At 43.2% G+C, this 144,179-nt stretch overlaps 1 protein-coding gene across 2 annotated transcripts; it reads right to left on the minus strand.

Annotated features, from left to right (window-relative positions):
- Positions 1-45,451: 45,451 nt before the first annotated feature.
- Positions 45,452-107,755, minus strand: LOC147616550 (acyl-CoA-binding domain-containing protein 6-like). 2 transcript variants are annotated; one of them, XM_086777618.1, is made up of 18 exons: positions 107,474-107,755; positions 106,958-107,028; positions 105,978-106,041; positions 105,830-105,877; positions 69,740-70,000; positions 69,566-69,643; positions 69,300-69,413; positions 69,112-69,178; positions 68,957-69,018; positions 68,729-68,868; positions 68,440-68,566; positions 67,298-67,412; positions 47,634-47,722; positions 47,090-47,173; positions 46,783-46,980; positions 46,528-46,680; positions 46,227-46,286; positions 45,452-45,928 (listed from the first exon to the last, which is right to left on the minus strand). In XM_086777618.1, exons 1-18 carry the CDS (start codon positions 107,615-107,617, stop codon positions 45,740-45,742), a joined length of 2,064 nt encoding a protein of 687 aa, XP_086633744.1. In that variant the 5' UTR covers positions 107,618-107,755; the 3' UTR covers positions 45,452-45,739. The 2 variants fall into 2 exon arrangements, with proteins under 2 accessions (XP_086633744.1, XP_086633743.1); XM_086777617.1 differs by having other exon boundaries at positions 105,824-105,877.
- Positions 107,756-144,179: the final 36,424 nt, after the last annotated feature.

Raw genomic sequence — 144,179 nt, forward strand, 5'->3', positions numbered from 1 at the left:
GAAGAGGCCTACTTCACATGACGAGAACCAAGGAGCTACAATTGCATCCGATCTAGCTCTATGGAAGTGGCACGTGGGAATGGCCCCTTGATTGGACAGATGGGAGAGAGAGGCGAGCGATGGGCTGTGAAGCGCTTATTTAAATAGGATTAAAACTATTATATTTAAATATGTAGGTTAACTATAGTAACTTAAAGCATGTTTATAGTTTACAATTATACTTTACTTATTTATAGACTTTATATAGCTATATAAATCAAACCTATTTTTATATAAACCCATATAATTTAAGTTTATAAATAACCTATTTTTAGGAGTAATGGAGTCTGACCTTTTTTCTAGATCCTTGGTTCTCATTTTGTGAAGTAGGTCTCTTCTTGGAGTAATTAGTTTTATTGATCTGCATTAGCTCCACCATATGGTAGAGCTAGACCTCAAATAATTCCAACTCTATGATGTGGTCTAGGTAGAATACAGCTCTACCACATGGTAGAGCAAGATCAAATGCAATTCTAGCTCCTTAGTTCTTGTCATGTGAAGTAGGTCTCTTCTTGGAGTAATTGGTTTTGTTAATCTGCATGGTACACAGCTAGATCAATGCATTCTAGCTCCACCACATGGTAGATCTAGACCTTAAATGCAATTCTAGCTCCACCACATGGTAGAGCTAGACCTCAAAGTATTTGATCTAGCTCTACCACGTGGTAGAGCTGTATTCTACCTAGACCACATCGTAGAACTTTAAGGTCTAGCTCTACCATGTGGTGGAGTTAGAATGCATCAATCTAGCTGTACCATAAACCACGTTGTAGACCTAGAATGCCTAGAGGTCTAGCTCTACCATGTGGTGGAGCTAGAATACATTGAACTAGCTATACTATCTGGTAACTATATCATGTGGTGGAGCTAGAATGCATCAATGTAACTATATCATGTAACAGAGCTAGAGTTCATTGATCTAGCTCTACCATGTGGTAGAGCTATATCAAAATAATCTATCTAGACACCATGGTATTGCTAGAATGCTTTGAAGTCTAACTCCACCACATAGTAGAGATAGTCTTTAATGGGTTCTATCTCTACCATATGATAGAGCTAGTTCTAGCTCTAGTTCTAGCTCGGCCACATGGTAGAGCTATACTTCATGGTAGAGTCTGATGTAGGTTTCAATCTTAAAAAATTTGCTTGCTAGATTTGATTACTAGTTTAACAAGTCCAACATGATTATGTGCAAGATGGATTTCCAATCTGGAGGGAGGGTCTACATGATGTTGAACAGTGATTCTGTTGGTATTGGCTGCGTGTGTAGGATTGATCCAAATTCCACTTGTAGTGGAACAAAGATTGGTCAAGGAAATGTGTCATTAATGCTTGAAGGATGTGGAACTACCATTCCCTACAATGGATACCATTTATCTAAAAAATGCATTATGGAGTAATGTTCATTGGCCAAAAATGCTTTTAAGGCCTTTCACAAGGGAGCTGGAATTTGGAGAGTGGAGTGAAAGATGTAGTGATGCAGATCAAGAAGAGTCTGTGGAACCTCCAATTATAGATGCAATACCGATAACATCTCCAGAACTTGACATGCAAATCCGACAATCTTGGAAGAATGAGATGGTTCTTCTAAAGGATGAGAGCATGATGCAAACTATCAATCAAGGGACTATCTTATATGTGTTTCCATTTGAATGTGTCAACTTTCAACAACTTGGTGATGATTGTGTGGGTGTGGCTATTGAAAGTGCAAATGTATTTCAAACTATGCCGCAAGTGGATAGTATCACCCTAGTTAAATGCCCTATTAAACAGCTGACAATGCTGGATATGGGAGCCCATTGCAATGCTATGTTCGGCTTAATGGCATGCATGTTGAACATGCTGATGTATGTAATGAGGATAATGATGGAGATGTAACTAATGAGGTTATTGTTGCCCAAACCTCTGCAAAAAGACGCTACACTTTCATAAGCAGGATTTCAAAGCAGAGACCACAACCAGCTTCTGCATTATATATGTCACGTGAATCAGTTCAAAGGATTTCATCCATTGATTGTTGTGCAAAAAAATGTTGTCAGCTAATCGATCGTGATGTACTAATGAGGATACGACAAGACTTTTGGGGACAATCTCAGGAGTCTCGTACAAATTGTGTATATGATGTGCTTTCTATAGCTTGGCATCGTGATTCAGCTCAAAAAATTAAATATGAATTTAGTTTAAATGGGGTGATTGTTTGTTGTAGAGCATGGTATGAGATGCATGGTATACCAAAGACATCCTTTTACCGTTATAGGGAAAAGTTTGAGTCCGGTGTGTGTCAATATCTACATGGAAACATAGGGGTATTGAGGTGTAACGTACTCATCTTCACTAATAAAGAAATGTCCATGTAATTATGAGTTTTTATGGTATAAATATCAATGATTTTATTGTTTGAGTCATTTCTACTTAGAATCTTTAAATTCTAAGCCCAAATTTGGAATCTACGTGCGATTTTACCCTAATATAGGATTTTACAGTATCCAAAACGGACACCGGATCAAGCCTATACGCTAATTTCAATCATTTTAGTTAAAAAACGGCGACCTTTAAACCTTAATAAATGCACGACCGCACGTCCGATTGACGAACGGTCTGAACCCCTACGACCAAGAGAACCTCCCAGACAAAAAAAAAAATCGTCCCCCGGGGCGATCCGATACGCAAATCGAGGCGGGCGTCCCAAATTTGGATACCCCGCCCCAAAAATTTGGTCCGTACACACTACTAGGGCGCCCATACAATGGCCGCCCTAGAACCAAAGGACGGTCGCCCACTGTATGGTCCACGCGTACCCGTAGGTGGACACCCAGACCAGATAAGGTACATGCGTACCACTCCTTTCCCAGACAACCGACACCGTACCTTTCCCCTAGACCCATGCAGGCCACTGATCCATAGCCTTTGAAGGTACACCGTCCTTTCGTCCTTGCTTTGCGCAGCGCCCGTACCCTCAGCCCTCAGCTATATAAACCCCCAGGGTGCTCCTCAGAGGACACGCATTTCTGTGTAGCATATGTCCTGTTGTACCGTCGTCCGTACCGCCGTCCGTCCCTGTGTAGCGTACTTGCTGCAAGTACAGCCGCCCTTGCAGCCACCCCTCTCACACCCCCTCATTTGGCTCTTTTCAGATAAGCCAATTTTCCTCCATCCTCCTCTTGCTAAGGGCCAGTGTCCTTAACTCTTCTTCCCCCCCCTTGTGAATAGACTTACAGAGAGGCTTGCAGCATACCCCTCCCAGCCCTCTCCACGTTTTTTCCTTTGCCCTTAAGGACATCTCACAATCCCCCCCCCCATTTGCGTAGACTTTAGTAAGGGTTTTTTGACTCAAGCGAGGGTTCGTGCGCCATATTCTTTTGCTCATACGGTGAGCAAACGAGCTCGGAATTCAGATCCGACTGAAGCGTTCCGATTGCAGCAGCGAGCTCTACAAGGCGACGCCTAAGATGGCCTCATCTCGGAGACGACAAAATATTGCCTCAAGAGGAGCACGTAACAACGAGATGGGGGAAGATGCGCCCAATGCGGCCAGTCCTCCCTTTTCAAGCCCCTCAAGGAAACGGTGGCCAGGTTAGCTTGGTTAATTTTCAAAAGAAGAGATTTTTCCTTAAATTAGTATTAATGAATGGTGTCTTTTTCTTTTAAAATAAGGACATAAAAATTATATGAAGTTACGAATTATGTGATGTTGTATTCGATAAATTGCATTGAAATTGTTATCTTCATGAATTGTGAATGCTATATTTAGTAAATTGCATTGAAGTTGTTATCTTTAGAATTCAAGATTTTTTTTTTGGGCTTCAACGCTAACTCCGTTCCGTGCTTGTGTAGCCGGGCGGCATCGTTAGCAAAGCCCGGGAATGGCCCAAGGTATCCCTCATACCTTTGGGAGAATAAGGATCGCCGATTGAGGCGAGAGATTATGAGGCTGCCTAGTTCTGAGGGCCCAGGCTAGTGCGGTAAATAAGCCCACCCTAGTGTGCAGACATCCCTCTGATGGGCGGGAGGATCGAGCGATGGAGCCTGAGAGGGCGACAGGCCGGCTTGAGTCCTCGCCAGCGGGGCGGCCGACGATGAGGTGTATGGTCCCGTAGGGTTTTTCCCAGCATGTAGAGGCTGGAAGGCCGAATTCTAGATCATCGGCAGAATAAGAATAAGAGAGCCGGTTTGGCTTGTATGGAAATGGAATCATGTATAAACTTTTTATATAATTACATCTTGTCTTTGGTATGATTGTATTGTGTAAGAAGGCTGTTTTAACGAACCTTGTGAAGAAGGGCCCTAATTAAGGAATATGTTTATTTATGTCAAAGAGTGTGGTAGTATTAATTAGAAAACAAATTGATGCGTGAGTAGGGTGGAAAGTGGGAGGATGGAATGCCCTGACGGCACCATCCTACGGACGGGTGGACCCGATTAGTCGGGTAGCTTTCCAACAGATTAAGTGAAAGCCCTACGTTAGATAGTTAGGTTCTTGGGCAACTCTATTCTAGAAGACTAGGCCAGCGGCTGTGCCTTGCATAAGATGAGAAAAAAAGCGGTCTCTAGAAATCAAGTCTAGTAGTTGCCCAATTTTTGGGTGATTTGATGTTTAGAAAATCACGCTCCCCCTGCGAGAGAGAGCTAGGTCATACCTATGAATCATATCCTTGAATCTCTACAGGGTCAAGGTGTCGACGAATAGGAAATTTTTCCCAAGATAAGACTTAGCGGACTATCTTAAGTGTTTCTCCCATTTTTAAAGGGAGGAACCTTACATGAGGAGAGGCCTACAACATGCTAGTGAGGCAAGAGCACTACTTGATGAATTTGTGAACATGAACTCCGAGCCTGCGCCACACAAAAGTAGAACAATGCTAGATGGATCAGGGGAAACCAAGTTGTCGATTCCATCAATATTCAAGCAAGTTGACATTTTAAATGAAATCAACGCAACACTTGAGCAGTTGGGACATGAGAAGAGGCTATCAAAGTCATCGTTTAGTAGAATTTGGAATAAAGAGTACCCACAAGTGTCCCTAACAAAGGCAAGTGAGTTCTCCAAGTGCACCTTGTGTAGTGGTCTCAAGGCAAAACTAGAAGCCAAACCTAGTCTAGAAGAAAGAGCAAGGCTCCTTAGTGAAAGAGATATTCACATGCGACAACAACAAAGTTGCAGGAGCTTATACTATGCATGGCGCATATTTTCGGAAACCCAACCACAAAAGTATGTATGCATCATCCATGACAAGATGGATCAAAAGAAAACAGCCATTCCCAGACTACGGGTCCTTCCCAAGGGTGTGGATTCGAGGGTGTGGATTCGGGATATAATTTACCAATTGCATTGATTGGTATGATCACTCATGGCCATGCAGAAGGTCATTATGGACACTTTATTTTGAATGGTTTATGGCCATCTAATCCCAATCTAACAATTGGCTCAATTGTAAGTTGTTTACATAACTTAGAGAGGATGGATAAGCATCCTCTTGGTGATCTAGTAACAAATGGGCTTCCAAGGAGCAATGTTTCACTTCTACATGCTTTAAATTCAAGGATAGCTTTAGACAACCACAATATGAGTGATGGTAAAGATCCCATTGTTGAACCATGTATAAATCAGGGAGACACAATGAATTGGGTTTCCTCGTTTTGCAAGTTGCCAGAAAACTTGTTTCTACGACTAGATAATTGTGCTGGAGAAAATAAAAATCGGTACTTATTTGCCTATTTTTCATTGCTTGTTGCACGGGGTGCTTTCAAAACTGTACAGTTGGGATTTCTAATGGTCGGACATACACATGAGGATATAGATGCCATGTTTAGCACGTTTTCAAAGAAATTAAGAGTGGGGCAAACCTTTACTTTACCACATTTGATGGATACTTTAAGAACCAGCTCAACTTCTTCTCCAGCTCCCTTCTTGCTTACAGAGGTCCCTAACTTCAAGGCATATTGTGATGGCTACATTTGTGATGGGCAAGAAGCACTTATAGGTCACTCCAAACCACTTCTATTTAGGTTCTTCATGGAAGGAGACACACCGGTAATGCAATTTAAGGCACATGTAGCTATTCGTAATTGGAGTGGAAGTATCCGTCTTTGGAAGAAAGACAGTGAAGGTAAACCAAGGTTACCAAAAGGAGATCCACCTCTACTACCAATGGCGGAGCATATAAAGGTGCATGCAGAAGTAATATCAAGATTGAAGGGTTACATAAAATTTTGGTAGAATCTAAGTAATGGTTCATTTGTGCCAAGATATTATAGGCCCGTCATAGATTATTGGAGTAATGTAATCGAAGAGCTTGGAAAACCAATACAATCAGAGGCAAGAAAGTACACAGATTTTTGGCCAAAATCCGAAGGGTCCCATCAATTAGATGATATGAATGTTGAACAATTGCAGGCACAAATATTCTTAGGTATTGAAGAACATAATGATCATTATTGTGGGCTTGCACGGGATAAACCAAGGGAGGCATTTAACCCTATGCTACATGTTCCAGCAAGGACACTTTGTTATGCTGCACCCAGATGACACAAACATCTATCCAGTTTGGCTTGCTATGGCTGAATCGGATATTGATGATGAGCCTACATCACCAAATTACAAGAAACTCTTAATTCAATACTGGGGACCTTGTGCAAGGAAGAAAGGTTTGACAGATAATCAAGCTTATGCTGATTTGTTGTTGGAAGGGATATTGGCAAATTAATGAGGCAGAAATACAAGTATGGGAAAATGCTAATGCAATTCTTTGGTCGTGGAGACCAAGGAATCCACCACCATACAAAAGAATCAAGATACCAGAAAAGGAAGCCCGTAAAGCAAAAGCATGCTTAGGCTTGGCCTGTGAGGATGAAGCTCATATTGATGGTTCCTTCAATGAGGAGTAGCATTTGTAGATGCAATATTGACAATGTGGATTGTTAGGTTATAACTCTAATATCCAAAAGAGATGTACTTTTGTACTATCTTCTTTTAAATTATTTTTTATTTTCACTTATTGAATGAAATTTTTCTTTGTGCCTCCTACATTTTTTTGATATAATAATGTTTCTATCTTATTTGTTCAATTGTTTCATAAATTTTGTGCAGTGTACAACTCAATTGGTGCAAGTCCTTGTTGCAAAGAAACAAATACCACTTTCTTATGAATGGTATTTATCAACACCACCTTTCTACATGATTATCAAACTCCTTTCAAAATATGTTTATGCACAAATACTAATTATCCCACTTTTTGGTTCGAACAGTGATTATCTCAACACTACCTTCCTCCGTTCTATATTAAGAAATTCCACAATAACTATTCCCACATTAAGTGGGATATTCCCATAATACATGAAACCTCTCAATTTCAAAATTCCCATAATGCGGGATTTTTCCCATAATACCTAATACGGTCTTCCACACTTTGGTTATATGCACTTGTGCTAATATTTTTGACTTAACGTGTTATGACACTTTATTATTCCTACTGTATCAACATTTCCACTATTTAATAGCCATGATAGAAGGATTAAAAGTTTCTTTCTTAACAGATTATTGTTGGTTAAGTTTCTTTTCTAATCATGTTCCAATTATATAAACAACATATGTTTTTTATTTTAATAATAATTATTTTAATTTCCTCGTCTGATTTGATTGTATGGTTCTTTATGATGGGATATTGAAATCTAAACACACACCTTAATTTCCCAACTAGCCTTTGGTTAGCTAATACCATACAATCTTATCTTACACTTTTATCAATTGATCAATCTGTGTATTAACAATTTTTGGATTGTGTAGTTGTAATGGATCCCCTCTTTGGTGAAACTGGGTTATGTTGCTACTACTGTCCCCCTCCCCATCCCTATTATTGGTACCCAATGCATTCTTTCATGCGCTTTAAAGGTCCAAATTTTCACAAAAAATTGTTGGATTTTTAAAAGCAATCTTTGCTAACTAAAATTCCTTCTGCTTTCACCATTGCCTCTATTAATGATTGGATTGCCCTTCTTGTTACTTCTAAAAAGGACCAATCGTCTTTCATAGAATTCTTCAATAAGTTACTTTCCTCCTTACCCCTTATTGACTTTCAGGATTTGTGTGACTTTATCTTCTAATTTTCTACCTTACCTTCTATTGGGAACAAACTCTTTCAAATCAATGGCCTCCCCTCCTTACCTTTAGAAATCAAATCTACCCCTGAAATTGTTAACCCTCTCCTTGACTTTGATCTTTTGGATAATGATGAAAAAGAATCCCTTTCTGCCTTAGCATCCAAACCTTCTTCTTCCTTCCCCTCTCAAAAAGTGATTTCCCCTTCCTTTTCAAGAACTGTTCCTCTCCTTCCTCCCTGTCAACTTGACTTGGACTCTATTAGACTAGATTATAAATTATGGGACTTTGAGGTGATTAACCATTGTGCACCTTTCTCTATCTCTTCCTTAGCCCTATTTTGTAGTTTTTCCTCTGAATTGGTCCTCTGCCATTCAAGCTAAGCATCTGCTATCTAATGATTTCTTTTTTGAACTAGGACAAATTAAACTTTGCAATATTGATCCTTCTAAATGCTCTAATCCCACACTAATTGCTAGAACTAAGGGACCCATCAATCAAGACAAGGTTCATGAATCCAAAAAATTCCTTAAAATTTGTTGGAACACATTTAGATCGTTTCTTAAATGCCAAAAGATCTGATCCTAACTCCACTTGCTCTGCTTCCATCATTTGGTTATATCACCTACTTTGGTTTGTATTTCAAAACCTTCCCAAATTATTCCCTTTTTTGTCTGGACCTGCTCTTATTTATGCTTTTATTGGTTGGGTGGGCTCCTTTCCTAGTGAAGTTAGAACTACTCTCATTGTTTGCTTTTGGTTCCATGACTTTATGCTGGAAGTTACCCACAATCTAGCTCTTTACACTCCCATCACCCCTTTGCTTCCTCAATTACTCAATACTCCCATTTCTAACACTATTGAAGCAATTCTTAAACCTACCAAAAGTAGTGATATTAAAAGGCTTTCCATTACCCCGAGTACTATGAAATCTTCTACAAAGAAACCTCGTATTTTTTGAGGTACAGAGGACTTCAAAGAAACCACAAAAGCTTTAGAATTCAACTCTGAAGATGATCATGTTAGATTTCTCACTAAAAAAACTAATGATCTAAGTTTACTTAATAGAAAGAAAAAACGTGGTAAAATATTTATTCAGCTCCTTTTTGTTAATAAGCCTTTTGATTTTATTTCACCTAATAATGTCTTTCGAGAGGTCTTAGAAAAATGTGGCATTGATAAATCTTTTACTGATTATAATATTGGGTTTAGTTTGAGGTATTCTAGAAATTTAGCTGCTTCATTGTATAGACCACTAGATACCTTTTGTAATTTTTCAATTTATTCTGAGCCTTGCATTTGTGCTACCTCAAAGAGATTTAACTCTTTTACTACGAAAGACTTTGAGAATTTTGGGTTCCATATTCTTACTACAAACCCTTCTATTTGTAGACATCATATAATACAAGAATTCATGAAAAAAGGCCTTAACCATATCCCTTCTGTCCCCATTAATCCCTACCCTATAATCAAACAGTTAATCACTGCTTGGTCTAAACTTTGTAATTGGATGTGCATTAATGTCTCAATTGAGCATACCACTATTATGAGAAACATTGTCCTTAGAAAATTTAACACTCTTTTTCCTAACCATAGTTTTAATCAATCACCTTGGTTTAAACACCCAAACATCATGAATGAAAGTGAGTACCTTACTAACCATCTTTACATTTGTGGGCTAGATAAATCAACACAAACCCCCACATTCATTTGCAAATGTCTTATGAGACTTGCGGCTCGTCAAAGACTTAATTCCCCTGAGTTCTCTCCTTCTCCCTTCACTGAAATCGAAGTATCAAGTTAGTGATACCCTTTTCACTCTCTTATGAGATTACACCTCTCACTTGTTCTCCCTTTCCATATTTTATGGCACATATAAGGTTCATAAAAAAACCTTTAGATGGCTGACTAATGCACATAATTGTATGTTTTCTAATATAACTGATATTATCACTTAATTGCTTAAAGCTCTTGAGGCGGGAATCATAGAATTTATTGAGAAACTTCACAAAGACATTTGGGTTTTCTCTCATATCCGCACTAATGCCTATTGGATTATCCATAATCAATATGACTTTTTGATAAATCTTCCTAAGCATATCTACTCTATCTATACCTTTGACATTATGTCGTGCTATGAAGCTATCCCTCATCAAGGTGATAATAGTCTAATTGACTCACTTCATAAACTTATCAAAATTCTACAAAATTCAGGATATTGTGGTTTCAAAAAACATAGAAAACAATTTGTGCTCACTAAGAAAAGCAAAGATATTTCTATTAACTTTAAGGATTTCATAAGCCTTAACCTCTTTATTTTAGATAATTGCTTTACTAAGTTAGGCAATGCTGTTTTTGTTCAAACTAAAGGTATCCCAATGGGATATTCCTGCTCACCCTTTTGGTGTAATTTATTCTTGGCATGGTTTGAATTATAATTTATTCAAAAATTATCTAAACTTAAACAAGTTGAAATGCCTAATGCCTTCTATTTTTTGTTTCTCTTTATGGATGATTTAGCATTTACTAACAATAATTTTGTCTTGAATTGTCCTTCTCATAACAGGTCTATTGATCCTTTTGATCATTTGAGCATATATCCTTTTGATATTATTACCATCAAATCTACTTATGGCTCTTACTTTACCACTTATTTGAACACTTCTGTCACACTTAGTAGACCCTTTATTGGCAATTATGAAACATATACTAACTAGAAAAAAGATTAATTACCATACCCTAATGTTTCTTTTATCCATGCAAATAGTAATAGACGAAAAAATATTGCTTATAATGTTTGTGTTTCTCAAGTGTTGAGATTATCTATAATGTGTCGCATGTCTCATGGGCTTATCTTGATTTACTTAAACTAATTGGTCTTTTTGTAAATAATGGAACACATTTACTAAACTTCGCTTTGAAATTAATCCTCTTATCAAACTTTTAGGTGGGAGGTAAGTCCTTGACTTACCACCCACCATGTGGACTTACCCTCTGGGATGGGGGTGGGCCACACGCACACACACACGCACACACACAAATGATTAATTTTTTTGTATAATTATACACACACACACACACACACACACACACATGACTTACCGCCCACCATCATGTGGACTTACCCTTTAGGATGGGGGTGGGCCACACACACACACACACACACACACAATTAAATTTTTTCAATAATTATACACACACACTCAACCATATGCAAACAATCACACACACACACACACACACATTTACATTATTTGGTAAATTCACAATGGTAAATTCACAAACACTCATCCTCACACAAATACACACATACTCAAATACATAGACACATTAACATAAATAATCTTAAAACTAGCATAATTGTATTATCAAAATTAATATTCCAGTACGTTATTATTGGTTTTGTTGTGCAAAAACTCATCTCATTGAGTGGCAATTAAAGTGGGCTTTGGAACATTCCACTGTATAATCTTTTCCAGCTTGGGTATATAGTTGGAAGCTTTTCTATATTAACATACCACTACTGACAATGCACCTGTGTGTTATTACTTTTTTGTATAAGGTGTGATTGATTATGCATTATAAATATATTTTTTATTATTCCCTATTAGTGCATTCTTCCAGCTGTTATTTTTGAACTTGTTATATATGTGGTTGGGTGTAATTATAATGTTACATGGGAAAAAACCCTCTTTACTTCATAAATGTGTTAATATTAGATCTTTTCTTGTTTCAAATTTGGTTCTATATGAATTTTTGTTCATAGGATTTATATAAAATTTTTGTTCATAGGATTTATAGGCTTTTCAGAATGATCTATGTGTTATGACAAATTCAAGGCTTTTGGAACTAGTACCAGAAGTCTCTAAAGTCTATCCCCCTTTCTGCCACCTAGGCAGATTGAGGTAGAGTCTGCTGGTGTGCACATCGCTTATGGACATTGGCTACTAACGAAGGTTTTCTGGCCCCTATCAAAGCTGAAACCTGGATGTTTTTGGCTAATCTACTTGCATCCACTCTGGAGGACTGCAAAAATCAAGCTCTTAAGGGTAAACAATTTTTAGATCAGGGAGAACTCATAAAATCTCCCTTCTCCCATGCACTTTCTGGATCCTTCAAAGTGCCCCTCTCCGATGGGGATCTATGGGAGAACCAAGGGACCTATGAACTTCACAAAGACAGGTGTAGACTACTACTCAGAGACTGTCTGGAATATACACAGGCCCTATCTCAAGTGTGCCTGTAAATTTCTGGATCCACAAGACCCTTGTGAATCCAGTATCATATGGTTTGATCATGCAATTTAGTTCGTACTCAACCATCTAGAAGACTTGTTTCCTGAGACACAAAGATGCTATTTTTCACCTATCCCTTCTATGTTCTTAGCTTGGAGGGCAGGCAAAGAATCTTGTGATTGCACAGATTGCCTTCATTCACTTCTGTGAAGCAATGCTGGAGATTCTTAAGGAATTACACAGTTCAAAACCTGGTAGCTTACTTACTAACTATGGCCACTTTAAAGGGGTAAGTTTGATCCATGGGTTAATTTCCCCATTCATTAACACACTAATCCCTCCTCTACTTCCCCTCCTAGAAAGATTTATGCTATTTCTAGTAGCACCCTAGTGCTTTTACTCCTTTCTTATCTCATGCTGTCACTCACTAAAAGCTCTTCTAGAGGAAAATCTAAAGATTCATATAATTTTAAAGGAAGGGGACGTGGGTTCCCTGTTCGTAATCTTCAAGATCTATAATCCTCTATTTTATATTTGTTTATTTCAAGTCCGCAAGAAGGGACCCACTGGAAGATGGACTCTCTGTACTCTTGAAGATAATCCAACTGATTCATGTTTTGTGCATTGCCTTTTTGCTAATAAACTCTTTGAATTTGTCTCTCCAATGAAGACTTTTTCATGTGCCTTTGATATGATTCTAGGGAACCATGACACTCCACTTAAGCATTTATTCTACAGAACGGACTTCCTTCATATGGGTAAAATCCCTCCTTGTTTTTGTAAAGAATTTTTGAAATTTACTACTCCTTTTCAGGATTTTGGTATGCATGTCTGTACTATAGACTTGAACCTTGTTGAAAATATTGATTTTAGGAAATTATTAAAACAAGGGCTCAATCATATACCTCATGAGCCTTTGAACCCACAATTGGCCATCGATGCCCTACTGGACGGTGCAGGGGACATTGCTGATAAGCTCCAACTGGAGCTAGAGATTCAACTTGCAATCTCATCTTCTATTCCTGGTATTTTCATGGGCTTCATTGACAAAATCCCTTAAAAAATGGTTATCTAATGATAATTGATGGATAACTTTAGATATTTTAAAAGATTTTTACTTGATTATTGACAAGTTTATGATGATTAGGCTGGATAAAGCCCCAAATAATGTTTCTTTTATCTGTAAACAGTTGGCCTTTTTAGCAGCTAAAAAAAGACTAGAGGGAGTAGAGTTTTATACTCTCTCCCCCCCAGAATCCTTATGATACATCTGTACTTGTCCAGGAGAAATTGATAGAGAAGGGTTTTAGTTATCCTAACTCCAAGCTGTCAATACTCTTTCCTACTTTCAAAATACATAAAAACAAATTTAGATGAATTTTAAATGCATCTTCTTGTGTATTCACTGACATCACTGACACTATCACTCAGATACTAAATCTCATCATGCTAGCTTTCCATAACCTGATTTTTGTGCACAGAAACAAAAGGATGTGTTTACTTTCCTTGGGATCAACACCAATACCTTCTGGGTGGCTCAAAACTCAACTGAGGTATTGCTTAATCTGCCAAAAACTATCTATTCAATATATACGGTAGATATCACTCAATGCTATGAAAATATACCACTAACTGGTGATTCAGGATTGATTAATATTTTAAATAATGTATGTGATTTAGTGTTTGAAAGAAGAAAAAACCTTGGTTTTTCAAAAATCACTATGTCTAGAAATGCAAAATGGGTGAAAAAATCTATTTTACCTTTTCCTCAATCTATGGATAATTATGAGTTTCAAGATGTCTTGTGCTGGTTGTTTAACCATAACATTGTTCAGCTAGGAGACCAAGCTTTCAGGCAAATGAAAGGTATCCCCATGGGATTCTCCTACTCTCTAGTAATGTGCAATTTATATTTTACCTTTTTTTGAGTAAGCATTCTTTTAGATATATGGATGATATTTTGAGAACAAACTGTGTTGAATTTAAGCATTTACCCCTTGGATATTATATCCATAGAACTTACCTATCTACACTTTTTGGATTTTGGAGATTCCAAATTCATCACAAAAACTACATATCTAAATTTAGAAATAATCTTAGATCCTCCTTTTCTCGGAGAGTATTCTACTAAATACTCATGGAAATGGGATAAATTACCTGTGATCCTAGCAGAGTTTGTCAAGAGAAAAAGTAATACACCTTTCATACAAGCCGCCAGGAATACTATCTTGGGACCATTTCACTTGGTTGTGTATTCATGTTCAGATGTATTTACTACCTTTGAAGATGTTTCCAAACTAGTAAATAAGTTTTGTTCAAATGGGTTTCAGAAGGCTGGCATAATTAATTTGCTGACTAACAATTTAGCTTCGAATGATTGGCTAGGGCTCAGATTCAACTCGGGAAACTCTCCTTTCTCTCTTGAGGCAGTAGGCCCATACTCTTGGGGCCTACTGCCTCTACTGCCTCAGCTAGAGTATGGTGCTTGGGTAAGGGTGAGCACACACACACTTTTCTTCTAAGAAATCATTTTTATTAAATATTCCTTGAATTTTTCTTTTTCAATAAACTCTCATATTGAGTTCTTTTTGTTTTTTTAAGAAATAAACTCCGAACTAAGGGGGAGATGACTTATTTAGTGCTCTAACATAGGGGCATGGGGACACACATACACACGTGTACACATCTTATTCGAGGGGTGGGGATGTGCGTACATATACGCATATATATATATACACAAATATGTGCACACACACACACACACACACACACACACACACACAAGCACTACCCTAGGAGCAGGGACACACACACACAGACACACACACAAATACACACATGCATCACATAGCACCAAAAGGCAGGGATGCACACCCACACACACACACACACACACACACACTAATACTACACACATAGACACACGCACGCACACACAAATATGCACATATTTGTGTGTGTGTTGTACACACACACAAGCACTACCCTAGGGGCAACACACACACACACACACACACACAAATACACACATGCATCACATAGTACCAAAGTGGTAGGGATGCACACACACTAATACACACAAAGACACACACGTACACACACAAACATAGACACATGCACATATGTATGCACAAATTGTTCGGTTGGCCTCTAACACTAGCCTCGTTACACCCACACAACATGCCCCAATCCTAAGATAGAGCTTCGACACTGGAACTCATAACAAATGAGCCACAATCCCAACTTTATAACCTCAATCCTAAGATAGAGCTCCCACACTCGAACTCATAACAAATGAGCCACAATCCCAACTTTATAGCCTCAATGACTAGGACACGCTGCTATAAGAACTATGGGGGAATTTGTTACCCGGCAGGTTTTTTCGAGCGAAGGGAAAGCCAAGCAAATCTCCTCAAACAACCCCCACATAGAAACCAATAGCATCACATTCCAAACAAACATTCACCTCTCGTATTCGCCAGCACAAAATTTCATTCTAGTTAAAAACAATAGCATGTAATCCAACTAATAACCCCTCCCACCACAAAACAATAGCATGTAATCCAACTATTAACCCCTCCCACCACAAAATTTCATTCTGGTTAAAAACAATAGCATGTAATCCAGCTAACAACCCCTCCCACCACAAAACACGAAAAGATATATTCCATCGAGCGAAGTGCGCCCAAGTTGAGGATAATAACAAAAAGGACCATCATATAAGCCATCAAAAAAGCCGCATCAACAACATACGCAGATTATGTTGGCACATGGCGCACACACACACACACACACACACACATGTACACACATGCACACACCTTACTCGAGGGGCGTGGGTGCACACACACACACATGTGCGTGCGTGCACACACACACACACACACACACAAGCGCTACCCTAGGGGCAGGGGCAAACACACAAAAATATGCACATACACACAGTATTCGAGGGACGAGGGTGTACACACACAAACTAATACACACACAGAGAGACGTGTACACACATGCACACATAGACATAGACACACACAAATACACACACATATGTACGCACTAATACACACACACACACACACACGTGCACACACACACACACACACACACGTGCACACACATGCACACACAATACTCGAGGGGCGAGGACACACACACACACACACACACACATAAATATACACATGCACACACAGTACCTGAGGGCCAGGATGCACACGCACACGCACACACACTAGACACATACGCACACAAATGCAGACACACATAAATGCGCACATACACACACATGCATATGCACACACACTATCCTAGGGGCAAGTGGGGCACGCACACACACACACACACACACACACACACACAAATAGTCACACGCACACACTACTTGAGGGGGAAGAGGGTTTTTTTGGGGGGGGGGGAGTCTAGGAGGGAGGGAAGCGTAAGGTTAGGAAGAGAGGGGGGCCACACATACACAAATACACATAGAGGGGGAAGGGGGGGAGGGGGCAGGAGGGAGGGAAGACACACACACTCCCACTACCGGAGGAGTCTAGGAGGGAGGGAAGACACACTACCTGAGGGGAAAGAGAGCAGGGCGAAGGGGGGGGGGACACACACACACACACTCACACTCAAACTACCTGAGGGGGAATAGAGTTGGGTGGGTGACAGGGGACCTCAAGGAGGAGGGGGCTCCAAAAATAACGCACTTTTTTGGGTAAGAATTAACTAATATTGCATGCACGCACGCGTGCACACACACACACACACACACACACACAACCCTAGGGGTAGGGGACAAGAGGGAAACACACACAAATACGCACATGCGCATATACATGCACACACATTACTAGAGTGTTCCAAGGAAGCATGGATGTTCTACAAAAGTGAATGTGCAAAACAATAGGTCTTTAACTGACAAGGCAATCAATGCTAAAGCTTGAGCATCATGAGAATCTCATATTTATTATTCAACAACAATTTGAGGAACTTATTGTTGGATCTATTGACCATGGCCCCTTTAAGGAGTAGTAGCAACAATTGTAGGCAAGGTGGGGGTCATTCACCACACCACTGACATGCCGCACTATAAGCCTTTTGCAAAACAAGGACATTTCTAACCATAAAACTCCATAGGGAGTAGCTTGCCCCATCTAATTTATCCTCTTTGGAAATATCATCAAACAAATCATTTGTAGAGTTATTAGCCATACCTGGCTGTTTTGCTGATGAATTTGAGAAGATGTAAATGAAAAGCTTAACCTAAGGTCAGTAGAGCTGCTGATGGACTCTCTAAAAAGCTACTTAAAAATCTTAGTCAGGTTGTCAATTGGAGTCTTGATTGGATGATTGGAGATGAAGAATCAAACGATACTCTAGAGGAACCATTGATTAGAGAAGAACTATTGGAAAATCATCAATTTAATGATTGGAAATCATCGATTGAATGATTAAAGGCCACCGATTGGGCGATTAACAAATCATCAATAGATCGAGTGCAAAAATACAATTTTCGATTTAAAAAGTTGAATTGGACGATTGGAAAAGTTGAAATCGGGTGATTGGATTGGCCAATTGAAGAAGTCATGATTGAAAAATTAGAGCGATTACTTTATGCAGGATTGGAGAAGTTGGTGACTGGTGAAACAGAGCAATCAAACGATTGGAGAAGCCCATAGAAGATTGAATCATAGATAAACGATTAGATAAGTCACTGATTGTTCAGGACAGTGATTGTAATAGCCAGAGGATTAAGCCATCTATGAATGGAGAACTAGATGATTGGATAATCTAGTGTGATCGTCAATTGTAAACTTAAGTGATTGGACTGTTGAGCAATTGGAAAATTACAAACGATTACAAATTTTATCTACCATGTGTCGCACTATGATGAAGCAATGAAAACTGATGGAATTGGACATCGATGTGTCCATTGCTTGATTAATTAACTACAACCAAAATTTTGTACGTCAAGATCTGTCCCATGAGTGAGATAATTGCTATTGACTATTGTGCTTAATTGGACTACAACCTTTGATGACTGCTACTGCTTTTTCTGATGTGACCCCACTTTGTTGAGCTCCACAGACAGAGAAGAATACTTTAAGCAAGAGAACCACTTGTAATGAGAGCTTAGAAAGCTGAAGCTTATAACCAACAATATATTAAAGCTTCAACAATTTGAAACCCACACAGTTTTGCAACAAAATGAAAGCTATGAAAATCTTGGACAAATAAGCTATAAAAAGCTTAGAAGCTCAAATATAAAACCAAGTTATTAGGAACTTTACTTTAATACCATTTTTAGATTTAAATGTAAGAAAATCTACAAACACTCACTCACTTAATGTTCATAGATGAAAAGGAGAAAGATTCAAGGTATAATGAAGTAAAAAATGAATAGCAACACTAAACTGAGGATGAGGTTGCTTATATACTATCTAACCCTATGGGACAAAAGTGCCCATGGCATAAGTGCATAACCTCACATAGTAGTATTACCAAATATCTAATAGTATCAATCAAGGAAATATGACATAAAGAGATGGGATTAAAAAAATAGGGAAATGTTAAGCTAAACTCTAGTACATCACAAAGGTGAAGAAACTAATATGAAAACATAGTCACTTCTACTAAGTCCTTAAAGTTTTATGTCTATCTTAAAAATTTTCTTTTTTGAAATTGGTCGAGGCCAGTAATGTGACTTTAACTTATAATTTTATTCTAATGTATTGTCTAAGACAAAGCAAATGGTGTGACATAACTTTAGGTCCTCCTAATTCTAGTGTTTGATACTGTGTGTACTAAGAATATCTAGGTCTCTTTATAATAACAATACCCAAGCTATAAGTAGGATAAATGTTGGTGGCAAAATTCCTAGACCAGATTTTATCAATCTTCAATTGATCTTCAATTGTAGTAGAAAGTTTGAAGAAGGTGGGATCAATATGACGAAGCTAAGAGGATTGAAACTTAGAGAACTGAGAGGTTAAGGTTTGGTCAACATGGTAATGATCATATTGGGTAATAAAGTGTAGAATCTTGCTTTTAAGACTAGGGAAGGAGATGGTAATGTCATTAGAGACATATATCATGTCTAGTTTAAAGAGGGAGGAGTCTACCTATTAGAGCAAGTAAAGTCTCTTGAAAAGGAGGAATCCACAGATTCATTGAGATTGCCTTTAAAGAAGTCCCAACTCTTTTCCTATGACCATATGACTTTCTTGATGAAGTCTATCCCTCAAATTCTCAACCATATTTAAATCTCCAGCCATCATATAATGCACATAAGTATGAGAAGAGAATGACAGAGTTGAACTCTTGAAGCTTGAGGGTGAGTAGCATAGACAAAGATAGATGTTAATTCCTCTAATGCAGTAGTCTAGATGGTTACAAAAAACCATCTATTATGGGTGTCTACTTGGGATGTTTTAAGGGTGTCTACAAAAAACCATCTATTTTGGGTGTCTACTTGGGATGTTTTAAGGGTGTGGATGCCCAAAGCAGCGGCACCACCCTTTCCATCAAAAACTAAAGGTAGTTTTTGTTAACAGAGGTTTTGAGCGCTGATATTTTAATTCTTGTAGAGCAATGAAATTAGCATCACCTTTTCCATTTAAGGATGCTCAAAGTAACACCATACTTTTCATCAAAGTGTGATTAATCTAAAACCAAAGGTAGCTATTTTTCAATTCTTATAGAGCAATTAAATCATGCATTAAGTTAATATGTTTCATCCAAGAGGAGCTCTTGATGGGTATGTTAGAACCAAAGTGTTACAAGTAATCATAGCGATGCTCCAAAGTTTGAGGAGGAAAGAGGAGCTCTATCTCCAACTTTAGAACTTGGAGGTGGAGAGGAGCACCAGCTTTTGAAAATTCTCTTATGATTTGGTCTTGAGAATACACTTCTTGTGGTGCTTGTTAGGTAATAGGATTTTTGAGCTTGCCACACAGGCTTAGGTTTCCTCCCAGGCTTAAGTGGTATTTTCATACCACTTTTAAAAAATTTCTTTTGATTTGTTTTTGAGAAAACTTTCTCAGGGACGAAGGTCCATGATCAAAATCTTTCTTGAGGAGGAGAGCATGAAGTGCATTAGGAGTAATACCCATGGTCGGGACTTAAGGGAGTAAAGCAGTTTGGTGAAAACAAAGGGCTAGATATGGGACAACTTCTAAGGGGGAAAAAGAAAGAGAGGATTGGCAATGCGAGAGGCACATTTGTACCATCGTTATCTCTTGTCATGAGAGCATAAGTTCTTGTTGCATAAGCTTAAAACTAGTTCTCGTTGCATAATTTTGAAAATTTAGAGCCACCAATTACTATGTTTCTACCACCACTAAGGTTTTGTGCATTATATCACATTTCACTTCGATGGAATGAAAAAATAAGATTAGGATAGTCAGAGAGAAGAATTGAGTTTTTGGTTTAAGAACCAAAAAATCTTATTAGTGGCATCTATGAAACTTAATGTATTCTTCTAGTTGTTCTTATGAGAGCCATGAGCATTCATGTGTTGTACCATCATTAACTCTTCTCCATGAGAGTACGAGTTCTTGTTGTACCATCGTTATACTGCATACATGTGTTGTACCATCATTATATCCTATCATGAGGACACTAGTTCTTATTGCATAAGCTTAAAACTTTAGAGACACCAATTACTATGCTTCTATTGAGGCTTAATGCATTATACCACATTTCACCCCATGAAGAAAAATAAGATCAAGATGGTTAGAGAAGAATTGAGTTTTTGGTTCAAGAACCAAAAGAGCTTATTCATGGCATCTAGGAAACTTGATGGATTCTTCTAGTTTCTCTCATGAGAATTATGATCATTCATGGTGATCATAGTGATCATGACAAAACAAGTCCTTCTATTTATTACATGGGATTGATATTATTATGTGGTTTCTAGTTATTATGTTTATAGCCTACTACTTTACAAGGTAAGGATGCATTGCATTGGGTGTGGTTTCTAGTTATTATGTGGTTTCTAGTTATTATGTTTATAGCCTCCACTCTGAATTTGGACTGGTCAATCATCAAGAGACAAAAGTTAGCTTGTGAGCTCACAAATATTCTCAAATTTGTTGAGAATTTTTGGAGCTAGTGGCGGTGAGATGTGAATTTTTTATTGGACCCTAGTCTGCCCACTTTTTGGCAAGGTACACCTAGTCTCTTCTCACCTCCCTTACACATTCATCATCTACACACTTACTCATTCCTTTCTCACTCCATCAAACCTGCAAACTTCATGTCCTCTCTCACCCTCTCCACCTTTGCCCTCTCCTTCCATCTCCATTTTCTCTCATATCTACTCTACACCCATACATCATCTCCATTTCTCTCCCTACTACTCCCATATTACTAAATTATTTTCCCAATCTCAAAAATACATAAAAATTCAGCATGAATGTATCATATTAACCTCTGCAAATATGGGGTTTCCGTCTACAAAAATCCCCATGTTCACCTCAATTAACTTTTGTGGCGTCGAATGCAAGAAGGAGACCGGCGGTGGTTAACTTAAAGATCTACACATGGGTGAATCCAAGCATCTTCGAGCTTTCAACCACACAAAGGATCTCTCCAAATATTTACTCCTCTCACTCAACCTCTCAGCCCTTCTCACCCATTTGTACATTGTACTACTAACCATTTATTGTAGTGATTACTAACCACTAAACATATGTAAATAAGCACCCACTCTACTACCCTTTGAGTAGGCATTACTATAAGTTATTTGCTTAAACCTCTACATCACACTCTCCTCTCATCTTCAATAATTCTCTCACCTTGAGTCCACATCCATGTGACTCAAGGGATAAGAAGAGGCCCACTCATTCCAAAATAAAAAATCCATAATCTATGATTTCTCATAATAAAATTGATTAGGCTTAATCCTAATTGGGGCTACTCAAACCTATAAATAGAGCCCCTCCATTCCTTGTGAAGGGAGGATTACACACATTGTACACCACTCCCAACTCTAGTGTGTAAGGAGATAGTGAACTTGTGAGCTCTCTCTATACATCAATACCTTTGATTGTATAGAGAAGCTTGAAGCTAGTTATGTCATTGTGAGGGCTTGAGTGATGCCATACTCCCTATCATAATTGTATCTTGCCCTTTTGTTGCATAAACAAGATTAGTAGTTTGCGTGCAATTGTGTACAAGTCTTCGACTTCTACACCGCACCATGAAGTGATAATGCACCTTAATGTGCTTTGTCCTAGCATGATATACTGGGTTATAATAAATGACAACAACTATATTCATGGACTCACCCATATCTACAAGTAGCTTCTGTAACCAAGCTACCTCACATACTACCATAGCAACACCCCTGTACTCGACAAAGCAACCTTTGGTTGCTTCTTGTTACTTTAGCTAACAACATCACTATAAAAAAAAACATAAAACCGCTAGTAGATGTCCTATTTGTGACACTACTAGCCCAATCTGCATCTACATGTCCATGTACATGTACTTGTACCCTGGTCTCATAAAAAAGTCCATAGTGTACTATGGACTTTATGTACTTGAGTATCCTCTTAGCTGTATCCAAGTGTGGCTTTCTTGCAGCTTCATAAAGTGACTCACAAATCTAACATTATAGCTCAAATTGTTTTGATAGTCATGTAGATCAAACTTCTTACAGTGTGCATGTACATGGCAGGGTCCTCCAAAAGATCACTTGTATCCAAAGCCAATTTTTCTCCAAGGACACTAAGATTGGCTTACAACTTGTCATCCCATTCTTTGGACAACATGTCCAATGCATACTCTGCCTCTACAAAAGCCAAATCCCATCACGCGATCTAATCACCTCTATACCCACCCAAATCCTTTATTTCAAAATTTATATTTAGGAGCATCTTCACCTCATGAATGTCAACATCAGTGCCCCCTCTGATAATCAAGTCATCAACAAAGACAATCTTTTCACATATAGTCAAAAATATGTTGTAGATATATGAAATCCAATAGTGACAAGATACTCTCGTATCTTGTCTAACGATGATTTACTATGGTCTAGGTACATGTTTCAAGCCATATAAAGATTTACGCAACCTATAAACAAACTCTAGGTGCACATGATCCTCATATCCTAGCGGCTGCACCATGTAGACCTCCTCCTATAAATCACCATGTAAAAAAGCATTGTTTATAATCATTTGTTGTAAAGACCATCCCCCCTTAGCTGCAGATAGCAATGACTACTCTCATGATTGCCATCCTAAAGTAATCAGGATGAAAGCCTCCTCATAGTCAATACCATAGATCTTTGTGCACATCCTTTGGCTATACCAATCTTGCCTTGTACTGGATCATAGACCCATATGAGTTTTGCTTTACTTTATAGACCCACTTGCATCCAATTTCCTCCTTTTCCTTACGTAAAGGCACAAACTCCCATGTCTCATTTGCATCTAATGTGACCATCTCTTCATCCATGACATCTTCACAATGTGACCATCTCTTCATTTGCATCTAATGCGACCATATCTTTATCCACGACATATTCCCAATGCTTATGTCCAAGTGCCTTCTCAATACATGTGGATTGTCCACTGGATATTCAACCCTCATAGACTTGTGTACACCTGGATCACTACCAAATGTTCTCAACAACATTAATTTGGCCCTTTATGCACCAGGTGTAACAATAGTCAAGATCCCAAACTCCTAATTAAGGCTCTATTCTGAGCCACTATCCCCATCAATAAATAAATTACCTATTAGAACATTAGGCATTATGAAGGATTGATATACCTTCTCTTTTCCCTTTCATGATACATGTGAATTTGTTGAATTTTCAACACTTGTAGTACCACCAAATGATGTGTCAAAATTCATGGCATTCTACCTCAACCTTCCTAACCAAGGTCTAACAATATATCCACTACTAGAGGACTCCCAAGGTCTCTACTAAGCACATGTGATTGTTTCTCTCTATTCGTTTGCAACCACATTGTTGTTTATACTAGCCTCTATAAAACCCTTCACTGGGATATACTAGGCTATTAATAAAAAACAACACCCCTACTCACTTGGATGTCATGCATAGTGGGGTTATAGCATCCATAACATTTCTACTCCAACAAGGAGATATTCAATAAAGATATATTTTTTCAGCCTTGGGATCCAATGTGCTTCTCATCTCATCTAGTACATGTACATATGTAATGCACCCAAACACTCGAGTGTGTCAAATTTGGTTTATTGTCATTAAATTTTTGTTCATACATTATGCCATGAATTGCTATAGTGGGGATTCTTTCATAATCTAAAGTGCAATTTCTACTAATTCATCCCAAAAATAATGAGGTATTCTTTTTTTATTCACACACTGACTTCTACAATATGCACGCTATTCCTTTCTACAACCCCATTTTGTTACGGGGTATACCTACATGTAAACTGCCTCTTTAAAGATCATCACACTGAATTCATTGGATAAATATTTTCCCTCACCATATGATCTTAGGCATTTTATATGCATGCCTTTGTCTTTCTCAACCATAGTCTTGAAGCTCTGAAAGTCTATAAACACTTCACTTTTCTCTTTCATGAAGTATACCCACACCTTCCTAGTGTGCTAAGGCCTTCAAAGTTTGGGAAGTTTTCCTGCGTTTAGAGTGGGTAGCAACAATTGATGACCTCAATATGGGAAACCTATTGAGCATCGACTCGAGCAACGTGTCCTTCACACTTCCATAATAGTCTCCAAAGATGAGATCACACTAGAGTGCTTGGTGATGAGTAGGGCGACCATGCCCGATAGGTTTTGGCAGAGATCTTGAGGGAAGTCTCTAAAATAATGGAAACAACTGCCCATCTCACAAAGAAAGAATGACCCATGTAGAGATTGTATGCACACATCTAAGTTTACATTGAGGAGGGGTGTTGAAATGTGCAATGTAAAAGGAATGGGTTATTTGGGCTCATTGACCTAGTTACTACTAGGGCTTGTGGTGGCTAGACATTCACAGCAGTTGTCTCTTTTCTTGAATCTTTTCAAATCACACCATATTCACATCTGGTTCTCCTATGCAATTGAACCTTGAGTTGTCATGGAGTTGTCATGCTCTATATATCGTGCTAATTGTCCTTATGTGACTTGGTAGTCTACAGTAGTAGCATGTGTACATTTCAGGTCTAGACTAACTTGTATGTCCTCTGTCTCTACCTCTTATTGGCTAGGCTTGACATAGGGCTAACACATTATTGACTTAATCAAGCATCATTTATGTTTCTTCCATTGTATCTGCAGTTATCAATTGTGTGAATGAAATTCTGCAGTTGTTGATTGTGTGAACAAAATTCTGACAGATAGCACAAGTTGGCAACAAGTTGCATTTGAAAATGTAATGTCATTCATTGCTACACTATGAGCAGATGATTCCTTTTTTATATTCGAACTCATCAGAGGCTTGGGGATCTTGGCGCTTCCATTGGCCAACTTGGACACTGGCTGCTAGGTCCATCTTCTTGACTAAGGCCTTTTCACTTACCACCGTGTCTCTTTCTTAGCTTTTACACTTCCCCTTTATCTTTGTGTCTAACTTCTCATTCGAATTTTCTTGTTCTAACTTGTCCTCTTCATCTCACGGTATCTAACTTATCTTCTATCACTTTTTTTCTCTTCTTTTCAACGTCCAATTCTTTTTGGCTCTTTTTGTTACATTGATCAGTTCATCAAAGCCATCATTTTGCACATTGATCAAAGAAATTACTGACTTTAGAATTTTTTCCAACCCTTTTATGAACGATTCTCCTATCAACCCATCTGATGGTCTATTGGCACCATCTAACCTATTCTTGAGAGATCTGAACTTAATAACATAGGCATCAACATCCATGATTTTCTATCATGGAGCTCATCAAATCAATCAATTGAACTTGTGGTCTTCACCTTTGTTAATCTTTTTAGAAATGTAGTCATTAGTTGCTCCCAATCCCAAAGTGAACATCCCTAAACTTTGAGTACCAGTCTATCAAATGTCACCAAAGGTTATGTAAAACCAATACCTTTTCTTCTTATCAGCATTATTTTCTATAATGCCCATAGCTCTCTATGCATTGTCAAACTTCATGACATGCACATCAAGATCCTTCTTCATTCTTCTTGCCCTTGAACCTTGGGAAGTATGCCGTCTCGCCAATTGCTATTACCTCTTTTGGCTCACCATTAGAGGCTTGGTCTTGCTATTGATCTTGTTGTTGTTATTCTTGAACTTCGTTAGCATGCTAATCGTCCTCTAGATTGATGGCTTTGACCTATTTTTTCTTACCCTTCAGTTCATAGACTCTACTGATGACTCCTTAATAGCTTGTATTTTTTCCTGACTCTTCATCACTACCTTGTCCAATCTTTCATGATTTACTAAGTGCAAGATTACAAAAAGTGTTGGGGGTCAACACACAGCAAGATAGCCGGGCTGCTGCACACATAATCACACGAGCTATCAATGCCTTACAAGGCCCTAGGCACTAACAAGAGAGGGTCAGGTAAGTAGTAATAGAATGCACTGACATGATGACCAATAGTCACACATTATAAATATGGATCTAATTTATCACTCAAACTACTAAAAAAGTGCACCTCATCAACTTACAGATTCTCTTAAAGGCTATTGGGCCCCACATTTTTTGCCTTCTAAGGAATCTTCAAGGTCATCATCTACACATGTGTGTCTTTGGGAAAATCCATAGGCCACCATGTGCCTCGTTAATAGAGAGGTCTTGTATGTGGCTTTGGAAAAAGGTGTAGGCCTCCTATGTGTTAAGATATTTAGTTCAACTAGTACGGACATGGATGGCATGCCAGGATGGATAACACTTCTGCACTTATGCCACTCGCTTTAGTATGATATGCCACCAACTACTTTGGTTACTAGAGTTATAGCATGGTTATATGCCCGCTCATACAGTCAAGTCCACACTATGGACCTTGTATGTTTTAGTAGTAGAGTACTTTCCCTTATAGTATGTACTCTTGTCAATATGTTATGGTTATAGAGAAGTTAAGAAAACTGAAGAGAATTCAGCCATCTATCTCTCTCTTCTTGTATGCTTGTCTACTCTCGTGTGTGTGTGTGTGTGTGTGTGTGTGTGTGTGTGTGTGTGTAAAGAAGTTTACTTATTACAAGTAGCTCAAGCTCAGCATCTCCCATTTGTATTCTTTCATGGTATTAAGAGCTCCGATTTGCTTAACGAGCTCAAGAAGAAAGCAAGAGGGAGGCAAGCAAAGGAAGTGGTACATGGGTAAGGGTAATTCCATCTCTTTCCTTTTAATTCATAAGCAAATCTTTACAGGTTGAGTTGCTAGTGGCAATATGCACGATAAGAGGGGACACTGTCATATTTTGGGAAGCCCTCTTTGATGAAGAAAAAGTGCACTTTGTACTTGCATTTCTAGAACAATCCAAAGTCATTTCATTCAAACCCTATTATGGCCCTATAAGGTTTTCAAAAACTCTCTATAGAAGTGTCAATAGTGATAGTTTTTAGTTGTGCAGTGGTTATGTGCATGTTTTGCACACTATTGTGTATAGTGGTTGATTCAAAGTGCCTACATAGATTTTGGGATCAACACGTGTGGAAGATGTATGTTGACGTGACTAATTTATATAAAGTGGTTACAACAGGTTTATAGTACCATTTTGTTGGTAATTGTGTATAAATTATTGGAGATTATAGGATTATTGTTAGTGTAAAATTTACTAAAGTATTTTTTGGCCTGCATATTTGGTGCAGGTGAAATTTACTCCTACACAAGTTATTGTTTGATATTTTTATCGCTAATTGTGATGAGTGAGGAGCTAGACAAGAACAACTGCCAAGCATGAAAGATAAATTTTCTCATGGGAAAAGAGTTCATTATACAAGTGATGAGAGCTAGATCTTCCTAACCAGAACCCACTCTACAACAAGTATAGCCCTTTAAATTATGGCATGATAACAATATTATCGGCTCTCTATTAGAGTGTCGGATTCTACAATTAGCCATATAGAGGATGTAGGGACACCTAAAAATGCATGGGATATAATTAGCCATATACAAGATGTAGGGATACCTAAAGAGACATAGGATATGATTAGCTATGTATAAGATGTAGGGACACCTAAAGACACATGGGATACGATTAGCTATATACAAGATTCTGGGACACCTAAAGACACATGGGATACGATTAGCTATATACAAGATTCTGGGACACCTAAAGATGCATCAGATACCTTGATTAAACTGGAAAGATGCAGTTAAAGCAAGAGGTGCATAATGTGTCAAGGGTAAAGTTATGTACCAATGAAGGTGAAAGGACTTGTAAATGTGCTTGCCTCTGACTATGATTAGTTTCAAACATCTATCCAAACTCCATAAAATTTTCCTAATTTTTAGAACCTTGTCAATTACACTAAATGTCTTGGAAAAGACTACGATTAGTTTCAGCAAACTTGAGAAAACTTTCCTAATTTTTAGGATCTTATAGCCCTTTTTATTAGTGAGGAGATGAATGTCGAGAGGAAATCATCCTTCGGTAATATGCAAGAGCATGCCCTCTACTCTAACAAAAGAAGAGCTAGAGACAGATCTTTATCTAGAGGTTGGGGTACATACTAATATGGAAACATAAATCATGGACAACAACAACACAATTCCAACTAGTAGATAGGTGGAAGCCACTCTAAAGGCAAGGGGAACTAGAGAGGTTGAGATAGATGGTAATGAAACCAGAGTAAAAATAGCATGGACTACTGTTATTATTAAAAACCAAGGTATATAGCAAGGACTATTATTAAAAGCAAAATGATATAAAAAGTCATAGATGGCAAAGAAATCAGAGTGGAAATAGCATGGACTATTATTATCATTAAAAACCAAGGCATATAGCAAAGGATTGTTATAAAAAGAAGAATGATATAAAAAGTCGTAAGTTACAATAACATAACTATGCATCTTCATGCTCAAGATAGAAGTGAGCAACTAGCTATTTGTGATGTAGTATATGCTTAGTGAAGGTGCATTAAATCCATGTGATGTATGATATATCAATCCTAAAGCATCTAACCACATGACCAGCCATGTTGACTGGCTTATAGAATTGAGAGATTCGGAAAACCCATGTTATGGAGAAATAGGTGATGATATATACCGTGTATCCCATTGTGCACTTTGGTAAAGTTTCTTTATCTATGCCCTATGTTAGCTCATAGTGGACTTGAACTCTCACACACAATGCTCAATGAGATGAACACAATGTTGCAGAGTGTGAGAGAGGATGGGTAGCTCAAAGGGGGGAGAGAGACAGAGATGAAGCTCTCTATAAGTATACATGAGATAGTATAAATGAGTAGCAACCCCTTATAATGGTTATATATTAGCTAACCCTAAGGTTTCCATTCACACCTAGATGGCCATGGAAAAAACTTGGTGGGACAAAAGTGTCCCTTCTAGCATCAGTCCATGGCCTCACTAAATATCTAGCAAGCCCTCTTATAGTATAAATGTGAGGTTTATAGAGATTGGTTCATAGCATAAATGTGAGGTTTATAGAGATTGCTGAGGCCCAAAGCTTTGCAGAAGGCCTCAAACTTTTCACATGATAAAAGGCTTTAGTTAAAAGATCCTGCCACATTATCATGTACTGCAATAGATCATGTTGATCTCACCTTCATAGAGTCTCTCTTTGACATAATGGTATTGCACTTCAATGTGCTTTGTCTTGGCATGAAAGATATGATTATTGGCTACTACCATTACACTTTGACTATCAGTGAAAATTGGAGTAGGGTTGTCTATTGAGATACAAAGATCTTCTATGAATCTTCTCAACATTCAACTATCACAAATGAATGTTTCTCTCTATTTAGCTTCACAGGATGAGGTTGCCATAGTTGGTTGTTTCTTTTGAAAAGATGCAGGGGGGAAGAGAGCTTGAGCTCTTGCAAGCACACACACACACTCACAAAACCCTAATAGAGAACACACAAGGTGAGAGGCTGAAAATCTTCTCCTTCTCTACTCAACACTCAACACACCATATACAAGAATAAGAGTACACATAATATGAAAGGTACTCAACCAATACATACACGGGTTCTCTATAGTGTGAACCCGACTAAATGAGCTGGCGCTATAACTATGCCAGTCTCTAGAGTGGCTGTCACACAGTCTGTCATCCCACTGGCCGCATATCACCCAAGATCTCACCAACCATGCCAGTGGTGTAAGTGCGGGGTCTATCCCCCAGGCGGGTCATCAGTGTCCACCGCCTCACTAGAGCTCGATAGCTCAACACTCCCCCTCGAGCTCAACTCCATACACCAAGCGAAGCCCTGAATCTGCGGAGCTTCTCTGTACCCAATGCTTTGGTGAAGATGTCAGCTACCTGATCCTCTGTGCTGACATAAACAAGGTCAAGGTCTCCTGCCAAGACCTTCTCTCTGACGAAGTGGTAGTGGACCTCTATGTGCTTCGTACGAGCATGAAAGACTGGGTTCCTGGCCAACTATATACTACTAATGTTGTCACAGAAAATGACAACTTGTCTATCCACTGATAGACCCAAATCTGCAAGTAGCTTCCTCAACCAAGCTACCTCACATGCTGCCATAGCAGCTCCTCTATACTCGGCCTCTGTATTCTTGCTGCTCCAAGTCACAGCAGCACTCCCCAAAGAAAACATGAATCCACTGGTAGATCTTCTGTCTGAGATACTACCAGCCCAATCAGCATCTGTGTACCCATGGACACATATCTCTGTCCCAGTCTCATAGAATAGTCCACAATGCAAAGTAGACCTCACATACCTCAGTATGCGTCTCACAGCATCCAAATGCGGTTTCCGTGGAACCTGCATAAACTGACTCACCAACCCAACAGCATAGCTCAAATCTGGTCTGGTGATCGTCATGTAGATCAAACTTCCTACTATGCTCCTGTACATAGTAGGATCCTCCAAGATCTCTCCTGAATCTGCACTCAACTTGCCATTTTGATCCAATGGCACAGAAATAGGCTTACAGCCTGTCATACCATACTTGGACAACATGTCCAAGCCATACTGTCGCTGCAGTAATCCAATACCATGTGGTGACCTAATCACCTCAATGCCCAAGAAATATCTGAGCTCCCCCAGATCCTTCATCTCAAACTTCTGTCTTAGCAAGATCTTTACATCAAAGATCTCTGCATCATGGTCCCCCGTAATGATCAAGTCATCTACATAGATGACAACAAGCACAACTCCTCTATCACCATGTCTCACATACAATGAGAAATCTGCATTGGCTACATGAAAGCTAATAGTGACAAGATATTCAGAAATCTTGTCAGACCATGCTCTTGGTGCTTGCTTTAAGCCATACAAGGCTTTCTTCAACCTGCAAACATGCTCGGGGTGACCCACATCCTCATAACCAGGTGGCTGCAACATATACACCTCTTCTTGCAAATCCCCATGCAAGAATGCATTCTTTACATCCATCTGATATAAAGACCATTGCTTTGACGCAGCCACAGCTATCACAACTCTCACCGTTGCCATCTTGGCAACTGGGCTAAAAGTTTCCTCATAATCAATCCCATATGTCTGCGCATATCCTTTGGCTACCAATCTAGCCTTGTACCTGTTTATGCTTCCATCACTGTTATGTTTAACTTTGTACACCCACTTGCATCCAATGGCTAGCAATTGCACTAAATCCCAAGTTTCATTTCCATATAGTGCATCCATCTCCTCATCCATGGCTTTCTCCCAACACACATTTCCAACAGCCTCATCAATGCATGTGGGCTCAACAACCTGCACAACCTTTGCCATATATGCATAGTGATGTGCCACATAACCATCATATGTAAATCTCTGCACAGGGTTCTTCACTCTCCCTGATCTTCGCAGCTTTTCATTCATGGCTTCCATAGCCTTCTTTACACCAGGTGTTCTCATAGCTGGGATCCCAAGCTCCTCATCAAGGCTCATATCTGAGCCACTAGACTCTCCATCAACATGAGAATGCCCTGCAGAAATGTCAGGCATACCAAGGGGCTCAACCACTTTCTCTTTTCCTTTACGTGATGTACTAATCACATTTGCAGGGCTGGTATTATGACGCAGCCTGCCACTCCATGGTCTATCAACAGACCCACTAGATGAGGACTCTCCTGGTCCACTCAAAGACTGTGATTGCTGACCTGCATTCTGTGCAACCACACTTCCACTCAAATCAGCCCCAACAGCTTCTTTTTCAGCAGCATACCAGCTGCTCATCTCATCAAATACAACATCCCTGCTTACCCTCAACTCACGTGTAGCAGGGTTATAACACCTGCATCCCTTTTGCTCAAGGGAATATCCAATAAACACACATTTTTCAGCTTTCGGATCCAGCTTAGTTCTCAGCTCATCTGGCACATGCACATATGCAATGCATCCAAAAACTTTCAGATGAGATAAATCTGGTTTTCTGCCAGTAAACCTCTCCTCTGGAGTTACATCATGTATGGCTGCAGTTGGAGTCCTGTTCATGATGTATACTGCTGTAGAAACAGCCTCAGCCCAATAGCAATGCGGCATATTCTTCTCTTCCATCAATGCTCGCGCAATCTCAGCAATGTGCCTGTTTTTCCGCTCAGCAACTCCATTTTGCTGCGGAGTGTATCTGCATGTGAACTGTCTCCGAATACCATTCTTCTTCAAAAAATCAGAGAACTCATTGGAGAAGTATTCTCCCCCTCCATCTGACCTTAGGCACTTAACATATTTCCCTGTTTGCTTTTCAACCAAAACTCTGAAATTCTCAAAGTGAGTGAACACCTCACTCTTCTCCTTCATGAAATATACCCACACTTTCCTTGTGTGGTCATCAATGAAAGTGACATAGTACCTGCAGCCTCCCATAGACACGGTCTTCGTAGGACCCCATACATCTGAATGCACAACATCTAGTGCATTTCTGCTCACATATCTGTTACGTGGAAACACATGCTTTGTTTGCTTCCCAAATTGGCATGCTTCACATATTTTCTGCATACCTTCCACTTTAAATTTTGGCAGCCCTGTCACAATTCCTTTTGTCTGCATAGACTTCAATCTCTGCACATTTACATGTCCTATTCTTTTATGCCATATGTCTGTGTCTGCAACAACTCCTGAACCATTTGCAAACATCGCAGCACTCATTTCAGGCATGTCTACATCCAACGTAAACATTCTGCCCACTCTGTTGCCTTTTGCAACCAACCTGCACTTGTCTTTGAAATCTTCAACATAACACCCATCTGGGTTAAACCGAACCTGTAAACCCTGCTCAATCATCTGGCCAACTGAAACCAGATTCTTTGTTATGTTCGGTACATGAAGTACATCTGCAAGGTACTTCACTTTGCCATCCTGCATAGATAATGGCACATCTCCAACGTGGGCAATTGGATGAGCAGTGTCATCCCCTGTTTCCACAAAACCTGGTCTTTCCGGGTTCTTCATCTCCTTGAACCACTCCCCATGACTCGTCATGTGGTTCGAAGCGCCTGAATCCACATACCATACATTATCTTTTTGTGCTGCATCAACATTTTCAGACATGGCATTCACAACATGCTGCATAACAAACAACCTTTCATTGTCCTCATTATTTCTGCTTGAGGATGCATAGTTGTTTTGCTGCACTTTTCCATTTTGCATGTCAGCCTGCTTCTTATAACATTCTGACTGCACATGTCCAGGCTTACCACAATAGTAGCATTCACGTGCATCATTATATTGCCTTTGCCAATTTCCACGGCCTCTTTGACTCCCCCTGCCTCTGAATTTGCCTCTTCCACCTGCGTGTTGTTGTTGTTGTTGATTCTGGGACTGTTGTTGTTGCTGCTGCTGCTGGCCATAATTCTGATTACCTGTTCGGCCACCTCCTTGACCGCGTCCACGGCCTCCTCTACCTCGTCCTCTTCCTGAACTCGTGTAGAAGGCCTGTTGCTCTGAACTGTTTTTGCTTTGTGAAGACTGTTGGTCTTCACCCAAGTTCTTCTCTTCGATAATCAGCATAGACACCAAATCTGTAAAGTTGGGAATGTTTTCCCGAGTCTGAATAGACGTCTTAAACGCCTTGTATTGTGGCCCGAGACCACGTAGACAGACTTCCACCTTGTCATCATCATCTACTGACACACCAATAGATGCAAGGGATTCGACAATGCCCTTTATCTTCAACGCATAGTCATTCACAGACATGCTCTTTTTCTCCACAGTATGAAGTTCATTCTTCAACTGTATCTTACGTGCCTTGGTATTTGTTTCATAAAGCTTTACCAAGGTGTCCCACGCCTCCTTGGGGGACTTGGCATCCTGAATGTGCCCAATCATGGTGTCCTGTATACTAATGGAAAGCCAATACATAACCTTCCTGGCTCCTTGGTTCCAGTCCTTGAACTCTTTCACATCTGCAGCAGCAGTCGGATTTATATCCGGTATCTCCGGTGCCTCTTCATGCTCGCCTTCTATGTAGTCCCAATAGCCTTTTCCCATCAGGAAATTAGTCAACCTGAACCTCCAAGCATGGAAGTTATTCTTGTCCAGCTTCTCAGCCACAATCTGTGTTATGCCATCATTAGACATCTTGCCAAACACATAATTTTACCAGAAACTGCACTCTGGTTTTTCTGCACAATTGCTGTATTTTCTGCACAGCGGTACTGTAGTACTCTCAAATGTCACAACCAGTGACTTCAATGCACATACATACACCCAATGGCAACTGTAGACCTCTTTGCAGCACCCACAGTGTCTGCACAGTCAATCTGTCTTCCTGCAGTTCTTCAAACAGAGTTCTGCAGAGAATCAATGACTTACCCGCAGTGCTCGAAATCGCCTGCTTTCTGAAAAACGGAGGTCCAGACGCGCCCGAAACGCGTTTTCGGCCATGAAATTTCAATCCGAAGGACCAGTCCGAAGGACTGGTATAGTTGCCCTATAGCTTCACTCCCGCGAAGAAAGCTCCTCAATCGGAGATCGTTTGCTGGTGCCTCCCGTAGAGCTCCCGACAAGGGTGTAGTCACCAACACAATAGGGAAGAGTAGTTGAAGCTCTTACCCTCGTACCGCTTCCTGTGGTTCTCTTGCTTGCAGCTCAGCCCTTAGCACGAACCAGGCTCTGATACCATGAAAAGATGCAGGGGGGAAGAGAGCTTGAGCTCTTGCAAGCACACACACACACTCACAAAACCCTAATAGAGAACACACAAGGTGAGAGGCTGAAAATCTTCTCCTTCTCTACTCAACACTCAACACACCATATACAAGAATAAGAGTACACATAATATGAAAGGTACTCAACCAATACATACACGGGTTCTCTATAGTGTGAACCCGACTAAATGAGCTGGCGCTATAACTATGCCAGTCTCTAGAGTGGCTGTCACACAGTCTGTCATCCCACTGGCCGCATATCACCCAAGATCTCACCAACCATGCCAGTGGTGTAAGTGCGGGGTCTATCCCCCAGGCGGGTCATCAGTGTCCACCGCCTCACTAGAGCTCGATAGCTCAACACTCTCCCTCGAGCTCAACTCCATACACCAAGCGAAGCCCTGAATCTGCGGAGCTTCTCTGTACCCAATGCTTTGGTGAAGATGTCAGCTACCTGATCCTCTGTGCTGACATAAACAAGGTCAAGGTCTCCTGCCAAGACCTTCTCTCTGACGAAGTGGTAGTGGACCTCTATGTGCTTCGTACGAGCATGAAAGACTGGGTTCCTGGCCAACTATATACTACTAATGTTGTCACAGAAAATGACAACTTGTCTATCCACTGATAGACCCAAATCTGCAAGTAGCTTCCTCAACCAAGCTACCTCACATGCTGCCATAGCAGCTCCTCTATACTCGGCCTCTGTATTCTTGCTGCTCCAAGTCACAGCAGCACTCCCCAAAGAAAACATGAATCCACTGGTAGATCTTCTGTCTGAGATACTACCAGCCCAATCAGCATCTGTGTACCCATGGACACATATCTCTGTCCCAGTCTCATAGAATAGTCCACAATGCAAAGTAGACCTCACATACCTCAGTATGCGTCTCACAGCATCCAAATGCGGTTTCCGTGGAACCTGCATAAACTGACTCACCAACCCAACAGCATAGCTCAAATCTGGTCTGGTGATCGTCATGTAGATCAAACTTCCTACTATGCTCCTGTACATAGTAGGATCCTCCAAGATCTCTCCTGAATCTGCACTCAACTTGCCATTTTGATCCAATGGCACAGAAATAGGCTTACAGCCTGTCATACCATACTTGGACAACATGTCCAAGCCATACTGTCGCTGCAGTAATCCAATACCATGTGGTGACCTAATCACCTCAATGCCCAAGAAATATCTGAGCTCCCCCAGATCCTTCATCTCAAACTTCTGTCTTAGCAAGATCTTTACATCAAAGATCTCTGCATCATGGTCCCCCGTAATGATCAAGTCATCTACATAGATGACAACAAGCACAACTCCTCTATCACCATGTCTCACATACAATGAGAAATCTGCATTGGCTACATGAAAGCTAATAGTGACAAGATATTCAGAAATCTTGTCAGACCATGCTCTTGGTGCTTGCTTTAAGCCATACAAGGCTTTCTTCAACCTGCAAACATGCTCGGGGTGACCCACATCCTCATAACCAGGTGGCTGCAACATATACACCTCTTCTTGCAAATCCCCATGCAAGAATGCATTCTTTACATCCATCTGATATAAAGACCATTGCTTTGACGCAGCCACAGCTATCACAACTCTCACCGTTGCCATCTTGGCAACTGGGCTAAAAGTTTCCTCATAATCAATCCCATATGTCTGCGCATATCCTTTGGCTACCAATCTAGCCTTGTACCTGTTTATGCTTCCATCACTGTTATGTTTAACTTTGTACACCCACTTGCATCCAATGGCTAGCAATTGCACTAAATCCCAAGTTTCATTTCCATATAGTGCATCCATCTCCTCATCCATGGCTTTCTCCCAACACACATTTCCAACAGCCTCATCAATGCATGTGGGCTCAACAACCTGCACAACCTTTGCCATATATGCATAGTGATGTGCCACATAACCATCATATGTAAATCTCTGCACAGGGTTCTTCACTCTCCCTGATCTTCGCAGCTTTTCATTCATGGCTTCCATAGCCTTCTTTACACCAGGTGTTCTCATAGCTGGGATCCCAAGCTCCTCATCAAGGCTCATATCTGAGCCACTAGACTCTCCATCAACATGAGAATGCCCTGCAGAAATGTCAGGCATACCAAGGGGCTCAACCACTTTCTCTTTTCCTTTACGTGATGTACTAATCACATTTGCAGGGCTGGTATTATGACGCAGCCTGCCACTCCATGGTCTATTAACAGACCCACTAGATGAGGACTCTCCTGGTCCACTCAAAGACTGTGATTGCTGACCTGCATTCTGTGCAACCACACTTCCACTCAAATCAGCCCCAACAGCTTCTTTTTCAGCAGCATACCAGCTGCTCATCTCATCAAATACAACATCCCTGCTTACCCTCAACTCACGTGTAGCAGGGTTATAACACCTGCATCCCTTTTGCTCAAGGGAATATCCAATAAACACACATTTTTCAGCTTTCGGATCCAGCTTAGTTCTCAGCTCATCTGGCACATGCACATATGCAATGCATCCAAAAACTTTCAGATGAGATAAATCTGGTTTTCTGCCAGTAAACCTCTCCTCTGGAGTTACATCATGTATGGCTGCAGTTGGAGTCCTGTTCATGATGTATACTGCTGTAGAAACAGCCTCAGCCCAATAGCAATGCGGCATATTCTTCTCTTCCATCAATGCTCGCGCAATCTCAGCAATGTGCCTGTTTTTCCGCTCAGCAACTCCATTTTGCTGCGGAGTGTATCTGCATGTGAACTGTCTCCGAATACCATTCTTCTTCAAAAAATCAGAGAACTCATTGGAGAAGTATTCTCCCCCTCCATCTGACCTTAGGCACTTAACATATTTCCCTGTTTGCTTTTCAACCAAAACTCTGAAATTCTCAAAGTGAGTGAACACCTCACTCTTCTCCTTCATGAAATATACCCACACTTTCCTTGTGTGGTCATCAATGAAAGTGACATAGTACCTGCAGCCTCCCATAGACACGGTCTTCGTAGGACCCCATACATCTGAATGCACAACATCTAGTGCATTTCTGCTCACATATCTGTTACGTGGAAACACATGCTTTGTTTGCTTCCCAAATTGGCATGCTTCACATATTTTCTGCATACCTTCCACTTTAAATTTTGGCAGCCCTGTCACAATTCCTTTTGTCTGCATAGACTTCAATCTCTGCACATTTACATGTCCTATTCTTTTATGCCATATGTCTGTGTCTGCAACAACTCCTGAACCATTTGCAAACATCGCAGCACTCATTTCAGGCATGTCTACATCCAACGTAAACATTCTGCCCACTCTGTTGCCTTTTGCAACCAACCTGCACTTGTCTTTGAAATCTTCAACATAACACCCATCTGGGTTAAACCGAACCTGTAAACCCTGCTCAATCATCTGGCCAACTGAAACCAGATTCTTTGTTATGTTCGGTACATGAAGTACATCTGCAAGGTACTTCACTTTGCCATCCTGCATAGATAATGGCACATCTCCAACGTGGGCAATTGGATGAGCAGTGTCATCCCCTGTTTCCACAAAACCTGGTCTTTCCGGGTTCTTCATCTCCTTGAACCACTCCCCATGACTCGTCATGTGGTTCGAAGCGCCTGAATCCACATACCATACATTATCTTTTTGTGCTGCATCAACATTTTCAGACATGGCATTCACAACATGCTGCATAACAAACAACCTTTCATTGTCCTCATTATTTCTGCTTGAGGATGCATAGTTGTTTTGCTGCACTTTTCCATTTTGCATGTCAGCCTGCTTCTTATAACATTCTGACTGCACATGTCCAGGCTTACCACAATAGTAGCATTCACGTGCATCATTATATTGCCTTTGCCAATTTCCACGGCCTCTTTGACTCCCCCTGCCTCTGAATTTGCCTCTTCCACCTGCGTGTTGTTGTTGTTGTTGATTCTGGGACTGTTGTTGTTGCTGCTGCTGCTGGCCATAATTCTGATTACCTGTTCGGCCACCTCCTTGACCGCGTCCACGGCCTCCTCTACCTCGTCCTCTTCCTGAACTCGTGTAGAAGGCCTGTTGCTCTGAACTGTTTTTGCTTTGTGAAGACTGTTGGTCTTCACCCAAGTTCTTCTCTTCGATAATCAGCATAGACACCAAATCTGTAAAGTTGGGAATGTTTTCCCGAGTCTGAATAGACGTCTTAAACGCCTTGTATTGTGGCCCGAGACCACGTAGACAGACTTCCACCTTGTCATCATCATCTACTGACACACCAATAGATGCAAGGGATTCGACAATGCCCTTTATCTTCAACGCATAGTCATTCACAGACATGCTCTTTTTCTCCACAGTATGAAGTTCATTCTTCAACTGTATCTTACGTGCCTTGGTATTTGTTTCATAAAGCTTTACCAAGGTGTCCCACGCCTCCTTGGGGGACTTGGCATCCTGAATGTGCCCAATCATGGTGTCCTGTATACTAATGGAAAGCCAATACATAACCTTCCTGGCTCCTTGGTTCCAGTCCTTGAACTCTTTCACATCTGCAGCAGCAGTCGGATTTATATCCGGTATCTCCGGTGCCTCTTCATGCTCGCCTTCTATGTAGTCCCAATAGCCTTTTCCCATCAGGAAATTAGTCAATCTGAACCTCCAAGCATGGAAGTTATTCTTGTCCAGCTTCTCAGCCACAATCTGTGTTATGCCATCATTAGACATCTTGCCAAACACACAATTTTACCAGAAACTGCACTCTGGTTTTTCTGCACAATTGCTGTATTTTCTGCACAGCGGTACTGTAGTACTCTCAAATGTCACAACCAGTGACTTCAATGCACATACATACACCCAATGGCAACTGTAGACCTCTTTGCAGCACCCACAGTGTCTGCACAGTCAATCTGTCTTCCTGCAGTTCTTCAAACAGAGTTCTGCAGAGAATCAATGACTTACCCGCAGTGCTCGAAATCGCCTGCTTTCTGAAAAACGGAGGTCCAGACGCGCCCGAAACGCGTTTTCGGCCATGAAATTTCAATCCGAAGGACCAGTCCGAAGGACTGGTATAGTTGCCCTATAGCTTCACTCCCGCGAAGAAAGCTCCTCAATCGGAGATCGTTTGCCGGTGCCTCCCGTAGAGCTCCCGACAAGGGTGTAGTCACCAACACAATAGGGAAGAGTAGTTGAAGCTCTTACCCTCGTACCGCTTCCTGTGGTTCTCTTGCTTGCAGCTCAGCCCTTAGCACGAACCAGGCTCTGATACCATGAAAAGATGCAGGGGGGAAGAGAGCTTGAGCTCTTGCAAGCACACACACACACTCACAAAACCCTAATAGAGAACACACAAGGTGAGAGGCTGAAAATCTTCTCCTTCTCTACTCAACACTCAACACACCATATACAAGAATAAGAGTACACATAATATGAAAGGTACTCAACCAATACATACACGGGTTCTCTATAGTGTGAACCCGACTAAATGAGCTGGCGCTATAACTATGCCAGTCTCTAGAGTGGCTGTCACACAGTCTGTCATCCCACTGGCCGCATATCACCCAAGATCTCACCAACCATGCCAGTGGTGTAAGTGCGGGGTCTATCCCCCAGGCGGGTCATCAGTGTCCACCGCCTCACTAGAGCTCGATATCTCAACATCTTTCTTAGCCAAGAGCTGCATGAGTTTCTAAGAAATATGAAGTTTCTAGATGTGGATTATCATGTATCATAGAACAACTACCCAATTAAATTAGAGAAGGCATGCAGTCACCCCCCTTGGCATAGAACAATCCAAGGTCTTGCGTACCTTGTAAGTATCTAAAGATATATTAATTACCTATCAGTTCTCTACATGATGTAGATGAACCTGAGTCTTTTGAATAGGCTCAAGAAGATCCAAATTGGGTTAAAGCCATGCAAGCTGGATAAAATTTAGTCCATTAAAAAAAATAGCAGTTGGGATCTAGTGGATCTATCGCTTGATACTAAGTGGGTTTACAAAGTCAAGAGAAAGGCTAATGGATGTCTGGATAGGTTCAAGGCCATACTTGTTGTAAAAGGTAATGTCTAGCAGAAAGAGATTGATTTACGATAAAAATTTTACCCCCACTTCTCGTATGATCACTATTAGATTTGTTATTGCTTTGGTAGCCTACCATGGATGGAAAGTGCACCAATTGGACATCAAAACAACATTCTTGAATGGTGAATTATAGGAAGAAGTTTATGTGAGTCAACCAGCTGGATTTTCCTAACCCAATTAAGAACAAAAGATTTGTAAACTTAAGAAAGATTTATATGGTTTGAAACAAGCCCTAAGGCTTGGAACCATTTTTTTTTGCCTTTGACTAGATAAGGATTTCAAAATAGTACTATAGAAAGCACTTTATATGTCAAAAAGGACAAGCAAGATTTGCTTGTTGTATTTATCTATGTTGATATATTTAATGACATGTTAACAAGAATCAATGAAGATTTGATTACAACTTTCAAGGCTGACCTCACCTCAACTTTTGAGATGTCAGATCTTGTAATTTTTTGCACTATTACTTGGGTATGTAGTTTATACAACAAGATGATGGTATAGTCAAGGCATTGCTCAAAGGTTCAATATGGAAAGTACGTCAAGGCATTTCTCAAAACGTTCAATATGGAGTCCAAGTACGTCAAAGTACTGGTCAAAAGGTTCAATATGGAAACTTGCAAACCAATCTCTATACCAATGAAACTTGGTGTACAGCTTAGTCTCTGATCCCAAAGAATCATTTGGCATAACCACTTATCATCAAGCTGTTGGATGCCTTACATATTTGTGCAAATTATGGTGAGACATTAACTTTGGTGTGCCATAGCTTCCAAAGTTTATGCGTTGCCTAGGCACTAAGCATTGGTAGGTAATTAATATATCTTTAGATACTTACAAGGTACTCAAGACCTTGGATTGTTCCATGCCAAGGGGGATTACTGCAAGCCTTCTCCAATTTTAAATGAGTAGTTGTTCTATGATACACGATAATCCACATCTAGAAACTTCTTCTTTCTTTGAAACTCATGCCAAGGGGGTGATTGTAGGCCTTCTTAGCAATATCTGGTGAAGAAATAGTTTTAGCATCTAGTTCTACTCTACAAAGGAGCAAACAATTTGCTATCCTTTGCAAGGTGCTTCTAAACCATTTAGGCATAATGCTAGACTCATTGATTCTTATCTTTCAGAATTTACTGCATCTTCCAACGAATCAGAAGTTGGTGCATCAGTTTCTCGAGCATTCTTCCCTTGCAAACAAAAACGAGAATCAGTAGGCAAAATCTATTGATTATCAAACAAACATTAGCACTGACAATAAATCCATCATAGGATAGACAAAATCCTCAGCAAAGAGAACATCATAGAAGAAATTGGGATAGGTATATTTATTGAATTTCGTCATAGGATAGACAGAATCCTCAACAAAGAGAACATCCCTACTAATAATGATTTTCTTTGGTAAGTGGATTATAGAGATAATAGCATTTGGTTTCTAAACTATAGCCGATAAAAATAAATGTCACTACCTTATCATCAAGCTTAGTCCTTCTTTGTGCTAGCACATGGGCATATGCCGAATAACTAAAAACGTGCATATGTTCAACCTTATTGTTAAGCTTAGTCCTGCTTTATGCTAGCACATGGACATATGCCAAATAACTAAAAATGTGTATATGTTCAACCTTAGGTTTCTATTGAACCAAGATTCATAAGGAGTGATGGTTTTCAAAGCTTTAGTGGGGCACCTGTTCATTACATAGTTAGCACAAAGAACTACTTCCATCCAAAACTTATGTGAAAGCTACTAACCTTCAACCATGCATCTAACCATCTCCATTAGAGTCCTATTTCTTCTCTCAGCAACACCATTTTGTTGTTGTGTATAAGGAGTTGTGCATTGTTGCTTAATGCCTTGTATGCCAAAAAATCCATGAAAGCATTAGACAAATATTTTCGCCCAAATCTATATGGAGGGTTTGAACTTTTAAACTAGTTTCATTCTTAATCAAAGCAATAAAGTGTTGAAAATGAGAAAATGCCTCTAATTTTAATTTCATGGAGTAAGACTGTCCGAATTTGTTGTAATCATCAATGAAGGTTACGAAGTAAAGATTTCCTCCCAAAGATGCAGTCTGCATTGGACCACACACATCACTGTGTGAGTTACAATTTATGGTCAACCCTATAACAACTGCATTCTTTTGGGAAAGGCAACGGAGTGTTGTCCACAATGATTTGACATTTGATCAACCTATGTAAGCTATTATTGTAGATATCATGAGCCTTAAATCTATTTCTGATCAACAGCAAGTGCCCCTAGTGGCTATACTAGTAATGCAGTCATAACCTCTAATATTGAGTGGTTCTTCCCCCAACTTGGTCTCCTGAAGCATTAAGACATCCAAAAATTCCTTCCTAACAAAATTTCTTACATAAGTATGCCTGCTGTGAGAGCATAAACCTCTTACATTCCATGAGGCCAATTTAATGACATGTGAGAAGGCCTTATTAGTTTCCATCCAAGGTTTTGACAATATCTTGACTGCATGCCTCCAATAGGACTATAAACTCCTTAGCCTTATTCCTAGCCTCCCTTTAGATTTCGCCCTTTGTGCTTTGTTTGTTAGTGAGTTCTTGCAAGGGGTTTCTTTGGGGCTGGTTCTTACCTTTCTCATACTTTCTCTGAGTGATTGTTCTCCAGTCCTCATTTTCCTTGTCCTTTTGTTCATGATCTGCCTGCAAATGATGAACTAGACAAACAACAGTTGTGAAGGCCGAAAATCTAGGACAAGAACACAGATGAAATGAAGTCAAGGTCTTGCATTACATAAGAGTCCGCACCATGTCAGCCCACCTTTTTAACCAGGCCTTACCCACTGCCCTCATTAGTAAGAAAATTGCACCTCCCTGTGGCCACGTGCCACCCCTCCATACCTTGTTGAGAGTACTCAACAATAAGATGTTCAAGTTTTGGGGAGGTTATAAGGCTTGAAAGTGTGCCGCAAACAACACAGATTTTACCATGGAACAATGATCACAACCTGGAAAGTTCAATTGGATTTAAAAATGTATCTTATATATATATACCTAGATGAATCCAAGAACATGCCCAAATTCACCTTTTAGGAACGTGCATGTTATATACTCATGTAGTCAACCCACAAGACTATACAACTATCAACTCCATTATGCATAGTATGGACTAGATACTACATCCCCACTAACGTCATCAGTGCCCAATAGTGGGTGTAGAACTCTGTATCAAGATATGCTCACACACTCCACACACACACACATAAGAGCATATATTCACACAGCCCTTCGTACTGAGTTTCTGTCAAACCTCCGGAGATGCAGGGCAAACTAGGAACGTGCATGTTATATACTCATGGTAGTCAACCCACAAGACTATACAACTATCAACTCTATTATGCATAGTATGGACTAGATACTACGACATCCCCACTAATGTCATCAGTGCCCAATAGTGGGTGTAGAACTCTGTATCAAGATATGCTCACACACGCACTCCACACACACACACACATAAGAGCATATATTCACACAAAGCCCTTCGTACTGAGTTTCTATCAAACCTCTAGAGATGCAGGGCAGACTCAGCCATAATGAAGCCTTGCACTAAGGGAAGTTGCAAATAGAAAGAATAAGTACAGCAAATAAGTATGTAAGGGAAGATCTTATGTACAAAACATACAAATAGGATCCCAAGCTGTTGCCCAGTTTTCCCTTAAAACAACCTTCATAAGAATCTTGCTTGTACATCTAGTGCTAGCAAATTGCACCTCCCTGTGGCCACGTGCCACCCCTCCATACCTTTGTTGAGAGTACTCAACAATAAGATGTTCATGTTTTGGGTGCCCCAAACAACACAGATTTTACCATGGAACAGTGATCACAACCTGGAAAGTTCAATTGGATTTAAAAACGTATCTTATGTAAAAAGCGTACAAATAGGATCCCAAGCTGTTGCCCAGTTTTCCCTGAAAACAACCTTCATAAGGATCTTGCTTGTACATCTAGTGCTAGCTAGAATCAAAAAATTCTACATATAAATCCTCAGGGAGCTCGCCACCACAAGTTTAGAAATGCCGTACCTAAAAGGTATTCAAAAACTGAGCCATGAAAGGGTATGTCATCAAAAGCCAACTCTTCATTACCAGATGTAATACAGCTAGATTTAGGTCTCCACAAGATTTCCATTGGGAGGAGTCCCAGCTAGCCAACCCCATACACCCCCCGAGGACTGCTTCTGCACTGCAGTGGAAGCTGCCTGATCTGCTGCAGCCTTTTGACGGCGCAGCAACTCCAACTCCTTCTGCAATGCCTCCATAGAATGCAGCTTCTGCCGTAGCTCTGCTGAATCAACCTGCCAAAATACCATTCTTCACATCATTCCAGCCCCTACACATGCAAGGCTTTATCCTCTCCGTTACAAAATGATTACTACCATTCCAAGCATCCAAAGTTTCTCTCTCACTGTCAACATAACACTCTCATTTTTACTCTCATCCTGCATCTCTAAATCTAGGCAGCAGTCCTAGAACACCATCTCCAAATTGGTATTAGGCTTTAGCAAAACCCTAATGATGCACATATGCTATGAAATATCGCTGATTGAGTTGACCACCACTCTTTCTGACTAGAGTATCTTTTTTTTTTAATACCTCTAAACGGAAGCATCTAGACTGTTCATCATCCAGCTGTCCACGCACAGAATGCAGTTCCTGCAAAAAAGACAAGTTTTAGAGACATCTTGACCATTCTAAGGGTCTTTACACACAAACCCACCCCCCCAGCCATCGGACACAGGATTTCTTCCCTTGCCACAGGTGGGAGTGTCTTTATACTTGCCTATCAAATACCAAAACAACTCAGCAGGGACAAAAGTATGTGACAGGACTTTTCAGGATTCATGAGCAGTGCATCCATGCTAAGTAAAAACTGGAAGTGTTTGGAACAACAAACCATTGAAAGCTCTGAATTCGAGGATTGAGCTGCTCCAATCTCTTGTTTCAGACGAGCATTCTCAGCTTGCAACATCGAGACAGCTGCTTCCAGATCCTCACTAGCTTTTGATGTTAGAGCCAGCTGCTCCCTGATTTCTTCATACGCATGGCTCTGGTGAACAGAAACTCTAAAAATGTTATCCTGTTGCATGAGGTGTGTTGGCACAAAAAAAGGTGCATAGAACTGCTGTGTCTATGAAGATATAAGTATTACCATATTTTTGGACTTTGGAATGTCCATCATGATTTCTTTTATACGGTTCTCTTGCAAGGAATCTTTCAAACGAAGTCCATCGTTACCATTTGCAGAAGGTATCTGATTAGTATAAGCAGCTTTGACAGCAGCAGCTGCTGCTGATTCAACTTGTTTTGGTTGCGACTTGACCTTCTGATTTGTCTTCATAACATAAACCTGCAACTAGGGCTCTTGAGGGTTAGAGATGTGCAACGACGAAATGTGATTATGCAGTGATTTCAACTGCAAAGAGTCCTGCAGTGAGAAAAAAGAACTGAGAATGCACCTCATTGCTATAGCGACCATTGTAACCCCCAAAGGTAATAAGGGCCTCTTCACCATTGCTGGTGGCAGAAACCACACTGAGCCCCTGGAATACCATCCAAAAACATTTGTGATTTTCTCTTTCACCAAAGAAAAAACCATGTGCTTAAACAACTACATCTTTTGCCATCGAATAACCACAAGAACTAAGCAAGATTGGTTACACTAAGAATTCAACAAGATCAAATGAACTTTCAAAGTGATGAATATCAGATCCACCTACATGCCCAAAGACAACTAACTCAAGAGAAGTATGCAGGTGTGCGTGCATGTGGTTTCCTTTGTTTGTTCTTTAAATGCACTTTAAAACATTCTGCATTGCATGAAGACCCAACTCGAAAATGTTCATCCTGTCTATTAAAAAAATGCTTTCCTTTGTTTCTTCTTTAAATGCACAGAAATGTGCTACATAACATGAAGACAAACACAAAACGTTCATTTTTAGATAAACCAGGAGCAAAGAAAGGTTTGATATAAACATGAGCTATACAGATCATTAAGCTTACTTCACTTGCAACTGATGTTCTTCCCTCTGCTGATGCAGCTACAGACCACACTAGCGTCAACATGTTCAGAACCATGGTCTCCGAGATACCTGTCTTAACAGTTAGAGCTATATACAAGTGGAACATCTCTCTCAGACTCTCTCTCTCTCTCTCTCTCTCTCTCTCTCTCTCCCCCCCCAGAGGGAAGAAGGTGAGACTTTGTGCCGATGAATGGGCATCACCAGAACCCCCTTTCTTAGACACTTGGTGGACGAGTAAGTACCTCACTAGGGAGAGGCCCTTGCTTCTCAAGTTCAAAGATATGGAATCCTGCTTGGCCTTCTTAGTGAAAAGGGGAACCCCCTACTCCACAAAGATCTATTGTGTCATGATATCACCCCTTGCATGTAGAGGGAAAGAAACTTGGAATGGTCCAAGCGGAGGCAAGGCAAGCAAATGGGTAGTATACCAACATGGCCTTGTCATCATTACCAAGCAGTGTCCCACATAGCAATGCAGGATCTACAGGACCACAGATGCACTCCACATGGACACATGGAACTGCAATGGGACCTTTTGGTCTGATGGTGGGAGGTTTCTCAGAGACTTACACAGGGAGAGAGAGCCTCTTCATCATAGAATAGCATGCACAAATTGGATCTATCTATGTTTAGATCCTAGATCCATTGTACATATTCATGTTTTGGAATATACAATAGATTAGGGTTTCTTATTAGTGTACAGGTTTGCATGGTCATGATCCTTTAGAGGATCTTTTGTGGGGGTTTTTTTGGTGCCATAGGTTCTATGTGAGCCATGTGGCTGATGTACATTTTTTACATATAATATAAAACACCATTTCACAAAAAAAAAAAAAAGATTACGGTTCATCTCGTCTTCTATGTGTTTGCTAAACATAGGATTAACATTAATCACTTTTGTTTAGTGTTTATCATGATCACGCTTCCGCAACGCATGTGACACTAGTACTAAGGGATGGCTCTTTGACACCTTATGTAGAACACTCGTGTCTATGTGCTAGGGCTTTCAAAGATAGAAAGAAGAGTGCAACGGAATCACACACTCAATACACAGAAGAGTCCTAAACTACTGATCTGTATTATGTACAAGAAGAAAGTATTACAACTGAAGTTCAAGAGAGAAGACTGAGAACACAAACAGCAGTTGACAACCACGCTCTGCTGAAACTTCTCCTTGGTCAGCACGCCCTGCAGAGAATCACTCTAGGTGGACCAACTCTAAGAATATGCAGATGATAAGGACAATTTTCCACTATGCGTATATATACACATCCCAATGTTGGTCGGCTTGCATATGATGTTGTCGGCCTGTTTATAGGACTGCCCATGACTTGTTGTGCTGGTCAAGCTCGCCGGCTGCCACATGGTAGTTTCACGTACCACTAGCACCTGTCGCACGAGGCAGCCCGACTGCTACACATATTGCTCAACTGTTGCACCCAGCCTGTACGTACATAGGTGAGGTGTGTCACATTCTTTCCACTTGCATTGCAGTTGTCCACAGATGTACGGTATCTATATAAAGTGCCCTTTCATAAAAGCAAAAGATCCAAGCAAAGCTTATCCAAGGTACCAAGATCCCAAACACTGTGAAACCACTTTGCGTCCAGTGCGAAGGCTCACATTCCGTCCTTGCCACAACAGCACAAAGACATGCAAAGAGACTTGCGGATGACAAACTTCTGCCCGATCCAACACTTTCCAATTGTCCAACCATCCATGAAAAAACACTCCAAGCCGTTGAGTATCCTCTGGTAACCCATGGGAAGAACACTCCAAAGAAAGGCTTGGGTGGCAAAACTCCACTACCCATACTCCAGCCACAAATGCATTGGCTCAGATGCATCACAATATTTTCTTGCATCAACTCCAATGCACCCTAAAGAAAGAAAGCAAAACCAAGAACAATACTCTTCATAAGAATTGTCCCAAATCTGTATCCATCACTACTGCTCTACACCTATATGTCTAGACCACCATCTCCCTCTGGAACATAATCCAAGTAATATATTGGCTCATACACTGAAGAAAAAGCTATTGTCGGTACACTCTCTAGGAAATAAGTTCACTGGGGATATGTGCCCATGTGGTGCCTCCATAGCATCGGACACCAAAGATACTCCACCCAATGCAAACGGCAGGTGAGGAGAGTCCTCCTCAACGAGCCTAGAAACTCAAGCAACCGCCACAGAAGCCAAATGATGGGGAGAAACCTGAATTAGGGTTAGGTTAGAGTTCATTCATGGGAGACATACACAGAGAAGCAAAGGGAGAGTGAGAGAGAGAGTTGTGGGGATAAGTCAACTCATGAAAAAGCATGAGTGTGTGACTCCCCTATCACACATGTATATTGCACTAGTACACATAGTGCACTTAGTACATTAAAAGTACTAAGTGTACTATGTACTATAACTTATGGGCTTGTACACACTATAAGGGTGGGCATAACGCCTTTACCCCAACAACCTCCCACTTAAAGGCAAAGTGCCCTTAAGTAAAGAAAAAAAAATCAGCATGTACATGATAATATACAAGGCCATATCAAGGCTGAAACTGGCCTCATCCAATGCCCATCAAGTGTCTGCAATGAGCAAACCGCTCTGGAGGCAAACTCTTCGTCAACAGATCAGCCGGGTTGTCATCCGTATGAATCTTAACAAGCTGAATTTGCTTGTTCTCTATCACCTCTCTGATGAAGTGATACTTCACATCCACATGCTTCGTCTTTGCATGAAAGACAGGGTTCTTTGCCAACTGGATGGCACTCTGACTATCACAATGCAACAATGGAATATCCCCTGTATAGCCCAAATCAACCACTAACCGAGATAGCCATAATGCCTCCTTGCAAGCCTCTGTGGCTGCAATATACTCGGCCTCTGTAGTAGATAAGGCAGTGCACTTCTGCATCCTGGATATCCATGACACAGCACCTCCTGTGAATGTAAATACATAACCGGTAGTAGACTTCCGGTTATCTGGATGACCGGCATAATCCGAATCCGTGTAACCATGCACTAATGCATCCTGTTTGCCAAAGCAAATGCACAAATCCTGTGTGCCCTTCAGGTATCTCATGACACCTTTCACTGCTTCCCAATGCTTCTTGCCAGGGTTGGCCATGTATCTAGAAACCACTCCCACTGCAAATGCAATGTCCGGCCTAGTAGCAACCATGGCATACATGAGACTGCCACAAGCTGAAGCATACGGAATCTTGGCCATATCAGCCCTGTCACTATCCGACTGTGGGCTGTCCATAGCACTGAGTTTCACATATGGAGGCAAAGGAGTACTAGCTTTCTTCCCCCCGTCCATATTGAACCTCTGCAAGACTTTGCCAATGTATTCCTTCTGAGACAAATACAACACATGCTGATTTCTGTCCCGAAGTATCCGCATACCCAAGATGTGATTTGCATCACCCAAATCCTTCATATCAAAGGTTTGATGCAGCCTCTGCTTCAAGGCATCCATCTCTTTACGAGATTTCCCGGCAATCAACATATCATCAACATACAAAATGAGAATCAAGAGACTGCCATCCAAAGCTGTCTTGGTGTACAAGCAGTGATCTATGTCACTTCTCCTGAATTTCTGAGATTTCATGAATGTATCAAATTTATGATACCATTCTCTTGGTGCCTGTTTGAGCCCATAAAGACTCTTTTTCAGCTTGCATACAAGCTTCTCCTTTCCACTTACTGCATAACCCTCTGGCTGCTGCATATATATCTCCTCATGGAGATCACCGTGAAGAAAAGCAGTCTTCACATCCATCTGAATCAAGTCCAGATCATCATGCGCAACCAAAGCTAACACAGCTCTAAGTGTGGTCATTTTGACCACTGGAGAGAAGATCTCCTCAAAGTCCACACCATATTCCTGCTTGAAGCCCTTAGCCACTAACCTGGCTTTGTATCTTGGCTTAGCATCTGATGCAACTTTGAGCCTGTATACCCACTTGCATGGCAAAACCTTCTTGCCTGCAGGCAAAGGCACCAACTTCCAAGTTCCATTTTTATGCAGAGAATCCATCTCTGACTTCATGGCACGCTCCCATAGAGCCTTGTCTGCCCTCTGTAAAGCCTCTTTATAACATGAGGGCTCTCCACAGTCAGTAAGCATCAAATAGTCAACCCCTGGAACAAACCTGTCAGGGGCTCTAGAGGGTCTAGTGGACCTCCGTACCCAATGACCATCATTTGCAGGTTGCTGTCCAGCCTGCATATCACCCATTGGTGGCTCCTGTTCCATGCCATAAGGCTGAAAAATCATGCCCGGTATCTCCTCTAACTGTGGTATATCCATAGGGATATCTTCTGCCATCTCTGGCTGTCCATTTGGACCATTTTCAGCACCATTTAAGGGCTGGTTTTCCTGCTGTAATGGCTGATTTACAGCCCTTTGTTGTTGTCCATGATGTCCATCATCATCAAAGATGACTCTGCTAGGCTCCTGTTGCCTTGCAGGCTCCTTATACATGCATGTTTCATCAAAAATGACATCATTGCTGCGTATGATCTTTCTATTCATGGGATCCCAAAGTCTATACCCCATTTCACCTCTGTCACCATATCCTAGGAATGTGCATTTATGAGACTTAGGATCAAGTTTGGTGCGCATTTCCCTGCGTATGTGCACGTACGCAACGCAACCAAACACTCTCAAGTGCTTGTATGACGGAGGCTTCCCTGTCCATACTTCTTCTGGCACTTTCCCACCAAGCCTCGTGTTAGGTGACCTGTTTATAAGGTGAACGGCTGTCATAACAGCTTCAGCCCAAAAACCATGAGGTAATGCAGCATGTGACAACATAGAACGGACCTTCTCCTGTATGGTCCTGTTCATCCTCTCTGCTGTCCCGTTTTGTGGAGGATCATAAGGAGTAGAGAGCTCCCTCTTGATGCCTTTAGCATCACAAAAGTCCTGAAACTGTTTGGACGTATACTCTCCACCATTGTCGGAACGCAAAGCCTTCAGTGTTTTGCCAGTTTGATTCTCAACATGAGCAACAAACTTCTGAAACACTGCGAATGTATCACTCTTCAAACGAAGAGGATAGACCCACACCTTGCGTGTGGCATCATCTATAAACGACACAAAGTATTTTGCCCCTCCCAAAGAAAGCTGAGGCATCTCACATACATCTGTATGCACAAGCTCTAACTGAGCATCTTTCTGTCCAAGAGCTTTCTTGTGGGGGCACTGTAGTTGCCTACCATATATACAATGCTCACAAAACTGAAAACTTGAAAACTTTAGAGAAGGCAAGTAACCCAAACGAGACAATTGCTCCATTCCCTTGACACTCATGTGTCCCAACCGGCTATGCCACATAGAGATTTCCGGCAGCTCGGTTGCATTTACATTAGCATGGTGACAAACACCTGCATGCATAAAGTAAAGAGTGTCCACCTTAGAGCCTCTGGCAACAACCAGTGAGCCCTTACTAATCTTCCACTTTCCACTACCAAATGTGGTAACATAATCAGCATCATCAAGCTGTCCAGTAGAAAGCAGATTCTTCTTGATCTCAGGCACATGCCTGACATCATGGAGCATAAGCTGTGAGCCATCTGAAAATACAAGCCTCACATCACCTCTGCCAAGAATTTTGCATGCATGGTTATCACCCAAATAAACCACTCCTTCATTGCCAGCAGTGTACCTGACAAACAAGTCTCTGCAACCTGTGACATGAAAGGAGGCACCTGAATCAATGATCCATGAGTGCATACCATGACCACCTGTAAGAAGTGAATGGGCATCAAGTGAAGACGTAAAGAGGACCTCATCCTCACTGCCACCTGCATGTGACACATTGATTTCTTCGATCTTGACTCCACTTTTGCCCTTTGGCTTTACATCTTTGGCTTCGTCTTTCTCTTTGTCTTTGCCTTTTCCCTTTTCCTTTTGATCATTTTTCCATTTGTAGCATTGCTTTTTGATGTGTCCCTTCTTGCCACAATAATGGCATTCCAAATCCTTTTTGGAGCGAGACTTGCTCCTTCCCCGTTCTTGGCTTTTCCCCCTTTGCTGGGATCTCCCACGTGCATTCATTGCATTGGACTTTCCAACAGAGTTGTTTTTCCTGTTCATCTCTTCTTGAAGAAGAGCACCCTCAACATCTGCATATGACAGCATAGCATTCGAATTGCTAGTGGCTGTCCTGAATGTGTCCCAACTCTCTGGCAAAGTGCATAACAGAAAAGTGGCTTTGAACTCATCGTCCATTGCCAACTTTTGATTAATGACCTGGCTGACAATACCATTAAACTCATTTAGATGGGCTGTCATAGAAGCCCCTTCCTTCATCTGAAGACCTATGAGTTTCTTCAACCAATACACTTTGCTTGAGGCACTTTGTTGGGCATACAAGTCCTGCAATCTCTGCCACATTCCCCAAGCTGTCTTCTCTTCACGAATGCTGAAAAGTAATGAGTCTGACACAGACAACATGATAGTAGATCTTGCCAGCTCATCCATATCTTCCCACTCTTCAGCAGTAAGAGAAGCGGGCATCACACCCCTTTCTTTGATAGGCTTGTGCTGCTTTTTCTGAAGCAACACATTGTAGCACTGGGTTTGCCAAATATCATAATTCTGCGAGCCTTCAAGCTTCTTGATGTGAAGCAATGAAGAGCTCTCACCTGTGGTTGCCATAGCAAAATGCAACCTTTAATGCCTGACTCCCTGCAAATGTGCAAACACTGCACCCAAGATGTGCAAACACTGCACCCTAAGCACACAAAGTGCTCACAAATGTTCTCCCAAGCTTTATCTCCCACTGCGGAAGCAAGAATGCAACTTTTCTCCCACTTTATGTGATGAAAACACCAAAATCTGGTTGCTGCAGATTTTGGACAGCACCTCAAATGTGCTCTTTTGCCCTTCGAAAGTACTGTACAGCAGTACCAAGTGCTCCCCAATGATGTACCAAACCTGTACCGGCAATTTCAGCAGCTGAAATTGAACCTTTTGGTCACTCAAAACAGTGTACAGCCATGCCAAAACATGCACAAAGATGTGCCAAATCTGTACCAACAGGTACAGTAGCAATAAATGCTCTCCTGGCTGTCCAAAAGAGTGAAAATCAGACTTTTACAGTCCTGTACACTGCATAAAACAGTTCCGAACAGAAATTGGGCAAAAGCCCCTTGACTGCAAGCTGATTTTTGAGGATTCAAGGCATAAATGTCTTGCCTGCTGCTTTGCCAAGCTCAACAAGCATACGAACTTGAAAAGCCCCTTGATTTGAGATCAATTTCTGATCATGCATGGTACATTGGCGCACATGAAGGCATCCAGAGTGTTCACGATGCTTCCCCCTGGCCACATATACATCAAATACATGAAAACCCCTTGATTTACAGGCACATTGAGTGCTTGTAAGGCATCAACACATTATCCACAGCATCAAATGCGATCGCCTGCATGCAAATCAACTCAATCGGCACAAAAGCCCCTTGATTTGCACTGCAATTTGCTGCAATTTTGCCCAAATGTGCGATTTTTCACATCATACAGCATGTATGAGTGCTTAATTGCACAATTACATCAAAAGCCCCAAATTTCGACATCCAATTTCCTGCAAATTGATCCTGATTTGACCAATTTCCTGCAAATTGATCCTGATTTGACCAATTTCCTGCAAATTTATCCTGATTGTGACCAATGTCACCCAATTTTGCCAATTTTGCTCAAAAATTGAGCAATTGGGCACCTGTACCTGCTCAATTGCTTGAATTGATAAGAAATTCGCAAAATTGAAGCAAAAATACCTCTGAAATTTCTGATTTTTCTGAGTTTCTTGACTTGCAGGTTGAGACGGAGGCGGTGGTGGCGGCGACTTCGATGCTGGGTAGTTTCTGAAGCAGCTGGGCAGCCCCACCTGGCTGTGGGCAGCCAGTTGTGCTGGTTGGGCAGCCAAAGTATGCTGGTTGGCCAGCCCCTTAGAAGTGGTATCGGCAGGCGACGGCAGGGAACCCAGCGGAGATCACGCGTGAGCAATGATGGTGCCTTCAAGCGTACCCCTTCCACTCCGACTGTGAGATGCCTGTTCCGCCTAGCGCCCAGCTGACGACTTGCAGTCGACGGCTCTATCCGCCTTGTGGCCAGCGTTACACGGCGCCACAGGGAAGCGATGCACGACACTTGACTCTTTTTGCTGCCCGTTGCTTTGCCCGTCGATTCCAGCGCCACGCCTTGTGAGCGTACGTTCTTTGTGTCCTTGGCTTCTTCGCTCGCCTAGAGCCAGCCTACACACCTGAAGTCGACGGGCTCCTGCTGCTGCACTACTGCCGGGATGCCTCTGAACTGCGCTAGTGAGTAGCTGCAGCTTGCTTGACCTGCATGGGCAACCATTCGCCTTCTACTCCAGTTGGCCAGGCGTCTAGCGTTCAACACGCAGCCAGACAGCACACGCCTACAGCACACGCTTAATTTCTCCACGTAACCAGTTGATGGAAGCAGGCGACCAGTTGATGGGGCTGAATACGACCAGAAATCAGCAAGGAGAAGAGGGAGGGACCACTAGGCTCTGATACCAGTTGATGGGGAGAAACCTGAATTAGGGTTAGGTTAGAGTTCATTCATGGGAGACATACACAGAGAAGCAAAGGGAGAGTGAGAGAGAGAGTTGTGGGGATAAGTCAACTCATGAAAAAGCATGAGTGTGTGACTCCCCTATCACACATGTATATTGCACTAGTACACATAGTGCACTTAGTACATTAAAAGTACTAAGTGTACTATGTACTATAACTTATGGGCTTGTACACACTATAAGGGTGGGCATAACGCCTTTACCCCAACACCAAAGATTCTCCACCTAGTGCGAACGGCAATTGTGAAGACTCTCCTTTAAAGACCTGGTTGGAAACTTTCGCTATTCGAGCTGTGGCGTGGTGCAATGAAGCATCATTTGGTGTGTGCTCAACCCGAGAAATGAAAAAAGCTGCGACGCGCACATATGCATCTCCATCACACTCATTCTCTACTTCTGAACGAGCCTCCTCCTTGGATTGCTCCTTTAACTATAGAATATCGTCATGCCCAAGATCTGGCAAAATTGTCTCCTGTAGATAACACTCCCGATCTAAACACCGGCCACCTATGAAACTCCACATATGGACCACCTTCCTTGGCTTCCAAAATCCCCATACATACTTGCCGAGATGAAGAAATCAAACGGAAACCACACCTTCCCAGAACTCCTGCATCAAACACTATAACTGCCACTACCATTGGGCACTAGTATGCTCAAACCAACATTTTCCTGCTTGTTGGCGCCAATGCTTGGTCCTCCCTATAAACACCTCCTTGTGAAGCATACTCCTAAGAATACACCCTGCCATACAACGAAGAAAAGACTCCATCCTCCAAAGCCATCTCCGATGAAACCTCATTTTCTGGCACGACCACTCGTGGTGGAGACCACTAACATGTCTTGTTGGGCGCCAATGCTTGGTCCTCCCTATGGACACCTCCTTGTGGAGCATACTCCTAATAATACACCTTACCATACACCAAAGAAAACACTCCGTCCTCCAAAGTTGTCTCCGATGAAACCTCGTCTTCTGGTACGACCTCTTGTTGCAGGGAGACATATCCACTAACGTGTCCTATTGTGGTGCCATTGTGTCAAAATCACCTCTGTTACTGAAGAAAGGGAAGGCTCTTCAGCCAACTCTCCCAATGGCTGTGAAGAATCCTCCAATAACGCTCCCCCACTAGAACCCTTTGCAACTTGTACGAGGCCTAGGTGAGCACAATCCTTGCTCTTTGGCTTTTGGTCTTGCTAGGTCCCGAACCTAGAACTCTCCCCCATCATGACTTCGTAACCATGGCCTCCATACGGAAAAGCAGTTCGGAGTTCCATAAGTGCCATTGAATCCATGCTCAAGAGCTAGAAATAGTGACCAATAAGAGAGATGGTGAGGGTTGCAGTCCTTCACATTTAAGAAAGGGGTGGTGGGACAGCAAGGTACCAATACACCAGAAAGAACCCAAATAGTGCCTTACCCAAACCCAACCTTGTGTACTCCTAGAACCTGAGGGCTCTACCCTATCCAAGCAGACAATGCGCACGGGTGCCAGAAAAGCAAAAATTTGCAGGTTCACTAGGCTCTAATACCAATTGTAGAACACTCGTGCCTATGTGCTAGGGTTTTCAAAGATACAAAGAAGAGTGTGACGGAATCACACGGGAGAACTAAAAAGAAAATGAAAAAAATGGAAACACCCAGGACATTTTCATATTCCTAGCCCTGTGGGCGATCGCCATACATTCCTATATAGGAGGACATCATGCAGTACTCCAAATTAGGCAGCATTCTCCTAATAGGGGACTTTAACATCACGACAGAGAGCCATCACGTTCAGTTAATGGATTTTGGAGACCCCATTTCAATATAGGAGCTAGACCCTCAAGATACATGGTAACAGAGGACATCACAGGACCTAGGGCACACCACAACTTTTGGCAGGTACTTCCTTGACATGGGAACTGGCCACCGGCTCATTATATATAACGGGGTAAATAGATGGCCACCCTTGGGTGGTCTCACTTGCTTCCCACATGGTGGAGGTTCTGGCACACTGGATTATCTGATCCCCAGCCTTGTCTACTCACATCCATGACTTCACCAAACCCCCCCACCTCCCCCCCTCCACCACCACCACCACCCCCCGCCCCCCAAACACTCAGAGCTAATCATACCTACCTCTCCTTCACGATATGCGGCAATCATACCTACCTCTCCTTCACCCTATGCGGCACCCTCTCTCTCTCTCTCTCTCTCTCTCTCTCTCTCTCTCTCTCTCTCTCTCTCGCTGTATTTAGGATTTCGCTACTCACCATGCCTGCGTTTTTAGGGTTTCGCTGCTGTATTTAGTGCCTGCGTTTTGGGGTTCTCTCTCTCTCTCTCTCTCTCTCTCTCTCTACATGCCTGCACCCTGTGCCTGCGTGCCCTGTTCTGCCTATTTCGCACTTGGGTGCTGCGCGCACCCGGCCCCGACTACCCCCTGTATCCCACTCACCCTTCCTCAGGCCCCCAAAGCAGCAACATAATTTTCTCTCTTAGGCCCCCAAGGAGGCCGCAACATAATCTCCTCTCTCTCTCTCCCACAGCCTCTTCATCCTCATGTCTACCCCCCCAACCAGCCCATCAACAATGGCAAGGAAAAAGAAAGAAAAGGAGAAAGAAAACGCAGAAAACATCAGCAAACCAGATACCAGCAATCAAAGCAAGGACACACACGCGGAGGATGACACTATCAGATACCACACACGCTCCCGAAAGGGGGTGTTGGATACACCACAGAGCTCCACAAGTGGGCTCCAAACAGTTCTCCAGACAGGCCCCCTGACACAGTCGGTATCCACACTGTCGGTACCGATGGTTTCTCCATCGATACCGATCTTGATGCCCTCCACAGGGTTGCCATTGATCTCATCTTCCCCCTCCCCCTACACAGTTATCTCTTCCCCCACTCCTCTTCCTGCCTCATCACCCCTCTCTTCCCCCACAACCTCCCCTACTCCTCTTCTTACCTCAACAGTACCCACCCCTGCCTCATATTTTTCACCCTTTCCATACCCGACTCCTTACTCTACACATGCCTCTCCTCCCCACCCATTCCTTCACTCCCTCACAGACCGTCTCCCCCCCTTTCTTCCTCTCTCAATCGACCCCGACCCTCTACCCCTCACAGCCCACCCAGATCCTCACGTCCTCACCAGCAGGCTCATCCTCATCACCGACCCCACCTCACAGTTCTACTCCCTCCCCCACCTATCTACAGACGACGGACTTCACGAGATTCGCCTTGCCGCTCAGAGCCCTCTTGGACCGATCCCAGGTTCAAGAGACGATTATAGCCTCTCTTGGGGCTCAATTAGCCTCTTCCAGGCTAGAGTCCTCACAGAGAGACATGCAGATAAGGGTACTGACAGAGGAGGCGACGCACAGGGACCTCCAGATTAGATCCCTTACAGACACGATTGGGACCCTAAGCACCGACATGTAGGTCCTACAGGCTGTTAGAAGTCATCTCCTGTCTAGTTGTATACACCAGGGCCTTTGTTGTGGGTGTGCCCGCCCTTATGAGGTGTTTTACCATTTTTCCTCACTCCCCGCATTTTTCCCCTATTTTTTCCCATTTTTCTGAGGCTTGGGAGGGCTGTCAGAGGGTGCCAAGAGCAGTACAGTGCTGGCCGACTGGGTGTTTATCAGTCGTGGGCACTCTTGCTGCTGGGCGACTGTTTTTAATCAGTCGTGGGCACCAGTTTGCTGGCCGATTGCATTTATGCAGTCATGGGACCTCTTTCTTCAGTCGTGGGCACTTTAGTGCTGGCCGACTGCCCTTCCAGGGAGGTATATATAGGTCCTCAGCCCCCATACCTCATTTGTATCATTTCTCGGGATCTTCTTGTGTATATAGAGCCCTACATCTCTCTCTCTCTCTTGTGCTGTTTTTCTGCCTGCGTTTTTGCTCTCGTGTTCCCAGATTTGGTCATCATCTCCGCTACGTATTCTGACATGGTATCAGAGCCCTAGGCTCAAGATAGGTCTTGGGATTTGTGTGAGCAAGAGGGGGACTGTTTTGTGGCTGATTGGTGGACTGTTTTGGGCTGATCGGGAAGAGGAGAAGCAAGAGGAAGGCGGGCTGATTTGCTGTACAGCCACTTGCAGGTTTTAGTTCTTCTTTGTTCCCACCCACCCACCCTTTTCAGAGTACATCCCCGCTATGACAGATCTGTTTGAGATGGCCGAGAGACATGTGAAGATCCCGACACTCCCCACGTTCCCGGTGGACCGTCACTTGGACGGGAGCAACTACGGCATATGGAAGGTGATGATGGAATCCGTTTTGGAGTCTTACGACCTCGCCGATTTCGTCGTTGTTGGTGTTCCACGGCCGGAAGTAGAAGAAGGGGAGTTACCGTCAACTCGAAAGGACCGGGAGGCCCGGACACAGATGTGGGATCGTGTCAACGCCAGGGTCCGTTCGTTTATTTTCCTCAACTGCACACCGCAGGTAATCAATCATGTAAAGCATATGACGCTGGCCAGAGGTATATGGCAGCATTTGGCCTCACTTTACAACAGGGTATCGCCCATGAAGAGGATTTCCTTGGAAGTACAGATGCGGGTTATGAGCCCTGCAAAGTCGTCGACGATGCGGGAGCATATTAACAAGCTGCAGGCTCTTCAGCACGAAGTTCTTCAGGCTGGGAAGGAGATATCGTCAGAGGACATGGCCATCACGTTGCTGTCACATTTGCCCTCTTCGTACTCAGCATTTTACTCCTCTTTGATTACCAGTGGTGGTAGGCTCAGCACCATCACGTGGGAGGAGCTTGTGCCCATGGTCGTGGACCAGGGGGAACGATTCACGAACCCTCCTCAAGGTGGAGGTTCGGAGGCCTTTACTGGCCAACGGTCGAAAGGTCGTAACTCGGGCAAAGGGAAGGCTTCATCGGAGAAGTCTTCTGAGAAGAAGTCCGACGCTGACCGCGAGAAACTGAAGGCAGAGAGGACCTGTAATGATTGTGGCGAGAAAGGCCACTATTGGAGGCAGTGTCCCAAGCGGAAGACCGAGAAGGGTGAAGACTCCTCAGCAGCAATCATGAAGACTCCGGCTTTTGTGCACCTAGAGGTGATGGACACCGATGCTTCATTTTCTTCAAGCAGGGAGGAGATTGGAGGACTCTCCGCAACGGATACTCGGGAGTGGATTCTCGATAGTGGTGCTTCCAGGCACATGACTCCTTCCCGTTCCGGTTTACAGGATCTCTGCAGGCTTTCTGGTCATATACTTACTAGGGATACGTCCACTATCCCAGTTCACAGTGAGGGCAGGATGGAGATAGTTCCCGATGGCAAAAGGGGGAAGCATTCCTCCCAGGTGTTGTATGTTCCGGCACTTGGTTTTCATCTGTTGTCAGTGCATCAGCTTTGCAAGACTAGCGTTCGGATGGAGTTTGATGAGCATTTTGTTGCTCTCCGGGACAAAACAACAGGCCAAGTGGTTTGGGAAGGTGGAGTGGAGAATGGAGTTTACAGGCTTTCAGCACTCTCTCCCAGGTCCTCCGGATTGTGATGAGTGGCAGTCTGGTAATGGCTACTCAAGTGTGGATACGCTGCAGGTGTGGGCTTTCCAGGACCAGATGGTGGATAGCTTGCCAGTAGATGGCAGCAGTTGGCAGGACCTTTCCAGTACTGATGTTGGTAGTTCTTGTGTTCGTGAGTCAAAGGAAGCTGAACAACTCACTTATGCTCTGATGTCTCGTAGTGTTCGGGACATAGAACTTCCAGTAGTTGAGGATGTTCTTTCCACGGGGACCTTTCGGAAAGCCAGGCAGGTGACAAGTGATTACATGCAGAAGGAGGTGGTTTCTCCAGGCTTTGTGGTTCCGGATTCAAAGGGGGTGGTTGACAGGTTTCATCAGGTTTCCAGGACTTGCTTGTGCACCGTAACAGGTGTTGATCCTTGTGAGCTGTGTGATGTCTCGGTGACTCAGAAGCTGTATGGTTCATTGATCTGGTTGATGGACACCAGATTGGACGGGAGCTTCTTGATGAGGCGGTTGAGCTCATGGTTGCAGATGTCTCTTTTGGAGGCAGGATTGCGTTTCCTGTGGTTTCTGCGCCATGTGAAGGATCAAGGACTCTTGTACACAGGAGGGGGATTGTTGGATGGAGTCCGACTCCACGGTTGGAGTGACTCGGTTTGGGAAGGGAGGAGATTCGGACACGAGGGGATCTACTTATGGCCCAGGAGCAGTTTTACGGAGCAGGAGGAGGTTACATTGCAGGTTTGGGCTTCCACTGGAGGAACCCATGGTCATCCAGAGGCACTTTGTTCGTGAACAGATCGTTGCTGATGACATCTTGCTGGAGTTCTATTCGACGGAGGACAGTACGGTGGACCTCTTCACGAAGTCGCTCTCTCAGGATTTGCTCAGGCGGCACCCCAGCTCCTAGTGGTTGGTTACACAGCCACGAGCTGAGAGGGGGTGTTAGAAGTCATCTCCTGTCTAGTTGTATACACCAGGGCCTTTGTTGTGGGTGTGCCCGCCCTTATGAGGTGTTTTGCCATTTTTCCTCACTCCCCGCATTTTTCCCCTATTTTTTCCCATTTTTCTAAGGCTTGGGAGGGCTGTCAGAGGGTGCCAAGAGCAGTACAGTGCTGGCCGACTGGGTGTTTATCAGTCGTGGGCACTCTTGCTGCTGGCCGACTGTTTTTGATCAGTCATGGGCACCAGTTTGCTGGCCGACTGCATTTATGCAGTCGTGGGACCTCTTTCTTCAGTCGTGGGCACTTTAGTGCTGGCCGACTGCCCTTCCAGGGAGGTATATATAGGTCCTCAGCCCCCATACCTCATTTGTATCATTTCTCGGGATCTTCTTGTGTATATAGAGCAGAGTTACACGCCTACATCTCTCTCTCTCTTGTGCTGTTTTTCTGCCTGCGTTTTTGCTCGTGTTCCCAGATTTGGTCATCATCTCCGCTGCATATTCTGACACATGCATCACACAAGACTCTGTCAGCCGAGCTTCATGGCCAGACAGATCAGATGCAGGCCGTACAGACTAGGATCCAGCACCTGGATTCTACCCCAGTAGCAGCAGTTGCCACGGTACAGAAGCAGATCACCGGACCACACAGTGGGTGGACGTGGGTTAGACGTTCACCCCCCACCCAGCACCCCACTATCTTAGCCACAGTGGCAGAGACGCAGCAGAGGGCCGTTAAGGCCCTCAACATCAGGATCCGTGGCATTCAACCACTCCCTGCAGTGACACCAGTGGCCCAGGCAGTGACATTTGTATCCCAGACTCGGGGGGGGGGGGGGGGGGGGGGGGGGGGGGGGGTACAGGACCACGGGGTGCTTGATGCATACAGAGCCAGCAGGGATCCCACCAGGCACCAGTCCCTAGTCATCCAATTCAGGGATGCGCAGGCACGACTGACGGCGCTACGAATGAGGGCCAGACTCACGGATCACCCACAGGTTTTCATGGACGAGGACCTGACGCCATTACAGGTCACCGAGCGCAAGGCACTCCTGACACAGAGAGATGCCCTCCGCAAGGAGGGCAAGTGGGCGGTGGTACGAGATGGACATCTTATATCAGGACCCCTCAGGAGGCCACTCACGGCCCCAACCCCCGCTCCGCCGACTACATGAAGGGACGGGGCCCATGAGACACAAACGACATGACACACTCCGGGTTGCAGTCTGGAACTGCAATGGTTCCTTGACTTCCTCTCCAGGGGACTTCCAGGAGGTCATCTCATGCAGAGATAGTGTGTTCCTGACAGAGACACACCAGAGTCCAGAGCGAGGACTACCGCTTGTGACAGGCTTCATTTGGGAGTCCGCCTTCAGGGACCAGACACGCTTGACAGGCGGTGTCAGGGGATGGGTAGCGGTTCTATCCAGAGAGCATCTCAAACGACATATCTCCGTTGACAGACACGATGCACATGCCAGATACTTATGGGTTCGCTTCAAGAGACCCCCTCTCAGAGATCTGTTTGTCGCAGTGTGCTACTTCCCACCTAGTGATTCAGCATATGCTAGAGCTACCACGAGACCCGGAGTCTCCCCATTCGAGGATCTATCGGCAGATGTGTTAGAGTTTTCCAACCACGGGGAAGTCCTCCTCGTTGGAGACTTCAACGCGAGGACGCAGAACAGATAGGCAAAGATCCTGGACTTCATTGAGGACCCCATCATCGTACATACAGTACAGGCACAATACATAGACCGACATTCTGACGATGCTCACGCGGAGGTTACCAGGTAGTAGGGACAATGTTTACTGGATCTTCTTTCTGCTCATAGTCTGGTTATCTATAACGGTTTGCACAGATGGCCTCTTTCGCATAGAGCCACATGCTTCCCCTTTGGGGGCACAAGTTGCAACGTCATTGACTACGTCATGGGTCCTCCGGCTCTCATCCCTGACATTCATAGCCTTAAGAGTTTCACACCCACTCCCATCTGCAGACCACTCACACATCACGTTGACCCTCACACATATGACACACGAGCCTCCACCCAGACATCCAAATCCACAGCCATACCTCGGGATTCACTTTGACCATTCTCTGGACGATATTTACAGCCTCCATTTATCTCAACTCATCACCACCGACCACCTCGATTCCCTACACTCCACACAGGAGAGATGGGATTTCATCCACGAATCCATGCTCAAAGCAGCCCACGATTCCTTCCCAGTCACCACCCACTCTTCCCGTCCCCCGCCTATAGGCAAGGTCCCATACAACGGTTGGTACGACGACGAATGTAGGGCCATGCGTCAGCACCTACGTTTCGAGGAGAAGACCTTTGCACCTGGCCTAGCACAGACCAGGCGGGACTACAAGCGATTGACGAGACACAAGAAACGTCAGTTCCTTATCCGGAATGAGGAGGAGCTGAGTTTACTCTTTAGCTGTGACTCCAAGGACTTCTGGAAAAGGTTCCTTCACCTCAAGTCCCACTCTCCGCTCACAGATCCCCAAGTTTGGTCTGCCTACACCTCCCCCACTCTATGACATCCCTGACCAGCCCACCATGGACTCACCCCAGGACTCCAGACCCATATCTTCTGACCTATTTTCCATCGCCAACATTATGTACGCTGTCTCTCAGTTAAAGAACGGGAGAGCTAAGGACCATGATGGGTTACAAGCGGAGTTTGTAACCCATGGGATTGATGCCTTAGCTTAGGACCATTATGATTGGCCACGTCATGGTCAAGATTTCTGCATCCGTTCTAGAGATCCAGATCAATGAGCAGGTAGAAGAGACAGGACTTAGAGCACCGGGACAGGCAGGATTCCGCAGGGACTACTGCACACTGGATCACATTTTTTCTCTCAAGGCCATGGTGGAGGAGGCGAGATCACGGAGCCAGTGTCTCTACTGCTGCTTCGTAGACTTCAAGAGAGCATTTGATACTGTTCCCAGACACCGTCTCTTGCACCGGATCCAGCAGTTGGGATACAGCACACAGATTTAGTAGGCTATAGTAGCACTATATAAGCATGTCACAGGCAGAGTCAAGACCAGGACCAGGCTCTCCGATGATATCCATAGCACGATAGGGGTGAAACAGGGCTGTCCTCTTTCACCTACACCCATGGCTCCAGAGACCACTGTTGTACCCACGAGGATGCACATATGAGATGATTGAGTAGAGATGCATAGAGCACCTACATAGAGGCCACTACAGGAAACTGGTCTCACGACGCCAGAGGACATTACGGGCATTCCGACAGTAACACCTGGGGGGGGACCCTCCATTGTCGCCTACGGATCGCGGCTATTGAGGGACCAAATTATCCACTTGATCCAGGGAGGAGAGGTGGAGGGGCACGACTTCTTCTACTATTATGGTGCACCTGACGAGGGGGCCTAGCCCTAATGAGTACCTATATGGCATGACATGCTTCTCATGATGTACACTTATAGCATGCTGCATAGCTTTTTGATTTTCATTTCAGTTTCAGTTCTAGTTTCACACATTTCCGTTTCATTATGCTTTCCAATGAGGCTCCCGAGCGCATCGACTTATGTATTCATGTATGTTTGACATGTGTCTCATGGACCCGTTATGATCCTTCGAAGACAATAATAAAATTTCATTTCATTGCTATTGGACAGCTACGAGTCTGATCACATCAGCTAGAGATAGAGGCTGGGAGAGTGGCACGGGTTCCCAGAGCCGAGCGGATATGCAGATTGTGCCGCGAGGAGGTGGAGACTGAGGATCACTTTGTATGTAGATGTAGAGCCCACCAGGGAGTCAGAGATAGATATGCAGGATTGTTTGAGGAGCACTCTTCACTACATCAGTTGATGGAGGCCTCGGACCAGCAACAGCTTGGCAAACTACTACTAGAGCTTCATAGTTCTCGAGAGAGACTCCTCCAGACACCCGCTCCCACTAGGGGTGGGAGACAGTCCCAGCTCACAGATTTCTTCCAGATAGCTATGCCAGTGCCAGCTGATGTACCACGTGGGGTGACCGCACAGAGAGCAGAGGAATTGAGAGCCAAGAGGAGACCTAGACAGACTGGACATAGAGCACCCCGACTCCGTCACCGAGAGATAGCAGCTATCCGGATGAGACACCAGATGGAGACACAGGAGAGGCTGAGAGGCTAGCTCGCTTTCATTCAGACTTAGTGTACATGTTCATGCCACTCACAGCCTCAGCATCGGCGATGTATGATATCTTATATCCCTCTTATGGCACTGGATGGAGTTAGACATAGATCTGCATAGCATGCTTGTACTACCCCTTCAGCATATAGAGATGCATCTTGCCTTAGCACTCCATCCACATCCCCACCCCCCTTTATATTGTTTGTATATGGGCTCCACTGATCCATGATGATTCACAGTTGTATCCAGACACATGCACACTTTTTCTTTTCTTTCTTTTCCTTTTCTTTCTTTTTCTTTTCTTCCGATGACCGGAAGAACACAGTTGTATTATTTTTTGTCTCATAGGCCGACTTTGGCCTCTCGTAGACGTTAATATATCTTTCTTTCTTTCTTTCTTTCTCTCTCTCTCATAAGTAGATGCAAACCAGCACAAAGGTTAAAATTACCACTCTTGTTATCTCCACCACCAATTATATACCAACTGTCTCCGACTGTAACACCTGCATGCCCTGCTCGTGGGGTTGGCAAAACCCCTTGTGGTTGAGGTTGAGACCATTCCATCTGCCATATCAAAAACATAATGTAGTCAGAGATAAGCAAGCATGTAAAAAATTAGCAAGATAATTGCGCCTACGAGACACATTTACATGTTTTATGACTTACAATTCAAACATGATAACATGTAACGTCTCTTAGACCCTTTGGGTCTTTTTCAAGACGTTAATAAACCTTTGCTTTCTTCCTTTCTTTTGTTTCTAAGTATGCATTCCTTCTCTCTAGGTAAGCTGATCACACAACCTGTTTGACTCAAATATTTCAACATGTTTAAATCAAAAAGCTTCCGCATGTGACCCAACATCCAGTAGAAAAATCCAACACGTTAATAGTTTCAAACAATTAACAAGAGTCTCACAAAATAGATCCTGATTATCTTCAAGATGCCATTCTAAATTTAGCCAAACTTTCAATATATTAACACGCTAACTGAATGAGAAAAAGGCATGACACAAATGGAGTATACAAAAGGTCATCTCAAAAAGACATGAGAAGGTAGAAGTTGGGAAAAAAAGGCTTCAATAATAAGCGTAAGTGATTACCCAAAGGCCATACCCATGCCCAGATAAGAAATGCACAGCCAGTGAGATCAGAGACACATCATGCATGATTGTATGGCATATTTTGATCAGTACCAACCACTCAAGCTAGAGATGCACCACCAGTGGGACCAAAGCCACACAACGCATGATAGTACAAAAGTGTAATGGCAAACTTTGATCAGTCCCATCCCCCAAGAACTTCATTCAGACATCCGCTGTTAATAGAAGGAGAATCCAGAGTCTAGAGCCCATAGAGGCTAGATCGTAGACAGAGACAAAGATGGGTTCGTATTAAATGACGAAGAAGAGCTCAGCCATATCTTAGGCAAATAACATGAGTAAAAATAGTGATCAATGGTTAGGAAAAAGCTTAATCATAGGACTTCTGCACCATTTCTTAAGAGATGCAAATTGTGAAACTATGGTTTGCCAAAAGATTGACACCAGAAAACCACTTACACACTTAGAATAAGTTTATCTCGACCACTTACACTGTCAAGGTCAAGCACATGAAGGTCATTGAAACATGTGGAATGTGAACCACCACCAAATACCAGGAGATATCGACCTGCTTGAGCTGTAGCAGTGTGATCAGAACGAGGAGTGGGCGGTGTCCCTCTACATGGTCAAAGCATGCAAGTAAGCTTTAGTATGCGTATACATATAGAGGGTCAAAGAACCTCTTACAAAGAACATCTGTAGAATCCAGGCCAAACCATAAACCCCTATTAATTATATGACAAGGAAAGAGAAATCTACACCAATTAAGCTATGACTTACACAGCTTCTACTGCATCCCACGTCATTGTTTCAAGATCAAGGATATTCAAATCATTCAAAAGGCGACGTTTCGAATCTTCTCCGCCAAACATAACAAGGTTGGAGCCTACTAGGGTGACTGATTGTCCACCTCGTGCTATCTGCAACAGTGTTCCTGTAATTCAGAGAGAGCTGCTACAGAATAGAGGAGGAGATCTCTACATGAACTGGACTTTACACTTCACATACCGGAGCCTTGCCAAATGACTTCAAAAGAGACCATGAAGTTGTGTCAACATCAAAGGCACGCACTGCATTGACAAAAGCCTGTAAGTTCCATGTTGCTAGTCTACAGGAAAAGCCAAAAGCATGTAGATGTGAAAAGAATGGCTTGTGGCATTCACCTATAACTGTGTCAGAGGGGTCCTTGGAATGTCCAGCAACTGCAAGAAGCTTATTGCCCCATTGAATCTAAAAGAAGGGCAACCTCTTAGCTTCACCCAGATATTAAGAAAATGCACTCTACATCAAAATGGTAGAGTACCACATCCAGTCTTGATGGCACCAGGAACAAAATAAAGAGAAGAGATACCAGACTATGACCAGCACAAGGTGGTAGCAAAGAAAGAGTGTCCGATTCTCCTTGTGAAATAGGAATAGACTTCTGCTCCACCATTGACCACGTCAAAGTATTTAAGTCCAACACCTGCGTAAAAACTATTGGATCCGTATTAAAAAAATCTGGTTTTTTGGCATAATTGCATCATTGAGTTTATCATTTGAAAACCCCTTCTAATTAAATTTGAAGAATTCTCCTGTGAAACAAAGACTACTGCTGCAAGTGACAAAGAATCATACCTGGACATCATTCAAGTACCGACCATTATGATTGCCTCCAACAATGTACATCTTGTCCCGAATGATTGCTGCTGCATGCTGAAAATCCATGCGCAAAAAAACAGATAAATAATGATCAGAACCCTGCATGTGCTCCATGTCATAGCGCCACCATTTCAATCAGCTCGTCATTACCTGATACCGTGGTGAGGGCCAATGTCCAGATACTTGAGGAGACACCCATTTATTCTGGGTAGACACTGCAGCTATCCCCTCAACTAAAACATCCTTGTCTTCTGTCTCACCAAGAATTCCATTTTCTTTTTCCTTTTTTTCAAAGAAGAGACCAAGACTTCCATTTTCCAAAGAGCTAACTTGTTCAAACCGTGGATCTGCCTGAATTGGCAAAGGAAACCCTTCCTCTAGACTTCCTTTGACCTCTAAAATTGGAGGTTCCTGTGAGAATGCAATAATGTACAACCATTAGGCTTTACTTCTTTCTCAATGAAGTTCATACACTCAGGTGGTCCTTGATGGAAAACAGATTATGACTATTGTCATAGCATGTACAAAGACACCATGGTACATGGTACATCTTTATAGACTACATAAAGCTTACTTTTACTAATTAACACTTCTAAAGAACAGCCTAATAATAGAAATTCCCTTCTCATACCATTTAACTAAACCAGTGCCCCAGCGTACACAACTCGACAAAAACCAACCGTCATTCTACATGAACAATTCCTACGACTCGATGACTTCGACCAACGGACCAACCGGAAGTGTCCAAACACTTGGATACTGATCCACTACATTGGAGCGAGGCTCAATAGCAGCTTACAGTTTATGATGAATTCTGTGTCAACACCAGCCCCTTGCTGGCTGGCCTTAGGTGCCTGCCCCAAAGCTGTTCTAGATAGCCACAATCTGCTCAATGGTGTGGGTTGTGTCTAGGTTGTTTTGGTGTGAACACCCTCTAGGTGTGACTGCCCTTATTAAGGGTTAGGTGAGAAGATAACGGCCTCAGTACCTATAAATACATTGTACATGTCGTGAGTATTATCATTCACTTGAGTTCTATTGCATCTCTCTCTCTCTCTCTCCAACTACTTTGTCTCCACTCTCTCTCTTTGTCGTCACAGTGCTTCCCTACACACTCTCTTCGCTGCCCCACCCGCCCCTTCTCTCTCTTCGCTGCTTTCTCTCTTTTCATTGCCCCAACCGCCTTGTCATGTGCATCCATTAATCCCAATGCTCATAGACATGGATATTCTCATTAGCCAATATATGGGCAGATTTAGAGTGGATTTTGCAGCCCTATAGACTCACGGAAGTGCCCAAGACATAGCCCAATGGTTGGGACACCTTTTGGGGATAGTTTGGACACAAAATATGACTTTTTGGACAATGTTTTGTGGGAAAAATAGGCAAAACCGACTTGATTACGAATTCATACCTTTTCCTATAAATAGGAACATTAGGCATTCATTAGAATCATCATTCAAAGATCAAGAGGATCCATTTGTCAGAGTCTGCAAGGCAACAAGGACATAGTGGTGGATCAGCATGAGCTTCTCTTGTCCGATTGCAAGTAGAGGACCACAAGGATCTTTGGTATGCAATATGAAGCCTCAATCAACAAGATCATTGTATATATAGCATGTTTTGGCAATATACAGTAGATTAGGTCTACCTCTCCTTCTCGTATGTGTCTTTGCTAAACATAGGATCAGCGTTAATCTTCTTTTTTTAGTGTTAATCATGAACACGCTTCTGCAATGCATGTTACATTGGTATCAGAGCTCAGGTCATCCTAGGATAGCCCTTAGCTTACGTTTTGTGCATGCTGAATTAGGGTTTCTTAAATTAGGGTCTTCTTTTTAGGGTTTGCATTTTTGTGTTAAATCTGCATTTTCATCAACATTTTGCTCATTTTCAACATAGTATAGTGCTAGAAAGTCTAGATTTCAGCCTAGCATGATCCTAGGGAGTTTAGAAAGCATGTAGAACTCTAGGGTTAGGGTTTTTGGTAGATATGGACCCATCAATTCCCCTTGCCACCCTCACCTCCCAACTCACCGACACCAGACATTCTACAGCCATAACCAGCTTTCCATACACCCCCCACTCCAATGCTAAGCCTAAAACGGATACCATGCCCCAAAGTGGTTAGTATGACGAGTGCCGCACCACACATGCTCGTCTCAAGTGAGAGGTAGCCACTAGTCAAATCCTCGAGTGTGATGCTCAAAGGATTAACCGCTCTCTCACTCGCCGCAGAAACGAGCATGTGTGTGATGCTCAAAGGATTAACCGCTCTCTCACTCGCCGCAGAAACGAGCATATGTGTAAAGCAATACTGGGAGATATACCAACTCTTCTTGAGCAGCAACTCTAAGTAAGCCTAGCATAGGTTGAGGGAACGATGCCCACCCACACCCATTACAGATCTTCACATCTGGCACACTTATGCACACTCACTTTACCATATTCCCAATCAGCCTCCACTCCCACACCTACCCAAACCTCGCCCCACTACATCCACTTTCTTCACGTCAACCATGGTGGAAAAGGCCATCCAGAAACTCCAAAACGCCCACTCCTAGGATCATGAGGGGATTAGATCAGAGTACCTATCACATGAAGCCGAAACCCTTGCACCCCTCTTGGCTTACATGTTTAACAGGGCACTAGCAGAAGGCTTTTCCCACACTTGGTCATCACACATCATCTCACCCATACACAAAGCTAAGGACACTATGGAGCCCAATAACTACAAGACCATCAATGATCGGCCATACCTTGGCCAAGCTATATGGATCCGTGCTGGAGACAGAGCTCAGCTCATTGGCAAAGAGAGAGGGGCATAGAGCACGAGGCCAGGCAGGTTTTAGATGGACCTTCTCCACCCTGGATCACATCTCCACACTCAAGAGCCTCATTGAGCAAGCCAAGGCTGATGGCCAACGCCTCTACTGTTGCTTTGTGGGTTTCCACAAAGCCTTTGATACAGTGCCCCATGATCGACTACTATAGCGCCTACAGATCCTTTGAGTTCCATCAAACATGATTTGGGGCATTTATGCTTTATATGAGTTAGTGGTTGGGAGAGGGATGCCTTGGAGGACTCTCAGAGGAGATATCTAGTACTATTGGGGTGAAACATGGCTGCCCACTACATTGACAAGATCTACCCTATGCATTGCTAATTTGCCTTTGACAAGACTAGTGCATGCACCATCTGTCCCTCACTATATCCTTCAAGCAAAGTTTGCTACAGCACCTATGGTGGTAGAGGCCTTATTACAAACTGTCACATACATACAGAGGATACTAGCCATAGATCTATATGTAATGAAATGATGCAATTAAGTTTTAATTACAAGTCTGTATTAAGCAAAAATATTTACAACACTCTTCAAAATGTTGTAAATTTCGTATACAAAATTTCGTTACACTAAATCCAAATTCTTCCTTCTCGTCTTCTTGATGATCTCCATGCCACATGACATGTTGGTCCTATGCCAGATTTGTGACAAAGTCCATCGATATATTTCTCGAGAATGGGTAAAGGCAAACGAGGAGTTTTCACTTTCTTACAAACGTCACAATGTTGCACAGGAGTGAACAAGCCTCATTCTTTGCCAATAATATTGCCTTTCTAGCTTCTTCGGAGTCGAATTCATGCCCTAGTAACCAACAGTTATGCATCATGGATGTCACAGAGAAGAGCTGCCTTGAACGACTTCATGACACAAAGTCAGCCTTTATAGAAAAGCCAACCATCTCGTATCAAAAAGTGACATGGTCCTATGGCACCCAATGCCTACTCCCACTGTTCCTCGGAATCTACATATATGTGCTTCATGTCATCTAGTCCCATACCAACAAGATCGAGTCTAGTGGTCTAAATCAATGTCACTGTTTCCTTCCTGCTCAAAGCATTGGCCACTGGGTTGGCCTTTCCTGGAAGGTACTCGATTATACCACCAAACTACTAGAAGATTTGGACCCAACGGTGCTGACGGTCACTCCACTACACACTTGGCATTGTCTAAATCCAACGTAATGCCTATGGTCAGTGCGAACCTCAAATTCACGGCCATAAAGGAATGGTCAGTGCGAACCTCAAATTCACGGCCATAAAGGAAATGTTTCCAATGTTTCCATTCCTGAATAACTGCTAGGCATTCCCGATCGGACTGAGTAATTCTTTTTTGCACGCAATAATTTACAGGACATGTAAGCTATTGGATGGCCATTCTGTTGCAACACAGCTCCAATCACGATGCTACTCGCATCGGTGATGACTTGGAACGGCTTATCCCACGAGGTAAGTGTTAGACAAGGAGCTTCTAACAAGCCACCTTGAGGTTCTTCGATGCCTCCAACGCTCGTGGAGTCATTCAGATCCGGTGCCTTCGAGTCTTGACACCCTTTGGCAGATCTGTGAGATCCGTCGAGAGGTCAGAGAATCTCTCTATGTGGGTAGAGTATGCCTGGCATATACCCACAAAGGATCTGATGTCGTATGCGGTCTGTGGTATCTCCCAATTGACTATCTCAGCCGCCTTGGCCGATCAAGTCAGATGCCCTCAGCACTGATTATGTATCCAAGGTAGTGAACCTCGAACAAATAAAATTCCGACTTCTTCTCATTGACATAGAGCTCGTTGCTTTCTAGCAACGTCAAGACTTTCTCCACATCAATGTCATACTACTCAACAGTAGCTGAAAATACCAATATGTCGTCCAAAAATATGAACAACACTTTGCAATTTAAGTCCCTGAATATCCCCATCACCATGCGGTTGAATGTGGCCAGGACGTTCGTCACGCCAAAAGACATGACCACAAATTCATACTGAGCCCGTTCCGTATGAAAGGCTGTCTTGGGGATGTCCCCCTCAACAATCCTAAACTGGTGATACCCACTCTTCAAATCCAATTTCGTCGAGACACCCTGGCCCCATTCAGCCTCTCGAGAATGTAATCTATTCCAAGGCATTGGGAACTTGTTCTTGATAGTCAACTTATTGAATGCACGATAATCGATACGGAATCAGGAAGACCCGTCTTTCTTCCTGACAAACAGAATCGAGGCTGCAAATGGCGACACAAAGGGCGTATGAAGCCAGATTGCAACAATTCTTGGAGTTGGCAGTCTAACTCCGATTCCATTGCCTTGAATAGGCATATGGGAACTTGCAAAGGGAATCCAAGCCTGGGAAGAGGTCTATCTTGTCCTCCGGTCTAGACGCGAGAGAGGGGGGGGGGGGGAGGAGGAGGAGGGAGAGGGGAGGGGGGAACACTAGGCCGTATGAAGCCAGATTGCAACAGTTCTTGGAGTTGGTGGTCCAACTCCGATTCCATTGCCTTGGATAGATAGTATCGAAACTTACTCGAGAGATCCGAGCCTGGGAAGAGTTCTATCTTGTGGTCCTCCAGTCTGGATAGAGGCGAGCTAGGGAGGGAGGTTGTCCCAAAGAAAAATCTTCTGGAACTTTTCATGGAGAGCTTGGTACTTCTCGGAAGCACTGCCCACCGTCTGGGCAATTTGGATATAAATCATCGTACAATGTGCGCCTTTCCTGATTTCTCGTTTAGCCTGCAATAAGTGGCTTATGAGAGGAAAGTTCAGGATTCTTGGCTCACATTTAATGGTTATTGGGGCTTTGGACACCTTTTGGTTAATCTGAAAAGTGTGTCTATCCCAATCAAAGTCTGGCTGAAACTTACGAAACCATTGAATTCCCATAATTATGTCTGCTCCTACAAGAGGGGCAACCAAAAAATCTCGCACAAACTCAATGCCCTAAAACCAATTTAGCACTTAGCACCTTGAGCTTCAAACTTGATGCTCATCGTCATTCCTCTGCTAAATCCCTCAATTTTCTTGTCAACCGAAGTCAAGACGAAACAGGCTCACCAAGCGGCCTGTTTTGTGGCCACATCCTCCATGCTGCCCCACTGTCAAACAAGACAACTCCTCTCAGGCCACCTATGTAGCCAAAGATCCGTTGCGCTCATACTCCTGGTCTTGGGCGCTCTTCTATTTATCTTCGAGCTCCCACCTAACAATTGCATCAACCGAAGAACTAGGGACATCCATTGGGATCTGTGTGGGAGTTCGGCTCACCACGGAAGCCGTGGAGGCTGGGATGGTCGTCTGTGGAGTAATAATCTTCTTTGGACAATCCTTAGAAGTGTGTCCTTTTGTGTGACAAAAGAAACACCTGTCCTTCTTCTTGTACTGAGCTGTCTCCTCAGCACTCAGGTTTCCACCAGTCTTGCCTGCTTGAGCATACTAGTCTAGAGTAAGCTTGGGTACTTTAGTCGAGTTCTTGGGAGCCAGCGGCTCCCGTGCTCTGTCCTAGGAAAGACCCCGTCTGGTTTTAGCCTTTTTCCCTCAAGGCAAGTGTCTTGGGAGGAGTCGAAGACTGGGAAATCTTGGGCTTTCCGCCATTGTACTTCATTTCAGCACTCGACGCAAGCGAGAGTGTATCTTCGAAGGTGATTAGCCTAAACATACGCAATTCCCATTGGATTCACATCTCAAGGCCATAAAGAAATTGCCCTTTCTTGTCCTTGTCAAAGATGCCCAGGTTAAAAATTTTATTGGCAAACTGCAGGACTAGTTGCACATTTTGATGCGCCTCCTTGAACTCGTCTTCAAGTTGCTCCAGGTAATATCTTTTGGATGCTGATTTTTGCCATATATGGACTGATTTGATGGCTGGTCACTCACATACCTCTTATGTAATCAAAGAGGGTTATGATGTCATCTTATGAAGGATAACTGCTTATGTGTGGTGAAGGATATGCGTCCAAAGGTTATGGAGGTATGTCACGCTCCACCTTATGCTGGTCATAGAGGTATCATGCCTACTACACGCATGATTGAGAGAGATTTCTTTTGGCCAAGCATGCGTAAAGACATTGAGGCATATGTACGCGCATGTCTTACTTGCATAGGCAAAAGCCTCTAGGTTTGCTTCAGCCATTGTCTATTCCCTTGCAGCCATGGGAAAGCATTACTATGGACTTCATTATGGATTTGCCTAGATCCCAGCATGGAAATAATGCTATTTTGACCATTGTGGATAGGTTTAGCAAGCGAGCTCACTTCTTGCCTGTCATGAAAACCATTAAAGTTGATCATATGGTGAAGCTTTTTCTTGCTCACATATTCAAGTATCATGGTATGCCAAAGTCCATCATTGGATAGAGATCCTAGGACTACGAGCCTCTTTTGGAGGGCTTTATTTGATAACATGGGCACTAAGCTTGAGTTTTCATCAGCTTATCACCCCCAAACGGATGGCCAAAGTGAAGCTGCAAATTCAACCGTGTTGGATTTGTTGAAGTGTTATGTGGCAGATCAAAAGACTACGTGGGAGAAGTATCTTCCACTTGTAGAGTATGCCTACAACAACACAGTTCATGCCTCCACGGGAAAGGTTCCGTTTGAGATTATTTATGGTAGAGTGGTCTTGCCCCCCATCCTTCGTACAAAGGATGAGATTTTTGCAGTTAATGAGTATGTGCGTGACTTGGATGTAGCCTTTGCTCAGGTGTGGACAGCCATTGCAAGGTCACAAGACAAGCATAAGAAGGCTGTTGATAAGCATAGAAGGGACATGCAAGTCAAGGAAGGAGATTGGGTATTTTTTAAATTTGAGAAAGCTAGGCTTCGGAAGAGGCCAGGACGAGAGAGATCATATCCAAAGCTTTCTACTCAATATTATGGACCCTTCAAAGTGATTGACAAGATCAATGAAGTGTCTTTTAGGCTTACTTTACCTAGCCATTGGAAGATTCACAATGCTTTTCATGTGAATCTTTTGCGGAAGTATGTGGGGCCAGATCCAGAGGAGCCTGTCACACAGAAGATCCGCGAGAAGTTGATGAGCTTGCGAAGATCCTTCAGCCAGAGGAAATTGTATTTCACAAGGAGAGAAAGTTACCACATGGGAAGCTTTCCAAGAGATACCTTGTGAAATTTAAAAATTATTTGTTAATTGATGCAAAGTGGGTAGACGAGGATTATTTTGTTGACTACCCTCAGCTTTTGCAGACATATCTTGAGGCTTTTAATTTGCGAACAACTGTTTAGAAGCCCGGGAGGATGTCACCATTTGGTCCATCTCCATTTTTGGAGCCACTTCTATGGGACTGTCACTCCATAGAGCGGCCAGATTTGTGCCATGTTCACATGGAGCCAAGCCAGTGTCCCATGTGAAAGGGCCAGTCTTTTGGTGTCACATGGACGGGAGCTAGATTAGTGCCACCCGTGTGTGACCACTGCGGCGTCACATGGACGGGAGCTAGATTAGTGCCACCCGTGTGTGACCACTGCTGCGTCACATGGACGGGAACCAGTTTCGTGCCACCCGTGTGTGACTTGCTTCGTGTTGTATGGATGGGAGCCTGTTGGTGCCACCTGGTATGGCCAGGATGGTGTCTTACCTATGGGACTGTCACTCCATAGGAAGACCAGGACATATTTTTATATTTCTATCGCGTAGTTGTGTGCCTGACAGGAACTTCTTGTACAAGTTTCATGAAAGGGAGATTTCGTCCATTATATGTGCACATGCATTTATGCCTGCATGCATAAATTTGTTTTTGCATGACTTGTTTGCGTGTGTCTGTCTGTTATGCTATGCTAGTACATTGGACGGGGATGCCCCCAGTGTATCGTGGAGTGCTGTTTGCTGACTCGGTGGTGTGGCGTGTGAACATGTGGTAAGTATTTCCATTTTGGCCCTCTTAAAAGGTAAAATCCATAAACTATGGTTAACTTTAATGCTTATAAGCTAATGTGTTCACACATTTAAAAAAGGGACTGGACATTTCCTTTTGATGATGCCCATAGTATTAAGGCTTTATAACCTTTGAAAAAGGTATTGCATGAAACATTGGTATTTTATTCCCCACGTGGGTGGTGGCTGGATATTTTTCTCTCCATCGCTTGCAGTCCCTCTCTCTCCATCGCCTGATACCCTCCTGCAATCTGACTCGCCTGTTGCCCACCTGAATGGTACCTGCTGCCCGAGTACTATACGGCTGCTGTACGTGCCTTCCACCTGCACACATGAGCTGTGTTGTTGCTGAAACCTGTACCTGCCTGCTCTGAATCGGCCTGTGCTTGCTGCCCATGTGCTGAATCTGCAAATACAGTACCTAATGTACCTACTGTACCTGCTGTAAGTACAGAATCTGAATACTACTTGGCTGGTTATACCTGCACACATGTGAAGTGCTTGATGTGCCTGATTGTACTTGCTGCAAATTGTACCTGTTGTACCTGAATTGTACTCACTGTACCAGGTGCGCTTATGTTTTCTCATTTGTGTAAATCTGAAATTTGTTCATTTAAATTCAGAGAATTCTTTAAGTTGTGTAGTGCAGGAGCAAAGCATGTATATGCTGACCATGCTCAGGAATGTTCTTCCTGGTGTGGTCAGTATATTTCCTTGTGTGGTGTTGTTAACCATGCTCTCAGAGCCTCTAAGAGCCAGTGAAGGTTAGACTCACCAGGGAATTTGGGAGCAAAGCTTATTGGGGAGAACCAGGTTTTGTCCCTCCGCGGTGTACCCATAGGCCTGCGTTAGTACGGGCGTGCCTGTTTGTGCACGGTCCTGGAAGACCAGTGAAAGGCAGGTGTTCACCCACCAGTGAAGGTGGGAATGAGCCTGTGATTTGAGGCTACTCCGACCAACACATCTTCATCGACTTGAATCAGTTTGTTTGGTTGTTTTCACTCCCTGGTGGAGAAATCTGGCCTATTAGGCCTGTGACACTTGTACATATAAATACTCCAAGAAATACAAAATGTATTGAGGGGGTGGCCGGCTCTTTTCTAGCCCCAGTGCTGGTGTCATGTGTATTTTCAGTATTTCCAGTATTTATGTAGCTGATGTTGTTTCCATTGTTAATATCAATTAAATTAAGTGTTCTAAATATGTGTATATTTTCTTCCGATCTGTAGGCCTCCTGTAGGGAGCGGTCACAACTACCATAAGTATATAACATGCACGTTCCTGAAAGGTGAATTTGGGCATGTTCCTGGATTCATCTAGGTATATATATATATATATATATCTTCGTCACGAATGATTGCTGAATTCTGAGCATTGAAGTTACTGATTCTTCCATGAGCTTCTGCATGTTACATTGGTATCAAAGCCTTCTTCAAGTACGAAGATTCAGCCAGAAAACTCGAGCATGGATTTGGTTGATTGTCCTTGCTGGTCATCAACGGATGAGTCCATGGCTCTTTTATATGGATCTGTTTATTGATCTTGTTGATCTTCAACAACGGAGAGTCCATCTGGATTTTCTTAAGAGAATATATTTCCGGGTTCTATGAGCTAGGAACTATTGAAAAGGCCCTTGAGTGAATAGGTGGTGAGCGTTCTGGTTGCCAATGATGCCATAGGTACACCGATGAAGAAATGATTGGAAACTAGAATTCAAGCTAGAGCGGACGACCCCTTTTGGTGTGACTCCTGTCCCTAGAAGAATGGTTGGTTTTTAGCGTGCAGAAGCCTCGGAAAAGTCTCCCACACACTTAGTGGATGGTCAGATTGCGTTCTGGAAAGGAAGTGTATATTCTTGTTGTGGCAAGCTTCGTCGAAGAGAGAGAATGGGAAACTTTGGAACAAAGCGTACCAGACACTCATTTGAGGGCGGCAGACATTAGTGTGCACGACATGTTCCAGATGATGCAAGCACTTGCAGACCAGAGTCCCGAATTGGAAGAGCTTCCCAGATTCCGATAGCAGATCCTCTGCCAGATGATCCTTTTGAAGGGTTATAACCGCAGTCGAGTTCGATCCTCAAGTTACAGATGCGAGCAATGGAAATTCAATTGAGAGGATGAACTTTAGTAAGTATAATGGTAAACTGGATCCCACAACCCTTTATTCTTGGTTGCATCAATTGGAAGCTTATTTTGTTGCAGTTAGAAAGAATGATACTGACATAGTGATCTTGGCTAGTTGGTATTTGGAAGGTTAGGCCATTCGTTGGTGGACCCAGTGGGCTCATGTTCACACCAGATTAGGTATGGCAGCTTATGTCTGGGACAAAAAGGCATCTTGCTCCTTTGAGGTCCATTTAAAAGTGGTTTTCTTCTTTGTGAGATATGTAAAGGCGTAGCAATCATAGCAAAATGCCTTATGAAGCGCCTGTAATATGAACATAACCCCAGAAAGCTACGTACCTCATGTACATTTTGTAACTTTGGCCAATTCCGAATGGTTTCAATCTTGGCAGGATCCATTCTTACACCATCCTTGGATACAATGTGGCCCAAATAGTGTATCTCTGAAAGAAAGAACTCACTCTTCTTGGCATTAATGAAGAGTTTATGCTTCCGCAACTCTTCAAACACTGTAGCCAAATGAGTTCTATGCTCTTGCTCATTCTTGGACAAAACCAAGATGTCATACACCTGTGAATTTTCGATGGGGTCGGAATATCCTATCCAACATACGATTGAATGTGGCTGGGGTATTGGTGAGACCAAAAGGCATCACCAAAAACTCATACAATCCAAAGCTGTCCTGAATGCCGTTTTGTGGACATCCTCTGGCACCACTCGTATCTGGTGATAACCACTCTTCAAATCAATACGGATGAAACAAGCCGGGCCATCAAGCTTATCCAAGATGTCATGCGCGGGAATCGGGATTGAAATCTGTTCTTGATGGTGAGCTTATTTAGAGCTCTATAATCCACACACATGCGGAATGACCCATCTTTCTTTTGTACAAGAAGCACAGGAGCACAAAAAGATGAGGAGCTTGGCTGAACCAAACCTTTCTCCAAAAGCTCATAATCTCTTCTTGTTGTGCGGCACTCACACAATATACGGGTTTGTTAGGTGGAGAACTACCTGGCACAAGATCTATGCGATAATCGTCGGGGCTTTGGGGAGATAGTTCACCTGGCAATGCATCAGCAAAACAATCTTTGTATGCATGAAGAAAATTCAACCTATCCTGAGTCAAAACATCCACATTTTCACATGACTTGGTTCAATGTTATCACGAACAAAAACCAAGTACACTGAAAGACTCTTTTTCATTGCTTTATTAATCTGGATGTGAGATACAACTGGAATAGAATCCCCTTCCTTGCCAACATCAATAACATGCATGCGGTCTTTATGCATAAAGGAAATTATGTTTGTCTTGTACTCTTTGCAGGGCTCAAGCCTATGATGCCATGGCTTACCAAGCAATACATCACATCCATTAAGTTGGGCAACCAAGAAATGCTCATGATTAAGATAACCCTGAATATGTATGCACAACTTCCCAATAAGTGGGATAACCTGCACCTCTTTACCAACAAAGGCAGCTTCTGCTTCAATTTGAGGCCCCATGTCCTCAACCTCAATGCCTAAGGCGGCTGCCATCTGGGTAGAGATGAAATTATCTATTGCACAATAATCAAACATAAATAGAGCGGGCTGATACTTGATTTGACCCCATGCTTTGCATACCATCCTCTCTTTACCATCATGCTTCGTGTTTCCTTGCACATCGGGAACTGCATGCACATTTGCCTTGGGTTGCTTGTCCTCATGCTTTTGTTTGCGGTTGGGGCATTGCCTAAACATATGCTCTTTACTGCCACAAGAAAAGTATTTTCCTTCCTTTGCATATTGCTCCCTTTGCTCGGGAGTCAAGCCAAATTTGTTCTTCTTTGGCCCATTATCCTTGGATGAGGTATTTTCAGCGTTACCTCCCTTCTGGGCTTCCCGAAAGCTCTTTTAAGGTGGCTGTCCATCTTTTTGCAGGTTTGGGGGACAACCTTCTCTTTGCCCTTGAAACCACCTTGATCTTGCTTGATTTTGAGCACCAATTGCTCCGTAGCAAGAGCAGATGCTATAAGCTGTTGTAAAGTGTGTTTCGGGTGCAATTCAATGCCCGAATGATAGGCTGGTTGCAACCCAGAACAAAACTTTCTTTTCTTTTCATCCTTGGAGAGTTGCATGAAAGGAGTAACCTCGAGCAAAACTTTCCAAAATTTGCTCACATACTACTGCACACTCTCATTATCCTTTTAGTCAAGTCTATCCCACTCTAGGGTGAGTGTATGCTCTGCATTTGGAGACAAGAATTGGGCATAAAATCTGTCCTTGAACTCTTTCCAAGTGCATATGGGGTCTTTGGTGGTCTTTTCAATGATCCACCAATGGGCAGCTGTCCCCTTCAAAAACATGCTTGCATGACGGATTTTGGACTTCTCAGTGAAGTCCTCTTCACTAAATGCAATATCAAACTGAGCCACAAAAGCAAGCACCTTAGAGGCATCAAATTCCCCATGATAGGCATCAAACTTCACCGACTTGTCCCTTGCCTTGAATTCCTTGAGCTTTTTGGCATGAGACTCAAGTTCTTGCCTCTTTCTCTTGCCCTTGTCCAACGGGGCAGCTCTCTCTGCATGAGCTTCATGGAAAATCTTAGGTGTTTCACTAAGCAAAGTGACATGGGTCTTTGGTTCTTGTGGCCCCACTGCATCTGACCTCGCTGAAAGATGCCTTGTCTCGCCACGAGACAACTCAATAGGCAAGGTCTTTTGGCTTGCATGCCGACCACTGTCCCCAAGGATGTACATACTTGGAATCCATACGGCCTTCAGCATGCATGAATCTGTTTCCTCCTGTGCCATGAGGAGTGGATGCAAGGCGAGAAGTGACCGATACTTCTTCTTTATGCAAATATGATCTCAACCTTTGAGCCAGCCACCACCCACGTGGGGAATAAAATACCAATGTTTCATGCAATACCCTTTTCAAAGGTTATAAAGCCTTAATACCAATTTAATACTATGGGCACCATCAAAAGGAAATGTCCAATCCTTTTTTTAAAATGTGTGTGAACACATTAGCTTATAAACATTAAAGTTAACCATAGTTTATGGATTTTACCTTTTAAAAGGACCAAAATGAAAATACTTACCACTTGTTCACACGCCACACCACCGAGGCAACAAACAGCACTCCACGGTACACTGGGGACGTCCCCGTCCAATGTATTCGCACAGCATAACAGGCAGACACAACAAGTCATGCAGAAACAAATTTATGCATACAGGCATAGATGCATGTGCGAATATAATGGACGAAATCTCCCTTTCATGAAACTTGTACAAGAAGTTCCTGTCGGTGTCACATGCACTCTGCACTCAATGCATGGTGACAAACTGGCTCATCAGCAACAGTGCAACAGTTGTACAGTATTAGAACCCAGTAGGATGATATTTGTCGTACGCCGTGACCCCATTGTACATCCTCAGTCCAGGATAAGTCAGGCACGAGCTACGTAGGTCATTCCTCAGCCTGAGCGGGTCCGTCAGTCAAGTCCCTTAACCCACTTGGAGAGAATCATTCATGCATGTAAAGCCAGTAGACGCCTAAGGGTTTGCATCAGAAAGCACTCTACATCCTGAATAATATGCATGCATATGCATGTGCATCATTTAGAACATCCCAGAAGCCTTAGGGAATTTACTAGGATTTATTTGGTATTTTTTCTACATTTTCTAGTATTTATTTAGCATTTATTGTCATTTATAAATATAAACTTTATTAAATAAATGACCAACCAACTTGACCAGCATCTAGTTAGTATAAATAGGCTTGCATAGGGCTTAGTTTCCCATTCAGTCTTCAGTGTGCTAAGAGCTTTCCTCCTCAGCCCTAGGAGTTCCCTTGCCTTCAGCACTAGACTAGTCTCATCCAGCCCTTGGAGTGCTTGAGTTTGCTTCAGCCAGCCCTGGTTCTCCAACGCATGCAGTTCAGCAGTCCCTACAGCCATAAGTGCAGCCAAACAGTACATCTACACGCCTAAATCAGCAAGAAGACCTGCGTTTTCTGCATATCCAGCAGCCAGCAGCCCCTACAGTCAGCGTTTTCTGTCCAGCATCAGCCTGCAGCTTGCGTTTCTGTCCAGCATCAGCACAGCCCTATGTTTCAGTCCTACAGCCTGCGTTTTCAATCTTGCATCAGTTCTACAGCAGTACCCCGCCTTCTGTGCATCATCCATACATGCAACAGTCATCTGGTGAAGGTAACATATCATTCATAAGCATTACATAGCTCAAAACAGTCCACCGCAGTCCTTTCTCAGCCTCTGCCCTTGGGAAGAGTGCACAGGCTCAAGATCAGTTCATCGAGGTGTTTTTACAGCCGTGTACAATTCAGCCAGGCTTCCGATCCTCCAAGATCTTGCATTTGGCTTATCTACAGTCCACAGTCATTCTCTCTAAAGAAATAAAGTAAATACTATCTCGTTATCGGGATAGCCCTTCAGTGGGTAAATCGGGACCCAATCTGGTGTACAATTCTCATCTCTCTCTCTCATCTCTTTAAAGTTTGAAGTATTAAAGTGGATTGCTAAACTCACGAAACTCAGGATACAGAAGACGGTGTGAGCATTTGTGTGACAGGATCTTCCAATACAAAGACTTCCGCTACATATCACATTGGTATCAGATTCAGATTGTCCACACACACCGTATCCTAGCGTGGGGGCATCCTTGGATGGCTAGATTGCGTTCCAGCACGACCACCGACTTCAGCATCATATCTACAGAAGAGAGTACTCATCAGCCGGAAGACATCTCCCCCGAAGGAGACCATGTGCTTCCGCCTACAGCAGACACCATAGCTCTTCTTAGAGCTCAGAACCAGCTGCTCATGAAGCGTCTCCAACTCTTGGAAGCAACAATAGCACGTCCTTCTCCACCTCCAGCAGCACCCGACTACATCTCCCTCTTCTTTCAGATGGAACAACAAAGGAGAGAGGATGAGACCCGAAGGAAAAGAGAAAAAGCAGAAAGACGGGACTATAAGGAAGCCCAACGCAAGATCGACGAAGACCGGCGTCAGGTTGAACTCGCCGCTCGGGAACACCAACGTGAGCTTGATCGAGAACGTATGTTACTCGAGCACCAACGGGAAAAGGAGGCCATACACTTGAGGTATCAACAGCTCTCCTCAGTCTCCCCAGTCATAGGTGTCACCAGCCAACAGTCCGCAACAGCATCAACCACCATCATTCGCAGTCAATCAAACTTCAGTAAGTATGATGGTAAGTGTGATCATTCATCATTTAATCAATTTATTCATCAGTTTAATGCTCATTTTCCATTAGCTAGGATCACAGACCCTCAAGATAAAGTCCACTTAGCAGCTCCCCATCTCACTGGTGAGGCAGTCACTTGGTGGCAACATTGGTCTAGTATTCATACAGACCAGGCCACAGGTGTCACAGCCTTTGACTAGGACATCTTTGTCCATGACCTAAAGACCAGATTTCTCCCGCCCCAGTACATGACCGGTCTGAAAGACGAGTTCTATGGACTCAGACAGAACGGATCCCCAGTGCTTCAATTTTCCGGTAAGGTTATTACTTTAGCACAGCAATTGGGGTTATCTGAGCAGGCTAAGATGGAGCAATTCATTTGTGGAGTGGACTCTAACATTCGGTTCACAGTTCGTAACTTTGAACCAAGTACATATGACCGGGCTCTGACTCTCGCTCAGAATGAAGAAATGAAGCTCAACGGGGGCAAGCCCAAGCAGTCATCACAGTCCAGTACCAAACCCCAACAGGGGAAGGGTAATTCGTCTTCTAAAGACACTAAGACAGACAACAATCCTAGCTCTAGTTCAGGGGGTAAGGAATCCAAACCTAAGAAAACCCCTGAGGAAAAGGCTCAAGCAGGCATCACTGGAGGTTATCTTCCTCCAGAGAAGCAAAGACAGTATCAGTCAGAAAACAGATGTTTTTTCTATCATACCATTGGGCATGGTAAGAAGGATTGTCCAAAAAGACAAGCGGAGCAAGCCTCCAAAGAGCCTTCTGCCAACAGTTGCCACAGTATTCCCCGCTCCTCCAAACCCGCCTGCTACCACCAATGCGGTTCAGATCTTACCTTCTATGCATTCCATGCCATCCGTGGTACTTGATGCTATGCAAGAGGGTGAGGCAATAACCACACAGAAAAGCCTGATCCGAGCTTATGGCTCTGCCAAAGGCCGACAGTTCATAATCCTTTTTGACATGGGCAGTTCTGAGGACGCCATCTCTCCCCAGTTGGCTACCAACATGAGCTGTACCTTGGTGCCCTATCATTTGGAGGTAGACGGGTTTACACCTGGTCTCCGCACCCACATCTCTCGGAAGGCAGAGCAGTTTTCTTTTCAAGTTCAAAAGGCCTCATTCCAACGAGATTTCATTGTCTCTCCTCTTTTGGGATGTGACATGATCTTAGGAATCCAGTGGTTTCATCAATATGAACCTATTCCCAATTGGGGGCAAGACACCTTTATTATCTCTAAAGGTTTTCCTAAGCCTGTCATGATTCGGGGGGATAGGAGCATTCTTGACATTCCTATGATTTCTCATCTCCAGGCCCGACGAGCTATGTGCAAGGGAGCAGAAGGAGCATTGATTTATGCTCAGACAGCTTCTATCTCATCGATAACCGCCCTATCTCATCTTCTTCAGTCCCTCAGTTGGCAGATCTCCTTTCTCATTCAAACATTTTTAAGGATGATCTCCTACCCAGTATCCCACAGTTAGCAGAACCTCCTAGCAAGTTTCCCTCTTGTCTTTCCAAGACTTTCAAGGGCAAGCTAGAACAGCAGTCAGTTCTCAAACATTTGAAACATGTTCCTTATGGACACATTTTCACAGTCACCACACACCACAAGGCACTTAAATGGCTCCCGATGATGCCAAGTGCCCAATAGAGTGCTCAGCACACTAGACAGGGTCAGCTCTTCCAACAAGTTGGAGGAATGATTAAGTACATCCCTGGTCAGCATAACCCAATAGCAGATGTTCTTAGTAGAAAGACCAGCATCCAGACCAGTCAAGAATCTACCATTCTCAACATCTCTAGAAAAGACTTAGAAGATCAGTATGTCGATTCCGCAGAGTTTGGTACTCAACCCAATTTGGCCCTCAATTTTGAGCCTGGCCATTATTCAGTTCACAGACAGGCATGTAAGTTTAGACAAGATATCCACTTCAAGGAAAGGGATTGGTTCTCTCAATGCATCATGAAACAAAGATTGAAACAAGTGGACAAACATTGTCCCAAGCTTTCATTCCATAATTTTGGCCCTTTTCCAATAGTCAAAAAGTTAAGTGATGTCTCCATGAAGTTAAAGTTGCCTACCAGTTGGACAATGCATGATGTTTTCCATGTTTCTTGGCTAAAACCATATGTTGGTCCAGAAGTGTTTGATGTTTCAGATGAACAGCAGCCAGACGTGGTAGACGAAGCAGAAGTTATTGAGCCCGAGCAGATCCTTCTTCATCGATGGAAGCATGGTTCCGGTCGACAGATACGTCAGTTCTATACGAAATTCCGAGTTCTTCCAGAAGTACCCTCAGTTGTTGGCGGACTACTTGGAAGCCATGAACCTACCGCCAAGCTAAGCAGGAGGGAATGTCACATGCACTTTGCACTCAGTGCATGGTGACAAACTGGCTCATCAGCAGCAGTGCAACAGTTGTACAGTATTAGAACCCAGTAGGATGATATTTGTCGTACGCCGTGACCCCACTGTACATCCTCAGTCCAGGATAAGTCAGGCACGAGCTACGTAGATCATTCCTCAGCCTTAGCCGGTCAGTTAGTCAGTCAAGTCCCTTAACCTACTTGGAGAGAATCATTCATGCACGTAGAGTCAGTAGAAGCCTTAGGGTTTGCATCAGAAAGCACTCTGCATCCTACATAATATGCATGCATGTGCCTGTGCATCATTTAGAACATCCTAGAAGCCTTCGGGAATTTACTAGGATTTATCTGGTATTTTTTCATATTTTCTAGTATTTATTTAGCATTTATTGTCATTTATAGATATAAACTTTATTAAATAAATGACCAACCAACTTGACCAGCCTCTAGTTAGTATAAATAGGCTTGCATAGGGCTTAGTTTCCCATTCAGTCTCTTCAATGTGCTAAGAGCTTTCCTCCTCAGCCCTACGAGTTCCCTTGCCTTCAGCACTAGACTAGTCTCATCCAACCCTTGGAGTGCTTGAGTTTGCTTCAGCCAGCCTTGGTTCTCCAACGCATGCAGTTCAACAGTCCCTACAACCATAAGCGCAGCCAAACAGTACATCTACAGGCCTGAATCAGCAAGAAGACCTGCATTTTCTGCATATCCAGCAGCCGGCCTGTGCACAGCAGCCCCTACAGTCTGCGTTTTCTGTCCAGCATCAGCCTGCAGTCTGCGTTTTCTGTCCAACATCAGCCTGCAGCTTGCGTTTCTGTCCAACATCAGCACAGCGCTGCGTTTCAGTCCTACAGCCTGCATTTTCAGTCTTGCATCAGTTCTACAGCAGTACCCCGCCTTCTGTGCATCATCCATACATGCAACAATCATCTGGTGAAGGTAACATATCATTCATAAGCATTACATAGCTCAAAACAGTCCACCACAGTCCTTTCTCAGCCTCTGCCCTTGGGAAGTGTTGGGGTAAAGGCACTATGCCCACCCTTATAGTGTGTACAAGCCCATAAGTTATAGTACATAGTACACTTAGTACTTTTAATGTACTAAGTGCACTATGTGTACTAGTGCAATATACATGTGTGATAGGGGAGTCACACACTCATATCATCATGAGTTGACTTATCCCCACAACTCTCTCTCTCTCTCCCTTGTTCTCTCTGTGTATGTCTCCCACACATGAATTAACCTAACCCTAATTCTTCTCTCTCCCACACAACTGGTATTAGAGCTTGTAGAAGAGCTTGACCGATGCAAGGAGAGGGCTGGCAATGCCTTTTTCAACCCAAGCCTCAAATAAGGTGTCATTGAAGGCTTCATCTCCGAAACTGTGCTGGGCGTAATAGGCGACAGTGAGTGAGGCTGGAGGAGGTCCACTCGGCGGCAACAAGAAGCTGGGCAGCAATACGTGAGCTGTAGCGCTACCAGGCAGGCGAGCGAAGAAGGGGTGTCAGCGCTGGGCGTCAAAAGGCGTGGAAACCGTCAATACAACAGGCGAACACGACTCGTCCCGTGTAGCGCTAGCCAGGCGAAGGCAAATACGTCACTTTCTCCAAGGCGCTTCACTCCACGTCAGCGCTGACCTGCACCTGCCTCTTGGCGTCGAAGCAAGAACGCATACCCCTCCGCCTTCATACGCGTTCTTTGCACTCGATGATCTCTCTCAACAAGGCAACCCGTCGTTCTTTGCACTCGATGATCTCTCTCAACAAGGCAGCCCGTCTGCTCTTCACAACTGCCCCAGCCCTCCGTCATCCATACAGCAACAAACGCATCAGCTTGATTGCAGCATCCATCAAATCTGCAGCAAGGATCACCTCCAAGAATCTGCAACAGCATCAGATTTTCTGCAACAGCAAAAATCATCAACCCCTTTTCCTGCAACAAAAAAGAAAAATCAAAAATTAAGAGGTATTTGCCTTCAATTTTGGGAATTTCTTATCAATTCAATCAATTGAGCAGGTACAGGTGCCCAATTGCTCAATTTTTGAGCAAAATTGGCAAAATTGGGTGACATTGGTCACAATCAGGATCAATTTGCAGGAAATTGGTCACAATCAGGATCAATTTGCAGGAAATTGAATGTCGAAATTTGGGGCTTTTGATGTAATTGTGCAATTAAGCACTCATACATGCTGTATGATGTAAAAAATCGCACATTTGGGCAAAATTGTAGCAAATTGCAGTGCAAATCAAGGGGCTTTTGTGCCGATTGGATTGATTTGCATGCAGGCAATCGCATTTGATGCTGTGGATAATGTGTTGATGCCTTACAAGCACTCAATGTGCCTGTAAATAAAGGGGCTTTCATGTATTTGATGTATATGTGGCCAGGGGAAAGCACTGTGAACACTCTGGATGCCTTCATGTGCGTCAATGTACCATGTATGATCAGAAATTGATCTTAAATCAAGGGGCTTTTCAAGTTTGTATGCTTGTTGAGCTTGGCAAAGCAGCAGGCAAGACATTTATGCCTTGAATCCTCAAAAATCAGCTTCCAGTCAAGGGGCTTTTGCCCAATTTCTGTTCGGGACTGTTGTATGCAGTGTACGGGATTGTAAAAGTCTGATTTTCACTCATTTGGACAGCCAGGAGAGCATTTATTGCTATTGTACCTGCTGGTACAGATTTGGCACAGCTTTGTGCAAGTTTTGGCATGGCTGTACACTGTTTTGAGTGACCAAAAGGTTCAATTTCAGCTGCTGTACTTGCCGGTACAGGTTTGGTACATCATTGGTGAGCACTTGGTACTGCTGTACAATACTTTGGAAGGGCAACAGAGCACATTTAAGGTGCTGTCCAAAATCTGCAGCAACCAGATTTTGGTGATTTCATCACAAACAGTGGGAGAAAAGTTGCATTCTTGCTTCCGCAGTGGGAGATAAAGCTTGGGAGAATAACTGTGAGCACTTTGTGTGCTTTTTTGGTGCAGTGTTTGCACATTTTGCAGGGAGTCAGGCATTGACAGGTTGCATATTGCTATGGCAACCACAGGTGAGAGCTCTTCATTGCTTCACATCAAGAAGCTTGAAGGCTCGCATAATTATGATATTTGGCAAACCCAGTGCTACAATGTGTTGCTCCAGAAAAAGCAGCACAAGCCTATCAAAGAAAGGGGTGTAATGCCCGCTTCTCTTACTGCTGAAGAGTGGGAAGATATGGATGAGCTGGCAAGATCTACTATCATGTTGTCTGTGTCAGACTCATTACTTTTCAGCATTCGTGAAGAGAAGACAGCTTGGGGAATGTGGCAGAGATTGCAGGACTTGTATGCCCAACAAAGTGCCTCAAGCAAAGTGTATTGGTTAAAGAAACTCATAGGTCTTCAGATGAAGGAAGGGGCGTCTATGACAGCCCATCTAAATGAGTTTAATGGTATTGTCAGCCAGGTCATTAATCAAAAGTTGGCAACGTATGATGAGTTCAAAGCCACTTTTTTGTTATGCACTTTGCCAGAGAGTTGGGACACATTCAGGACAGCCACTAGCAATTCGCATGCTACGCTGTCATATGCAGATGTTGAGGGTGCTCTTCTTCAAGAAGAGATGAACAGGAAAAACAACTCTGTTGGAAAGTCCAATGCAATGAATGCACGTGGGAGATCCCAGCAAAGGGGAAAAAGCCAAGAAAGGGGAAGGAGCAAGTCTCGCTCCAAAAAGGATTTGGAATGCCATTATTGTGGCAAAAAGGGACACATTGAAAAGCAATGCTACAAATGGAAAAATGATCAAAGGGAAAAGGGAAAAGGCAAAGACAAAGAGAAAGATGAAGCCAAAGATGTAAAGCCAAAGGGCAAAAGTGGAGTCAAGATTGAAGAAATCAATGTGTCACATGCAGGTGGCAGTGAGGATGAGGTCCTATTTACGTCTTCACTTGATGCCCATTCACTTCTTACAGGTGGTCATGGTATGCACTCATGGATCATTGATTCAGGTGCCTCCTTTCATGTCACAGGTTGCAAAGACTTGTTTGTCAGGTATACTGCTGGCAATGAAGGAGTGGTTTATTTGGGTGATAACCATGCATGCAAGATTCTTGGCAGAGGTGATGTGAGGCTTGTATTTTCAGATGGCTCACAGCTTATGCTCCATGATGTCAGGCATGTGCCTGAGACAAAGAAGAACCTGCTTTCTACTGGACAGCTTGATGATGCTCATTATGTTACCACATTTGGTCGGGGAAAGTGGAAAATTAGTAAGGGGTCACTGGTTGTTGCCAGAGGCTCTAAGGTGGACACTCTTTACTTTATGCATGCAGGTGTTTGTCACCATGCTAATGTAAATGCAACCGAGCTGCCGGAAATCTCTATGTGGCATAGCCGGTTGGGACACATGAGTGTCAAAGAAATGGAGCAATTGTCTCGTTTGGGTTACTTGCCTTCTCTAAAGTTTTCAAGTTTTCAGTTTTGTGAGCATTGTATATATGGCAGGCAACTACAGTGCCCCCACAAGAAAGCTCTTGGACAGAAAGATGCTCAGTTAGAGCTTGTGCATACAGATGTATGTGAGATGCCTCAGCTTTCTTTGGGAGGGGCAAAATACTTTGTGTCGTTTATAGATGATGCCACACGCAAGGTGTGGGTTTATCCTCTTCGTTTGAAGAGTGATACATTCTCAGTGTTTGAGAAGTTTGTTGCTCTTGTTGAGAATCAAACTGGCAAAACACTGAAAGCTTTGCGTTCCGACAATGGTGGAGAGTACATGTCCAAACAGTTTCAGGACTTTTGTGATGCTAAAGGCATCAAGAGGGAGCTCTCTACTCCTTATGATCCTCCACAAAACGGGACAGCAGAGAGGATGAACAGGACCATTCAGGAGAAGGTCCGTTCTATGTTGTCACATGCTGCATTACCTCATGGTTTTTGGGCTGTAGCTGTTATGACAGCCGTTCACCTTATAAACAGGTCACCTAACACGAGGCTTGGTGGGAAAGTGCCAGAAGAAGTATGGACAGGGAAGCCTCCGTCATACAAGCACTTGAGAGTGTTTGGTTGCGTTGCGTACGTGCACATACGCAGGGAAATGCGCACCAAACTTGATCCTAAGTCTCACAAATGCATATTCCTAGGATATGGTGACAGAGGTGAAATGGGGTATAGACTTTGGGATCCCGTGAATAGAAAGATTATACGCAGCAATGATGTCATTTTTTATGAAACATGCATGTATAAGGAGCCTGCAAGACAACAGGAGCCTGGCAGAGTTATCTTTGATGATGATGGACATCATGGACAACAACAAAGGGCTGTAAATCAGCCATTACAACAGGAAAACCAGCCCTTAAATGGTGCTGAGAATGGTCCAAATGGACAGCCAGAGATGGCAGAAGATATCCCTATGGATATACCACAGTTAGAGGAGATACCGGGCATGATTTTTCAGCCTTATGGCATGGAACAGGAGCCACCAATGGGTGATATGCAGGCTGGACAGCAACCTGCAAATGATGGTCATTGGGTACGGAGGTCCACAAGACCCTCCAGGGCCCCTGACAGGTTTGTTCCAGGGGTTGACTACTTGATGCTTACTGACTGTGGGGAGCCCTCATGTTATAAGGAGGCTTTACAGAGGGCAGACAAGGCTCTATGGGAGCGTGCCATGAAGTCAGAGATGGATTCTCTGCACAAAAATGGAACATGGAAGTTGGTGCATTTGCCTGCAGGCAAGAAGGGTTTGCCATGCAAGTGGGTTTACAGACTCAAAGTTGCACCAGATGCAAAGCCAAGATACAAAGCCAGGTTAGTGGCTAAGGGCTTCAAGCAGGAATATGGTGTGGACTTTGAGGAGATCTTCTCTCCAGTGGTCAAAATGACCACACTTAGAGCTGTGTTAGCTTTGGTTGCGCATGATGATCTGGACTTGATTCAGATGGATGTAAAGACTGCTTTTCGTCACGGTGATCTCCATGAGGAGATATATATGCAGCAGCCAGAGGGTTATGCAGTGAGTGGAAAGGAGAAGCTTGTATGCAAGCTAAAAAAGAGTCTTTATGGGCTCAAACAGGCACCAAGAGAATGGTATCATAAATTTGATACATTCATGAAATCCCAGAAATTCCGGAGAAGTGACATAGATCACTGCTTGTACGCCAAGAAAGCTTTGGATGGCAGTCTATTGATCCTCATCTTGTAAGTTGATGATATGTTGATTGCCGGGAAATCTCGTAAGGAGATGGATACCTTGAAGCAGAGGCTGCATCAAACCTTTGATATGAAGGATTTGGGTGATGCAAATCACATTTTGGGTATGCGGATACTTCGGGACAGAAATCAGCATGTGTTGTATTTGTCTCAGAAGGAATACATTGGCAAAGTTTTGCAGAGGTTCAATATGGACGGGGGGAAGAAGACTAGTACTCCTTTGCCTCCATATGTGAAACTCAGTGCTATGGACAGCCCACAGTCGGATAGAGACAGGGCTAATATGGCCAAGATTCCGTATGCTTCAGCTTGTGGCAGTCTCATGTATGCCATGGTTGCTACTAGGCCGGACATTGCATTTGCAGTGGGAGTGGTTTCTAGATACATGGCCAACCCTGGCAAGAAGCATTGGGAAGCAGTGAAAGGTGTCATGAGATACCTGAAGGGCACACAGGATATGTGCATTTGTTTTGGCAAACAGGATGCATTAGTGCATGGTTACACGGATTCGGATTATGCCGGTCATCCAGATAACCGGAAGTCTACTACCGGTTATGTATTTACATTCACAGGAGGTGCTGTGTCATGGATATCCAGGATGCAGAAGTGCACTGCCTTATCTACTACAGAGGCCGAGTATATTGCAGCCACAGAGGCTTGCAAGGAGGCATTATGGCTATCTCGGTTAGTGGTTGATTTGGGTTATACAGGGGATATTCCATTGTTGCATTGTGACAGTCAGAGTGCCATCCAGTTGGCAAAGAACCCTGTCTTTCATGCAAAGACGAAGCATGTGGATGTGAAGTATCACTTCATCAGAGAGGTGATAGAGAACAAGCAAATTCAGCTTGTTAAGATTCATACGGATGACAACCCGGCTGATCTGTTGACAAAGAGTTTGCCTCCGGAGCGGTTTGCTCATTGTGCAGACACTTGATGGGCATTGGATGAGGCCAGTTTCAGCCTTGATATGGCCTTGTATATTATCATGTTTGTTGGGATAAAGGCACTATGCCCACCCTTATAGTGTGTACAAGCCCATAAGTTATAGTACATAGTACACTTAGTACTTTAATGTACTAAGTGCACTATGTGTACTAGTGCAATATACATGTGTGATAGGGGAGTCACACACTCATATCATCATGAGTTGACTTATCCCCACAACTCTCTCTCTCTCTCCCTTGTTCTCTCTGTGTATGTCTCCCACACATGAATTAACCTAACCCTAATTCTTCTCTCTCCCACACAGGAAGAGTGCATAGGCTCGAGATCAGTTCAACTAGGTGTTTCTACAGCCGTGTACAATTCAGCCATGCTTCCGATCCTCCGAGATCTTGCGTTTGGCTTATCTACAATCCACAATCATTCTCTCTAAAGAAATAAAGCAATACTATCTCGTTATCGGGATAGGGGACCCTTCAGTGGGTGATTCAGGACCCAATCTGGTGTACATTTCTCATATATCTCTCTCATCTCTTTAAAGTTTGAAGTATTAAAGTGGATTGCTAAACTCACGAAACTCAGGATACAGAAGACGGTGTGAGCATTTATGTGACAGGATCTTCCAATACAAAGACTTCCGTTGCATATCACAGTCGGGCACAAAACTGCGTGACAGAAATATAAAAATATGTCCTGGTCTACCTATGGAGTGACAGTCCCATAGGTAACACGCCATCGTGGCCATACACGGGTGGCACCAACAGGCTCCCATCCGTAGAGCACGAAGCAAGTCACACACGGGTGGCACTGGTTCCCGTCCATGTGACGCAACACTGGTCACACACGGATGGCACTAATCTGGCTCCAGTCCATGAAACACCAAAAGACTAGCCCTTTCACATGGAACACTGGCTTGGCTCCATGTGAACATGGCACAAATCTGGCCACTCTATGGAGTGACGGTCCCATAGAAGTGGCTCCAAAAATGGAGATGGACCAAATGGTGACAGTAGTCAACCCACAAGACTATATAACTATCAACTCCATTATGCATAGTATGGACTAGATACTAACGTCATCGTCATTAGTGCCCAATAGTGGGTGTAGAACTGTGTATTAAGACATGCTCTCTCACACACACACACACACACAAGAGCATATATTCACACAGCCCTTCGTACTGACTTTCTGTCAAACCTCCGGAGATGTAGGGCAAACTCAGCCATAATGAAGCCTAGCACTAAGGAAAGTAGCAAATAGAAAGAATTAGTACAGCAACATAGAGAGAGATGTGCACACACACACACACACACACACACACACAGAGAAGAGGACACAGTATTGGGTCCCGAATACCCTCTGTAAGGCCCCCACCACAAATGGTGTATTTGCTTTATTAGAATGATGTAAATCTGCAAATAAAGACTGGTTCTTGACCTGCACTCTTCACCTTGGCTGGAGCACTCCCCTTGGCTATCTTGGCCCTTGGAATACGCAAGCCCTTTGTGAATTATGAGATGAGGGAATTGATTTCTATCTTGGCTATTTTTAGCACTTCTACTGCTGGTCAATTTGCTCTACAGGAGTTGGCCTGCTGCAAAAATCCTCACAAAGTGGTCCTATGCAATAAATGCATTAAAATTCTGCATTTTCACGCACTATCCTGGCTGGCCTTTCCGCGCATGCTTTGGCTGCCCTGTGTGCTGCTGTCTAGGCCTGCACAGGCTGCTAGGCAGCCCCTAGGCACTGGCCGCCTGGCAGGGCAAGGCCCCTAGGGCCTGTTGGCTGCCTGGCCAAGCGCCTTGGGCTGGCCGACAGCCTGCCCAGCCCCTTCTATGGGCTGGTGGGCAAGGCCCATGGCCTTCCTGACCCTTCTTGGGTGGCCTAAGGCCTACCCAATGCCCACGTCAAGAGTATAATACTCTCTCCTGGGGTAGCCCTATGGGCTGGACCCCGTCTACATGCAATCCTACACACTTCTACGAACGCCTAGCGTCCGGTTGCAAACCCAACACTCAGATCATTCGACATCATTCCAAAGGGAGACTCGCAGTATGGACTGGCGCTACTTCATGTGCAAGACAATGCACACCTGACCTTGGAATCTGGATGTGTAGAGTGGAACTTTGGATAACTCATCCCAGACTGGGCTCACATGGGACTAGTTTCCACTCCAAGTCCTGCACCACCTTGTTCAAATATGTCCATGTGGCATTCAAGTGCAGGATGCACATGACACTTGGGGAAGCCCAAGTGTGTATCAAGTCCTTTTTTTTTTTTTTCCGAGAAAAGATCCTTTCATTAGTTATATAAAAACGCCCGTAGGGCTACAAAAGATCTCTCCTGCTCCTAAGAGAGAGAGAGCAACGAATACATCATGGCAGCCCGGGAGACTCTCCCTAGGTGCTGCAAAATACAAGCATCAGTACAAAGAACTGAGCGGCTAAATCATACAATAGGGGGGGGGGAAAGCCAAACAGGTGGCCTGTAGTGCCAGCGGGGGGATCCCGTGTGTAAGGTGTAGAAAGGGCCACAGCGCCAAGTGGTGTGAAAGGCCTGGCGCCGTAAGATCGCCTCATCCGAGTCTCCCCGGATGCGGTCGTACTGTCCTCGCAGGGTGTGGATCAACTCCTGCCAAATCCCCCGTACAGTCTCTGCTGGTGGCTCCAATCTCCCCTCAAAGGCCGTAAAGCACCGGGCCCTCCAGGTGAACCAGATGGTGAGGCTGCTGAGGAGCTCCCATCGTAAATCCCTCTCCTGTGTCCAGCTGGCGGACGAGAAATCCGGTGCCGGAACCAGGCGAGGCTGGCCCCTAATAAATCTGATGGCCTGACTGCCCTGCTCCATCTCATAGCCCATAGCAAGCCCTGACGAAGTCGACCAAGCAGCGGCACCCCACGTAAACATACCCTCTGGAGAGAGGGGGCCAGAATACGCAGCATCCGCAGCCAAATCTGCTGTGCCTGAGGGCAGTCCCAAAGGCAATGTCTCTGTGTCTCCATAGGGTGGCCGCATCGAACGCACGCCGCCGGAAGACCGCTGTAAACAAGCCAAGTGCCAACTGCTGAGCCCCTGTGGGCGACCAGCCACTGAAAAGCCGAGATCCTGCGGGCCTGCCGACTAGCCCAGAGCCGAGCCCAGAAATCCTCAAGGAACTCCTGTGAGAGTCCCTGTAGTCGCCAATGCCCCGCTGCCGCTGGAGAAACCGTCCTCCTCGCCGTCAAAATATGCCGCCCCAGCCGAACAGTATACTGGAAAAAGGTGATCTCTGTGGCCTCAAGGGATGCATAAGGATCATGCCACTCGTACTCCCCGGGGTCCCACTGTAGCCGGGCCAAGGGGCGCGCTGCATATGCCCATATACGCCAATCCGGGAGCACATCAGCAGGGTCGGGGTCAATATGCCACTTCCAAGAAGCCGCGGCCACTACCCGAATCCTCTGAAAGGTGCACTCTGCAACCAAAGGCGACTCCACCTCCACTCTCTGGAGTCTGCCCTCATCCTGAATCTCATAGTAGAGGCATCTGCCATCCTCAGTGCTAGCTCTGACAGCAATCAGGATCTCCAACTGTGTAAAGGCTCCCATCCACCATGGGGCCACTGGCTCGAGAGGCGTGAACCACTCCTCTGTGAGTGCCAACTGTATATCATCCCTCATAATCAACCCCCCTCTGAAGTGACTCAGCCTCTCCACCTGGATCTCCTCTGGTAGACTGCAGAAAGCCTGCCAGTCTCCAAAACTACGAGCTGGGCCTGCCGCTAAAGGTCCCCAGGCTAGACGAGGCCGAGAACCCAGCATATGACCCTGCTCCGTGCGAACCGCTGGGCTCCAGATGCGCGACTGTCTGGCCCGCTCCTCAACACAAGAAGGAGGCCGCTGAGAAAGCCCCGCTCTCAGCAGCTCCCAAGCTCTCAGGATGCTCAAAGCAAATCTGTCCTCCCATCCTCTACTGAGGCCTGTCCTCCTCATCTCTATGAAGATCCAGCGAATCTCTGGTGCCCAAGTACCCCCTGCTGGGGGCGCCCGAGCCTGTAGTTGCTGCAAGAGGAGCTCTTTCCAAGGCTCAGCGCCTGGAAGCAACCCCCGAACAATAAGCTTCCCCAATAAGGCTCTACTCTGATCGACTGGATCTATAATGCCCAAACCGCCCTGAGCCAGCGTAAGTGTAATAACTGCCCATGCAACCTTTGCCCAAGCTGGCTGACCGTCCCTCCCGGACCACAGAAAGTTCCTGATCAGCCTCTGTACCTGGCTGATGCAAGAGCTCGAGAAAATCCAGCAAGACGTAATGTACCACATGGTCGCTAATAGCACCTGATTTGCCACCACCACCCTCCCAGCCAAGGATAGTCGAGCTGTACTCCAATACAATAGCTTCTTCCGAATGCTCAGAAGAAGCGGGGCAATCTGCTGCTCAGGTGACAAATCAAGGCCAATCTGGCATCCCAAATACCGCACTGCTGTGCCTGGAGGAATCCATCTAAAACCGGGGTCCGGGCTCCATGCTGGAGTGGGAGCACTACTGATCCAAAAGGCCACTGTCTTGCGCCAATTGATCAGTGCTCCCGAAGCTGCACTAAAAACCTGGAGCGACTGCTCAGCCCGAATAAGATTGGCCTCATGGCCATGCAAAAATAAGCCCGTGTCGTCTGCAAACTCAGCATCAAGCAGGTCCTCCCCCCGGACTGGGAGCTGCAGTCCTCTCAAACCAACCTCTTCTGTTGTCAAATACATACTCATAGCCTCCGCAAAGAAGAGAAAAAGGAAAGGGGCGAGAGGACACCCCCGACGGACTGATCTGGTCAGCTCAAAACTCGGCCCCCGTCCTCCTGCAATCAGCACCTGGCTGCGAGCTGTGGAATACAGAGCTGCCACCCCTCTGATCCATCCTGGCTCAAAGCCCAGGCGAAGCATAGTACCCTCTAAGAAACCCCAATCAACTCTATCGTATGCCTTCTCAAAATCGAGAAGCATCACGACCAAGTCCTCGCCAAGAAATCTAGCTCGGGCCGTCGCCTCCCAGAAAGTAAAGATGTTGTCAAGGATACTGCGCTCCTTGACAAATCCTGTCTGAGTAGCATGAATCAACTCCCCCAAGAAGGGCTGGATCCTCAAACTCAAGGCCTTTGCCAAGACCTTGTAGACAGTATTGAGGATCGTAATAGGCCTCCAATGCCGAATGTCATCTGATACTCCCTCCCCCTTGGGGATAAGATAGATCAAGCCCTCTAAAAAGCTCTGCGGCATCACCCCAATGTCCAAAACATGCTGAAAGCCCCTGCGGAGGCCTGGCCCCAAAAGGTCCCAATAGCGCATAAAAAAGGCCGGCGTCAGTCCGTTCTCCCCTGGGCAACTATGTCGCGGCAGGACCCTCAAGGCCTCGGCAAGCTCAATCTCTGACAGAGGCGCACCTAGAACTGTACGCATATGGTCTGTGACCCTCCTCTGCACATGGGCCCACACAGTCTGTCTGCAAACATCTCGATCCTCAGTGGCTGGCTCCGCTGCAAGCAGGTCACTATAAAATGCAGTAGCAATGGCTCTGATCTCCCCGAGCTCAGTAGCTACCGATCCATCCGGTCTACCAAGCTGGCGGACTCCTGCTCGCACATGACGGGGTCCAGTGATCTCAAAAAACTCTCCAGTCACTCTATCACCAAGCTGCGTCCACTGAGAGGCCTGACGACGATAGTAAAACTCATGTCTCTGCTCCTCTACCTCTCTAACCTCCTGGCGTGCCTGGCTCAGCTGGGACGCCACCCACTCACATGCAGGCTGCTGCTCCTGAAGGCGCTGTAGCGAAGCAAGGCTGCGTCTCAGCCATTGCTCCCGCTCGCGAATCTCTCCCAGTCGTGTCAAAGCTGCAGCGTATAGAAAAGAGCTAAGATCAATGAGTCCCTGGGCACACTGGCCCGCTGCATCCTGGTCAGAGCACTGACTATCATGCCAGATCCTCTCAATATCCTCAGCGAGACTGGGATCTGTAAGTACCCTCTCTGGGATCCTCAACTACAAGCTGGGCTCCCGGGTCCCCTCCTCCAATGCCAATATAACTGGCGCATGATCTGAAAATGAGGTGCCAGCGAGAATGCCGACGGAGCCCCCTCGCTCCCCTAACCAGTCGCCCACATAAAAGCGATCAATCCGTGATAGATTAGTCCCTCCCTGCCGGCGATCCGACCGAGAGAAACTAAGACTGTCCTGAGACAGGGAGAAAGCCCCATGCTACCATGCGTCAGTGATCCTCAGTGACATGCAAAACCGGTCCCAAGCTGCAAGCTCCGTGCCGTGCACTGTAACATGACTGCCTCCCACCCTATCTGCCGGGTCCTCAAGCATGTTGAAGTCTCCCCCAACACACCAATGTGCGGCCTCTGGCAATGCATCTGTAACCTGAGTCCAAAACTCTGCTCTGGCACTAGCATGATTGGGCGCATAGACGTTGAGCACACCCAATAGCTCATCATGCATCCTCAGAATGACATACTGTGCTCTACCAGGCACAATGATCCCTCGATCCACAATGGCCTGCCGCCATACATCTGCAATAACCATGCATACTCCTCCCTGTCCACCCAAAGGACCAAACCCTGCAGACCAAAAAGTGTCCCATCTACCAGGCATCACCGAACCATATCTCCGGATCCTGCTCTCACCCAAGTGGTGCTCCTGCATCATCAAAATGTCAATGCTGCCACCAACCAGGCATCTCTGAAGTTCCTGCCTCAAGCAGCCTCGATAGCGTATAAAGTGTGCTCCGCCAAGGCCCTGTACATTCCATGAGATGATCCTCATGGATGCCCTGCTGAGGTGGATGCTGTCTCAGCCGTACGGCGAGCCTTCGCAAGCGGCTTGGATGGAGAGTAGTCCCCATCCGAACGGCTGCGAATCTGCCCACCCGGTGTACTGCAAGAATCCCGGATCTGGTGCCAGTGGCTGTGGCCCATGGCGACTGCCTCCTGCTCTGACAGAGCAACCTCGTGTATACTCACATATCCAGGGTCACGTGCCAAGTCTGCCACTATGCGCACGACCAAATGACGAATCCCTGAGGTATCCACACTCCCGGGATCCAAGAAAAAATGAGCCAACTCCCAAAGTCGGCCTATCACATCTGTCACCTCCAGATCGCTCATGTGATGCGAAAACTCAACTGCCTGAGTCTTCAAAGTGCTGAGAGCGAGCTCTAGAGTCCACTCCCGGTCACAAGGTCCACAAAGAGGGAACGAGAAGGCCACCGCTGAGTCTAGTGCCTCCTCCCCGCGGGCCGGAGGTATCACTACATGAACGCGAATGGGTGCTGGCTCATGGGGGCCCTCTGCTCCAAAAAGCCGTGTGAAGGTATAATCAAAAGCCTCCGAGCGCTGTCTAATGCCAAGGCGACTCAGCCGACTGCGGATAGATGAAATCCGTGAGGCCCTAATCGGCATAGGTCTCCTCTGTGATGCTCGAGCGAGGTCAGTGCTCAGCGCTCTCCGGACTGCAGGTGAGCGCCAGGGAACTGCCAGGGCCTCCCGGGAAGGTGAGGCGGGTGGAGGGGGAGGAGGGGGAGGCGAGGGAGGTGGAGAGGGAGCCGCTGCCGAAGCCGGAGCGGGGGCGGGAGGAGGCGATGGTGGAAGCGAGGCGGAGGGAGGGGACGGGGGTGGGGGGGGTGAAGGAGGGGGAGCTGGCATCTCTTGGTCCTCAGTCGCTGCAGGGGTCTCCTCCTGTAGGGGAGCAAAGCTGTTCCTCACGGGAACCCAGTGAGGCTGAGACTGTGGCTGCTGCTGCAGCGGTCTCTGGGCGTGTTGCTGTGGCTGTCTCCCTCGGCGGCGCCCCTGTCCAGGCTGCCACTCCGAGGTCTCTGTGGCCTGAGCAGGTGTCCCGGAGGCAGCCTGCCGAGCCGAATCTGTGGGCGGGCCATCAATAGCCTGCTACTGTGGTGAGGGTCGAGGTCTCCTGCGAGGGCAGGCCTTGGCCAGATGACCGACCTGCCTGCAAATGAAGCACTGGTTCGGGAGCCCCGAGAACTCCACTCTCTGATCTATCCACCCCCCCCCTATCCTAGGTAGTTGAATGACCTTAGGAAGGGAGGAGATGTCAGACACCAACACTCTGACCGAAGGTAGCCCCGCTGCTCTGGCCACCACTGAAGCTGCTGAGGGGCCCGTCTCTAGTACCGAGCCCACCAATGCTCCGAGCCTGGAGAGGAGCGGAAGATACTCCCGGCGGAGACCAGGGAAACAAACTGTAACATGGAAGAGGCGCTCTCCCTGCTCCGCCGCTGCTGGGTCAAATCCATGCTGCCAAGGTCTGAAGAAAGCCCGAGCACCCCTGATGTCAAGGGGACTCATGGCAAGGACCTTGGCAACGCTCTGGGCGGCCTCGAACTCGATCTGATAATGTCCCCGGCCCAGAAGCTGTACATCCAGGATCTTGCCCACATCTGCAAGAAGGCGGGCCTGAAGAAGATCCCTGATCTCCCCTCTGCTGGGGCGAGTGCCAACTATACGGCAAATGGTGGAATGAGCCTGAAGGCGTTCCACCTCTGCGGTGAGGCTCGCTTCCTCTTCCGGCGAAAGAGAAAGCCTGATGGGGGTGACCTCGGGGGCGGGCGAGGGGGCTGCGGATGAGTCCCTCTGAGGCGGGGCGGGAGGAGCCTCCATCAGAGTCTGAAGCTGCGGCGGCGAAGGCGAGGCGAAGGCGGGAACCTGCTGGAACCGAACTGCACACAGAAAGGCGGGATACGGAGCGAAAAAGAAAAACAAAACCCCAAGGGGGGGCGGAAGCTAGAAGGAGAAGGCGAATGAGAAAAAAGAAAAAAACCCCAAAAAAGGGGAAGGCGGGGGCTGCGCGCAAGAGGGAAGGGGAGGAAGCGAGCAGGCGGTAGGGGGAGGATGAGGCGCAGCAGAGTGGAGGCAACAGCGGAAGCAGGCGGGGGGCTAAAAAAACCCGGCGGCGGGCAATGAAGGCGGAGGGGGGGGGAGGAGCGATGGGCAGGCGGGAGGGCGAGCAGGTAGGTGGGGGCGACAGGCGCGATGCAGAACCACGAGCAGGGGAGGCGGGAGCTTCAGCGAGCGCAACGTGTGTGTATCAAGTCCTTGTCGAAGTACCGAGCAAATGTGTAGTGTCAAAGCGTCAAAAGGCAGCCATTTATATGGTCAAAAGCCTTAGTCTTTGGGGGCCATGGGCACCCTTGGTAAGGACCAAAAAGGGGCAAAGGTGGACCAATTATTGGGCTGATAGGGGGCACCTATGTAAAGAGACTTTAAGGGCACATCTTTTGAGAGCAACCCTAGCTCTTGATGCCTATATAAGAGCAGCCAACCAAGGGCATAAATCATCTTGCAACCTGTGAGCTCAAGGGTCAACCCAGGCGGGAGGGCGAGCAGGTAGGTGGGGGCGACAGCCATTTATATGGTCAAAAGCCTTAGTCTTTGGGGGCCATGGGCACCCTTGGTAAGGACCAAAAAGGGGCAAAGGTGGACCAATTATTGGGCTGATAGGGGGCACCTATGTAAAGAGACTTTAAGGGCACATCTTTTGAGAGCAACCCTAGCTCTTGATGCCTATATAAGAGCAGCCAACCAAGGGCATAAATCATCTTGCAACCTGTGAGCTCAAGGGTCAACCCAAGCATGAAGAGGCAATTGACCCTTGAGTAGCTTGCATAAGGGGAGCATAGGGATCAGCCATATCTTCATCATCTGAAGGAAAGCATAGAAGGCTGTCCAGCCAGCCTGTAACCCTAAAATGCAGGTCATCAAGAAGGCCATCTCTGGAGCAAAAACGCACAGCATATAGGTGGCCTACTGCAGCAAGAAAACGCAGCATACAGGCCGTCCAGCAAGCTGCAGCAACAGGGTATATATAAAGAGAAAACGCAGCCCTGAAGGTGCCCCAAATCAGCCCAAAACAGTCTCCAAGGTGTAGGTGGGGGCCCTTAAGAGGGTGGTTGGACCCAATCAGTGTGCTATGTGCCATCTCTATCTCTATCTCTCTATCTGTCCTTTATCATTCCTGACTGCAAATTCAGCAAGCACTTTAGGCAATCTCCTCTCTATTCCATTGAAAGAATACTTCCGCATAAGTCGCATATCACATGTATCCAATCACCTAATCATGTGCATACGGGTTCTCATGTATCCACAACATCCACACAATATGACTATGGTATTTCATGCTCAGGATACTTGTTCTGCTATGGCATGGTTTATGAATTGGATCAGGTGTTCTTGTCAAGCTATCAAATAACTCAAGTGACTTGAGGTAGTAGTATCCCGGCCATCATGCAAGCCCTAGGAAAGCTTCCAAATTCTTGTCATTTATGTCTTGTCTTGTCTTGTCAGGTGATTGTATAATTAAGTTGCTATGGCCTTTGTGCCAACATTGTGCCACCAGTGCGGTGTGTTCAAATTGACGTTAGCTACAACTTCCTGCCAAGCACCTGCTTCTAATGGTGTTCTTAAGTCGTGCTTACAGTATTCTCATATTGGGAATAATGCTAGGAGTGCATAGTTAGTGTCAATCATACTATTAACTTGTAGTTTGCGTCATTGGCTTTGTTACCAACTGCTGTCACATTTTATGGATCCATTAGCCGTGGAACAAGGACTCGGATAGCATAAACTGTAGCAAGAACAAAGCAGCAGAAGGTACCTTCACCTCTGGCTCTGGATCTTGTACTTTGGACAGCCAAGCTGGATCTTCCTCCTGTAACCATTTTTGCGACTTAAATATATGAATGCATGTGTTCCACGAGGAAGGACTCTTGATGGAAAAGCTTATGACATTCATAATACAAGAAGCACACCTCTAAAATTTTTACAAACAGCCTCATCGCCTCGATAGAAGGCATATTTGGAAGTGCATTCCAACTGTAAACAAAACAGTCATCAAGAGGTTTTAGTACATCAATACATAAGGTGCAAAGAGATACCTTGTGCCTGTTCAATTACACTTTGTTCACCATCTGAATGTCAAAAATCACACAACTCGCAACAACCCAAAAAGACAAGGTAATCATTTCACTTGCGGAAAAAAATAATAGAGAATGTTCATCTGCCAAGAAAGCCAATACCACTTCCCGTTTGTAACTTGCCAATATCGTCTGTGATATGTTAGAGAGAAGAAGCGAGAGTATGTATGTACATAGATACATAGTAGATAGTAGCAGCAACTGTGGAGCAGCCATTATTAGAAGTGTAGACCAACAACACAGATTGACGGGTGAGCACCCTTGATTACAGCAATAAGTAGCAGCTGCAGACTAGCAGACAATTGGGCATCACGAAGGAGCAGTTGCACCCAGTCTGCCAGCATTTATAAGGACCAAATGCAGTTCTCCCCCTTCCGGCTTATCTACTTCAGCCCAGCCTCTACTCAGGAATCGGCACCTCTTAGCCCAGCACAGCAACGTCCAGTCACACCATTGACAGCAGATCCCATGAGCATTAGTAACCCTGAAGTCCCAAATAAGACCAGCATTTATTTCGTGCACATATAGTCTTCGTAATAAAATGCAACACCTTTCATAATTTGGCCATTGGCAAAATGAATCCTCCAGCTTTAAAAGGGCCCGGCTGTCTTTAGCCATTTTAATTGCTGTCCTACACTGTTTATAAGAGTGGTTTGTTTTCCATCACAGTTTTATACATAACAGTGCTAATCTCAAACATGAGGGTGGGGGACTGGGGCCAAGAAAAGATTAACATCAAAACCCTATAAGAAAAGTTGATGTACTGCATTGAGACGCCTACAGCTCAAAATGAATGCTAAATTCCATTAGCTAACCTCTTCCATTTGTCATGCTCAAGAGCACTTCGTGTGCGGGGCTTCGGCACCTTGCAAGGTCCTACTGTTGCCTGCAATAAGAAGTGGTGCCTGTTAGATAAGGTAAAACCCTCCACTCCATTGAATAGCACAATGAGCAAGAAACATGTGATGAAAATCCATCAAAAATGACCGACAATGCAGCAGATCCACTAGACACACATGGTTTCATTCCGATTAGCAATCGAGGAGGGTTACAAGCCGTCAAGCAAGCTGCTTGATTAGCAATCAAAACAGGCGATTTGAGCTGTGAGTACATCAACGGAGATCCGATCCAGAAAATTATCCATTATCAATGGCTAGATCAACAGGATACGCTCCAGCAAACTATCCGATTGATTCCACATTGTCTGCTGTAATCTTCTCATTTAAATTAGCGGTGAAAACTGATCTGATCCAGCGGGATTGTCTGTTTTTGTGCAGGTTTTTCTTACTTTAAGCTCATCGGGTTAGAGGATTGGGTTAGGGTTGACGTACCTGTTGGTAGAGAGCATATAAAATGGCGTTGGATTCATCGGAGAAGCGAGGGGGGAGTGCTGAAGGGGAGACCTGGGAGCCGAAACCAGAATAGGCAGCCGCCGCCAAGAACCGATTAGGATAAGAGGGACCGCTTCTCGCCATCGATCCTTCTTCTTCTTTACGTGGGAGCACGCCTGCTTCAGCTATGGCTTCCGCAGTTGTGTCGATCCTTAGTTTACTTCACAAGAACGCAGTTTTGATGCCTCAATTTCCAAAGGTTCTGCATGAGTTTTCTTTATTTTTTTTGTTTTTGGGGGTGTGGCTGGTTTTTTCTGGGGGGTGTGGCTGGTTTTTTTGGTTCAAATTTCCATGGTCAATGAAATTTCATCTTGGTCGTCCATTTGTGTGTTGATCTTAGGGTTCCCGTTTTTCTAGCTTGAGTGTTGAAGTTTCTTATGTCAATGTACTTTAATGTTACTTGTTAAAGTCATATTCTTATTCAATTGTTGAGATTTTCTACTAATGGCGTGTTTAAAGATTTGGCAACTTCAATCATAGCTACTGAGAAATGACTCCTAATGGCTCCTTTGCTTCCCTAAATTCATAAGTTATGGCTAGAAGCTGTGATTTCTTTCAAATCGGATCTAACAAGAAGAGAAAAATCCAAGGAAAATTCCTTTGGTGAGATTTTGTTCAAAAGTTGATTGTAAACACGGATCGATCTTATGCCTAGCTAGGATGAGAGAGGAGAGAGGGCTAAGAGAGAGAGAGAGAGAGAGAGAGAGAGAGAGAGAGAGAGATGCCAAATGAAGGTCTACAAGAGGGAGAGAGGGAGAGGGCGAAAAAGTGTCATGGTTACGAGATGGAGAGAGAGAGAGAGAGAGAGAGAGAGACCCTACGAGAAAGGGAGAGGGTGAAAGAAGGCTTTTGTTTGAATACTATTTTGAGTTGGCATAGCTTCTAGTATAGGCCTTTTGGAGCTAGCTCCATTTTTGGATTGTGAATTGGCATTGATGGTTGTTATTGCACTTTGAATTTTTGGTTAGAGTGTTGTGAGTGTTGCAAATTAATATTCGAATATTTCCTCTTTTTTATTTTAATTATGATAGTAATAGCAAGCATAATCATCTCTAATTCGGATTTTACAATTTTAGAATTAGTGGTAATGTGAATTGAAGCATAGTTGGCATAGTTGTTGGTATTTTTTCCCCAGATTTTGGTAGTGAGTACATTTCTTAAATTTTCACATGCTTGAGACTACCACCCACCTACGCCTCCTTGATTACAGGGTTTTTTTTTGGCGAGCATTTTCAAGCGACGCTTTTTGGGAATCGAGCGAGCGGACTCCAAAAAGATACCCCCCTCCTTGAAAAGAGAGAGGGGCGAAGCAAGTTGGAGAGAGCAACATGACATAATTATTTGAGAGGGAGAGGGTGATAGTGAGCCAAAGGAAGTGAACACAAAAAAACATGTCAACAACACATCCTCTACAATTGAGGTTGTTGGCTCAAGAAAATAAAACCAAGTTCATTCACGTACAACTTCCAATTAGAGAAATGTGAAACGACCCCTCCATGAAGAGAGAGGAGCGAAGCAAGTTGGAGAGAGCACATGACATAATTACTTCAGAGGGAGTGAACACATAAAAACGTGTCAACAACACATCCCCTACATTGAGGGTATTGGTTCAAACTGAAAATAAAACCAAGTCCATTCATGTACACCTTCCAAATACACCTTCCAAACACATCCCCTACATTGAGGTTATTGGTTCAAACTGAAAATAAAACCAAGTTCATTCATGTACACCTTCCAAATACAAAAATGTGAAAACCATCATCTTTACTACTATAGGCCTCGCTTGTTCTCCGGGGTGTAGGCACAAAGTAAGTGAACGGTGTTCATACCCTTCCGCACTTCTTCTAGCAAGACACGCTCAGATGATTCATTAGTAAAACCATGGACTCACCAAATTGCAATTAAGCCCACCACTTTGTCCTTAACTTGAGAAATAGCATCATCATTTCCAGGAAGTGGAAAGGATGTGAGCCCTTTCCATGCTTGTGCACCATCTATGGTCTTCTGCTTGACCTCCACATTGGTGGCCTCCCTTTGGATATGCGTAGCAATAACTTCAATGCTAACATTTGATGAGGCCATCACAAACAAAATGAAGAAGGGTTTAGGGTGATGTACTCTACTAAAACAAGGCTTGGTGGCAATGGTGTATAACAAAGTGCTTTGGAGCTTACCTCTATATTTCTAGCAATGGGAGAGGTGCACTCTTCCTTTTTCAACATACAAAATAAAAAACTATATTTTTCTTTTTTAATATTAATAATAAAGATATCTTTCCTCGAATTTTGGCACCACAATAAAAAATACATCTTTTGAACTTGTTTAGGAAAGAGCGAGTATGTATTTGAAGGAGAGAGATATTACACAAAAGAACCCTCTACAATGAGATTACTTCCACAAAGGTTACATAGGTCCCAAAATACCGAAGGTCAACTGATTATCCTTGCATTCAATTGTCTAAATTAGGGTACATTCTCCTACGAGATAAGGCGTTGTAAAGCTCATGGTTGGATAGGATAGGTTGGTGGATGAACATATTCTCACTCTGGCTTAAGCTTAGCACACATAAATAAATGAAGTACAAGTGCTTGCATGTAAGATACAGCTTCTTCTTGGCTTCTCTATCTGCAAAATCTAGACATGTACAACACGGTTCATCTTTCACATGCACATCATATTTTCCCACATGTGCATCATCCCTGTGCGATTTGATCTTGAAAACTTCATACTTGTGCTCCACTCTCTGCACTTCTTCTACCACCATGGCTTTCATTTTCAAAGCGGCCTTTATTTTTTTGGCCGCTTTCTCTTATATCAACGTGCGGTACTTGACTCTTATGCCATTTTGCATGCCTAAGCCACTGACCTCTATGTTAGTAGTGGACCTATATGGTGGATCTTTTATGGTGGATCTTTTGAGGTTGTAGTTGTAAAGAACCTTGAAGCCCCACTACTACGCGATGGGGTGGGCATAACACCTTCTGCATTCTTGCTCTCCACCCAGTATCCACCTTCCCACAATCAACATACCTCCTTGTCTGTGAGGTTCGTTCCTATAGCAACTGGTCATATCTTGGGTGGTGGATTGGGCTGTAGGTCTACGTTGTTGTCCACAATATAGCAATGAAGCATGTGGTCAGGGTAGAACCACATCCATTGTCTAATGAGACCATTAGGGTGCTTGCGATAGCCTTCAAAGGAAGGTGCAGGCACACCCTTAGTAGATCCAACTATGTGTTGCCCACACCTCTTAGTAGATCCAACTATGTGTTGCCCACACCTCTTACCTCCACAAGGCGTTCCGTTGCATGTGACCTTACTGCCAATGCATGTCCTTCGGATTGCCTACATTTCTTCATTCACCTTACACACAATGACATTGCCCTCTGTGACTTATGTTGTTCTTTTTGGAGTATTGCTTGTATCATGTTCTTTGAAATTGATCTTACGTGGCCTCCCAGCATACTTGTGGTCTCTTACATGTGTGCTGTACTCTAGTCAATGCGTGGCCTCATCATCAATATCAATTGCCACCCTTGACGATCTCTTGTAACGTGCACTTTCTTTGTCACTAGTGAGAGGGGTAGGTGCCCTATACATGGGTGTTCCTTCAGTTTCTTGATTAACTGTTTAGACCACTTGGGTTGGGCTTGTAGAGCACCGTTCTTTTAGTTTCTCCAAGCTTGGGCCTCTCCCTATGTGCTTGCCTTGAGTGTAAGAGATTTCCTTTGTGCTTTGCAAAATTGCATCGCCATATCGGTAGTACATGCATCATAAAGAGAAATCTTGTGTCTATATCATTCCCCTGCCAGCCAACTTCCATGCTTGCTTTCTACTAGGTTTGTTCTTGGGGTATTTGGACCATCATTACTTCTCTCTATCGTTGTCCATGACTGAACCCCAATGTGTTATGCGCACCTCCCACCAGCTCAAACAAGAGTCCATTGACAAATTCCTATCCATCACATGACCATTGCGCCACCATTGACGTATCAATTGAGCCTCCACTAATGCAACTTCATTGGTAGGAGCCATGCGCCACTTTTCTCGCACATTGCTTTGTGCTCTCCTTGAGACGTAACACATACATACATTGCTTTGTGCTCTCCTTGAGACGTAACACATACATACTTTGTTGTGTAAGCAACCATGCTCTGCTCCCAATGAAATAGGCAAGACCTCTCCCTATCTGTCAAGACCTCTCCAAATGGAATAGGTAAGACCTCTCCCTATCTATCAAGACCTTGTTTTTTCCACCATTAAACACATGTTGAAGTGCATTCCATTTAGCCTGAGTCTCATCTGCCACCATGAAACCATAGAAATCTACCCTCTCACAATCATGGTTGGCCATCACTTCATTAATGCATTCCCAGAACAGACATTGGGCCTTCATATCCTCTCCTTTCATTTCACATGTCGCAATCGTGTGAGAAGATCCTGCATACTGCGTGAAAACTCTATTCATTTAAGAGGTTGTACAATTAGCTAGCTCTAACTACCTAAATACTCTACATTGGTATTTTTTTAACCTTGGATCATATACATGACAAGCGATAGTCATCCAATTTGATGTTTTTCGGGTGTGGTCAACAAACTGTATCCATGCACATAATAATGGATCCAATTCATATGTAAGATCACTTTTGAGTGTTAATGTTTCATCATTATGTCACATTGTGTGAGTGTCATAGTCGATCTGTGGTTTAAACTAACAAAAAGGCATGCCTAAGATGATATTGCTAGTGTACAAAGGTGCAATTAAGAAATTTATTTTTCGTTTATAAGGAACCAATCATGATTTATAATCGACGAAGATTTGACCTTATAAAGACATGTATACATCTCTAATTGCAACTTCTTAACAACACGTTTATAAATGAAATCGTGGGTACTCCCGTCGGGTAGCTTTCTAACAAATTAATTAGAGGTTCTACATTAGGTAAGTAGGTTCTCAGGCAACTCTACTCTAAAGGACTAGACCACGGTTGTGCCTTGCATAGATGAGGAAAAAGCATTATTTCTAGGAATCAGAATAGAGGTTTCCCCATTTAAGGTCAGTCACTCTATGAGTGATCTGATTTTAAGAGATATTTAGAAGACCATGCTCCCCCTGCTGCCGATGCGGGATAGAACTAGGTCTTACCTACAAATCCTATCCTTGCATCTTTACATATGTTAACCCAATTCTGGGGTTAACAAGATCTAACGCCATTATATTACATCAAGGAGTCATGGTAGATGCACCAAAGGGTCATACATTCAAGATATGAAGCAATAGTGTCCAAAGCTACAACTTGGACGGGCGCCCGTAATGGTGTGACACCACGTCTCTTGCAGCTCAAGCGTCCCCTTCTATCCCTGTAATCTATCAAGGTTGAAACTCTCCTTATCCTCCATCAATGTGTAGACGTCCACTTCTCTTCCATCAACACGTGTCATGGCCACGCCATCATTAGAGGAGCTTACCATGAAGTGTATCATGGTGCTTGATGAGATGAACAAGAAGGACTTAAAAAATCCAAACTTGTACCAAGCAAAAGAGATTTCAGGGAGTTTATCATGGGAATTGAAGCAAATAATCAAAGCAAAGGAGAACAACCTTGCAACGATAGATATGTTCGAGCTCAGAATATCAAGTGCAATTACTAGAGGACATACAGAGTTATTAATGATGAGAACGAGCAACTAATACGAAATTCAGCCCAATCAATGGTTGCGCGTCATAGAGCCTAATGAGTTTGGCACTACTTCATATTGCCAACTTCTTTGATGTAGTAATAATGTTGACACTACTTCATAGTGCCAACTTCTTTAATGTATTTGTTGCATTTTTTATAGCTTAATGATGATTATGTTTTTTGATGTTCATCTTGTAAACCATGATGAAGGAGAGAGAGGAGAGAGACGTACGGATGCTAATTTTTATATATATATATATATATATATATATATATATGGTTTTTTTAATTAATTTTAAAAAACTTAAAAATTATAATTAAATTAAAATGGTCGAATTAAAAATGGCCAACTTTTTTAAGGGTGTTAATCACCATTTAATACTTGTGTACTCCCTAGGGAACTTATTGTGCCATTCTTTTTTGTTCTTATGTACTTCATTTTTTCTCCTCTTTACAATGAGTTGTATAATCACATTTCTATCTTCTAAGAAAAATCTAAGTTTTAACAATGGTCGAGTTCTGGTGAGTGCAAAGTTTTTTCATGAGCAAGTAGCTCCCCACTCATTTTATGGATTGAAAGCCATAATAAATATTGGGTCCTAAGAGTTGCATATCCCTCTTGAGGCAACCTCTAATCTCATGAGGGGGAGGAGTTATACATACTTGAGGACTCTCTTTCAGCCAATTACTCGACAATAGTTGATTCTTCATTGAACTTAAACCCACAACTAATAGCCATCTTAGACAGCCCGCGCCCAAAGGTCTTCGAACTCAAAAGAATGTGATAGATTTATGCAGTCCCTTTCAAGATAACAAAAACCGATGCATCAGGCTCATCTAGGGTTGCAAGAGGACATGGTAAGAGCATTTTAGAATACCTTTTTAGCATGAATAAGGGAAAAACATTAACCAATATTTTGTTGAATGTCAAAGAGGTTATCAAGGCCATGGAGATTCCTAGACAATATAATGGTGATATTGCATTTGAGTTCCCATCGACCATGGGAGCACGCTCAGGAATGGACTCCATGGAGCATAAGTATGATCCCCACTGGTGATCAAAGCCGCAAACCTCTAACATTGCCTTCCCTACTAGAGTATGTTGGAGAAGCTATTGCCTAGGTAGTTTGAAGTGTGTTAATGAACTTTGCCCGCGTTTAAAGAACCACATGGTTTCAAATATATCACATTTTACTAGAAGCATGCTAAAGGCACCAACCATTGGAGAGGAGTATAGCAATGTGTCTAGAAAGCTCCTTTACCATTATTGCTCAGTTTCGGTGATGTGCATTGCTGCTACATCTATTATGTGATGCCCTGTGATGAGACGATGAGTACATTAATGATACACATCAGCACCCATCAATATAATGTAGGTATAGGCACATCAAAGGCACTAACTGATAGGACAAGGCAAATTGTGTCCAAAGTGTTAGGGGTGGATCGCAATACTAGGGCAAGGAAGGTACAAATGTGTGTGGCAAAAGAAATCGTAATGGCAGCACTAGTGCAAGAAGGTGGTTCCTCACATTTCATTGGGGAATAAGAGTTCATCAACATTGCAGAGGACATGGGACCACTAGTGGAAGACAGCTAGTAGGCTAATCTGGTTGGGCAATTAGGTTTGTGTAAAAGAGTTATTAAAATCTAGATAAGTAAATTGTGATATTTGAACAATTTGTTTTTTAGGTTTCGAAGGTCAATCACTACAGCCCAGCAAGGGCCTTCAAAGGAGAGTTTTGGCTTGGATGCACTTCTGAAGCTGAAGCGAGAGTGCACTTATGACTTCTTCCACTGAAGCAAGTTCTTGGGTCAAGGGTCCTCAAGTGAGAAGTGCTATGTTTTCAAGATATCCACCATTGGACCCGCTTCAAGGTTGGATTTGGTGAATCGAATGTGACGGACCAGCTCTGGGGACTTGCAACATACTTGTCATCTAGCCAACAAGCTTTTATCAATTAATTCAAGGTTTCTTTTGCCGATGATTTACCACTAGGCCAACCTACCTCTCGCAGAGAAGACCATACTTTTGAGCTCATTCCTGACAGTCATAAAGTCCCTTATAGACAAAACCACATTCAACAAATAGAAGAACTCTTGGATCATAGACTTATTTGACCCTTTAATGTAGACTTATTTGACCTAGCAATTCACCCTTTGGCACCCAAGTCCTTTTAGTACAAAAAAAGAATAAATATTATGGCATGTGCATATACTATTTGGCATTGAATAAGATTATTATGAAAAATAGATATCCCATTCCTTGTGTGGATGATTTGTTAGATAAGCTTTGTGGTGCATGTGTGTTAAGTAAACTTGACTTGAAAACCAGATCAAGTTGGTATGTATGCTTCTGATGTATAATGTCTTTTGGTCTAAAAAATGCACCTGCTATAACAAAAGGAAGAGGTAGTATTTATCATGGATATTTGGTGAAATATAAAGGCCACCCCATAGAAGAGGCTCAATGGCTCCTTGATTGTGCCCTCATTGCCTACTATCCATCCTTTATTACATCTTACACCCACACTCGCCCATGATCATTTCAGATTCTTTTGTGACAAATGAGGATAGTTGGTTCTCATACATAAGTCATTTTTTGAAGAGTAATCTATGGAATTTATATACCCATGTTTTTCAGTAATTATGAATTCTCCTAGGCAAGTTTAGATGAGGATGCCTTTCTAATTAGGGTGATAATAGCCTACTTTGAACATATGTGGGTGACTCCGTATAAATGTGATAACATTGGTTACAATGTTTTGATTGGTTGGATTTTATATGGTTCTTTATATTAAATTTTGAGTCAGTTAATTTATTAATTGATTTTCATAGTAAATGTAAGTATAGATTCTTGGGTTAGATAATGGAGGCCAGCTGGTGGTGGTTATAAAGATTTTGAGATGCTCGACTTTTGGCATCAACAGATTATTATTTCATTTTGTCATTTATTCCATTTTGGGTAGCGCCCATATTTATTGGCAACATATGTTTAGTTAAACATATGGAAATTATTTTATGGACATTTCATTTTATTGCAAAGGTTACAAAAGTTGTAAATATTTATTTTGTTAAAAGGATACTTTAATTTTGAGTAGGTAGACATGACGAGATTTGCATCTAGAGAAGATTAGGGTGTGTAGAAATGGATTAGAATCAACATCTTAACATGCTATAATGAAAGAAAGAGATTAACACTAATACTACTAATGACAAAAATGAAGCATAATGATGAGGTAATACATTTAGCTAAAAATCTCATGTATTTAATCCACTATATAGAGTGCATTTTTTTAAGCTTGAGTACATCCCCATTAGCCATTAATCATGGCCCATTAGCCATTTTTTTAAGCTTGAGTACATCTCCATTAGCCATTAATCATGGCCCATTAGCCATTTTTTAAAGCTTGAGTACATCTCCATTAGCTATTAATCATGGCCCATTAGCTTGAGTAAGCCTTCTCTAATCTTTCCTAGACTTGAGCACCATCTCCCTTGAAGTCATTTGGCATCTTTTTCCTAGACTTGAGCACCATCTCCCTTGAAGCTCCCTTGAAGTCATTTGGCATCTTTTTCCACTTGTTCTAGGTGCCTACTTCTGGCCTTCACATGAGCTGGTCATTCGGGTCACATACCACTCCCTCTTGCTCCAAACATTACTCAACATCACTTGCTATTTCAACACTCCCCCTCAAGTGATGAACTACTACCACCTTGTATACACTAGACCTACACTCTTAGTCATTTGCTACAGTGGTCTATTAAAGGTGCCTCGTAGGATACAATGCTAGCTTAAAGCTTGTAGTTTTACACAAGGGTAGGAATACAATGAGTGGGTTTAAACACAAGGTGAGAGGGGTGCCCTCTTCCATCAACTAGAAGAGTCTTTCCAATGATTGACATCCTATTGGGAAGCCCCTTCATGTGGCTCTTCTTTCGTCACCTCATGATGTGCCCTCTTCCATCAACTAGAAGAGTCTTTCCAATGATTGACATCCTATTGGGAAGCCCCTTCATGTGGCTCTTCTTTCGTCACCTCATGATGTTTTCTTGAATGTTGTTTGGAGTCTTCTTCTTGGTCCAACAATCTTTTTATATATGGCATGTCTTGCCACAAAAGTTGCACTTCACTCTAGCTCTTGGTCCTTTGGTGAAGAATGCTTTCTTCTCGTAGTGTGATGAAGATCCCCCTACTTTGACTTTAAGTCTCTTTTCTTCTTTGATCAAGGCCATTTCAATGCCGGTGAAGGTTGGATTGGGAAGGTTCTTCAAGGTAGCCACCAACAGGCTAAATGCTCCCAAGGTAGCCCCCAATGGGCTGAATTCTTCAAGGTCATGCTCTTGAGAAGGATTGAATCGGGTAGGTTCTTCAAGGTAGCCACCAATGGTTTGAATTCTTCCAAGGTCATACTCTTGAGAAGGATTGAATCAGGTGGGTTCTTCAAGGTAGCCACGAACAGGCTGAATGCTTCTGAGATCATGCTTTTGAGAAGGATTGGATCGGGAAGGTTAGTCACCAATGGGTTGAATGCTTCCAAGGTCATGCTCTTGAGAAGGATTGTCATGGCATCCTCCTCTTCCATTGGAGACCTAACACATGCAAGTTGTTGCATAACACTTTTTATTTTATTCAAAGGTGCTTGGAGTGACTCGCTCTCTTTGATGTCTAACCCAAAAACTTGAATTTTAGACTAATTTTGGAGTTCTTTTATTTGGCTCCAAATAGCTTCTCTAGTTCATTCCATGCTTTCTTGTGATGCAATGTGATGGATGAAACTATCTTCTAGCCCTACTGCAATGATGGTTAGATCTCTCTCATCTCTTCCTTGCCAAAATCTTTTTTCTTCCCCTTCTAATCTTGGACATTTCTCCCTTCCACTTAATATTCCCCAAAGCCCATCTTTCATGGGAACAAACTTAAGTTTTACTTGTCATGTACTAAAACCTTCACTATTAAATTTATCTACTATGAGAGTATTTGCCATAGTTTCCTTATAGGGATGGGATAGGCTTTGCAATGGAGTTACCCAATGTCAGTGTCTAGTCCCTTACAAACGTGGAGATATGTATTTCACATGATTAATACTTTCCAATTTCAAAAATTTGTAAACCAAAAAATACCTTGATTTGGGAGAGTAATTTGGAGTACTAAACCAACACACCTCCCTCCCTTCTAATGTTAGTTAACTAGACTAACTAATGGAGTAATAATATTTAACACCTTAGCAATCAAGAGGTGTATTTTTTTGGTAAGCATTTTTGAGCGAGTGCTTTTTGGTGTTTAGGCGAGCGGTTTGTCTCTCTACACTTGTCTCCCTCTACTATCTCGCACATTGCAACTCATGGTGACAGTAGATGAGAGGAGTAGATGGATACAAGAGCACTACACACATTGCAACTCATTTACAACTATCAATGCAACTCGTTTACAACTACAATAGAGGAGAGGAGTAGATGGATATAAGAGCACTACATACATTGCAACTCATTTACAACTATCAATGCAACTTGTTTACAACTACCATTGCAACTCATTTACAAAGTCACCATATTATGATCTTAAACTTTCATTATATTCCCTAGCAAACTTACAAGGCCACGGCATTACATGACAGACACCTACAACATGACATGATCATTTGTACTTCTTTACGAAGACACCATATGAAACCATTTTGGGCCTCAACTATCATCTTGGCCTTTTCCTTAACTTATGTGAATGGTGGCAACTTCAACTCTAAGAGGATCCTCCTTTTCCTCTTCAATGATGCCGAAAGCTCTCCATATCCCAATGGTTGTTGCTACTTTCATCTTTAGCATGTTCTTGTCTATAAGGTCTACTATTTGGCATGTTTTGAGACATTGTTGTCCATGTTTCTAAAATGGCATTCGATCTGGGTTCCTTTTCTTTGAGTTGCATGAAATATTTACCACTTTGGCATGTTTTAAGACATTGTTGTCCATGCTTCTAAAACAACATCCGATTTGGGTTCCTTTTCTTTGAATTGCATGAAAGATTTAAGAGCTTTACTTAAGATGGTTGCAAACGTAGTAGTATTAGAGGGATTGCTAGATGAAGCCATAACCAAGGAGTTCACAAAGACCCTATTGCAATATGAAGATATAAGGGGAGAGTGGTGTGGGATGTGTCTAGAACAAGAGTATTGGAACATGGCAATCTCTAATATTTTTATAACTTTAAAAGGAATTAAAAAATACTTTTTTGAGCACTAGAGTTCTTAGTTTAACCATAAGAATAACTACTTTAAGCACAATTGTTATTATTTTAATGTCTCGGTCAAACACTCTTTCTCTCTTTCACTCACTCTCTCTCTCTTGTGCTGTTCAGATCTCACACCAATTGCTCCATCTCTCTTAAAAAACAATGCCATTGAAGAAGCAAAAAACAAATCCATTGACATAATATGAGTGAATAATAATAATGTCTAAAACCAATATATTTCGGGCATTACAAGCTACTAAAATACATCAGTTTGGATGCTGCACATGTCAATGGAAGAAGGAAGGTGGTATGGGGTAGGGATCTCTACCAAATGGTGCAAGTGCGGGTGGAAAAAGTGGCCTTGCAAGATCAAGCTGTGGTGCCCATGAGGGAACTGCAAAAGAACCTACGGGGGATGCATGTGGCATGCCATGTCGATATTGGGGCTCCATTAGAACATCAGGTGGCCATGATGAAGCACTAGACTGTGTTGGGCTCATAGGTACTAGGAGGACTGGAAGATATGGTGCCTTATGTCCATCATATGTTCTTGTCGAGCAATCGCATTGACCTCACTCTTGAAAAATTGGTTACCCAAATCATCCTGCACATCGACAAGTGGTCGTAGACATGAACTAAGGCACACCTCATCGCTCTCGAGACTGATGCAATGTCCTGCATGCTCTAGCCATGGACCCAGTACGAGCAAAGCAATCTAGGACATCATCCTCATGATCGATTTATAGCGATTCCCGCTTCAAGAGCGTGTGGTAGCAAGTTAGGATGAAGTCCTAAGTGATGTACTTCATGGAAATATTATGAGAGTAGTCATTGTAATAGCATTAGGCCTCTTATGAGCCTAAAGTGCCAAGCCAGCCACAGTTTAAGTGAGTGTGAACACTTATGGCCATGTATATAAGTGATTTTTTGTCATAATACAACATACTCTCCCATTGTGTAATTGAGTCTTGATCTTGTTAATCCTCTTGCTAATCTCTCTCCCTAATGCATGCTAGTGAGTGTGTGTGAGTGAAGTGAGGTGAGAGGAGGGACAAGGACCCGTAGTGCAATGCAACGGTGTGAACGCTCATAGGAGGCACGGTGGAATTGCTTCTCAAGGAGTTGTAGAGCTTGGAGATCTCAAGGGGTACGAGCTTGGCCATTGAAAAGATCCTCACACGACAGTTGCGGTTCACCAGGAAATCTCTTTTTGGATGTGTTTCAAGGAGCATTACAGTGAGCCATAACATTTTTGGTGCCACTGCCGGGGAGCCATCCCTTGGCTTTTTCCATCGTTTTTTCTCTGATCTATACATAACGCATTGCCCTTTATCTTAATTAATGGTTTCCCATGAAAAATATGTGGATTGGATGGTGATTTATATGAGATTTGGTGTAAAATAGCCCTCTTTTTTGTTTTTGCTTGATTTTTAGATTAATTTATTATTTTTGTTGTTGTTTTTATGGTTTTTCATGTTCTTTGGGCTTGCACATAGTTTGTATTAGGCTTAGTTGCATCCATTGCATTAAACAATACAATAGAATGTAATTTTTAGTGAATGTTAGCTCTCTTTAGTGTTAAACATAGAGCTATGATTATTAATTTTAATTTAATTGTGTGTTTGTTATTGAAATGGTTTGGATTAGAGTGTTAGCAAGCATTAGGAGTAGGTTAATCTTTCAAAAAAAAAAATAAAACCATAAGCGTGGTGCATGCCTCCCTTTGGTATAGCCATAATTACTTGATATTTCCATGATTCTCCCCAATCCTTTTCAAATTTTGTCTATGAGTGCCTATTGCACGAGCCGCAAGGTCATTTATGGCTGGGTTATGGTGGAGCAAAGGTGATGTGATGCTTTTTCCTTTCCATCCATGTATCCTTTTTTGGGGCAACAACATCGATTTTCCCACCACCTCCATGCGGTTGCTAGTTGGCTCCTCACTTTCTGTGCACATTGAGATCATATTTACACCGATAGTTTCTAATTTTGAAATTTGTGCTTTTCCATTTTTATCTCCCTCTCGAATCTTGTCCCACTTCAAATTCCTGATCCTGACTAGATTCGTATTCTGCTCCTTGGACATTCTCCAGATGTGAACGCGCTTATTCTCGTGCTTGGGTCCCTTCCTATTCTGGCATCCTTCCATGATAAGGCTTTAGCCTATATCCTCCGTTCACAAGTTTCTTTAGCCTTTCACCATCTAGGCTTGCCAGTGTTTAAAGGTTCGCGTTTCCATTTTCTTGAGGATTCTGAATGAGCATGTCCATCTCATCTTTAGCTTTCCTGGGTGAGGTCCCATTTGATGAGAATAGCACGACTGTGTCTCCTTCCTTGAAGATTTTGAACTTTGTGTTTGTGTCCACCTAGAGCTTTCTTCTTTTCTGCACACAATCTTGGTTGTCCATGCACTATGTAGTCTCTTTTCATCCAGTTGAAGAAGTTGCTCGATTATGTGCACTTCTGACTATTTTGTTGGAGAGAGTCTTTCTGCCCACGACTATTTTGAGGCTTTGTGTGAGGAACTCCATGGGCACTACTGCTTCTGGTCTATAAATGATGCTGAATGGCATAAGTCATGTTGCATTCTTGTAAGTTGTTTTGAATACCCATACTGTAGAATGCAACTTTGTGTCCCAGTCTCTACTGTTTTCATTTACTGTTTTGACCAAAATTCCTTTCAGGATTCTATTCATGGACTCTGCCTGACCATTAGCCCGTGGTGGTGGGTAGTAGAATGTCAATTTCTTATGTATGATCATGTGTTGCTTTGTCAGCCTCTTGATTACTTCATTGAGGAAGTGGCTCCCCAGATTGCTGACTATCTCTATTGGGCACCCAAATCTTGTTATGCTAGTTTCGTACAGAAACTTTTCCCACTGACAATGCCTTACAGTCTTTCAAAGCCTTTTCTTCTACCCACTTTGTGCAGTAATCCATAGCCACCAGTATATATTTGTATTCTCTAAGCTCCTGGCTTGAATGGGCCTACAAAGTCTAGACCCCATTTTTGGAATGCCTTGAGTGGTAGAATCACGGTGTGAGGCATTTTGTTTGTGTCATTGGTTGCCCTAGCACAATCCTGCTTGAATCACTTTTTGTCCCATGACCTCTCTGGAAAAGTGGCCTCCACTTATCAATTGATGTGCCTCTACCATCATAGCTTGTTGTTCATGCTCAAGGATGCACCTTCTTAGAATCTGGTTAATGCCCATCTTGTACAGTTTCCTGTCACTACCATCATGAACAACTTGCTATGGAGAGTCAGCTTTTTCCTTTGATCTTTGGACATATACTCCGGAAAAGACAATTTGGAGCGGAACTACAAGAGCATCTCATCATACCAATTGGGTCTCTCTCCATCTATGATAAAGAGGTGAGCATCTACGAAGTCATCCTCCACCCATCTGGATTTTCTCCTGATTCCAATCTGGACAGGAAATCTACCACTGCATGTTTGTTTCCTAGGGTGTTCTTGGTGGTGAGCTTAAACTCTTGTAACAACAACATCCATCTAGTTAATTTTCCTACCAAGTATGGCTTGTTCAACCAGATATAAGAGTCTTTGTGGTCCACATGAAATTCAAAGACATTACCCAATAGATAATGCCTAAACTTTTTGATTGAATAGATCATCCCCAATGATTCCTTTTCCGTGGTGGAATAGTTCCTTCCTGTCTTTGACAGTCTTCTACTTGCATAATAGACCAGTTGGAACTAGCCTTCATGTGACTTCTACATCAAAGCACTTCTTATGGCAAAGTTAAAAGCATCCACGAATACATGGAACACTAGATCAAAATTTGGCTATTGAAGAATTGGTGCTCATGATAGTATCCATTTTAGATTTTGGAATGCCTCCTGACATAGGCTCGTGACCAGACATAATCTACATCCTTCATGGTCAGACTATACACAAGGGTATTGCCACGTTTCCTAGGAACCTCGTGAATTTGTTGTGCCATTTGATGAGGCTCAATCTAGCTGTTCTACACTTCTCCAGACACATCATTAGGTGCTTTATGTGGTCTTCTTTTCTTCCAAACACACTAAAGTCATCCACACAAAGACCGTGATGAAGGTGGTTTAATATTCATAGAATATTTCTTGAACCATCATCTAGAATGTGGCTGGAGTATTCTTTAGCCCAAAGGACATCACATTGGAGGCGAAAGCTGTTACAAAGTTTGTTTTCTCCTTATCCTCTGGAGCCATGCGCACCTAGTTGTACTCATTGAATCCATCCAAAAATGAGTATGTCTCATGTCCTACTAGAGCATCTGGTAGAGAATCTATGAGAATGGTAGAGGAAACGGATCCAATATGGTGGAGGTATTCAGTTTTTAGTAGTCTGTAGAGAATCTAAGCTTCCCATTCTTCTTGGGGACAATGACTACCGGTTATAGCCATTCTGCTCTATCATCGAATGGATGAACCCCACTCTTAAAATATATTTTCTATCTCCTCTTTGACCTTCTTGGTGTAGTTAGGGTTCATTTTATACCTACTTTGCCTGATAGGAATTGCATCCTCCTTCAAATTGATCTTGTGTTGATAAAAGTTGGGATCAATTCCTTTCATCATCTCAGAGTAGTTCCATGCAAACACATCCTTTTAGGATCTCAACATCTCCAAGAGTTTTCCTTAGAATTCTTGATTCAATTTTGCGCTAACTCTAGCTATGTTGGTCTCTTAATCATCTCCTAGGTTAACCTCCTCAAGCTCATCTTCTTGGACCTTGATATTACATTTCTTCAGTTGGTCTTCTTCTTTCTTAAGAGCAACCATGGGCCTGTGTCTCTACCAACTTGTCTTTGGTGTCTTCCTCTTCTTCCTTTGTACCTTCTTCATTCATCAACACCTCAGGATGAGCGACCATGTATTTTGGATCATATCTCTAGACAATCCTCTTTATGTCTACTTTGAAGAGTGATAGAAGGTATGGATTCTCTTTCAACATCTACCCTTCCTTGTCACCACTCCTTCCAAGTAGTTTAGGTCTTTTGCATGCAATGGTTGACTGGCCAGATTTAACTTGTCCTTCCTTGCAAAACTGATATGCATACCTTCTTTTTTCCTCTCCAGATTGTAATCCTATTCATATCCTAGTTGTGTTTGATTCTCCCACTTTTGAGCCACGATCTTCCCAGCAACATGGGATATGCACTCGACGATCTCAATCATCTTTAGGACTATAAACACGAGAGCGAACATACATCTTGCCATTCAAATTGGCCGAACTCTTATTCAATCAGATATCTGGGTCCTACATGGGGCAAGTTGCATATATGTAATTCCTAGCTTCTTTGCCAGGCTGTCTGATATTATATTTACTCCTGATCCTCCATCCAGGATGACCCTTGACACTATCTACCCTCTGATTTTAATGGTCACTTTCGAAACGGATGTGTCACAATCTTGGATTTTGTCCACATTTCTACACTCTACAACCGGATTCTTCACTCTCAAGCTAGATTCTTCATTTCCTATATGGGCATCTGCGCTAATATTTCACTCTGCACTATGGCCTGGAGAAACTTTTGCTTGTAATTGGGAACCAACCTCAGCATTTGATCCAATGTGATGTTCATCTTCATCTTGCTAAGATCCTCCCACAGGTCATATTCCTCCTGGGGTTTGCTGCTCCTAACTTTGTCAAACTGGGCATACTCTAGCCTCTGTACACTTTTCCTTCTTCCTCTGTTGCTTCTCTTTCTTTTTCCTGGCCTTCCCTTGTTAGTTTTCCTATCCAGAATTGCTTTGGATTTCTTTCCATTTCCTTTTTTAGGACACTTCTATTTCTTTGGGCTGTAATGGGCTCCAGTTGGCACTTCTGCATCCTTTCTTCAGTCATCTTATCATTGCACAATGACTTCTTGGCTGCGATTTCTTCCCTTTTCTTGACCACGCTTGTCTTGTCTGGATTCGTGTTAGTATGCTCACTCAGAAAGGGGCTTTCCTACATTGTCTACACTATTCCTTGTGCACTTTGCACAAGCTTGGTGATTTGCTCTCGGACCCTCTATTGCCATGTCTTACTAGTATTTATAGTTCCATGGAGACATGGGTTAGGGCTTGGGTTGAGCTACTAACCATGGTTAGGGGGGTTATAAAGGGGGCCAAAGAAGTGGAATTTAGGATGAGCACAAGTGTCCCCACCCAAAGCCCTTACGATAGAGCTAAGGATTGTGAAGAAGAAGCTAGAGAGGAGTGAAGTGTTTTTTTACAAAGGTGATGCCATAGGCATATAATTGGCTAGACATGAAATTTATACAGGTGGATTTACAAGGCTCTTAAGAGGAGAAAAAATGATGTGAGGATACCATGCTATCTTCACTGCCAATAGCTCCCATATGGAAGAGAACCTTAGTTTGTCATTGTGATGTTGCTTCACTTGCTTCTACTGTTGGAGAGTTCATTCACCATGATATTACCATGCACTAGAGCACATCATCATTTCATGCATGGGTGGATGGATGTCTCAAATGCATAGGAGTAGTATGCATCATAGCTCACATATATACAACTATGGATCGCATGAGAACAATGTTATTCTTAGCAAGTTAACACTTACCATTATATGCACATGCTATAGAATTGGTGGACGTGTATACATGGATGTTCATCTTACCAACATCCCTGAATACTTCTCATACATAATATATGATGATGACTTCTTCATATATATATATATATGTGTGTGTGTGTGTATGTATGTATACATATACATGAATATGTCTATGTGAGTGGGTGCTTCACGGTGGCCGAGAGGGTGAGAAGATGTGAGTGTAGGTGGTCATGAATGACGTCGAGATGGGGGGTGAGAGTAGAGAGAGGAGAGGGTGAGAATGGTGGCCCACTAGATGGGCTAGCTGCCACACAAGCGGTGGCCCTTGTCTTGTACATGGAAGGTAAGGGGGGCCTTAAGGTGACAACACTCAGAAGGTGGCGATGGCGAGGTGAGGTGATGTGGCGGGGGGTGTAGCTACCAAGAAGAAGAAGTGGGGGTGGTGGAGAAGGCGGTCATATAGCTATCGCCTAGAGGGGAAGATGGAGAGGGTATTGTTGTGGAGCTTGAGAGTGCAGGTGGTCACCTCAGATCGGCTGCTGTCGAGAAGGATATGGCAGTGAGGAGAAGGTAGGGGTACTTCCGTGGAGATTGAGAGTGTGGGTGGTCGCCTTAAAGCAGTTGTGCCGAGAAGGAGATGGCAGTGAGGAGAAGATGGGGGTGGTCACCTCAGAGTCGAGTGAGAGAGGAGTGATGGCAAAGGAGGAGATCGCCATGGTTGAGGTGATGGCAGGGAGAGAAGGTGGGTGGCCCTCCACGTGGCTAATGAAGGAGGGGGGATCTCAAGGTGATAAGAGGTGATATGACGAGGTCTAGCAGCCGCCGCCGCTAGCAAAAGGCTGTCGGCCATTGAAATTATTTTTTTTTAAATATTTTTTTATATTAGCCTCCACCCCCATAAGAGGGTGGTCACATGAACAAAAGGAAAAGATGATTCCCTAGCAACCAAGGAGAAGGGGGGCACCACCTAACCAAATGAAGGTGGGCTAGGACACCTACACAATGACGTAGTTATTCATAATAACGAAAACAAGTGAGCAATAAGATGGACATCACCCCAAATGACATCAACTACAAACATAACGCAAAACCCTCCCAACAAGAAGAAAATTTTTAAGAGCACATTAGAGTCCTGAAGAGGAGATGAGTGATCTTACTAAAAAGAGTCCTTATGTTCAAAGGTTTTCATAGGCAAGAGGATGGATAGAGAGAGCTTGAGAGTGTATGGAATGATAAAAACATCAGTGCTAAGAGAAAGACTTCCATGGTACCCTTACTCACATCCTACTGAATCATTAGATGAATACATAGTTGACAAAAGCTCCATGATGTGCAAAGTGCCAAGAGTAGTGGGTACTTGGGTGTGCTAGGGATGGCATTGAGTAAGAGGGATGTGATTTGGTGTTGAGATGGGATGGCATTGGGAGTGGGATTTGGTGCTTAAGGGCTACTTTGGGGTGAGCTTATGGTGGGGAGGGGGTTTGTTGAGATTATGGACATATGGGGTGTGCTTGTGTGTTTTTTGAGGGGAAAGAGGGGGGGGGATATTTATAGCTCCATGGAGCCATGGGTTAGGGCTTGAGTTAGTCTCCCAGTCGGTTATGGAGGGGGCCATAGAAGTGGACTATAGGATAAGAACAAGTGCCCCCACCCAAAGCCCTCATGATGATAGAGCTAAGGGTGTGCTTGTGGACATATGGGGTGTGCTTGTGTGTTTTTTGAGGGGAAAGAGGGGGGGGATATTTATAGCTCCATGGGTTAGGGCTTGAGTTAGTCTCCCAGCCGGTTATGGAGGGGGCCATAGAAGTGGACTATAGGATAAGAACAAGTGCCCCCACCCAAAGCCCTCATGATGATAGAGCTAAGGGTGTGGTCAGAAAGAAGGAGTGAAGGGTTTGTTACAAAGGTAATGCCATAGGCATATAATTTTCTAGACATGTAATTTACACGGATGGATTTACAAGGCTCTTAAAAAGAGGGGAAAAGTTGATGTGATGATACCATGCCATCTTTCTACTACCCATGGAAGAGAATTTTAGTTTGTTGTGGTGATGTTGCTTCACTTGCTTTTTGTTGTTAGAGAGTATTCATTCACCCATGACCTTGCCGTGCACTGGAGCACATCATTGTTTCATGGGGGATGGATGGGTGCCTCAAATGCATAGGAGTAGAATGCAACAACTCATATATATACAACTATGGATTGCATAGAAACAAGGTTATTCTTGGCATAGTTAACCCTCATCATCATATGCATGTGCTGTAAACTGATGGGCATACATACATGGATGCCCCCTTTTGTCAACATCCCTCAATACATACATATATATGTATATATTCTTTTTTTTAAATGAAACAGAAGATGACTTTATATATTTATATGAATATAGATGCACTTATCCATATATTTCATGGTGGTGCTTGTTTTGCAGCGGCCATGGGAGAGAAAATTTTGAGTGTAAAAGAGTGTGTGAGGGGAAGGGTGTGGAGATGAGAGAGAGTAAGAATGGTAGACAAGGGAGGGAATGGATGTGAATGGGAGTGTTTATGCATGTGTGGGTGGGTGGTTGTGAATGCCGGGGGGATGATTGCAGAGAGAGAGAGAGAGAGAGAGAGAGAGAGAGAGGAGAGGGCCTGGCCCTCTATTTGATGCGCGTGTGGCCCTCCATTGTCATCGTGAAGGGCAAGAGATGGGAGCGATGGTCACCAAGGCGAGGAGTGGCAGCATCTCACCAAGTTGACGAAGAGGGGGGAGGTGTTGTGTGGAGGGGATGATGGCCGCGCTGCAAGGAGGAGACGTCGTGAAGAGGTGATGGGCGCCTACTGCTGCCGAGAAGAGAGTAGACAGGAGGAGGAGGTGAGAAGGCGAGGAGTGAAGGTGGTCGCCTCAGAGCCGACGAGCTGATGGCGGCTGCGTACATGGAGGTGATGGCCCCCCCACAAGGTGACGAAAAGGGCCTCACAAGAGGGTGGCCCCATGGAGGAAACACAACCCCAAGAGAGGTCAAAGGCATCAATATATATATATATATATATATATATATATATATATATATATATATATATATATATATATATATATATATATGACGTGTGACATGCCCAAGGGGTAGCGCGGGGTCCCTCCAACTTTGGAAGAGTACTAAAAGAAGCAACTCACCCTATATACCTATATATATAAACATATTTATATATATGAACATAGTAGGAATCTCAAACCTACGTACAGGGTCAGTAGGCCATCTAGTAAGAGTGGAAAATAGATATGATCCTAGCCAAATATTCACAGCTTATAGGGAAAAGTAATTAGAGAGAAAAAAAAGGCAATGAGGTAGATAGTGAAATGAAACCCCAAAAAAATGTTCCCATGAGGATTAGAAACAAGAGTAGGGCATTTAAGTAGGGTAATAGAAAGAGAAAATGAGGACACGAGCTACTATGTACAAACATATGATAGGGTTCCGGTTGGAAGTAGGTGCCCAAAACGTGGGTGTGAAAACCTTGGATCATTAGCCCTCCCCCTAGGCTAGAGGCATTCATACCTCTAGCTTGTTGATGACGCTGCCATAGTCGAGGAAGAATATTCTCCCTCGTATGCTACTTCTCTGATGAATGATGAGTTTATCTAGATCTCTTGTGAAGTCAACCCTTTGAAAGTACGGCTTGAGCCACCATCCGTTCTCATCCTTGTCTTGTGAATTTTCCCTAAACATCTTGTAAACTGATAGCTCCCATTTGAGAACTTCCTAATGATAATAAAAGGTCCTTCCCACCACTGATGTAAAAATTTCTTATCCTTTCAGTTGCCAAAATGAGAGTCACACCACCTACGCACCAATGATCCTTCCTCTAGATCCTTCTCTGCTAGACCTTGATTAAACTTCAACAACTGCTTCTCTGCTTCTCATGTAGTGAGTGATTGCTTCTTCTCTATCCATTGCAAGTCATTCCAAATCAAGTAACCTCCTTGAAACTTTATCTTTGATCTCGAACCATTATCTATACTCAATCTGAGACTTGATAGCTCTACTTCAATGGGCAAGAGAGCCTCCTGGCCGTATACCAAGTGGAAGGGTGTGAAATTTGTTGATGTCTTAAAGGCCGCCCTGTAAGCCCACAAAGCTGCTAAAAGATGCTTGTCCCACTCCTTTGGCCTATTGTTTGCCTGCTTAGTGATGATCTTGCGGATCATTCCATTGATGAAAATGTTGAGACATCTTACGTTGTTTAAGGAGAATCTCAGTAGGGTGGATCTTATCACTTGGATAATCCAACCACCAAGGGAAAACCATAACCTCCCAATGAGTCATACCTCTAGTCCACCATTCATGTGGGTACATTGAGGTTGGCCCATTCTCCATTAGCCAATCCTAGCATTCTAATGGAAAGTTTCCGATGGAGTTTTCCATCTTCAATCTTTGTAACCACCTATAAACAAAACATCACAACACAATCATACATACTCTACCAAACATGATTGAGTTTATCCAAAGGAAGATTTAAATGATTTCTTGACATAAATGGAACCATACCTATACACTAGATGACGAACGGATAGGTGTATTTGTGCTTGCTTCTCGGGAGGTAGGGAGCTTGCTTCTCACGAAGTGGAAGTATATGAAAACAGATAGGTGTATTTGTGCTTGCTCTTCTGGAGAAGTAGGGAGCTCCTTATCTCACTTTGTATAGAATGGAATACATAAGTGAAGTGCAACTGGCAACACGCTCTAAAAAACTTTAGTGCATCACCAGGAACTTGCACACTAGATGCCACCTCCATATCTAGGCCTACCACCAAGGCATGTGCCTGGTCCATCATTTGACTCCATTAGGTATCCTTATCAATGTAACATCGCCATTATTTGTTGTCCTTGGGCATACCAAGATCTACTTGTATCCTCTCTTCCCCCGCCACTAGAATCTTCAACACCTCTTTCTTTCTAGACACACATTTTTGCATATCACAAGAATATGGTAGAGTAAGAATGAGAACTTGTTTTCTCATGTATATATAGATATTACATTGAAGATCTAAAATGGCATGTTTTCTTTATTACATCTCCATAGTTCATTAATGTGAATCCACCTAACTTTATAAAGGTATCTTAGCATCGCTAATAGAAAAATTGTATATTTTCTCTAAGTACAAGGGTAGGTACATTATCATTATCCTATATGTGGATGACCTCATTATAATGGAAAACTATAAAGAGAAGATCTGGCAAACACATGAGATGTTGAGTTCAATATTTGATATGACAAACCCTGGGGTTATGCATTTTTGTTTGGGAATTAAGATCTAGCAAGAGTCGGATGTAATCTTCCTTTCTTAGGAAAAGTATACATGATAAATTTTGAAGGCATTTGGCATGGCTGAGTATAAGTGAATGGTTATGGAGGTTGATGTGAAGATTTTTATGGAAGATTCTTCTCCACTTGTGGATATGAAGGAGTATAGGAAGTTGGTTGGGAGTTTGATTTTTCTTTACAATACACGGCCTGACATTAGGTCTATAGTTGGTGTCCTTCATAGGTTCTCAAATATCCTTGAGAGAACCATGGGAAAGGCAATAATGCACTATGCAGGTGTTGAAATACATCAAAGGTATCATTGGGTATGGCATCACTTACAAATCGATCAATTCCTTGACTGGATTTTGTGACTCAAATTGGGTAGGAGATTATGATAGCAGGAAATTCATTTCCAGTTACTATTTTCTTATTGGGTCTAGAATTACATCCTATATTAACAAGAAGTAGTATACAATGGCACTTTCTTCTATAGAGGCTAAATATAATAGGCAGCATGCTTTGTTTCATGTTAAGCAGACTGATTGAGAAGGATCTTAGGAGACATGAGTGTTGCGCTCAAAAGGGAGAGACAATGTTACTATGTGATAATTAGAGTTTCATGCTCGCAAAAAGCACATTCAGATATATTATCAAATTTATATACATGAGATTATCATGGATGGAGAGGTAAAGCTTTCCTACTGCTACCAATGTTCAAGAATTATGTAGATATTTTTACAAAGGCTCTTGGGAAAGATTTATTATACACCATCTTCATCATCTTGATGTTGGACGAACCGAAGAGGTAGTTCACCTACAAGTGGACATTGAGAGGGGTGTTTTAAAGCATTTTCTCAATACTCATGCTCATGATGTTACTATGGGTGATGGATGTGCTCTATTTTGTAAGGCTCCCTTTATGAGGAGTAGCCATTGCAGTGAGCACATGAGCACCCGATCGTTCATATTTTGACACTGCATGGTCAAATGATTAGAAGACGTTTATGTAGACTTGGCACTCTTTCAAGTAGGATGCATGCTTGTGCAGGCTATGTGATCGCATTAGTGAGTGTCAAGGATAAACTATTCTTGGCTTACAAGGCTCATTTGAGGGTCTAGACGGTCTTATTTGTCTATGGGAGCTGTGAAAAATCTATACGCAACTTAGTTATAATCTAATATGGTCCCAGTCGGGGATAATATGGTTGGTTGGTCATTTTGGACCAAGTCATGGGTTACAATATAGTTGACCTATGTTCCTACCAATTGTGGGGACTATGTCATCATCATCAACAGAAACACCAATAGATGCAAGGGATTCTAAAATGCCCTTGATCTTCAAAGCATAATCATTCACATACATGTTTTTCTTCTGCACAGTATGAAGCTCATTCTTCAACTGAATCTTTCGTGCCTTGGTATTAGTTTCATACAACTTCACCAAGGTATCCCATGTCTCTTTGGGTGACTTGGCATCCTGTATATGCCCAATCATGGTGTCCTACATGCTAATAGAAAGCCAATACATGACTTTCCTTGCTCCTTGATTCCAATCCTTGTATTCTTTTACATCTGCAATAGTTGGATTAATCGCTCTGGTATCTCTGGTATCTCTGGTGCCTCCTCATGTTCACCTTCATGTAGTCCCAATAGCCTTTTCCCATCAGAAATTTTGTCAATCTAAACCTCCAAGCATGAAATTTGTTCTTGTCAAGCTTCTCTACAACAATTTGGTTAATTCCACAATTCAACATTTTGTCTGTAACACAAACTCACAAAAAGTAGCACTCTTATTTAACCTGCACAAATTGTTGTATTCTTTGTAGCGGTACTGTATTGCACTCAAATTGTCACAACCAGTGACCTCAATTTGCATACATACACCCAATAACACCTGCAAGACCTCTTACAGTAGTACACACTAATTTTCCTTCCTGCAGTTCCAAAAAATAGAATTCTGCAGAGAATCAAAACTTTCTTGCAGTCCCCATTGGGGAACAGCCTGTGAACTAAAAAACGGAGGTCCGGATGCACCCAAAATGCATTTTCGGCCATAAAAATTCTATCCAAAAGACTTTATAGTTTCTCTGTAGCTCCACTCTCATGAAGACATCTCCTCAATTGGAGTTTGTTTGCTAGTGCCTCCCAAAGAGCTCCCGACAAGGGTGTAGTAGCCAACACAAAGGGGGAAGAATAGATGAAGCTCTTACCCTCGTACCTCTTCATGTCCTTCTCTTGCTTGCTGCTCAGCTTTTGAGCATGAACCAAGCTCTAATACCATGAAAAGATGTAGGGACGAAGAGAGCTTGATCTCTTGCAAGCACACATACACTCACATAAACCTTAGAAGAGAACACACAAGATGAGAGGCTGAAAATTGTTCTTCTTTTTCTTCTTTTTCTTCTTTTTCTTCTTTTTCTTCTTCACAACAAAAGGGTTCTACCAAAAGATAAGAGAAATAAAACATATTTACTAAAGTACTATGTACATGCGATCCATAAAGTGAACACGCTAAGTGAGTGAGCTGGCAAGATAAGTATGTCATAACTCAATGGTGGACTAGGTAGTTGGTGTAGACTAGCTGTAGAATCACTGACAAAGATCTATCATGTCAGAATCCTACCAAACACGCCAATGATGTAAGTGGCAGAAACGATCCCCCAAGTATATCATAAGTGTTAGCTAATGTTGAGCTTGATATCTCAATAGGTTAAGGAGCCAAGTTCAGCCCGCAGCAGCGGAGAAATTTAAGGAGCACTACAAAGGCTTGAGTTTGATAGAGATAAAGCAATTCACTTTTACATGGAACAGGCCACCAAAAAGAGAGATAAATTTAATGAGGCCCTCAAGGAAAAAGGTTTGAAGGAAGGTATTCTTGTCTTAAGGTATGACAATAGATTTGATATAACAGGTTTGATGTCGAAGTTTTTCAAATGTGGGAAGGTCCTTTCATTATCTAGCAAAAGTTTTCAAACGACCGTTTTATAGATTGCAGGATTTGTGTGGCAAAGTGCACAAAACTAGGGTCAACGGGGCTGGAGATTAAAACTATACTTCCAAATGACCGTTATAGATTGCAAGATTTGTGTGGCAAAGTGAATAAAACTAGGGTCAATGGGGCTGGAGATTAAAATTGTACTTCCAAAGGGTTGACTTCATGAGAGCACTAGATGGACTCGTCATCAAAGAAGTAGTATATGAGGGAGAGGATTCTTCCTCGACCATGGCAACATCATGACAAACAAGCTAGAGGCATGAATGTGTCTAGCTCAGGGGGAGGGCTAATGATCTAAGGTTTTCACACCCACCACTTGGGCATCTAATTCCGGCCAGAGCCTTGGCATATGCTTGTACATAGTAGCTTGTGTCCCCATTTTCTCTCTTTATTACCACACTTGGATGCCCTACTCTTGTTTGCAATCCTAATGGAAATGGGTTGTTTGGGTTTCAATACATTATCTAGGTCATTGCCTTATTAGGGTAGATGAGTATTTATTTTCTCTGATTACTTTTCCCTACAAGTTGTGAATATTTGGCTAGGAGCATATCTATTTTCCCCCTCTTACTGGATGGCCCACTGACCCTATACATATGTTTGAGATTCCTACTACTTTCATATATATGAATGTGTTTATATTGATCTGGGGTTTTCACACCCACCTTTTGGGCACCTACTTCCGATTGGAACCCTTGCATGTGTTTGTACATAGTAGCTTGTGTCCTCATTTTCTCTTTCTATTATTGTACTTAAATGCCCTACTCTTGTTTCTAATCCTCGTGGGAATATTTTTTTGGGGTTTCATTTCACTATCCACCTCATTGCCTTTTTTTTCTCTAATTACTTTTCCCTATAATCTATGAATATTTGGCTAGGAGCATATCTATTTTCCCCTCTTACTGGATGGCCCACTAACCTATACATAGGTTTGAGATTCCTACTATGTCCATATATATAAATATGTTTATATATATAGGTATATAGGGTGAGTTGCTTCTTTTAGTACTCTTCCAAAGTTGGAGGGACCCCCACATTTAGAAGCTATTGGACCACTACTCCCTCGGGCACATCACATTTCATATATATATATATATATATTGATTCCTTGACCTCTCTTGGGGTTGTTTGTTTACTCCATGGGGCCACCTTGTGAGGGGATGGTGGTGTCTATAGAAAATAAAAATAAAAAAGACAAATCTTATCTTTGGCCAATGGCCTCTCCTAGCACACCATGGCCACCCCCCCCTTTCGTCACCTTGTGGGGGGGCCATCACCTCCATGTAGGCCGCCATCACCTTGGCTCTTAGGTAACCACCTTCACTCCCTGCCTTCTCACCTCCACAAGCGGTGAATGCCTTCTCATATCTACTCTCTTCTCGACAGCAGCATGCGACCATCCCCTTGCTACACCTCTACACGACGTCTCCTCCTCGCAGTGCGGCCACCATCAACCCCCTCCACACAACACATCCCCCACCTTGTCAACCTGGTGAGCAACCCCCCCTCCTTATTGCTTCTTCTCCCCACCACGACATTTCCCCCATGCTTTTTGTGGCCTTCTTCACTTACCCCCTGCCTCATCAACCTGGTGAGCCCCTCCGATAGGCCTTCCCCATGAAATATGAAATTAGGGATATCCCAGAAAGAATTTGGTAACAATTACTAGATTTGTACCAAAAGGATTTGCATGACTATGTAGGATATGAGTCAAAGTTTTAAATTTTTTGGGGAAGATGGGCCACATCTTTAGGAGGGCAGGAAAGGGCTCCATATTTCTTTAGAAAAGATAGGCTCCTAACAGGGATCTTTACACCATTAAGGGAGAAGGTCAAGGCAAAATCTCTAAGAACATTTGAAGAGGCACTCCAATTAGATAGGTCAAAAGATAGGAAGCTTAAGTATCAAGCTCAAGTAGCTAGAGGGGGAGAAGTAGTAAGGGAACAAGTTTCAGCCTTTTAAGTGTCTGCCCAAGAGGCACAACCACAACACGTCTAGCCTAGAGCAAAATCTCAAGAGGAGCTCATGTAGTGGCTTGCGGAACAGCTGGAAGGAATTTTAGTGAATTTGGTGTAGAATGAAAGGCAACCCACCAATGGGGAAAACCGAGAACAAAGAAGGCAAGCAAGGGAGTTCCACTGCTACAATTGCGGTGAGGATGGGAAGGGCATGTACAATTGCCCATACCCTAGGATAACCTAGGGGGATTACTATCCACCAAGAAGGCCTTGGCAATAAATTACCCCTCCTCAGCCTAGACCACCACCACCTCCACTTCACTTGCACACACCAATACCACAACAACCTGTGTAAATTCTACCACACTAGACACCAGCAGCACATCCTCCCACCCAAGTGCCATCGCTACCACAAGTGAGAGGACGATCAACATTATTGGTTTGGAGAGAGTTACAAGAGTAAAGGAGGATCCAAAGACTTTATTAGAGGCAGATGCCATGCTAGTGAAGAGAACCAGAATTCAAGCAACCAAAGATACGGGCTCAGACAAGCCAGAGGAGAAGCAAAAATGAAGAAGAGCAAGGCAAGATGGAGAAGCAGCACTAGCAAGCCTTGTTGCAAACTCACCATTAAGAAATTTCTTTTGGGTAAGGGTCACCGATCTTATGATCTAATTTATGATGTGGGGAGTCAAGTGCCTAAACTTACATGGCCACAATTCTTGCATTTGGTGCCTAAGGTGAGGAGGCAATGGTCTAAAATGGTTAGCACTCGAAAAAGGTTACCTGTAGCACTAAACTTGATTAGAGCAGACCCGCCGAGATGTAGTACCAGTGGTAGAATCACAAATCAAGGGACAAAGATTTTCAAAAGTGTATGTAGATGGGGGAACACAAATGTGCATTATGAGTGAGAAGCTGATGCACAAATTGGGGTTAAAGGTGAGTGGACCGTCTTTGTACAAGGCGAGGTTAGCACTAACAAGTTGACATGTGTTGCACCCATTGCTTGTATTTAAACCATCTTGTTCTCCTCCTTTAGCCATCTTTTTAAAAATTTCCTTTTTGCTTTCTTTCTCTCAACACCCCTCCATTGCTTCATAATTGCACCAAAGTGAGGGTTCATCTCCTTGTTTTGAGTATTCTATTTGCAAGGTTTGGTAAATGTGCTCTATATTTGTTGTCCCTGCCTTCAACTAGCACCATGTCATTTATTGTGTCACAATCTCTATCTATAGTCCCTTACAAGAGAGCTATCAGAATTTAGAGGAGAAGCACAGCAGCATCAAGCATCACCAACATGCAAGGAGACCAACTTGAGGTCAAGCCTCTCCCTCCCTCCAATCCTGTGTGTCCATGCACACCAAAGGTGTGGAGAGATGAGAGAGGCCAAGGGTTATTTTTAATCCTTTATACTAAGCTTTGGAATATTTATGCTAAGATTTATGGGATATTCAATGTACACGTGGCAAGCAGGAGAATGACTTGCCAACACCCCCATTCGTCCGAAGCTAGTTCCATGTAGATGATGACAGAGGCCAACACGTGACCCCAAACTTGAATCTCGCTCTGTAGGAATTAGGTGAAGTATGGACTCTTATTTTTGCCCCTTCAGAATTTCCACACCCCCTCTCTAGAAAAATGGGCTCATGGTGAAATTTTTGCAAATCAACTCAAAAGTGAGCGAAGTTTGGACATTTGGAATCTACTCTTCAAGACATTTCCAATGATATATAGCATGATAACCAATTTTGAATATTCAAGAAGTCCCCAAATTGGTGATGATGTGGCATGTTATTATTATTCAAAATTGCTTAGCATGCTATATATCATTGGAAAGGTCTCGAAGAGTAGATTCCAAATCAACTCAAAAGTGAGCGGAGTTTGGACATTTGGAATCTACTCTTCGAGACCTTTCCAATGATATATATCATGATAAGCAATTTTGAATATTCAAGAAGTCCCCAAATTGGTGATGATCATCACCAATTTGGGGACTTCTTGAATATTCAAAATTGCTTATCATGATATATATCATTGGAAAGGTCTCGAAGCGTAGATTCCAAATGTCTAAACTCTGCTCACTTTTGAGTTGATTTGTAAAGATTTCACCATGAGCCCGTTTTTCTAGAGAGAGGAGGTGTGGAAATCCTTAAGGGGTAAAAATGAGAGTCCATATTTCACCTAATGAAGGTTCATCTGAGTGCTCTCCAAGCCCCAACATGAGACCTCAACCCAGTAGTAGACTCTAGGGGAAGCTTCACTTTCAAGGCATGTTCACACAAGGCAAGAGGAAGTAGATGACACTAGGGTGAGCATTGCAGAGGTGTGGCTCTGATACCATGTCAGAATTTAGAGGAGAAGTACAGCAGCATCAAGCTACAGGCAACATGCAAGGAGATGGCCAACCTGATGTTAGGCCTCTCCTTCCCTCCTATCCCATGCACCCACCAGTGAGAGAGGCCAAGGGTTTTTTTTTAACTCTTTATACTAAGGTTTGGAAACCTTATGCTAGGCTTTATGAGATATTCAATGTACATGTGGGGGCAAGTGGAAGGACAACCTGGCAATAAGAGCCTTTCTTTACCTTGTACTAAAAAATCTAGGCCAGCATGTCATGCTTTAATAACTAAAAGGAAATGAAAACCCTAATAAGAAATTCTCTAGCCATACCCATTAAGAAGCTTAGTTTTGTAAGCAGCACACCAGATGTCTACTTTGTGCATCCCTCCCTAACCAAAAACATCTCTATAAAAAAAAGAGGGCAAATGACCTAAATGAACCATTAACACCCCCAGAGGATAATTTGGTGATTTCATCCCTCAATTTTAGTGTGAATATCTTTGATATTCATGCCCGCAAACCTTGTTTTTTCATGCTAAATTGATCGAGCTAAAATTTAACAATAGAAGCCTTTTGGCATCTCTAAAAATCTAACATCATCTCTCACTGAGCTGACTTTTCTTAATCATGAAATTCACACATGAAAATCTAGTTTGGTTTTTCACGCCCCCAAAATCTCTAACTTTGCATTTGTTCTTAACTTCATCATTCCATTAACATGACCATTGTAACTAACGTTTGTAGAAATTCACGTGTGAAAAACCAATCTGGTTTTTATGCCCAAAAAATCTCTAGCTTTGCTTTTTTTTGTAACAACATCATTCCATTAACATGACCATTGCAACTTATATGCATTACTTCTATAGAAAATCAACCATTTTTTGGCATGAATATCTCCTGATATTCACGGTTGTGATAAACTAAGTTGGTTTTTCATATCAAAGAATGTATACTTAATTGACATAATTTTTACTAATTCTATATTTGCAAAGCTAACTAATTCATCATAAAGCACTCTCAATGAATAACAGTCATATTTGTTTGGGCATGAATATCTCCTAATATTCACAATTGTGAAAAACTAGATTGGTTTTTTTCATACCACCAAAAGTTTCCACACGACACTTAATCTTTACTCTATATCCTTGAAAAACCAAACTGGTTTTTCATGCCACCAAAAGTTTCCACACATGGTTCAAGAGTGGTTAATATTTACTTGACATCCATTGAATCATTCTAATAGCATTTTAGTAATGATAACTACCATCCATGCGATGTGAATATCTCAAACTAGACTAGTTTTTCATGCCTTAACCAAACCAATCCAAAGCAGCTCAAAGTTTTCAGAAAGCTACACTGATATCTAAAGATATTATTAACATAATAAGTCACAAAAAAGGAGAAAAAAGAAACAAAAAAAGAAAAATGGAGTATATAGGCAAGGAGTAGCCAACAGAGACTGGCATAATTGGTGTCTAATGTTATAAGATAGCTCCCCTTTCTGGACAAGGTATAACACTGGGTTCGCTAGGTTATGTCAGTGCACAAGTAGTTATAAAATTGCAGGCATCAACATGAATGTGAAAAATAACATTCCAATTAGGTGGTCTTAAAATTGGTACACTAGCTAGAACTTCTTTCAATTCATCATCATATGCCTATGAGGTCTACTCAACGATTACAAGTAATCGATATAATGGGTGAGATATCTCAACGTAGAATAAATGAATCTATGATAATACCCCAAATGGCCCATGAATCATTACACTAGTAGGTGGTGGTAGTTCTAAAATCTTCACTTTATTGTCATCAATGGAGATTTAATTTTTTGACATAATGTATCCCACGATGACTCCATGTTTTACCCAAAATTGACATTTCAAAGGATTCAAAGATACATGATATAACGGTATCTTTGAAATATCTTTCTTAATCATTCTAAATTATCTTTCCATCATGAGTGCACGGAGTTCATCTATAAATATTTCCACCATTTTTGCCAGTCGTTTTTTCATATAATATGCATCAATCCCTAAAATGGTAGAGGAGCATTGGTTAGACGTTACTTCATGACTTTGTGGAAAAATGTTCCCCATGCATTTGTGAATGTTGTTTTATGTTGATCTTAAGGGGCTATGGATACTTGATTGTAACGTAAAATTCCATGCAAAAAGCTACAAGCTTCCACCTCTACCACTCTTTCCAAAACATGCTCAGTGTATGGTAAAGAGTAATGGCCTTTTTGCATTGCTATGTTGAATTTATTTAGATCCACACATACCACCTTGAGCTTTTACCATTTGTTTTTAGCACACTAATTATTAGTGAAACCTAATCTGTATGTTCAATCTTGTAAATGAACTCTAGAATCGTTAGTTTATCAACTTCTTCCTTTACATTTGTTGAATATTTAGGGGTCATTCAATAAGGTTGTTGCTTCTAAAGGCCTTGATCTGTTAATGATAGAAATTAAGATCCAAGCGAAGCAATACTTGTACTCCTTTAAAAGCCCTGCCAATTCCTCCTCTTCCTTCAAAGTTAGGTTGATAGAAATGTACACTAGTTTGGGATGCCTCCTAAGGTCGAGAATGTTTGCCTCCTTAACCTTAGCTAGTCCATCATATAAGATTATTGGCTTCCCATATTTGGAGCGATGTGCTCTTAAATGGACTATTCTCCTCTCATTGATATCAAAGGACTTAAAGTGCTCAAGAACCTTATGTAAATCTGGTCTTTCATCATCCTTTTGAGCCATAATCTTCTTGGGTTTCCTCTCATCTTTTGACAAGTCTTTGTTCCTTTTTTGCCTTTCATGGGTTCATGCTTTCTCACTGCCTCATCCTCTTCCTACATCATTACTTGACTCAATTGTTCCCCAAGTTCTTAGATAACTCTTCATGAATCTTAGTAGCCTCAACGTATCTTGGCCACCCATTGAGCATTAGTGGGTTACCTTTTCAATGCCTCATACCATCTAGTTTGGTAGCATTTCTTCTTTAGCCATTTACAAACCTTCGAGGTCGATGTGCTAAAATGTTCATCGAGTGTTGATAATAGTGAGCTCATCATTCTCAAATTAGTGATCTCACTTACTCTCTAGGGATATTCCATAGCATATTTTGTTCCTAATTTTCCCATCGCATCTATTACCTCACCCATTGATGTATTGCATGCATTAAATGCAACTTGGGAACCATGACATGAGTATGTGTAGGTACCCATGCCTGACCCAACAACTGCAAACACCTTAAGTACCTCAATTTTCTTCCACACGAGTTTGAAGTAGGATTCAAAGATTTATCCCTTTGTAATATTCTTGTTTGAGCTCATATTAAGACCTTGAGAGGTGCGGTTACCAACCTAGAGTGCGCACTCATCATTCTGAGTCTTGTGGTAGGGTTGGAAAAAGTGGTAAGGTTGGCAAGATTGACATATTGATCCCTTTGTAATATTGTTGTTTAAGCTCGTATTAAGACCTTGAGAAGTACAATTACCAATCCGGAGTGCACACTCATCATATTGAGTCTTGTGGTAGGGTGGTAGAAGTAGGGTGATAGGGTGGACACTTCTTGTGGTAGAGTCTTCTGGTAGGGTGGCAGAAGTGGACACTTCATTATTTATTCTACAAGGAAAATCCTTAAAGAGGTAATCTATTGCACACTTTATACAGCTTGCACTAAGGTTATGGTGGAAATATTGGCAGTGGTATAAGTACATCAAATTTCCTATACATTTACCTAGATTGGCTTTACACGTTAGATACATGAGTTCCCTAAACATTCACGTGGACAGGGGGTGTTGGTAATGCCAAGGGTTGTCTTACTTTACGTAGTTGTGGAAATTACAAAGGTTGTTGTGGACATGGTTATCGGCATATACTGACAAGTATCATAGTTTTCAAACCTATAATGTGCACAATACATGAAAGGTCAAGTAGTTAGATGCAAAAATTAAATTCTAAAAGAATGAGCACTCTTTTGCTGATGATGCCCCATGTGGTGTAAGGTTTATCACCAAATAAAGTAGTCTTTGAAAGATGATAAACTTAGTATCCCCATGAGATAATGTCTATACTTCTTTACATTATATACCATGGCTAACCCCTCTCTCTAAGTACTTGTGTAATTGCATTCATCATCACTAAGTTGATATTTAAAAAAGGTCATAGAGAAGTCCATGTTGTTCTCCTCCCCAATTGTGCTAACATATTCAGCCATAGTGAATGATGTTGAGCATCAATATGTACAGGCCAAAATTAGTAATTGGGGGATCTCAAGATGGGTGGTAATTCCCTCTTCAGTTTTTTTGTATGCTCATTAGTATTTGGTTGTTGAAAGACAATCAATAGCTTATACAAGGGTCTGGCATATATGGCATACAAGAAGCTAAATCTTTTATAATATACCCTAACTATCCCATGAATCTCTACACACCCTTATCGTTGATGGTGGGTGGTGGTGATTCCAAGATCACACTCCATGATCATGTGGTCTATGGAGATGTCATTCTTGGAGACAAGAATTAGCATTTGAGTGGGTTTAATAAAATGCAATAGACTTGACATCTCTTTCAAAGACTACCTGACATGCGCAAGATGCTCCTTCCACTTTGAGTGAATGCATAGGTCATCAATAAATATCTTAAGGATCTTCTAAAAGAGATGTCCACCATGAAAGCTATACATATCAACCGTTGTTGGAAGGCATTGGATAAGCCAAATGGCACAACATGATAAGTGTAGGTTCATTGCCTTTTATCAGCTCGATAGAGACGTATGCACTAGCCATATGCATAAGCCTCATGCATGAGGCCTATAAATTAGCCATATGCATAAGCCTCATGTATGCGGCCTATGTATAAGGATTATGTATAAGGCTCGTGCATAAGCCTCATGCATAAGGCTTATGCATAAAGATTATACATGAGGCTTATGCATAAGCCTCATGTATAAAGCTGTATGTTGGTAATTACTGGCATGGTAACTACCGGTATGTCGGGTGCTACTTAGACATGCCGATAACTACCGCCATGCACCGGGAGCTCCCAATGCATACCGATAACTACCGACATACATACTGGTAACTACCGACATGCACTAGGAGCTCCTAATACATACCAGTAACTACCGACATCATGCACTAGGAACTACCTAGGCATGACTGTAGCTACCAACATGCTAGGTGCTACCTAGGCATGCCGGTAGCTATACCAACATGCATCGGAAGCTCCCTATGTATGTTGGGTGCTACCTATGCATGCCAGGTACTACCTAGGCATACTGATAGTTATCGACATGCACCGGGAGCTCCCAATGCATGCCGGATGCTTCCAATGCATGTCAAGTGCTACCTAGGTATGCCGGTATGCATCGGGAACTACCGACATGTGCACTAGGTACTACCTAGGCATGTCAGGTGCTACCTAGGCATGAAGGTAGCTACCAATATGTCGGGTACTATCTAGGTATGCTAGTAGCTACTACCAACATGCACCAAGAGCTCCCAATGCATGTCGGGTGTGCTACCTATGCATACCGGTAGCTTCCAATGCATGTCGGCTGTTACCTAGGCATGCCGATAGCTATCG

Source organism: Cibotium barometz, chromosome 38, assembly GCF_041138505.1.
Source record: "Cibotium barometz isolate CiBa-2024 chromosome 38, ASM4113850v1, whole genome shotgun sequence".
Classification (NCBI taxonomy): Eukaryota; Viridiplantae; Streptophyta; class Polypodiopsida; order Cyatheales; family Cibotiaceae; genus Cibotium; species Cibotium barometz.

What these genes read in the sequence shown, in the direction of transcription:
- LOC147616550 (XM_086777617.1), bottom strand. Translation starts at nt 107,617, where the DNA reads ATGGCGAGAAGCGGTCCCTCTTATCCTAATCGGTTCTTGGCGGCGGCT. An exon ending in TGTTTGTAAAAATTTTAGAG is followed by an intron (nt 105,878 to 105,977) that starts GTGTGCTTCTTG and finishes AAATGGTTACAG; the next exon opens with GAGGAAGATCCAGCTTGGCT. An exon ending in TGGTGGAGATAACAAGAGTG is followed by an intron (nt 47,723 to 67,297) that starts GTAATTTTAACC and finishes CTGTTAAGACAG; the next exon opens with GTATCTCGGAGACCATGGTT.